The following is a 121,896-nucleotide window of genomic DNA, read 5'->3' as shown; positions in this document are numbered from 1 at the left end:
GTAGCATTATGTTTGCTAGTGGACTGGTGGAAATGCAGGCTCGAGTATTAAAAAAATATAATCTGGGAAGTACAGCTGAAACATGTACAGTTGTACATCTTTTTGTAAGTCAAATGCTAAGTGTTGTAGTTGTCTCTGATGACACTTACAAACATGCTTTGTCCCTACAGAGACACATGGGTTTTATGTTAGTGTAACTCCTTGCTTGACAACAGTTGATGTAGCTAGCTTGAAGTACAACATTTTGATACTTGATCTTGTGGGACGAGAACCAAAAAGTTTTCTTGTTAAAATTCAGAAGCAGAAACTGCAAATATTACCTTTGGTTCATAATTTCAAGCCAATATGAAGGTCTTCTTTAAAATTGAGCCCGTCTTGTGATTTTTGAAATCTTTAAGATAGGTAGTTACTTTTTCATGGCCTGATGTGTTAGTTGCAGTACCTTATGCCAGCACAGAGCAGTAGTTCTGAAAAAAAACCCCATACTACTTTGTTTCTCATGGTCCTTGCAGTCTTTGTTTAAAACTAAAACCAAACCAAAAATAAAGAGGAAAACCAAACTGATGTGGTGAATTAATGATTCACTGTTTTCTTTTACGATATTGCATGCTAATTTAAAATGAAAATATTGTTAATTGCATAATGGCTGTAACTTTGCAAAAAGAATGTGCTTCTATATTTGCAAGCTTTGCAGTTTGAATATTCTCTTAAAGAAAAAATGGAGATGAAATACACATTTTTGTTTTGCAGAAACCATTTTGAAGAATGGATGAAGACGTTGAAACACAGGCACTTGACTCTACTCTTCAAAGTCCATCAGAAACATTACTTTCCATTAGACTGTTAGACTTTAAAACAAGTTTATTGGAGGCAATAGAAGAACTACGCATAAGAAGGGTAAATGTGTTTATATTGTTTCTCAGTGTTTCATTGTCTTATATGCAATCATAGAAAATGCTGCATAAGTGTGGGTAAACTTCATGCTGTATTTTACACTAATTCAGCAACCAGGATTTTGTTTAAAAATACCATGGGTTTAGGCAGTATCTGTATTAAAAATTTCTCTGTAGACAGCACAAAGACAACAGGGCCGTATGGGAATGAATTTGGCTTTCCTGTAATAATGTACGAAGCTGCTACAGTTGATTGCTAGGCTATTGACAAAAATTATCTGCATTAAGTTTTTGTATTTATTTCATTGTAGTTCTTCTCTTTAAAAGCAGTCTTTGATATGAAAAGGAAAGAAGGAGAATCCAAGTTATTGCCAAGTCCTTAAGTCTGTCATTTCATAGACTGATTTACCATTTGCCAGAAGAGCAGTGATTTTGACTTACTTTTGTCTGTTTGGTTGTGCTTTTCAGAATTACCTAAAAGGGCAAAAAGCTGCTGTGATAACCAAATCCACTTTATTTCACCATTTTTAAGTTGCTAAACTATTAAGCTAGAGCCCTAAAATAATAGCATACTGAGTGTTGGAGGATGGGGGCATTTTGTTTTTTGAAATATGAGTTGTATCATCTTGTAGTGCTAAAGTAAAATTTTTGCTGCACTGTTGAAAGCATCTATATTTTCTGTGACTACTTTTTCAGTTATATTTTTCTGTAGTTACCTTTTCAGTTGTATGTATGTGAAAATCTATTTCTATTTCTCCCCTTAGTGTTTCTGAGCTGTTGGTTTTTTGTGGTTTTTTTGAAAGACCTAAAGTATGTCTTTCTGCACTTGATGAATTTGACCTGTTCAAAAGATGGGCCTTATTACTTTTAAAATATTAATATTAATGACATGCTTGATTTATGCTTATTTTGATCTAAGTTAAATGTATAGTCTTCTCTTTAAAAACCATAAAATAATAAAAAAAAAAAATCCAAGAAAAAAGCTGCATGATCCTACTTTCTTGATGCAGTGTTGTTGAAATTCACCATGGTCTGATCTCTAGACTTTTGTAACCATAGTAGTGTTTATTCTAGTCTAACTATTTTTGTATTTAAAGACTGAAAAATTTAACTTTTATAATTATAATTGGAGTGTACTTTTCCTTACAAGATTTGTTAGCAGTGTTCCATTTACATTGATAACTTTACATTTTTAATGCACTTGTTCAGAGCTTAAAATGTTGATAGAGTGCCACGGATTTTCATTTTTTGGGATTTTTTGGGTTTGTTTGTCTGTTTTGTGTCTGCTATACAACAAGAGTAAGCAACTGTGATTTTAGAAAAGGTTACCTCAGGAAGATGAGCAATTTTTTGGCTTATAGGTATTTCTAGTTTTAAAATTGCTAATGCCAAGAGCCAATTCCATAGTTAGGACATATGGCCCTAAACTTCTAAGACTTCTGTGCCTTCCTTCACCCTAAAAAAAAAAAAAAAAAAAAAAAGTGTATATATATTTTTACCTTTTGTAGTTAGAAATTTAAGTTTTTTTAAAAAAAAGTTAAGCATTTTACAGCTAGTCAGTTTGGAATCTTAAAGTATGCCTGAATGCATTTCTGTTATTTGCTTTGCTTCAACAATCAGTTCAGGGCTGCTTGCTTAGTATGTTTGACATTTGGAATATGAAACATTAATATTTTGAACAAGCAAGGGTTATAGAATAATATGGCCATGCAACTCTGTATGGATGTTTTTCCTAAAAAAAAAAAAACACAACAACAAAACCAAACAAAAACCCAAACCAACACAACAAAACCCACCAAACTACAAAATCATCTCCTGATTTTAGCTATTAGTTTCTTACAAATTCAACAACATGAGGTGATTCTGTAAATTTATAATCAGCCCTGAGAAAAATATAGCACTACCTCAAGAGAATTATAGTGCTTGTCTTGCACCACAGTAATTTTTCTATGGACATGAAACATACTTAAACTGTGTCATCTGCTGCATAAGAAAGTGCAGAAAAAGTTAAAGTTCTGCTAGTTTCTTACTACTTTTGCAACATCCTTTCCAAGTTGCTTGTGAGGCTCACAGTAGACTGGTAGGCTAATGGAGGCTGTATAGCCTTATAGTGGATTTTACTCTCAAATTTGCCTTTGATCTGTGGCTTGACCTTAGATGAGATATTTTACCTCTGTTTGCTTCTGTTTTTCTTCCTGTTGCTGGTCTTGCCTGTCACTTAGACAAGAGTCTCTTCAGGACAGGAACTATCATGTATTTTGAATTTAATAAATGGTTGTGCTGCAGTGTAAATTCAAATTAATAAAAATAAATCTGCAGATGAAATTATCTGTGTGAAGCTAGACAGATAAAGATTAAACTCCCTAAAGCAATTAAATATTAAAATATTTTGAGAGACTTTATACAATCCATACTTGATACCATAAGATACTATTTTAAAGTAGAAATTTCATTTTTCTGAATATGCTTATTTACATAAATGCATTGAGTTACTTCAAAGCATCTATCTGCTTTTCACTTTTCTTTGTTAAACATATAGCTGTCATTAAAATAAAAATAATTTAGAGGAATTGCTCATAATAAGTAACTGCTCTGCTATTTTATAGATTAAACCCCAATTAATAGTAGCTGTGCATGTTTATTCTGGAGAATGTGTTGCTTACATTAGTATACTTGATACAACTTCACTTTATTCCTTTGGCTGTTCACAGGGTCTTTGTTTTTATTATGAATTGACTTAATATGAATGTGTATGTAATTAAAAGCTACAGAAAATGGTATTACTTTCCCCCTACCCGAAGGAATTACTTAACACTCCAGTAGTTTGAATGTGCTGGGTTTTTGCCAGTTTAGCTTTCCCACTCATCAAGCACCAGTCAGCCCAGTGATTCTTTTGTGGTGGATATCCCAGTCATTTTGTTACAAAGTCTGCCAGCCTTGCTCTGTAATCAGCTGAGTTCAGTTGTTGTGTGATAAGAGATGATCCTTCTCGTAAGAGGTAAATATAATCAACTTTGAGAGCATAAAGTTGCGACATAGTGCATCAAATTGGAAGTCTTTAATGCTTTCTGGAGTACAATGCATATAGGACAACTAATATTAGATATAAGGATAATGTTTACAAGGACGAGAAAGCCTATATATTGTATTGGATTTTTTTTCTTGTCCTAGACACAAAAACCCATCCTTAGCCAGAAAAGCATGTAAACATAAGAAATCAAGGAAATTCTTCATTACTTCGATAGCAATATGTTCTAATATCCGAGGATATGGGTGTTTTCAGTAGTAGCTGAAGCACTGTAGGTGTTGATTAAGTGAACACAAGAAAGATAAATCTTTGTGATGATTTTTAAAGTTTTACTGATGTTTTTCTTTGATGCCAAGCATAAATTTCAGTGACCTGTTTCCATACCTGAAAACAAGCACCTTTTGAGGCTCTTTCTGGTGTTAACTGGTTTATCACAAAGTCTGGCTATTACTGTAGAGTCTGTCATTTGTGCCTTGAGTTTATTAGATTTGATGCCCATCTGTTTAGTAAAAATTACAAATAATAAATTGTGCTCTTTTCTCTTTGGGTAGTTATGTTATATCTATAACTTGATAGTGCTTACCCTTTTAACTAAAATACTTTCTAAGAAACTGGTTTTTTCCAGCTTTCAAATTTTCTCACAAGTTAATTTCTCTTTACTATAAAAGAAAATTATGTTGTATTAAAGAACCTTGGAGTTCCAGAGGGCATTGAGTTTACCCATAAGAACATTTTCTATGTTCAAATAAATATTTTAATATAAGAATCTTTAAATATTTCCTTTTACAATCCTGGAAAACACACACACACACCAGATTTTGTAAAGTGAAGCTGTATTGACTTGTTATTGGTAGTTATCATCCTACTATTTACTGTCAAGCACTACGTAAAACTTCTCCCTTGCTTGAGCCAAAGGAGTATGTTGATGTAGCAGGTGGTATGAGGATCAGCCACTGGAACTGGGGGTGCAATATCTGATTTGCCAGGGAATTTCCTACCTGTGCTCACAGCAATTTCATATCTGTGCTCACAGCACAGGACTGCGAGGTCTTGAGTCTTCTGGAATCAGTTCCATGTTGTGGACAGGAATATTTTTTAAAGGCTAGTTGGTCCTATCATTTTGCTGTTATTTGCTTTAGTCTTCCCTGCCTCTAACGCTTTCCCCCTCTTCCTTTTCCCTGTTTTTTCTAGTTTCTGTCCCTTTCTGTCTCCTGTTTTGCTTTCTGTTTTGATATAAGTTAGACCTCGTTTCTGTGTTTACCCACTTTCATGCTGATGGCCAGTAAGCCATCATTGAGAAAGAAAATATCAGAAGGATATTTACTTACTTATTTCCTAAAAGAGAAAATTCCTGAATAATGTAGGTTGTCATGATGCAGACATTAAGGTTCTCACATCTCACCCTGAGTTTTTTCTGGTTGCTGTTCTCAAAAACTTTAGCTCTGTGTAGTGCTGCAGAGCTGTATGTGCTCCTCCTTTCCGATAGATGTGAGCAAGTTTACATCAATTCCTCTTACTCTGTTTGCTGTGGCTTTGGCTATTTGAATCCAAGTTCTTTGTCAGAGTGGCTAATTTCTACTTTTTCTTAGAGGGAGGACATGAGGGAGTTTTGCTCACCCTTAACTGCTCTCTCCCATTCCTAAAATAAACTACTTCTTTCTGTCAACTGTGCAGGGTTTTGCACTGCATAATGTAGCACCTTATAGCGCGTTGTAGCTCAGGGTACCTGACCTAGTCTGTTTCAGAATGGAAGAGACATACATAACTGTGCGGAGCTAACTCATCTCTTTGGCAGTGTTTCACAGGTAAGAGGGCAAGTGGAGTTCAGTACTGAGATGAAAATTGAAAGTTTCAGTATGAGGTTATAGTATTTGGAAGTGCCACTGGGGCTCAGAAGGCAAATTGCTTTTTGAGATATTAAATGGAGAAAGCTGATGAAACCATAAACTTACTTATCAGAAGGAGCAAAAAAAAAAAGACTAAATTTGAGTTATTAGTGGTATTACAATACTGGTGGACATGCCAGTTATGATCATGATGGTCATATTGGTTGTGCTATATCTAGACCTGAAAAAAACCCAGAAAAACTATGATACACCTAAAGCTAAACCTTGTTGGAGGCATATTCTGCAAGGGAAGAACCACCTTCAGATGTGTGGAATAGCAAAAAGTTAAGAAGGGCACCTGAGGCATCTGCTGTAGCTATATAGGCAGCTTTGTGGAAACAATCTACAGTGACCATAAACATGAGATTGAATGAAACTAATGCATAAATAAAGATTTTTTGTTTCCTTGTTTGTTAAAAAGAGCTTAAGTTTAAGTTATTTTCAGGCTTTTGCATAGGATAACTATAGAATCATAGAAGAAAGAAATGTTTCAATACTGCCTTTTTAAATTTCTATTTGTGAGAAGGGCAACTACCATTTTAGAACGTATGGCAGAAATATTTTCTAGAAATAAAGGGTATGCTAGGGAAATAAAAGATTTTGGTGAGGTTTATTGCAATGAACAATTCCAACTGCTAACAAACAATAAAAATGGTGAATAGCTTGATCTGATTTTCTTAAAGGACAGAGTAAAAAGAGGAAATTAAGGGGGGGGAGAAACAATGATAAAATAGAATAGAAATGTGGGTGGCTTTGTTTATTACCTAGAAGTTGGCAAACAGGACACCATTAACACAGGCTGCAGGGAAACAGAACAAGAAGTCTCAAGTCTTATAGCTGGATTTTCTGCCTAAGTGTAAATTCAGGTACTTTTAAGCAAAATGGTGGAAACAAGGAAATCTGAATATTAAAAAAGTAAGTATGTGGATATAAAAGAACAAACAGTATTGAAGTTTATGGATCTCATGTCTGTGATATACACCACATTGTTATTCAAGTCAGTAAGCAGTGTGTTAGCTTATAATTTCTGTGTTAGCAAATAATATGGCTTTTGATTAGGAACTGATTACTTGAAGTTGGAGAGAAGAGCACTATAAGTAACAATGCAAGCATTTAAAGGAATGTATTTCAATAGATGAGCCTTATTTAAACATAGAGCAATTGCAGCCTATGCAGTGGAATCAAGGATAGATCAGTGAAAGATTTCCAAAGGAAAAAAGGCAGTTGGTATACATTTCTGTTTCTGCTTCTGAAAAAGGAAATTTTTTGAGCATAAGTTCCAAATATGTGGTTACTAAAGGTTTTTGGTTAATTGTCATAACTATTAAGATCCAAAAATGTTTTATCAGAAACTAAAGTTAGAATAAAGCTGTTATAAATATTTTTTTCTCCCTTTCACATTTGTCTTGGGAACAGAACCTAAGAAGGATAGCTTGGGAACAAAACCTAAGAAGGATATCAATGCAGTCTACTAAGAGTTGTACTGAATTTAGTTCATGAAAGGTATTCTAATTATGGTACAAAGCAATCAGAAACTGTAGTTTCTATGGGTACTATTTGATTGACCTGCATGAGAAATAGGATGTGCAATTTTGTAGGAGGTAGATTATGAGTTCAAAAAAGATAATAAAAGTACCTAGCAGCAGTTTTGGCTGCCTGGACATGAGCCAGCTGTACTCTGTTCCTAAATCTGTTCAGGGTCAAGAATCGAGGGGGCTTGACCAATCCAGAGCGCATCTTGTAAAACTACAGCCTGAAGCAAACACTTTAAAGAAGGCTTGACACTTTCTAAAGGTTATAACGAGTAAATAAACCATCAAATTACTCCTCTTTTATTGTTATGGTAGTCTTTTTTATAAAAACACTTAAATCCATGTAGTCCTAAGGCATCTAATAAAAAATGAACACTTTTAAGGTTTTGTGGGTTTTTTGATACCTCTTCAAAGTTATAGACAATATAATTCTCCCAAGTATAACAAAAAATGTTTTTGTCTTATTATAACAGCTGGTGGAACTTCTAAAAAAAAAAAAAAGTGCTTCACGCAAGTTTTAAAAGTTTTCAATTCAAAATGGGTAAACTATAAATGTCCTTTGAAAGAAGTAAAAATTATGCATAAGGCTTATAATTGTTAGCAATTTCACATGAGAACATTTTTATCATTAGTATTCATTCTCAATTTAAGTATTTATGGTGTTTATTTTTTTAATGGTAGTTACATATGTACACATTTTTGACAGCTTCCAGATTTTTCTTTATAATTTGGGATTACGTTGGAAGAGTGTTGTTCACTTAGAACTTTGGATCTTACCCTCTTTAGTATTCAAGCAAAGGTTCACTTAAAATGGAAATTAATGTTTTCAAACTTGTATTATTGTATTTATTTAGCTAAATGCAAAGTGCTGGTATGGATGCGGGAATTAACTATTATAAATGTCATATTTTTTCATGCTGTTTCTTAGAACAGTTGTAAAGTTTTAAAACACATATCTGCACAAAAATGTGTTTCTCTGAGTATTTTCTTTTCAGTGTCCTCATTAGGATTTAAAATACTTACATATTTTACAATTGAAGCGGTGTATATGCTTGATTACAAATAGTCTGCCAGTTCCATTGTCTATAAAGTATTTTTGTTGTTTTGTACTAAAATTACTGCTTTTTTCATATAAAGGTTTCATTTAGGTAACTGCTGTTTTTCAGTAAGCCCAGTCTACTTGGATTGAGGTTTTCTTTTGTCAAGAATTTGTAATGGTAGTATCCACTATGTTGTTTCTTTTAAAAACATTATTCCTTTCCCTTTATTTCATGATAAGCTTAATATAGGTAGATACTTGTTGATCTCCAACAACTATTGAAAGCAGTGATATATTTGCCATAAATTTTAGTGAGGTCAGAATCACAGTGCATATCTTAAGCTTTTTATCTCTGTTTACCACTTTACCTTCAGCGCTGTATTTCTTTTCTGATGCTAGTTGCAGTTTAAAGTTTATTTTGTAAAGGTTCTAAACTTGAGCTTCTGGCTTATAACAAATAAACTAAACTAGATGAGTTTACAAAGAAGAGACGGTTGTATGCATAGAAGCTGAAGAAATGCAGTACTTGGTGTAAGTAGTTTGCATGTTTTTAAAATATATACTTGAAAAATTAGCATGTTATGAAAAGGTATATTAGGACTAAATTATTCGGGCACTTCAGGTATGCTGGGGGCAGTTTTACTGTCCATCATGTTGATCTAAATCCATGCTACATCTCCAGCAGCATGTTACTGTTGCTTCTGTTGCACTAGTACAGATTCTTGGATTCCCCCAGGCTAGATCTGATCCAGGGAATAACTGGCCACCTCCTTCTCTGTCTTGAGTTGTGCACTGGATCAAAATTCTGGTTTTGTCTCTGAAATACACTATACATATGCTAGTGTCTGCACAGGGGAGTGGTACAAATATATACTCCGGAGTTTGGGAAGAATACTACTACAGTGTGTTTTGATTAGTGTAGCAATAATTTATACAGCGTGTTTAGGGGTCAGATTTCGTAATCTTACTTAACTTCTTACCATTTTGAACAAGGCTTTTGCTAATAATATATCATTTTAATAGCATTTGTTGCTTAATGACATAAATTGCTTAAGATTACACTTTGTAAGAAGCTGTAAGTCAGCCTCATTTGTTTTTATCACTCCAGGGAGCGCAAGGGGATATATTTTCTTTCAGGACTTATAGATTAGTATCGGAAAACAAATTCATTGCAACTCTGGAGTACTATTTGTTAAGGCAGAACTGGGGAGCATTGATAATCTTTTCAATTATCTTAATTTTTATTTATTTTATTTTTTTACCATGAGGCATATGAAATCTTCAGGTCTCTTCTCCATCTATATTCTATTGGTACATATCAGAGAAGCAAAACCTAAAGAACTTTTCTGTTCTGTGAGCCAAATTTTAATTTACAAGTATATTCAGCATTTTATATGTAAAATTCACGTGAGTGAGGCATATTTTTAGATCCTGCAAGTAACTCTTGAAATGCTTAGGAGTAGCCTCTTGTGGATAGAAGTGTGTGTTATTTCTATCCACATGTGTTCCTGTAAACTGCCTGTTAATTAAGGAAGTCAGTTTTGACCCTAAAACCTATAAAGGATGTCAATGTCAAAAACCTATTTTAAATCACCTTGGGACATATTTTGCCATTTTGTTTCTATTGATAGTACAGTGGGGCTATGGATGCAATGTAATACTAAGTGAGAAAAGGTTGAAAAATCTTTTTTTAAAAACAGTTTTGCACAGATTATCAAAGAATTGTAAATATCCTTGTATCAAAAATTTGGAACTCTGATTTGTACTGGGTTTAGTAAATAATTGCATTTCTTAAAGATGCAGCATACTTTATTCTTTGTAGCAAAACATTTGCATTATCTGCTTGGTTGTGGAAGGAGGGGAGGAAGAACTTAGTTTGCTATTTCAGTGTTTCAGAAAATTTATTGCTTTATCCAGAGGTGATTTCATTTCTTTTATTTTTTTTCCCTCCTCTCCCTTATGGTAAGTAATATTCATGGTATTGCAATTCAGTAAAATTTTACTTAAAACCCTGTATCAAGAGAATAATCTTTTTGAGGCCTGCTTTTAGATTTTTTTACTAGAGAGATCCATAAATGGCTTTGAGTTGTCACTTTCCCTGAGGATTATAGCCACTTCATTTTGCTCACTTTAGAATGCAGGTTTTAAACTGAAATGGGGAAGATAAACTAAAAAAAAGTTAATGTGCACATAATTTATAAATACAGTAATTCAGAGAACAGTTCAAGTATTGGGGTTCAAGAATTGGGAGTACTCTTTTACCCTCGCAGTTAGCTTGGCCTTTGTTGGAGTGTGTCCAACACAAAACCTCAATAAATATTACTAGCGCACCAATCCATCAAAGAGAAATCATCTTACTTTAATGTAGTCACATTTTCAAGGTGATCATCAGTGTGCAGAGAAAAAGGTGGGAGATTTGCCTTTTGAAGCTCAGAGCAACACATCAGTGTAGGTCTCTGGGTCTTCAAAGGATATTCATTATTTTGACTGTATACAATAACAGGACAGTGGTGAATTGCTTACGATATGCATCAAAAGCCTAAAATACTGTTCTAACAAGAAGTCCTAACTGTTTGATAGGGAAACCTGTTCTTCCTTTTTTGAGTATTGTATTTGTAAAGGAAGGCCAGTGCCCATGAGAATTAGGCTCAAAAGGAAAGCTGATTCCAGTTAGGAAAATTTGACTTTAATATCAGAATGTTTCAGGGAAATTCCTGTAAATTTTTGGCAACTGTGGTTGTCAGCACATAAGTCTTACTGATTATCAGAGTAATAGTTTGATTCTTGAACAAAGTGCTTCTGCCAAGAACAAGAGATCTAATGTACCTTTCTGTTACTAGTATGTCTTCTGGATTGTGACTGAAACCTCAGACTTTAATTATGTTCTTAGATTTTTCTTCTGGTAGTTCATGTAATCAGAAAGTGCTGATTTTCCATGACTTCTCTTCTTACTTTCATCTGGTAGGTCAGGAGGCTTCTTGGCACAGAAGGTTATGATAAATATTTCACTTTTTCCATAACAGAAGTAATTGCTGACACAAACTTTTCGTTTTCCCTGGGAGACATCAAAAAGAATAAAGATTCAAATGCTTTGAGTTGAATAATTAAGATGTCCCAAAGATTCTGACTTACTAACCATGATTATCTGTATCATTGACTACGCTTGTTTCTTTAAGCACTTCTTGCAGCGTGCTGAGTTTCTGTTCATCTCAGTATTTTGACTCTGTTCATCAGAATATTCAGTAAGTTTTTAGCAGTGAAGTCATCTGTTTTATTCCCCTGGTGTCTGGTTTTGTTGTAAGATGCATAGGAAAATATGTATGAAGAGGGAACTATTCCTGATAATTGAGAGCTATAATCCTAGCTCCTAATCCTCTGCTATGCACTTCAATCTAAATTGGTTATTCTGCAAATTTTCTGGCTAGAACAGCTAAACTCATCTCCTATTTTACCACATCCAGAGAACTTTTGTGCCCTTTTTTGCTGTGTTGTGTGTAGGCACATGCTGTTGTATGTACTGGACTGTAAAGGAAGAAGAATATGAATACACAGATTATGCTGGTGTTCAGTTTGCAGGTACTGTTTTATGTAAATTTGTTTCTTTGTTTTTTAACTAGGAAACACAGATTAATTATGAAGATCAAATAAGTAAAATTGTTGTAGAGAAACAGGAACTTGAATGGCAGAAGGTAACTTTCCTACATGGTTTTTGTGTTTTGACTGCTGGGATTTAATCTTAATATAATAATAATATGGGTTGTGATTTAGTGCAATTCCCCTTTTTAAAGGCTGTTGTCATTTCTAATAGTAGAATGTGGTAGCCAACAGTTTATTGTCCAGCCATGAAATTCTATAGCTTTTATATTTATTTGGCTTGTGCCCAACCTAGAAATTTGATTAACGATAGAGAACCGTCCTAATATTTGGCATGACTGGAAATCTCCAGTCAAATGGGATGTAAATATTGAAGCAATAAGACATTTAGCTTAACATGAGGCATGTTGACACGTTAGGGAGGGGGGAACTACGCAGCAGCTTCTCTTGTATTATGCTTAGCTTTGGCAAGTGCAAGTACCAGTGCAGTTGTACAAACTGCTTCACTTGCAATGTTTTGGAAGTGACAGTTTTTCCAAAAAATTATTTTAAACAGAAACTTAGACATTAGACATATTCAAAAGTGGTTTGTCAGCTTTTAAATGCTCACAGTGAAATTTTCAGTGAAATAAGTCTAACATTCTTCTTAGTGTTAGGGCTCCTGAGGTTATGCTTTCATAGGAAATCCATTCCCTTCTTTAATACAATCAAACCTATGACCATTGACACTAGGTCACAAGATAAAAGGCTTCACTCTGTATATTTTACGATCACAGAAAAAACAATAATTTCAGCTCTATCCTTGATCCGAGGATATTTAACATCTTAGTAGTAGAGGAAGACTATTTCATCTTGAAGTTCATCCTAACCATCTTAAATTAATAATCCTAACTGTGCTTTTTTTTTCCTGAAAGATATATATGTGCACACAGAAACAGGAAACATTTTATATTTGTAAAAGCAACAGTGCTTTCAATTTGTAACCCTTCTTTGCTTTTCTTAACCTAGCATCACAGTTCTTAATAATCTGGCTTCAAAAGGGATGATTTCCATTCATTCTGAGACCTTAATAGCAATTTAATTTACTGTTAGTAAAAAGATGGGACTTACAGGCATTAGGCGAACTCTCATTTTTTTTCTTCACTTTGCATTTAACGTTGGCACATGGCAAAACTGATGCAAACAATGAGTTGTAGGTTTTAGGAACTTCATGTGAGCTCTGGAACTTCAAAGCAACAAGCTAATACGAGTTTCTAATTCTGGAGAGTCCAGTAAGATGAAACATTAAGTATGACATTTAAATTGAATTTGTGACCTGATGGCTTCTGAATGCAGAATCATATTGACCTCAATAGGAGTTCAATAAGCTTCCTGTGGCTTATTAAAGGTTCTGCTCTATTTTTTCCTTCAAGAATCCCTTTCAGTCAACACTTCTGTGATTCAGTATATATTTTATTTTACCTTAAATTTAGCAAACTAGTTTAAAATAAAGACATGACTTGAGCCAAGTTTCTGATTTAATATTACAATTTCAAAGCAAATCTTTGTCTACATTTTATGAATACTGTAGCTGCTCTTGCAAAAAAAAAAAAAAAACCACCAAAAAACCACGATAATGCTAGAGTAGGCCAAACAGAATAGCATCATTTAGGTTGGAAAAGACCTTTAAGATCATCGAGTCCAACCATTAACCCAGGACTGCCAAGTCCACCACTAAGCCAAGTCCCTAAGCACTGCATTGACACATTTTTAAACGTTTCCAGGGATGGCAATTCCACCACCTCCTGAACAGCCTGTTCCAAAGTCAAAAGTTTCACTACCTATCTTGCAATGAATTGAGTATGTACATGAATGCAAAACACCTTACCTCCACAGATTCTTGTCTTGTATCAAAGGGCAACCGTTGTCACTTGTGGAACTTGAAAGGAACACCAATTTACTGGAGCAAGTAGCAATTTTGGAACAGCCTTTATGCCTGAAAAACTCTCAATTAAGGCAGGAGAAAAAATCAGACTTCATACATGTGAAACAAATGATCAATTTATTTTCTCCAAGTCATTCTCTTTAATAGTCTCAATTTATATTTACTTTTGTGCGGTTATTACTTAATCATTTTCTACTTCACACTAATATTTCTTAGCTAAACACCTATGTATATTTTTTATATAGCAGGTCAAGGACAGAGCCTCTTGACTACCTTTACCTAATATTTTTTATTGTCTAGAACTACAAACATATATTCTATATTACTTCACCTCAATTGTGGAGGGAGGGTTTCCTATCTTGTATAGGAACACGATGCTTAAAGTTATTAAATATTTCCAACTTGCAGCATGTACTATTAGTCAATGAGATTATGATATGAAATAATAACAAAAATAAAAACTATATAGTACATCTTTAACTCAGTTTATTATTTTTGTGGATAAGAGTAAAGCAGGCAGTAGGATTATAAAATCTTATACTATTGCCTTATTCTTCGTCTTTTCTGCCCTCCTTCAGTGCTTTCATGTAGTTTGTCAAATGACTATAATTTAACTAAAAACAGAATAACAGATTGTTCTTTTTAATGGGATTGTACTTTTTAATGGATATTAAAATTAATATAATTAAAATTCTATTATAACTACCTGAAACTGGTCAGGATGCTGTCTTAAGATGGCAGTGGGTGTTGGATTGCTTCTGTGGGTTGATAGGATTGGTAAGAGCTGTTTATAGAAGTCTTAGCAACAAAAAATCTGAATTCCAGATGTGGGATTGTTACCCATTATGAATTAAAAAGAAGCTGCTACCAAAAAGATGATTACCAGTTAACAAATGTCTCTCTTTAGTCTTCAGTGTTTTTTAATCAGTCACATCCTTCTAAAAATATTTGACAAGGAAACAGGTTTCTTCTTGAAATACTATGTGTATCGTTTGCTGTAAGATAACATTTTAAACATGTTATTGTTATTTCACATGAGCAGGAAACTCTGCAGCATCAGACAGACACGTTGCACCAACAAAACAAAGAAGCAATGGCAGCTTTTAAAAAACAGGTAGCAAAATAAGGCCTTCTCGCTTTGACAATGAGATTTTAAAATATGATGGCATAATAGCAAGTTATCAGTTGGTATTAAAATTTTTTTTGTTGCATATCAATATTAGAATATACAGCTCAAAGAAATCAGGTCTTTCTCTTTCTTCCAGACACAGTATAAAGCCTGTATTTTGACAGTTCCTCTCAGTAAGCCACGCTTTCAGGAATTTTTCATTTTTATTTTTCAAAAAATTCCTAGAGAAGATAATGCTTCTTTTAATCGGTTTTGTTTCCCCCCCCCCCCATCTCTTAGTTGGCACGTACTCTTCAAGGTTAGATTCATAAACTATTGTAAAAGAACTGCCATATAACTTATTCTGTTCAACATTTGAAAGTGTGTTTCAGTCTTTCAAATTGGGGTTGTGAGTTTTTTTCTCTATAATATATAATCAGCAAATATGAATGCTGAAAGAACTTGCAGGGAACAGTCATAGGAACTGAAGCTGTTGCATACGGTGATGAAGAATTTTTCACTAATGCTGCATCACAGTCATATCACACACAAAAAAGAAATTAAACAGGTTTTTCTTCCTGAAAAAAATAATTTGTGATTTACAAGGTTGCTGTTTGTGACTCTACGGTAGCTATAGTTAAAGAAAAAAACCTCCAGGAAGTACACTATGCAGGGTAATGTAACTATATTGTCTTGTCAAGTTGCATGAATAAGATTAATCTCATGCGCAGTGTTGATTTGTTTTTTGTTTTTTGTTTTTTTTTTTTGCTACTGACAATCAAGTTACAGGCAAGAATCTTTGCCATGGAGGAAGAAAAGGTACTCTGCATTACAATTATTTGTTACTTGTCATCCAATGAAGCACACAATTTGTATGGCATTATAATTTTCTTATCAAATATGTTCTAAGTATAAACTAAGTATATTACAATTACATTATTTTTCTCAATATGGCCTTTGCAAAATAAATTTCCTTATAGCCTATATTACTTTGGGGTTTTTGTTTATATTCTACAGAACTTTACTTGTGAAATGTCACTTTAAAATCTGCTTATGATAAAAATCAGTTTCGGTAAAAGTGTTCTTTGATAGTTCTATACTGAAGCTATGCAATATTTACTTTGTTTTGGGGGTTTGGTACAAATCATCATGAGCCTTTTACCACGAACTAGTGAAAAATAACGATTTTAACTTGTTTAGTAAAAGAAGATTTTAATAGGGCTTTTACTGACTTACCTGAGCTGATCTCCTAAGGAACTTGAACTAAACTGAAGTAAGATATACTTAAGCATGAATTTATGGGATTTTTCTTAACTACATAAGGTTTTTATGCCAAGCTGAGTGCCTGCTTCCTCTTCTGAATAAAAGATTTGCATTTGATACACTAGGAGCCTGTTTCAGACAGTGAAGTCAATGAATGTCTGCATGCGGACTCTATTGCTTCACTTAAATTTCCTAGTGATTAAGATGCAATGGATGAGTATGCTATATGTTTCCTAAGAACTTGCACAGAAATTTGCAAACTGGTAAAATTGGTTTGAAAGTATATCAAAGTAAACTTGGTTTACCGCATTTATATTATCTGGTTTAGTTATTTTCTTGCTTGCATTTGGAGGTTGGGGTTTTTTTGTTTTTGTTTTGAGACACCCTGTTTGTCCACACCTATGTAGTAGTCCCTGACTTGTATTTTCTGTGACATCTACTGTTTCAGAATTAAACTGTGTGCTGATTATTTTTTTGTTCTCTAAGTGCTTCCATTGAATTGAATAGCACTTTCAGTGCTTTTTAACAAAGTAACTGAAAGAATAAATTAAACTGTAATGCTTCAGGACAGAGTTTGAATACAAAGAATAATTTTTGCTCCAATTTACATTATATGTACTTTTATTCATCAAGGTGGTTTCAGGGGATTGCACAGACAGCACAATGTCAGAAACAACTAGAACACACAGGGGTGGTTGAATGGTTGCATTTGTTTTCCCTGGTGTGTTCTCTGATATCTTCAGAGATATCAGATTCTGCTCTCCATTGTATTGATTGCTGCCCAAGATTCTTACCTGATTTAATTTCACTGAAGTCCTTTGACTTCATTCATATACATATTTAAGGGTGTTTATATCTTTTTATATCAATATAAAAATATAAAATATTTTAGGCTTGCATGTGTTTAGTAATTCTAGTGATAACAGATTATGGTTTAATCTTCCGTGGGTTGGAAAAACTGAGAAAGTTTTTTCTGTGAAGACCCTGCTACAGCAGATAATAAAATGGATTTACCTGATATTTTCTTTGTTATTTAGTATCTTTATTCTAAACTGAAGTAACATTAATTCTGCACTTGTCAGGCTTGTCTCTCCCAGAACAGAAAAATTTTAAACTTGCTGGCTAGTCATAAGTGATGAAAATATACTATCATGTTTTCACTTTTCTTTTTATAGCAATATATATGTACATTTTAAAAATATTTAGCTGAATTTTCACCTGTTTTCATCTATGAATTGTTCTGTCATAGCAGAGTAGTGCTTTATTTTTGTAACATTCTTGTTGATAAATTTGTTGTAAATCATAGAATCATTTAGATTGGAAAAGACCTTTAAGATCCTCAAGTCCACTCGTTAACCCAGGACTGCCAAGTCCACCACTAAACCATGTCCCTAAGCATTTATTCTGCCCAAATCCTGAAGTACCACTTTTGTTGAAAGGGAAAATATCAACTTGCGGTGGAAACAAAAGAAAAAGAAATTGATGGACTGAAAGAAGCCTTAAAAGCGTTACAGGTAAATTACTATTTTTGTTAAATAACTTCCCTTGCTACGCAAGTGTTTTGGTTTTAGGTTTTTGCACTGGTAAGAATAGTTGTTTTAAGAGGGTTTTTAAGGCTGCCTTATTCAATCTTTTTAGTACATGTACATCTCCCTTTCCAACATTGACTTTCTGTTCTAACCTTCAGTGTCAAGACTACTTCAAGTCAGCCTTCCTCCTAAAGTTCTTTTCCTCCAGAAGATCTGCAGACTCAGTAAAAATCCAAATAGCATGTGAAATGTGCATTTTTTCATTTCCATAGTCTTTTTTTCTATTCTTGTCTTCTTATTTCTCAACTGCCTGGAAATACTGGGTTTGGACTTCCAAACAGAAACAAGAATTTACACTAGGCCTCCGGCTCACAGTGGTACCTGTGTTTTTCATTATTTTCCTTGGTTTCACTAGAAGGTTTCTGTATTTGTTGCTTAATCCATGGCTTTCCAATGCCTGCTTGTCAGTAAAATTGTCAGATAAACACACAATTTACCCTGGTACCACTTGGTTTTATTTCTATATTGTATTTTGTGTTGTTACATGGTGTTGGAGCAGTTGTGACTGTGATTCAGTTACTTGAAATAAAGGAAGACATAGAGATGTAGCTAGTCTTTGGTTTTCTTTTAAAGACCAAGGCAGGTATGTTGAAAATGGATTAAAAGAGTAGAACTCAACACAGAAGAGCACTAGCATTGTAATGCATTGCCAGATTTCAGGTATTGCCAGGAACTAATTTTTTTCTACCCCAAACTAAGTGGGATAATAATTCTATTGAAAACAAAATGGTTATAATGGATTATTACCCATTCTTTTGCAACATGTTTGGTTCCAATTAATGTTCTCTTATAATGGGATGCATTTACCTGGTATCAGACTGTTTAATAATTTAGTTAACACTGAAGGTATTTTAGGGGCAAAAGAAATTTATTCCCATGGCCAGCCTCCTGTGCAATAGCTGTAAGGGTTTTGTTGCCTTGATCAAACCTTGGCATAGCACAGATGATGGAGAACATCCCTCCATGGCTTGCTGAGCATAGTATGTGGACAGCAAGGATAATGAAAGATTCCACTGGCTTTTCTTTTGTAAGATAAAACAGAAATTTAAAAAAAAGCTTAATATTAAAAGTTTAATGTTCACACCCCAAATATTTTTGTAGCAGTATAGTTCAGATCTAGGAAATTCTGCTGTGGCTTGAGGAAGCAGGAGGTCGCAATGAATCTGTGGACCCAGAAAAATTTGTTTGGAAATCAGCCTAAAATAAGAGTGAGGAATTTCTAATTTGGTTCTGTAGCCTTATCTATCCAGGAGAGCCAAAATTCTACCTTAAAATTATTGTTTTCTAGGCTTAGATTGTTGTTTTTTTTTCCCTAGAAATAGTATTTTCTGTGTAAGATTTACACACAGGGTTCTTTGACATTTCTTTTTTCCCCCCCTAGACATTGTTGATGTTTCTTTAAACGTTCTAAGAGATATAGAGACTAAAGCTCTTGCAATCTTAAGTATTATACAAGTTAAAATTCTCTGATGTCAGTGGTGTATGAGAAATAGTGTTGATGACTTCAAATGTCAGTCTTATATTATTAAAGCATGCAAGACTGGTACAATGTGTCTTTGTATGCCGCCATTTAGAATATCTACCGAGAATTCTTTTTTCCAACAGGGAACACACTTACATTCCTCTAGGACTTGAGGAATACTTTCATTTCTATCTCTGTTTTCTTCTCTGGTTATTTTTAAGAGTCTAGTTTACAGACTGTAGTCCATTTACATGTTATTTTTCTGATACATCTCAGAAAACACAAGGTTTTATGCATTTTTCAAAACTCCTCTAGTAACAATTTGTGTAAAGAATTTTTACATCATTTAAATATTGAATTGAAATTTTGTAAATTGAATATAATAATAAAAGAAATAGTGTAATCATTAATTCGAACCCAGTATTACTGTATTGGATGGGCAATAAATGCAATTAAATTGTAGGTATGAAAATGCAGATTGACATTAAAAAAACATAGCCACAATTTAATGAATCTCTTGTTCATTTCACAGATTTCAAAATACACTTTACAAAAGAAACTGAACGAAATGGTAAGAAATTAATAAAAGTAAAAAATAAGGAACAGCTTTTAAGAAAAGAGAATATCTGCTTAGAGTATAATGCAAATACTAACCAACTCTTAAGTGATATGTGATAATTATTACAAATAACCAAAAGAGGTGGTACCAGCTTTGAATCTGAAAAACTTTCAAATACAACATCTTCAGATTTTTATAGTGTGATAGCTGCTGTTTAGCATGTGGATTTTTTTCTCCCTGAATTAAAGTACAATTGGTTCATTTGTTGCCTTTCTAGATTAGATTTGAATAAGGTAATTATGTTACTCTTATAACATTTAGCATATTTGTCTCAAAGAAGTAGTAGAGAATTCCAAGCAGTTTTTAGTTTTGTTTTTGAGAAAAACTGATGTTTTCCCTCTCACCCTTTTTTTCACTCTTCAGAATTACTTCTTAACATCAGTTCCCCTGAACAGTTTAGATTTCATCCAGTCCAGCTTACACCCTTTGACACAGAGAATAAATTTATACAGAGTGACAGCAGAGTTGCTCTGAACCCTGTTGTCTGTTTTAGGAAGTGAAAGAGTGAGCTGCAGAACAACTGCTAAGCTTGATTGAATAAATGCTGTGAAAATTCTGCTGCTCAACTGGAAAGAGTAAAGATAATATTGTCAGACCATTACAAACTGTGATTTTAATTAAGAAGCTCAAAAAACTAGCGTCCAGTTTAGCTTTAAGTACCATGACATTTGTACTGAAAGTCATCTTCAACGCTACAGTGGTTTTACACAAAATATGGTGAAATTGAATAATGTGCCCTCTGACCTGGGAGATAAGGCTACAAGTTAAAGATCAAAGGCAACATAAATGTGTTTTATCTTACTTCACTCTTAACTTGTATTTATTCTTAAAATGCATCTGATGTAAAAACATGTTTAAAATATAAAAAAATATTGAACTTACATTTAGGTCATTTTACATATTACCTTCCTTTCATAACTTTCAAGTTCAGTCTTCCATATGAATGAGAATATTTAAATCACAACACCTTTTCTGTAAGCTAGAAATGCATCTGTGCTGCTTGAATATCTTCCTTTCCTTATGTTTATAAACTTTTCAATAATTGATTATTTGACTATTTTTAAAACATTGGGGTACTGTGACTTTGATACAGAGTATTATTAAAAGTGCTATTCAGCGGGGACAAGATATTAGAAATCTTATTTTGCATGTAGCACTAAACATAATATATGGTTTGGCTGTATTTATAGAAGATGGTCTGATATGAAATGATGAAAATAAAAATATGCAAGGTAAACAGAAATTAATTCTTTCCTACAACCTTATGCAGTAGCAGGCTAATACAATTTGAGACCAGATCAAATTCTATCAACTTCACTCTCTGAGTAGTTGCACTGAAATAAAAGGGTGTTCTAGGGATCAAAGTAGTAGTAGCCCATGTAGACTTGCAGTCAGTTATCACAAATAGCAAAATGTTTAAAAGTAAATGGATGAAATTCCAAACCATTAATTTGTTTGAGACCCATTTCTATTTTAGTTTTAAGTTTGTTTAAGACAAATTAGATCATGCCTTGGCCAGTGTTTTGGAAGTAAGCAGGTGTGCTGTTTAGTTTATATCTGGCACTTTAGAAGCCCTGCCATTCAGTAAAGTAGCTTTCGTGTGTGCTGGGGTTGAGCACCCCTTTACTGATGCAGCATTTTTTTCTGGTTTTGTTCCTTTAATTCTGTTTTTTTAGTCTAGTATATGCAGTGTTAGTATTTTGCATATACATCATATTTTAGCATGCTATCCAGTTGAGTTTATGTGAAAACTTCAGTGCTGATATCCGCTATTCCAAAATTCTAGCGTATTTTGTTGTTTCATACTGATAGACTGTATAGAGACAAAGAAATAAAGGATTCATTTTTCTTCCATCTTTCCTTTGTTTCCATTGTAAAAGTGTTGATTATTGTGTGTGATGTAGTCACTTTGCACCTCACTGCAAGTGCATAGTAGCACTCATGCAGTCAGGCGGCTACAGGATGATTACTACAAAGCTAGTTGTCTTGACGGAATATGCCTGAATATGGGTTCTGTATTGTGCTATTTTTTTTGCTGCTGAAATAAAGAAATAACTGGAGGAAAATGGCCTTGGTCAGGTCTTGGTTTCCTCCTTCATTAACTTCCTGGCAGGTGATACAATGAAGAATGCTAGAACTCAGGTGTAGCATCTGTTCATGTGTTCCCTTGTTAACTAGCATTGTCTGATCCTGGGCATCTCTGAGAGAGTGAGCATTTAGAGTTATTTGTCTTCTGCAGTACCTAAATCTTAAATATATATCTTGGTGCTAAAATATAAAAAAGACAAGAATGAGATTAAGGCTAGTGTTGGCTCGTTTATAGATCAAATCTTGTGTGCAGTTCAGAAGAGCAAATTTAGAGTGCAAGATATCTGTATAGTCAAAGGAGAGACATCCCCTCTCTACAAGGTGCATCAATATTAGTGAGTAAAGTAGATGGAGTGACTGCCTCTTTGAATGACTGGTAATTAGTCTAATTTCACTTGCTGACTGTTTATATTGTAAACTACGTTTGTGAGATCATTTAATGGAGCTGCAGTCAAGTGATATGAAATGGTCTAGGTTCATTAAACTCTACTACTCCTCAAAAAAGAGGGGAGCTGCATCCAGATAACCCGCATTGTTCTCAGCAGCCTCCTGAACTGTGCCCAGGAGCTGCTTGCATGAGTACTGCTTGGCAAAGGCCAAAATATGTCAGGGATATTTTTAAAATGGTATAGGCCTTTCCTGAGAGCTTCTCTGCCACCATTTAGTTTTCTAATATAGAAGTAGTGGCCAAATTAATGAAAAATTAATTGCTGTAAAATGTTAAGTAAATGTACTTTTAAATGTTGGTTTTCTCTTAATAATCTAAGATAGGAATGTTATTTTTATTTCCCTTCCATATATTTTAGGAATTTGCCTGTAATTATACTCTGTTGCTTAAAAATACAGTGGGAGGGCAGTGATACAGTATAAATTAAAAATAATTATTTTTAAGTAGAAAAATGGTGGCAACTGAAGGAACTATTGTGGAAAAATCTTCGTATTTTAAAGATTTGCAATTGGTAACCCTTGGCATAATTTTGACATGCTCTTGCCCTAGGTCTCCGTGCCGTTACATCTTTGTTTCTCTGACACTTTCACCTCCCGATTACCACCTTCTGCTTCACTGAGTCACTCTGAGTAGTGGCTCAATTTCCAGAATATCTTTGAGATATGAGCAATTCCCTCTTTGTCTTCCTCCAGTCACCTACCTGACCCTGAGCTATTTCTCTGGTCTAGTTCCACCAAGAAATCATTGTGCCTCAACAAACCATATGGCCACAATCAGTTCCACTCCCCATCCCAGCTTATCTTTATTACTGGTGGAGGGCAGGGCAATAATTCCTGTTCTTGCAGTATCAGACATTAGGAAGAACCACCAAGATTCTGTGGGTCTTACTCCAGCTCCAGGGTCATACCCTCCCTGTCCTACAGTGTCTCCTGGTGTTTCTTGATTGTCTTCTGTGGAAGAATGTTTTCAGACCATTTCACTGTGAGCAGAAGAATCACATACTCAGGCTTTTATTTTACTGTGCACTAAGCCTGGAGTGCAGCTTGTCATCAAAAATCATATTTAGGCAAGTGGTAAGCTCTTAATAAAACTCTTGAGGATATAGCAGGCTGATTACTTTTCTCACTGGAAAGAGCCCTGGAAAATAACTAAAGTATATTTCTACTTTTCTAGTGAGGAGGAGGGACTAACATTGTCTTGCTGACTTAAGAAAGAAATTGGGAGAAGGCTAAGAAAAATCCATATAAAAGACAGTGCAAAAAAGTCAGATCTTGCCACAACTTGTTTGAGACTCAGATTAGCAGTGCCTCCCTGTTCGTTAATCTCTCAGAATAAATATACCTAAATGACTGTCAGGAAAAACAAATATAACTTTCCCTTTTTTTTTTTTGTTGTTGTTGTTGTTATAATATCTACATCCTAGTGTTAGTTAAGCACAGGTCTTCAACAGTTTACTTATGATTAAGAAAAAGAGGAAGTATACGAGCATTCACAACCTACATTCCTTGTAGTGATTCTGTAAGTGGTGGTGTTTCTTTGCCAATGCTTCCATTATGACTTTCCATTTGCTGTAGTGTATTTAATTTCATACCTTATAAAACATGAGAAATTTGTATTGTATATTCTGTTTTGCTAGCCTTATGTTGGTCATTTCTTTTGATTACTATCAGCTTTTATTATCCTCTGATGCTTGGACATGTATTGCATTTGTTACTGTATGGAAATGGAGCCTTGCAGAAGACAGAGACTGGGCCAGATTTGTCCTTGTGCAACTTGAAATTTACACACAGGAATGAATTTGGCCCAATTAATTTTAGTTGCTGTGTTACTCTATTGTAGATTATAAATAGATTAGGTGTCTAAATACATGCATATCTTTTCTGAGGGATTAATTTATCGCACTCTCTTCAGAGAAAATTAATTGAAAAATTGACAAAATGATACTTAAAAAGCTATTAACAATAATACAGTATAAAGAGGAACACAAAAAACTTAGTGTATATGAAAAAAATATAATAACTTTTAAAAAAAGTGCACGTGTCACTGAATATAGTTTCCTGTGAACATGTATTTTCAATCACTCCTTCACAATACAAGGGAGAGATTGGTAAAATTCGTTAAATTTATACTTTTTACTTAATGACCATGTGGGTTCATAGCAATAAGATACTGCTTGGGCCAATATGTTAACAGAAATAAAAATACAGTGTTAGATGCTTACAAAAGTAGTTAGAATGTACAAAAGTAGTTAGAATGTGCCCCCCCCTTCCTGATACATAATCTTAAAGTAGAAGTGAATTCATCAAATTTCAAGATGCTACATCTGATAATTGATACTGAGGAATTAATAATTACTCAGTAAAAGGTTACTTACACTTTTCTGGGAAGCACAGGGAATGAATCTGCACTAGTTTCACTAATTTAAATCAGTCACCACCACTCTTTAGAATTAGTTGATGCACTTCTGTGTTTCAGCAAGTATATTGAAAATCTTTATTTAGGTTTGTCAAATGCACAAATTTTCTCTCCTAATTGGCATTGCTCTGTGTCATTTTTAAAAATCCCAGAACTGGAATGGATGAGGCTGCGGGACATCTCTGGAGATGGCTTAGTCTGACCCTGCCCTGCTCAAAGCAGGCTCAGTTAGAGCTGGGTGCACAGAGCCATGTCTAGTCAGGTGTTTTAATATCTGCACAGATAGACTCTGTAGCCTGTCTGTGCTACCTGTTCCAATGTTCGACCACCCATACAATAACTTTTCCCCCCCTTGGGTTTAAGTGAAATTTCCTGTATTTCACTCTGTGTCAGTGGGCACCACTAAGAGGAGTCTGGCTCTGTTGTCTTTATTGCCCCCTCCCCTAGTATGTATACACATTTATCACATCCCCCAGAGTCACCTCTTCTCCAGGCTGAACAGTCACAGCTCCCCCAGCCTCTCTGTGCATGTCAGGTGCTCAAATCCCTTGGTCATCATACTGGCCCTATACTTTGAACAATGCTGTATTGAAAAAAGCCCACTACTTTTGTTTGCATTTGTATTGCAATATGGCGTAACAAGTTTTCCTTGTTAATTAAAACCATGTTATGCTGGAAAGCGTTTAAGACCATAAAGAAAGACAGTACTTTTACTAGTGGCTTTACAAAGCAGACTGAACACTGTTTGCATCAGAAATTGCTTCTGTTATGTAACAGGAGACCATAAACATTTGTAGGCTTTATTTTCATGATGCATGTGCTAGCACTGTTGCCAAAGTTTAAGGAGATCCTACTCTTACCTGCCTCCAGCCACTTACTTGTTTCTGCCCTGTGCTCCTCCGTCAAGGTGCTGAGACAACAAACGGGTTGTGGGAGCTGTGATTTAAGCTATCTAGAGTTTTTAATTGGGCCCCATATTTTGTTGCATTGCTGTGACCTGAGAGCATGATATATTTGGTTTAATACTAGAGAAGGAACAAATAAGCAGCCAGGGCAACGAGGTACAAATATATTGCTGCTGAAGCTGCTGTATCGTTTTGAATCTGCAGCCAAAGATGTGGGCAGGTACAGCCCCAATCTGAATAACTGAGGTAGGGTGGGAACTGCATTAAACTGCATGGACATCATACATCAAAGGAATATGAGAATGTAATGCTGTACTGAGTGGTAGCACAGGAGGATGAGTGTAAACCACAGGCAGCATTAGCATGTTAGGCTATGTTCACAGTACAATGGCAGATTAAATAACGTGTTTACATCACATAACAAAGGAAAACTTGACACCAGGATTTGAAAACAGTTAATACAATACTGCAGATGTTTACATGAAAGTTCTCCTAAATACATGGGACAACTTAATGAAATATGCTAAAGTGCTTTTTTTTGATAATCTAACACACAGGTGAAGGTCTTTGGTATGGGGTGCTATTTGGAAATGGGAATTGATCATTAGATATGAAATAGACAACTGAGATATTGTGTCTCAGCATGTATGCTATTACATTAAAAAGCATTGGGAGAGTTGATTTATACATACGAGTTACTGTCGTTAAGCAGGTGCTTCATTTATGTTTCTAACAGGATCAAAAATTACAGATGCACTTAACAGCAAAAGAGGAGCATCATAAGAAACTGAATGAAGTTGAGAGGTGTTATGCCACTCTTGCGTGTCAGTTTGGAATCATAAAAGGTGTTCATGGAAAACTAGAGCACAGTGGTATGTATGTCTTAAATGTCCTCCAGCATTTGTTTTTGCTGTGTATCGAAAACTCCGAGTTGGAGAAACCTGACAATTCAGAAAAAACATCAGCTCCCCTGTGCCAAGCATCAAATAGAACAACTGACAATTACTGTACCTCAGTAGCTTCCTCAGTGTTTCTTTCTGTGACAATGCCAGGTTAAGCAGCACAGGCCCTGTACCTCTTCTGCAATTTGTTGATACACTACTGCAGTTGTGTGTGTGACTGCATATAAATTATAGCAAGGAGCTGATTTGTGTTCAAAACAATCCAGCAGCAGACCCACCCTTTTAAAAAAAAATAAATTACACTTAATTTGGATCAGTTTCCTGTTGCCATTCAGCATAATCAACTTAAACAGCTGTACCAGCTCAAATGAGAGGTTGAAAGTAAAGGAATTAGCAAATAGTGGAAAATAAAGCCTTTTAAAAGTAGGTTTAATATTGCAAAATGGACAGAAAACATTAATGAAATAATAAAAATTGTTTTCTTGTACACAAATATAACATCTTAAAACCAGTAAATTAATAGGGTGGTATGAGTAATTTTATGCAGTTATCATTGTTATGTAGATTCTCACTACGTCTATTTAAGCTTTACACATCTTTACCATATCCCCATTCATGTGATGAAACATAACAGAATTATTTGTGAAACTACTAATACACAGAAATATTATTCCACGTACTTTTATATAAATATATATTTTTATCTGTAAAATAAAAGTACCTCATTTAAATGAAGTTTTGTACCTATTAATTTGAGAGAGAAATCTTTGTTTCTCATAACAAAGTAAAAGATTTCTATGCAAACATCACAGTGTATGTGTAGAATATGGACTTGCAGATTGTTTTGTGTGCCTGAAGTTTTCATCCGTGTAAACACATACACAGCATGTAAATAAAAATAAGTATTGTTTTTTCAAGGAAAGGGAGAAGTATTTGTATATTTCAAAACAAACAAACAAAAACCTGCAAGCAAACAAAAAACCTCACAGCCCAAAACACCAACACATTCTCAAATACCAGAGCTTGTAAGTTTGGGTTTTCTCTGCCTGAAATCAAATATCTTTTCAGGTAAGTTTGAATAACTTGGTAACATGTTCTATGTCTATTTGTGATGTATCAATACCTCGATACCTTTTTGTATTCCATTTTTTAAAATAGGCTAATATTTAATATTAAAAATAACAGAAAACATTCCTGTGTTTTCCTTTTTATTTATATTGGGTGCGACTCTTCTATACAGAAAAGTCTTCTTGCAATTTCATGGAGAAATAATATTTACTTTCAGTATTTACACTATTTGAAGCATATATAAATGCTTTTTGCCATGTTTCTACTTATATTTATGAGTAATTTCAAAATCAACCTCTAGACAAGATTAAATATGTTACAAACTTCTATTCCAGAAGCCAATCTATTCACCAGTTTTACTCCAGTGTGTCTTTTACTGCAGAGAGAATTCGATTTGCATTGCAGTAAGATATGCAATGGGCATGTAGGTAACTTGTAAATTCTGAACAAGAAACTGCAGTCAGTGGAAAAGTCAGGCAGAAAATCTACAAGCCGTTTTTTATGTAAATTGTTTAAATCTGTAAACTGTTGTTCTTTATCTGCTGTATTAAAGCAGTACGTAGGGAAACAAGAAAGTGAAAATTGATGTTTTAACAGTGCTGTATGGGAAAATACCACAATTTGTTGTAAATCTAAAACTTTATTGCCTAACCAATGTCCCAGTATTAGTATTTTAAAGCTAGAGAGTGAACATGACTCTTGTTGAAAGACACAATTTTACCACATTTTGTTTGCTTGTTTCCGTGGGGTTTTTTCTAAGTTGTATCAGAAGATATGTGTTACATTCTTAAGTATTTTCATTTGTTAAGCACAAATTCACACATAAAACTGCAAAACTGCTTATTGCATTGTAAGCCTGTCGTCCATCGTTTTCCATGACACTTATCATCTTTAACAGAAAAGGAAAGGACTTTCTGGGTGTGATGGAGTGTCTGGAGTTCTTTATTCAAGTGTTGTGCCAGAAGCTTTTTGAGAAAAAAAAAGAAAAAAGATTAGGACTGAATGAAGAGGAAACAGGGAATAGAAAAGGCTGAAGAGAGACCTGAGAGGATTAAAATACTAAGGTTGAATAGAGGTGACTGAAAAAGTACAGGGACCAGTGAATATCTTCAGCTTTTCATTGTGAAACTTCCAGCAATTTTCCAGTAATATCTTGGCCTCAATAAAGTCTAAGAGAGAATTCCCTTCCCTTTTAAAAGGGGCAGAGATTATTCCTAGAGTTTTCTTCTCCATTATCCTCTGCTGTTTGCAGTCTTCCATGTCCTGTATGCATATAACTCTGTACATCTGTTAACTCAGTTATGTGAATTTCTGTGCTGCGTTATGTTCTGTGTTCCTCTGAAAGTAAACTCATCAGAAAATTTCAAGCAAAGCTTTAGTTAAACAAAACTAAGATTAAAAGTTCACAGATAAATGATCTTAATAAAGCGACATCAAATGACACTAAAAATTAAATTACAAATAAATTTTAAAAAAGGCAGACCAACATACTGAAAAGTCATTTGACGTATAGAACAACTGGTACCACCTGTGTCATCCTCCAGTGTAGTATCACACTGTACAGAGAAAGTAGTTGAGTCATATTTTCAGTCGTCTTCTTTCCATAAAGATGTTTAATTATTTTATAAATTTGATACACATACATTGCAGTTATAAAATATTCATTCAAATATGAAACTATTTATTTACCTGTTTTATCTTCTGTTTTAAGTACAGGAAGCAGTACAGCTTAATAAGAAGCTAACATCAGTGAATAAAAGACAAGAGACTGAAATAAGTAATCTGAAGGAAGTAAGTATAGTATGCATTTCTGAATGTATATCTGGGATTCTTTGGGACTTCTACAAGCTACCGTAGAATAGAAGTAGTGGACAAGCAGCAGAACTGTTCTTCTTTCTATAACTAATGGCTACATTGGGCTATGCTTCCTTGTTGTGCACAGATACTTCAGATGAATGACAATTAAAATTGGAGCAGCTCTGAGTAATTTCTGTAACTTGGGAATTTTTATTTACCTTATAGTGTCCTACTTATTTCTTGTTAATTATTAGCAGCCTCTCTTACTCTGCTGCGCTGTGTTCTCATTGCTTCTCCCATCTCATATGGAAAGGTAGCAATGGTGTTTCAGTTTAGTCAAAGAGGGATAGAACATTGAAGAGTAGTTGTCATAGAAGCAAGCAGGTAGCTTGAATGTAGGATAAAAAGTGTAACTGAATGTTCATCAGAAATGGGAGAATTTTGTCACAGGGGAACTGAGACATTAGCTAACAGTGATACTATGGACAAAGAAGTTGCCTGGCCATTAAGCTCTTTTCTGCCCTTTTCTATTCAGAAACTGGTATTTGCCAGGTACGCTTCTGAGTTGCACTCTTAAGCATATGTAATGGTGGGAAGAATAAAGTTCTCATTTCCCTTTGAACTGTTTAAGTGTTAACAGGAGAAAAGCAAAGGGACCCTCTGACGTCAAAATTGTCCTGTAAACTCAGTATCTTTCCATACCACATCTTTTTCACATCTCCTTATCTTTATATTTTACTTTTTTTTCCCGTTTGATTCTCTCAGGATTTTAGGTAGGGAACAAATGCATGATTGTTCTCAGCTTCTTGGCCTAATGTTAATCCCCAGCTTCTGGATGAACTGTTTGGACTACCATGGAATCTGCAAATTTTTTTTAATTTCTTGCAAAACAAAAAGGGGAAGGGGAGATAATTTGTAAATGAGGAAAAGAGACTATGACTATTTTATATTTGGGTTAAATTGATCAAAAATTGGATTTTTATGTGCCATTTTTGTGCCTGAAAAATGAGATTTGAAGGTACAGAAGTACTTGAAAATTCTTCAGAAGTACTTGAAAATTCTTCTTGAAACTAGTGTTGTTTTCTTTACTCTAAGAGCATACAGCCTCTTATGGTTAAAGGTTCTTTGGAGTATGATGCCTCTAGAAGCCTGACTTAAAATTAACTTTTATCTTGAAATAGAGACAGTTTAGGATTGTTTCATTCTTACTTTCTTTAGTGCTTTGCTTAGTTTTTATATTTAATATGTGAAAATATTCTAGCTACAGTAAAGAATAATCAGGAATTCAATCCAGATTTGTTCACTTATGTACTAGAATATAACATGGCAAACCTCAGTGTCGAAAAGGTAAGTTTTGAAGTGACTGGTCTCAAAGATTTCAGAACTCTACCATCATATAAGCAGACTAAGAAACACAATAACAGTAAAGCAGAACAGTGGAATAAGTCTCATTTTCTAAATCACAGGTTATATGGCTTTTAGAGATTTTTATTTAGCTGTATAACTCAAATGATAGGTTATATGTATTATATATAAAAAACTATATATATTTATCTGAAATATTTGATGGATGGAAGAGCAACAGCAAGATACTGGAAGTTGTCGGTGATAACAACTTTCCTCTATAGAAAAGCTGTATTTGTTGGAATGCTAATAACATCATAGCCATGAAAGTCTGAGGGCAACTTTGTCTTGTGTACATAGGGTACACTTCAACTGTACAATTCATTTTTAAAAGGATAAATAATTTTTATGTGACAAAAAGAGGGACATTCATTTAAAATGCAGGATATCTTCTATTGTAATATATTGTGAATATAAAAATTTAGGAGGTTTAGAAATTTTTAAGCATCACAGTAAATTAGATTTGTTGATTTTTGTTAAGAAACCAAGAATAATTAATTACTTGGAATTCTCTGAGGGTAAGTAATTTGAGAGGTAAGAAAAAAATTTTACGTGGTAAAATTTGTGAGTAACAGAGGTGCATAAGAGAGACTGATAGTGATTTATGTACCCCAGTAATCAAATATATTGCTTGATCCATTATTTCTTTTCAGCTATACTCCTGATTCTTATGGTCATGGGTGATGCATTTTAAATAAAATACTTTTAAATAAGCAGAAGAAGGGGCCAACTGAAACTTAATCTGGCTTCCTCAATTCACCAGGAAATGCCTTTATCATGGTTGTTTCTGAATTTTTTATTGGTTGTTTAGTATTTGACCATCCTATTCTGAATGATGGCAGAAAACTGAACTGGAATTTAATTTCTTAGCATTTTAATATTCATGTAGTGCCACAGAACTTTGCTGTGGCAATGCCTTATTTTGCAAAAAATGTGAGGCTTTTTTTTATTTGCAAATATGGTTTTATAAAAAAAAGTTGTATATAATAGAAAGACATGCCTTTTTCCTCAAAACACAGAATTTCTGTAAAAACAGTTAAAAATGAACAATAGAGTAAAAAATACAGCCCCTTTTCAATATTCCCTATTTCAAGTTTGCTTTTAAACATTTCTGGAAAGTTATGTAGTGAGAGGGTGCATTTCTGAACTGTATCTGTAATGGCACGTGTTAGTTCAGTACAACTTCTGTTTGTGAGGGGCTGTGGGCTCGTGTTTTGGGTCACTGCAAAAGAATAGAGAAAATGTGCTTGAACCAAGTAAGTAGCGTCCTGAGCTAGTTGCATTTCATTGTGGTTACCTTGTAATGAGCCTAACCATTGCAAAAGTGAGCTTAGAGCAGTCAAGTGTTTTCCCTTGTTGGGGAATGTATCTGTTGCAGAGCTGAAGGGACCTACAAGAGGTACAAAGCAATGAGAAAACTTTTGATATTTAGAGAGTTTGAAAGAGGGATTACCAATTGGTTTTCACTTGCTACGTAACTGAAAGAAGTCAGCACAAGTTGGAACAGCTTGGAAAGCTGGGTTTATCTGCCTTGGAGACTTGACTGACCTCTAACAGCTCTGACAACTTGTGGGTTCAAACTTCTTTCCTGTATAGACTCAGTGCTGGAGTGGGAATGACTATCCATAGTACGAAAATCTTGATTTGGCTGTCAGCTCTTATCACAGCCATTACTTTGACTCAGACCAGGATGATCTCACACATTTGTTCTTAAAGGGAATATAAAGTTAGTGAATGCTGTTCAGCATTTATGGATAAAAATAATCTCCAATTGTAATGAAATTACAAGTATGTGATGGGTATGTTTAAACATATACAACAGTAAAACCTGGGTTAAGCTGAGGTCCAGGCTGCACCGGTTTAGTCTTCTGGGATTTGTGGAAAAAATATTATTTAGAGAGGTTGTAGTTTTCTCTTGACATTGCCCGCTTACAAGTCCAGTTCCTAAGTCTTATCATAACACACTGTGGCATAACCTCCTTTTCAGCAACATTTATTTTAGGATTTGAACATTGAGATATTCAGTGTGGTGGCATTCTTTTCAATCACTATGAAAATGCTTGCAATGAAATCTGGCCAAGGAAAACGTGTCTTTCATTCTGCTGCTTAAAAAGAGAGTTATGTTGCTCAAGGCCTGAAAGATTACAAGACAATTGCACCAATCTAAGAAGGGAGTGAAAAGATAGAGTTGTGATTTTGGATACAGTTAAAGTTTGTGTACGATATCAGCACTGTTCTGGGAAATGGTTACATCTGCCTGCGCTGGCTGCTTTTCCAGTCCCATACCACCTCTTCAAGCTGGCAAATGTGTTTGTGCGGCCTTGAGGGAAAGCAGCATGAAAACTTTGTATTGATCAAAACTACATTTTACCAAATGAAAGGGGAAGTTTTAGCTTATGTTAACTGGCAAAAGGAGAACACGTTTAAGGAGCAGGACTGTTTCTTTTGTGACACTCTTGACTTGTGCTGACTTGAAGTGTTTCTGAAACCATGTCCCTAAGCGTTGGCTGCTAGCAACACATCAAAGGAAAAGGTTTAAAGCCTTATCATTCTTTCTTAGCATTCCCCCAAACCTGATAAAATTATTTTCCAGATTCAATTTAATTTATAGGGTTCTGAATACTACCGGTAATCTTATTAATGACAGAAAGCTACTAGGAAAAGAAGCAAAGCCTCTGGGGGCGAAATTTTTTTTTCATTTCAGAATACAAGAAAATATACCTATGTATGTATAAAATGATTTTGTGTTATTTTCAGAGCTACATAGTTTCTGCTTTCACTCACCATAGAAAACCTTCCCGTTATTTTTTGTGGTCGGGTTTGTGTTGGTTCTTTTAGGATTTGTGTTGGTTTCTGGTTGTTTGTTGGGTTTGTTTTTTTCTGCCTACAGCTTTGCTAGATAAGCAGATCTGTGTTTGATTGCAGATGTATTATATATATATTCACCTGCTATATACAAAGAAGAAAATCCAGTCATTTTTTCTACCTCAAGGGCATGATTTACTTAGTGTGACATGTTCTTTCTCCACAACAAAATAAGTAATAAGATTTTTATGCACACAATAAACTCTGAGTTTTGGAAAATATATGATATCAGATCCCATAGTGGGCTTTTGCACCTGCTTGTGTAGCACACAACCTGTTAGCTGTGTTCTATATACCATCAATGTAGTTCTCTGTAAAGGTTGGCACAGTGCAGCTTTTTGCTTTTACAAAGTTAAAATTGCTTGAACCTCCTGCCCCTTAAATGTAGGAACTCTCCTTGCATATTTCATCACAGAGCTTTCCAGTAAAAACACTACAACTAATACATGTTTTCATGGCAGAAGATGGAAAAAGCTTTACTAGCTTGCACAATATCACAATTCTAAAGCTTTGCTGTCTTTGGGTTCTACAGTTGATTGTGCAATCCCACTTAGTACTTACTAGATCATTTTAGATTTATTTATGCCTAAAATACATAAGAAATGCAGCCTCTAGAAAAAAAAAAAAAAAAAACAAAAAAAAAGATTTATTTAAAAGTAGTACCTGTGCTTCTATTTTCTGTAAAACTTTACATTTGTAAATTTAAAATACAATGTAATCTTCCCTATTTCTTTGTACTGTTATATGATTTTGTCCAGAACAGTTAAACCATTGGTCTGTGATAAGATGGAATTCCAGTTTTGTGAAGAAAAGTTAAACAGACTGGACTTAGTTGTTAGATAAAACTATTACCATTCTGAATGCTTGGTTCACCACTATGGCATCATGAAGAATTCTTGATACTATCTGTGAACAGCATTCATAACCTCTGCGATTTGTCTAAGTAAACGTCAGAGCGCTCAAGGAGAGAGCGATATTAAACAGACTACCTCGTACTAGAATGGGAGGGGTGGGGGAGAACAGGGCACAATATTTATGACTCCAGGAACTATAAGTTGTAATTTAATGAGATCAAAGCATTTGCTGTTTATTTGCTCCACTAGGAGCTTGGAATAAACCAGTTAGAAAACAGATACCAAAAAAAAAAAAAAAAAAAAAGAAGGCACGATATTTAAAAGATAATAAAGACTATAAAATCAAAGGCATATTTTAGATGGAAAATCATGTCATAGAAGCCTCTAATATAAAATTAATTTAGCATTCTCCTGAGATTAAGTAATTAATGTTTCAGGAAAAGCAAAGATCCTGCAGATTTATAGCCAGTTCCTGTTTTTACCAGATAGTCACTGTTCTTCCTTTTTTCCTCCTGATTCCCAGGAACATGCACAGTAGTTATAATAGGTACTTTATTCCTATTGTATATCTCTGTGTAGGAGGTTTTACCAATAGGAACTCAACATCCACTCCTAATAGACTTCTTGGAAGAGAAAATAACAAAATGCTTAAGTATGATGAATACTTCAAACAGAGTAAAATTAGCACAATAATGTTTCATCTCTGAAAAGAAACTTTTAGCTACGTGTGACAAGTTTAAAGTTTAGCAAGTCAGTCTTATGAATTTCAGTTCCTCCAATTTATTCTGTTGTTTCCATACATTATTTAGAAGTAGGGCATGACTCAGGATAGTTTAAAAGATTTGTCTTTGTTTTGAATTGCAATGCCTATACTGGGTGAACTATTTATATGTGTTTCCTGTGTTAAGGAACTGAAGAAAGTAACTGCAGACTTGATAAGGTCCAAGGTCACATCTCAGTACAGGGTGGGAGAAGAAAACATCAATCTTGCAGCAAAGGAAAAACAGTTTCAAGAACTGCAACAAAAGATCAGAATGGTATTTTGATTTAAACAAATTTAAGGTTTTGGTGAATACTTTTCTGTTCTTTCTTCAGCAAACATCATGGCAATGATCTTTGACATATACAGATTAATGATTCCTTTCTACTAACTGCATATACAATATAAAAAAACTATTTCCAGAACTTTTTCTAGGGAAGTAAATATGTTATCAATATAAGTATAATTTTATAGTTTAAAAAAAAAGATAAGACATTTCAAAATATTTTTTTCTTTAAATAGCCTCACGATAATACAATACATTAATACAATATTACTAAAGAAAATACACAGAAATGTTAAATGCCTTTTCATGTTCTTCATGCTCTTTTTTTTAAGGAGACAGCAGTTAGTAAAAAAGTTCAAGAACAAAACGCTCACATTAAAGAAGAAAAGCTGGTGAGTTGTTAGTACAACTTTGCTATTTAAAATCATCAATATATATGCCATATTTCTTATTTAAGTTTCTTAAATTATTATACTAAACTACTAAAACTAATTAAATTCACTTGTTTACTCTTCAGAAATATTTTAATACTAACATGAATGGGATCTTCCTCCACAGTCTTTAGAAAATTTATTACCAGAACAAAGTCCATTGTTTGACACTTTATTCCAAGTCTTAAATTTTGTTTTTGAACTCAGATGGGAAAAATTTGGTATACCCATGAAACAGTTGTTTACATATCAATTCAGTACAAATAAGCAATAAGGTTTGCTCAACATGCTTGCTGTTCTGCTTTTCTGGTTGATAACAGTTTGCTATAATATTGCTGGTATTCAAACCAGGTAGAATTGGAATTGTGTCAGTCATATACAGAGGAAATCATATTCCATTCATACAAAGCATGTACATTTAGAATATTAAGCTATACCTGTACATAGCTGAACAGAGTTAAGACTGCATTTTGTTGCAAACTCAGATACGTTCCAGAGCAAATCCTGATATTCAAACCAAGGTACATGGAGTCAAGCATTAAACAATTAAACAAGCAAAACAATTATGTTCCCTGTAACAACAGCATAATACTGCTTTGCAGAATATTAAGCATAAAAAGGGGGTGGGGGTCGTGCAGGTTTTTTGTTGTGGTTTTGGGTTTTTTTCCTAAAACAGTTGTAGAATTTTCATTCTGCAGTTCATTAAGCCAAACATGTCAGAGAAGTGTATCATTCTTGTTCTCAGGGAGAGACCAAAGCAGTAGCTTGTTTGCACACCCAGTGAGCACTCACTGAAGGCTAATCCAACAGTACACTTCCAACCCATGAAAGCATATTTGCATTTTGAGTCTGGTTTTTAAAAATACTTGCCAATAAACACAGGGGAAAAAAGGAGAGACATTCCTGCCTCATTACTCCCACAGCCCTGAATGCACTAAAAACATTTATATGGAGATACTTGTAGCATAATTCATATGGATATTTGATATATATTATCTAAGGCAAGGACTTTTATTTTCTTTCTGTTCTCACCTGTGTGAATTGCTAGGGTCGGTGGACGGTTTTACCATATGGAGGGCTTTGGTATAAATCTGGGAAGGGCTCTAATATAGAGGTGGACTTTGTGTTTCTCCAAGAACTTGGGTTAGAAGACCTGGATTTCTGTATGAGAGCACTACAAATTCACCATCTGGACTAACTGATGTTGGCAGTGGTTCTTGGACTGAGGCTGAATATAATATCTAAATTATAGCTGATTTACACTGAACTGCATGCAGAGAAGCAATCTTGTCTAGTTGAGTGAACACTGTACTAGATTTAAAAGATATGGCCATCTCTGCTCCTGACCTGTCAGATGACACTGGGCAAGCCATTCCAGCTCTCTGTAGTTCAGTTTTCAAGATGTAAACTGAACGGAAGATAAATTAAGATTCAGCACAAGAATATTATTTATTTCTGTGTAAGAATTTACATACATGAAAAGGAATGAGAGTACACCCAAAATAATGATTTTATTTTTAGTAGATAGCTGTATACAATAGAACCCAAAATAGATAAATTTGAAAGCTCTTTGCAAGTATGTGAAAATACTTTGTTTTAACAATTCATTCCTCTCAATATATTTTGAAGCAACTAAGCACATTTAAGACTGTCATCTGCCTGAAACTCAGGGTTTTTTTTCCTGTGGATGTCATCTTTTAGTAACTGCTGTTCTGGTCTTTGGGGAGTATGGATTGGCTTGGCTAGATCATTCCTTCTGTCTTTGAATCTTTTGAAATGTGTTTTGTAATGTTTAATAAAAAATTACTCTCTGCCTCCATTTCATCCATGTTTTCAGCTAACTGCCACAAAGTTAACGGCAGCACCCATGCGTTTGCAAATCTATACTACTTTAGTCAAGTCATTTTGGGTGGCTCTTTTCTTTTTTTTAGAACTTATTCTTCCTGAAGTAACAATATAGTCTTGATGAAGGTACACAAAAGTTCAGATAGTGACATCAAAATCTGATGTGCTGCACCATATGAAGTAAAGCTAATGTGTGGTAGTTCACATTTATTGGGATTTAATTCAGGAGATACAGAATATTGTCATATGAAGGCGATTCATTAATGGAAGTGATTACTTGCCTGTCATATATTTTCTCTGGGATTATTCATAATTGCCAGAACTGTAATGTGGTACCATAAAATTATTCTGTTAGATTAACTGAACTCTCATTGAGGTTGGATCTGATATATTTTATTCAGATTTGCACTCAAGTATGTTTAAAGTGTCAATGGATTTTAATTTTAAGAAAATTCTCTAAAAAGGGTAAGTTATAATAATGTTAACTTCTCCAAGGCAAAAGGCCAGAAAAACCTGGAGGAGTTCTGTTTTCTTCCTAGAAGCCCTTCCCCAATGTTGATGTTGGACTGCATTTATATACATGACTTTGTAAACACTGGCAGAATAAAAACCAAATATGTTAATCTAAAAGACATAAAATATCTAATGTTTAAACTTCAGAAACAAAATCTTATTCAATGGATCCTAATTTGTTTGTATTAATAAGGAAATTCTCAGCTCTCTACAATGTGTGCAGGAGTTGCTTCAGCGAGTAACCCAAACGAACATTAGAATGGAGAGTGAGTTAAATGCACTGAAAGAAGAATATCAGGTCAGATTTTTCTTGATTAGACAAACTACTACTATCTGTTATATATTATTTAAGTCCAGGGCTGTTAAAGACATCTGTATGCTTTTCAGAACTTTTGACCTCACTTCCATTGCTCCCTCAGCTCCTTAACTGTCAGCATGAACCTTGAAGTGCAGGCTATGGTTTCCCTCTTCTAGTTCTCCCCCTAAAGTAAATCACGGTTGCCATTCTTATCAGCCATTTCTGGAGGGTAAAACCAGAACATATTGGAGGTTGCTTTCAAGTATTTTGAAATCAAATATTATGACTTTTATTTCCTATAATTTTCATATAGGTATAAATTCCTTTTCTGGAAAATACTTCAAATTTCAGATCTTCATAACCAGACTTGTCCCCAGCATTGTTAGAGCAGAGGGCCTAAAAAAGAGCATATCCTAAGCCATTTCTTGCTGTGTTGTCTGGTGTCATGTTTATGCTAGAGGTGGTAAGTAGCACAATGGAGAGTGTGGAGTTGCAGCATTCCTCAGTTCCTCTTTGAGCATATAAAAGTGGCTCAGAACAGTTTAGACTCTAAATGACACTAGCAGTCAGATTGGCCTACAGGGCACTAAAGATTAAGGTCATATCTGTTCCGGTCAGGTGTGCCATGCAGAGTTCAGGTACAACCATTAATCGGGCTATTAATAATTATTGTTTATTATTTGTCCATACATAATCACAACTATTCCACTCTTTGCTTGGCTTGTGAGGCCAAGGTTTTGAACTAGAATCTCAGTTAATTTAAAATTAAACTTCCTGTGTGCATGTATATTTTGTTTCTAAGTAAATGCTTCTATGCTGAATTGAGATTAGATTCACTTCACATAAGCCTTTACTTTATCTTTTAATAGATGTAAGCAGTTTGCTTTCTGCCACAATATCAATACATTAATTTTGCATTTTGATGAAACATGTAGGGTTAAAGATGAGTAATGTTCTCCATCAGAAACTAGGAATTAAAGTACCTGCTTTGTAGTATTGGCTAAAACTGTAGTGACTGGAAGAGAAATAGAAGTCACTAATTTCAGGTGTCAAGGTTCCTGTATTTATATTAGTGTGTGAGTGGGATTTTCACGATTTAAAATTCTTTGATCTCAGAGTGCTCTAGAACCAAGAAGAGATGCCTCTCAACCTGGAAAAAAGTCGTTTCTCTTTTGTAGATTGGCTCTTTTAAAAAATAATTTTTAATGACAAAGCACAGTATAATGGGAAAAGTGTGGTTTGTTAGCATGTTTTAAACTTTTCACAAAGATTAATTTGAGTCTCTAGGCTGTAGAATTGCCTAAAGTACATGATTTTCTAAAGCCTCTGTTATTTATATGTTGGGTCCAGTGAAACAGCTGGATTACTTGCTATTCGTACAATACTTGTTTTGTCAAAGAAGGTAACATGCATTTTATTTTTTAAGATTATTGAAATGACTTTGTAAATTAAACCAGAAGTTCAAGATAGTTTAATTGGTATATAAACTTACTGATGATGACTTTTGTGATATGGAGACCCTTTAGGATCTTTGTGTCAGGATTATTGAATAGCAGGTATTCTAAAAGTGCTTTTTTTGATAGTATTTCTAAGCTATCATTTCCCACCTCAAATAAAGTTTATAGTATGCCTTAAAACTCCAGCTAAAACTGTGAATGGTATGTGTGAATCTTATCTTTGAAGACTTCACATAAATGTCTACAAGTGTAAGAGAAGTATAGATTGTTCTCTTGTTATTAAGGTATGAATTAAGTACAAGCCTGTTTTGCAGCCTGCACACGCCAACAATTAATTTCTGATTGTAAATATACTAATTCTGATTAGAGAGCCTGCTTTGATTTGGGTCCTGTTTATATTAGACATTGAGATGGTATTAAGGTTTTCTATTTTTCTAGCTACAGGACAAACTATTTCTAGTCAGCAAAGCTTCAGTGTGATCTTCAAAGGCAATTTCTTGCAGGCATAAGTACTTTAAATGAAATTGGTGTTAAAAGATATGGCTAACTAATAAGAGGCTCTTGATTCAACCTTTGAAAGCTCTGATGACTATACAAGGACTCCTCAATACTTACTTTAATGTAAATATTCCTTCTTAGTCTTCACTGTGGCATTTAAGATCAGCTAAGATTTGATCTCAGCTGAGTTTTGTGAGAACATTCTCTGCATTCTCAAACCCAAGATTTTCTCACTTGAGAATGATAATTAGATTCAAAACATTTATATAAGCACATACGAGTGATAAGATTTTGAGAGATCACATCTGGAAACATAAAAGTGGCTAGATATTTCAACAGATTTATTTTTTTGTAAACCTGATAAATGCATGTGCAAAATGCAGTGATTCCCTTGGACAACATGATCCAAATACAATGCGATATTAAAAGTGAATGTCACGTGTTCTTGTTCTTTCCATATGAACTCAGGGGGTTATTTTGATTTGTCAGAAATGTCTGTTTAAACAGTAGTCATAAGATATTGTTGGTTTTTATAGCTACTTGTTTGGCTGACAGTTTGATACAATTACCAGGATATTCCAGTGAATAAGACATTAACTGTTCATTTTGCGGTGTCAACAAATGAAACTTAAAAAAGAGAGAGCTGAACATATACCTTGAAGGGTCTACCCACTTTCCTGCCAATTTGAGAGCGATTGCTTTAGTCTTAGTCTTTATTGGTTGTAGAATCACACTTGTGATGAATGGGGTCTGAAGGTTATTCCTATCCTCTGTCCTACATCCACGTCAAGTTTGTGGACCTTGCTCAAGAAACAGTTTCTTCAGAATAATAGAAAAATGGAAGGAGTGATTGTACAGTCCCATAGAAATATTTTTATTCTTACACTCACAAAAAATTACTGCTTATTTTTGAGCTTGAGATGACAGAATACTTAAACTTGCAAGGTAACTTTCAAGAAAGATAATACTGTCCTTTCTCATTCTACCTATGCATACTTAGTGCTAGGATACCAATGTTCTTTTGAGTTCAGAAAAAACAAGTTATAATTCTTTAAATGATGACAGAATACTTGAGAATGCAAGGAATTCAGGTATTCCCCCCTCTGTACAATTGCCTTTAACCAAGAAGCATCAAGAATCAAGAAGTAGACTAATTTCTAATTAAAAGACCGAGTAAAAAGGAATTTTACTTTGGAGTATTGCCTCCATAACATTTTTCGAGTGGACTTTCAAAGAAGCTCAGCAGAGGCATAAATATGTAGCTGGTCATATAGCTACATGAATTAAAGTTATGTTTACATTATCAAATATATTTGTGTCATCTATATAGTAGATAATGGATGCATTAAGTCCTTTATCTTCTATTTTGTTTGCTCTAAAAATGTGATAGGATAAAAATTCCAACAGTACCTGAGATGCGTGTGAACGTATTATTTATTTACACAAGACAGCTTTAATTTAGCTGAGTTAACCCCAAAATGTTGCAAGTACGACTATGATAGCATAAAATTTATTACTAATAAAACTGTTATTTTAATGCACATTAATCTATTTCAGTGATCTAATAAAAATAAAAGATAATCAGACATGTACTTCATGTTCCAGTGGATATGTTTTAGAATTTAAAGTTTTTAGAGTTTATAAGATAAGTTAATAAACAATTTAGAATGGAAAAACAGATCAGAAAAATAGAAGTATTTTCTTTGACTACACAGTAGTTTTTTCTTTAAGTGCAATGGGTCTAGACTGTGCTACATTTCATATTTCTCATCTCTGGACTTTATATTACTTTTTCAGCACATTAAAACTTATGCAGTGAAACTGAATAATGGCAAGTGTTTTTATACCCTTTTATAGCCATTTCTTTTTTCATAACCTCCCCCTGTTTCCTGTTAGCTAAACTATAAGCACCTTTCTGTTAATTTATGAAAATTATTGTTGAGATAGCACATTATCACTGATCTGTATGGCACTTCCAGCATGTTAGAAGCAAAGGTCCAAGCAACATAAAACACATCAAAATTCATTAATGTGGTATTGATTATTTTTTGGATAATTAATTTTATTGCAGACCCTTGAAAGAGATAATGAGCTGCAAAGGGAGAAGGCAAAGGAAAATGAAGAAAAGTTCCTTAATCTTCAGAATGAGCATGAGAAAGCACTAAGAACTTGGAAAAAAGATGTAGGTTTATTAAATTAAATGTTAGAGTATTAAAAGGTTTTTGAAATAGTCATCAAGCATTTCAGGTAATTCCTAAAAGCCAAGAAAATATTACAGAAATAATACAACAAAAAGAACCAATTTCTTTTCCAGTAATGCAGACTATTCTAGAAATGAATATTTTTAACAGGTAGATTTAGGAGAAACATTGACTTCTGTGCTCTAAAAGGTCAGTACACTTCCTGCAGTTCTGTAAAGCAAGAGCCAAGGTATTAGGTGTTACCTTGAATTTAGCACTTAAATATTCCAGAATTACATATTTGCCATTACCTAGACATGGAAGCTGATAAAATTCAGTGTAAATTAAAACTATATGTGTAAAAAAAATGCAAATTTCCTGAAAAATACAATTTATACAGAGAACACCTGCATTTCTAGGCTGTACCCCTATATCCTGAAAAAATTAGTAAACTGTCATATAGTGAAAAATGAATGTAAATCCACATGAACTGAAGTGACATGAATGACCATATGCAAAGGGAAAAAAAAAATCAACTTCACACTGGATCAGGCCAAGATACTGAAGGCTTGCATTAAAGCAGAAGTCTTGATTTGACAGGAACTAATCAATTTCAACTGTGGGGTGAAAGCGTATAAGAAAAGGTAAAAAAAATCTGTATGTCCTTTCAGTGAATTCACCTCTGTCTACACCTAAACAATAATTTATCTTCAATATTTGCCATTCTTTCTACTACTTCATTACTTTTAAAGAATACTTCAGTAATTATTTAACCCAAAATAATTAGCAAAATATCGTAGCTGCAAACACTATCTGCAATAATAAATGCATGTCCACAAGTAAGAAATATTAATACTTCTTCAGTGAGACAAGACCTGTTTAGTGTGTGGCAACCAGACTCTAAGCAGCATTTGCTTAATAGTCTGTCTTGTTTCTACACAACTGGTACCTCTGCCAGAAAGGTTTTGAATTTGGTGTGGATTCTCAGGGAGGCTGTGGGGAAACAAAGCAAAATTGTCCCTGTAATCCTGTTGTCTAGCATTAACTCTTGAGTGCAGCCACTATGGAGATGACTGCAGCTATGAGTCTACAAAATAGCTGAACTGCTCTGATGCTCACTGCCCTGAGAAGATTTGATCTCCCCGATTCCTGGAAGCGTCTTATACCATAGTTTCCTGTGTAGACATGGAAATGTTTGCATTTGTTCTTTAGAAGATTTTTTTTTTTTTACCCTCTCCATATTTCTGCTATGGCTAACTAGAAATTTGGTTTCTTAATATCTTGTAGTGTCATTATGGATAATGTTAACCTTATACACTGCTCTGGAAATATTTGTAAATTAAATGAAGGTATTTCTGTAAAATTGCCCTTTTATTCTTATTACCCTTGTTTTTTTGATCATCCTTTTTGTTCTAAATACAAAGATTTAATTGTTATGTGCTCACTTGAAGTATTGGATACTTGAGGCAGAAGTGCCAAGCAAATTATTTGCTGTTGTAGTTTTTTGACAATGTAGGTAGAGAATGAATGTTGACTAGCACATTTATCTTTGAGCCAAAAAAAGGAAGAAAGCTACAAATAGAAATCTCACTTTTTCAAACATTGTTACTTGAAGTAAATGGTGAAAAAAAAACCCAAATAATAAAAGGTATCATCTGTAATGGAAATGTAGTTAAAATCTTGGTTTGAATGAAAAAGCTCAAAATTATCTTACTTTGTACAAAGAAATCGCTTAGCATATACACTTCATTTTAAGAATTTAATTTGCTAAGCTGTTAATACCCCTGTAAAATACTGTTTTACATATTTGAACATGCAGTCAAGATCTATGTTTGTGTGCTCTGTGTGCCTTCAATTTTTACAGGAGGAAAACATGAGAAGAGAAATAGGCGCTATTAAAAATGAGTTGAATTCACTTAAACGAGTTCACAGACATCTTGAAGGTTATCATCCTCCTCAGGGAAATCAGCATTCAGAGAAAGTGGAAAATCTGCAGGTAAGTGTCTCTAATAGCTGCAGACTTTCCATTTCTTGTAAAAATACTAGAGAATGAGAGATATGATAGTTTTTCTAATCTGGCTGGCAGTGTCCATGATCTTCCTTTGACATCACTAAACCTAAAAATTTAATTGATTTAATCAGTGATCCAAGATCCCATGAAAATTCCTCTACCCAGAGAATGTTCCCCTTTCGTCCAGAGGGGCACTTGTATCATAGAAACTGGAGATGTTACCTCAATAATAAATTTATACATAATTCATAAATAATCTATCTTAACTAAGCCCTGTTTCACAAAGATATTTTGCATCAGTGTTTCTCAAATACTGTGGCAGACCAACTGACTTCATATGTATGTGAGTTCCCTGGGAGTGTGAAAATCCACTTCTACTCAGAGGAACAAATTTCAGCCTGCGAGACAGATGAGAAATTCGCTTTATCAACATATAGATTATTGACATTCTTCAGTTTTAATTTAAAAAACCCTCAACTTTATTTCATTTAGCATCTTTAAGAATCATCAAAGGCATAACAAGCTCAACAAGGAGGTAAAAGACTGTTTTATACAGTGCGGGTTGAACTAGAATTGAGTTTACATTGCTGGGTGAACCATGTCCCTGTTCAGTTCTGTATTCAGAGCATGTATGAGAAGTCAGCAAGTGGTTAAACACGTGAAGATGATCTGTTGGAGCAAAAGGAAGAACACGTAGCCCTGCAGCTATGTGTTATCCCTTACTTTAACTGGGTTGCAAATATATCTTCCAGTCGTTTATAAGATTGAAGAAATGGGAAGAGGCATAAGCCATAAGAATGGCCACAACTTTCCTTGTGCATTGAGTCTATTCTTTTGAGTATTGGTTATATCTCTTTTTCCAATAGTTTTTACATCCAAATAATGAATTATCCTTCAAAGAAGGGAAAACTCATTTTGCATGCATGTGATTTTGCTTTCAATGTTAAGAAAATATGAAGACACTAGGACTGTAAAGACACATTATCTTTTTAGAACTAGTCTCTGAATTGTCAGTAAAATGACAAACTGTAACAATATTTTAGAATTTGGAAGAACTGAAAATCATTTTCTTCACAATGTATGTTTGTAGCTCACAAACATACATATATGAGTATATACATATCAGCTGGTTTGTCCTTAATAATGCAATGGAAGTTAGACTTGAACTGATTATTCATTGTGCCAAAGCTGTATGAATTCAACAAAGTATAATGCAAATAGTGTCACTCTTAAAAATCATTGTTTCTTTGAATGAAAATTAAATATGAATTATGTTTAGGGTGCAGAATCAATGGCACACAATCAGTCATTCATGATAAACCATACTTGTGCTTACCAGGGTAACCGTAAGTGTTTGAAAGTAGATAAGCTTAAAGCATATGCTCCTAAATGCAAAAGATCTCCGAGACGTCTTCTAAATATATATCTTACACTATCTTATGGCAAATTGCCATACCCGTTTGTGTTGTATGATCGTAAGATTTCATAAGCTAGGCAGGTTAGGCTGAGACAAATCTCCAGTGGAACACTGCCAAGAAATTACAGGAGCTGCAGCAGATCATATTGATTATTCTAATCTGTGGAATTTCACCTTGTATCAGTAATGAGTCACTGTCTAGTAAAACATAAAAGGCAAGGTGTTGGCTATGATTTAGATCTTGACTCTGGCTCCAAGTTTTGCAAGGAAATATGCATATAATTATTTTTATATCTAGTGCAATCTAAAATCCCTGTGATTGTGGGGCATGAAATGTAGAATGTATGTAAACTTCTTGATACTAATCACCTGTGGAATAGTAATTAAACAAAAGGCCTTTTAAAAAAGAAAGGTACAATGTCAGACCTCATTACAAGCTCAAATTGCAATTTAGTTTAACTTTCTTGTGTTTTACATTTAGTTTAATATAATTTGTAATACAGCTGTGTACCATTAGAGAATAGACACCTAGCAATGGGTTACTGTAATTCTTTCATGTGTATATGTACAGGGAGATCAGGTTTTGAGGATGTTTTTAGTTTCATGGTATGACATATTCTGTTGAGGGAAAGGTTGTCATAGGTATATGTATATTGCTTAGTTAGATTTTACTAAATCACAGGGGAAAAAAATTAAATCCAGGTTTAATAGTTTTGATATATAGGCATTTAGGTTTATGCAACTTGGACCTATTTTTGAAGGGCTGAACATCCATTTGAAGTTAATGGAAGCTAGGTTTATTCAACCCATCTGAAAATCTGGAAAGGAATCATGTAAGCTTTCTCCCTTTCTAAGAATGCTTTGTCATGTTTGTCTCAGATGCATTCAGCAGTTCAGCCCATACCAACAGATATGGTCAAATTCCACTGCAGTAGCTGTTTTATACCTGTACAAAAGAGTGACATGCACAGTTATATTGTGGTGTTTGGTGTTTCTGTCTAAAGAAACAGCTCCTAGAAGCAAAAGATTATAAAAAATTACAGCTTTTGTGAAAGAAAAAGCAAATTTCTCATATTTGTCTTTGAAAATGAAAGCTTGAAAATGTGATACCAAAGCTGTGTATAGCCTGATGTCATAGGTACAATTTCCAAATCAGAATGTCAGGGAAGATTATAATAAAACATGAGGAAAAGAGACATTTCAATTGAAACTTCAAATTGAAGGTGGAGTATTTAGCAGACAAAAACTATTTTTAGGGTCCTCTTCCATTCCTCCCTCCCTCAAATCAGCAAAGCTGGGAGCATCGGGATATCTCTGTGACCTGTAGAAAATTGATTCCTGCAGATTTGTATTCTGCATCATCTACAGTGCCACCACTGCAATAATCCCATTTTTTACCAGTGTTGTCTATGTGCCTCCCTCCATTTTGCAATATGCTTTGTCCTCCCCACACATCCAATGCCCAAGCACAAGACTTGTAACTCCCTCCCACATCCCAGTCTTACTTTTGCAACACCTCCAGTCATGAAAGTATCTTCAGCTTTTTCTCGCATCTTTTATGGACTAAGCAATACCCCTGCTCCCTCCCACATCTTTTATATCCTATCTTTAGGGCAAGAGCCAGCATATGCTTCTGCCTTCAGCTGCCAAACAGTTGATGATGATAAAAGATGCATCTTCTTTTCCTTTTTTTTTGGTGGGGTTTTTCTGAAGCATTTCTTCACTATTCAGCTCGTAGTTTCCACAGAACTTTGTCAAATGCAGCTTTCAAAAATAAAGACAACTGCTGCAGTAGTAAACCCGTGACTCAAACTTTTAAGTAAATAAATCTTTCAGGCTTTTACTCCTGTTGAATTTGACTCAAATTCCAGTTAAGAAGCCATCTGGGAGGGAAGACTGGTAAGACTTGCACATTCATAAGCTTTATTGACCTATCCTAGGTGGTTTGTTAGAAAAAAATAGTCTTAGTATGTGTGTGTATGCACGTGTTTGAGTGTAAACAGCAAACATGCATGTTTTTTCCACATGTAATTCCTGAGCAGGTCACTGATTTAGCCAGCAGACAGAGGGAGTGATCCAGTCAGCACATGTACACACATATTCCTTCCTCTGAGAAGTTCTGTCAATCTGTATAACTTTTCTGTGTGGACTGTAATATAGCAGGATCTAATTTCTTTCCTACTCTTCTAGGGTATTAGTCTGTGCTTTTTTTTTCTGCATTTACATGAACTTTGTATACTTCAGGTGAATGGTCTTTGTTTTCCATCAGAATTGTAAAAATAATGTTAAATTTAAGTCCTGAAGTTCAAATCTAATCGGTGACTGTAGTAAACCATTAAAATATGTATAACCTTTTGTTCCTTCTTATGCTAGGGTGGTCAAGAACACTCAAAAGATAGTGAAATACAGGCTGTTCAGAAAGAAAATGAGTGTATGCAATCTACAATAAGAGACAGTAATTTTGGACAAGAAGAAACTGAAGTTAAAACCACAATGAACTACTCTTTAAGCACTGAGGAATTACAGATAGAACAAAGTAATAACATTACATGGATAACAGAGATAAGTAGTATTGTTGAAGAAGGATAAATGTTTACAGATACAGTATATGACAGGGGAATGCTGGAATCCTGAATTAAATGTTACTGTACTAACAAAGTAAAATTCTTGGTGTCAGTAGTGCTAATCTATAATAAATTCACAAAGTTCTGAGTGAAAGCACAGTACTTCCAGTGGCTGCCCTGGGACTCTAAGTTTAAAGACCTGTGTGCTGTAACCCTTCAAGCTGTTGCAATACTCTCTGCATGCCAGTTCAAGAAGTCAATAGGGGCTAGAACTATGATGTGTATAGAACTGTCTGGAAGCAAAACTGAGGGCTTTTCCTTTCCCATAAAACAATGAAAAAAGGCAGAGAGTGAGTGTGCTGCACAGGACAATGAAGGTCTGTTCATGTGGACAGTCATAACGCTTTTCTATACAAAGCACATTTTAACTCCAGTAAGTAATTTTCTGAAGCCAGCTAAAGGAAATGTACTTAGTCTCTAATGCTCAGTCTCTAAAATGTAGGAAAGATAAGTGGAAATTTAAAAGCTTGTTAACTGCAAAGTGACCGCTTTAAAGGATCAGTGCTCACAGCCTTCAGAAAACACCTTTCTGATAATGAAATGCTTACTATTCCTCACCAGCCCCCTACCGTCAAGTCATAGCATATTCCCTTTGCTATGAACATATTCCCTTAAACAGTTTTTGTTTTCCATTTAGCTAAAAATGCCACTTTCAACATTAAAGACAAATACAGTTGCATCAGTAACCAGAGGCTTATACTTTATGTAGACATACAATGGTTGATTAAGTATGTGCTATAATTTCATAATGAAGACCCCTTTCAATAATAAGGAGGACAGATACCAGTTGGGAAATATTTCAACTATAAGCCATATCTAAAATCTACAGAATGTTATTTTCTGTTTGAACAGTTTATAAATATTTTGCAATACTTCAGTGACTTTTTGATAGACCTGTGTGTGTAAAGTAAGATAAGAAAAATCAGCATTGATACTAATATTCAGTTCATCTCTTCAGAAATTTTAAACTGTAAAAATAAAGTAATAGTTAATCTTTGGGTTATAACTAGAGAATACACTTATTCTTAATAGGTTTACAAGTTCTTGAAAACAGTTTTAAGGATGAAATTAATGTTGCTAGCCCTTATGAAGAAAAGCAAAGGGAGGCTTCTCCCAGGAATACCCTCTGCACAGATACTGATTTAATTACCCAAGGACAGACCTCGGAAATACATGTCACTGAGTGCAAAGAAGCAGAAAACCTAGGAGCAACATGTAGAATGTTACTGGATGAAAACAATACAAATTTAGGACAAAACCTACAGGACAGCACCAAGCCGTTGGCAGCATGCCACACACAAACAAGAAAGGTCTTTTTAGACAGTGCTGACACTAGAGGCGCCTACAAAAAAAATGGAAGTCAGGAGACTGACTCTAGCAACCAAGAATTGTGCAATACTACAGATCAATCAATTTGTGCCAAGGCAGATGAAAAATCAAATACCATAAAACGCAACAAAAGTGTCCTTACACCTGAAGCACCCAAAACAGAGTCTGAAGTGGTTCTTTGCACTGAGAAGAAGAATGCTGCATGTGAGAGAAGTACAGATAATCATCAAGCTAAGGAATTAAGTTTTGGCATCCTATCTTATATTAAAGAAAATTCTCAAACAGAATACCGAAAATGTAGCTCGCTGGACAGTGACAGTTATGTAGGCAATGGATTACAAAGACCAGAAAAAAACTTATCAAACCTGAGTGGTTTACATAAACTTTCTTTTAAACAGACACACATAGATGCTGAAGAAAGAAATGACGACAACAATGCCAGAAACATAAATGGTACACTGAGAAGTAGTAGTGTTCCAGCAACTGCCGTTGACAATCTACCAACTGTTCATTGTGATAACGCAAGTGGTGATGATGCCACAAAAGAACACAGTAGTAATATGTTTCTCTTGGGTACTTTCAATTTATGCCCCCTCAAAATAGAAAGAGGAATAAATGCGGATGACATGCACAGCAAGCAACCTGAACAAGACTGTACCAAACAAACAGGGAATGCTACAAATACATGTACTTCAAGCACTGAAGCTGCATCTCCAGTAAAGGCTGATGGTCTTGAAGTAATTGCTCATAAAAAAACCCAAACAGATAGAATTAGTACAGATAAATTAATTCCATGTAAAAAAGCTAACGATGATATTCAGATACACTCCATCAAAAATGGACATTCCCTGGAGATTAATAATTCAACAAATTACACATTGTTAGAAGAGAAAAAAGACTCACTGAGTAGTACAGTTCCAGGAAGGAAGTTTGCTGACGGTCACCTGAAAGAATCATGCTCTTTACCCATGAGAACAGCTGGAAATTTAGTAAACATAAGTGGAAGGTCATCCTTTGATCTTTCAACCTCAGATAAAAAAGCTGAGAAAACTCCAGTATCCTTAAATTTTTCAGACCTCGGTTCTTGTTCAAGAGTAAATCAAATGAAAGGTCAAGCTACATGGACTTCAGCTTCCAAGGAACCTTCCCTTTTGAATGAGAAACTACCACGCTTACTGGAAAACACAAAGGTTACTTCAAAAACACAGTGTCAAAATCTCAGTGAAAATGTTGACAGAAGAGAAACAGCACTAGGTAAGAGAAGGAAGCATTTCTTTTGAGGCATGTACTGAATACACTTAGAAACAGTATCAAAATGTGAAATTTCTGCATCTGAGTTTAGTGTAACATTAGAAAAATGTAAACCTCCTGACATTTTAGTTATATGGCAAAAAAAAATATTGAAAGATGAGATTTGTCCATTAATTTATAGTGTAAATGCAACAGAACAATTTTTGTTTGCTCAATTATCTGATTATGTAGACAACTTCTCATATTTCTCTTTGTGAAAAAAGCAGTGCAATGACAAACTGATTATTTATAGGCATTTCGAACCCTAACGTAGAGCATGCTCTGTCAGGGCTCTGTATATACCTGAAAAGCATTGAGCAGCTTTTGGAAATTATTCAGCGCCCTCATTTTGCATAACAGTTGGATAGTTTTTAAACCAGTAGGTGCTTCTTTGAATGGGGCTTAGAGAAATTTTACTTTTTTATTTTATTGTAGATTTTTAATTCAGATGGACATTTAAAACCATCTGAATGTGTCCAATGTGTGAAAGGACAAGCTTATATTCTTTGAAGCTCTGGAAAACACGCCTAGCTGTTAAGAGTGCTCAAGGAGCTTTTTAATCTCCTACTGGTGGCACTTGGTGATTATATGCTGAGCAATACTTTGCATATGCAAATCAGCAAATAGGAACTTCATTCCATGTGTTTCTAAGTCATTACTGAAATGTGGAAAAAAATGTATTTTAGATTTGGTTTGCAATAAAATTAGCTGCTAGATTACTCCTATATTTATTTACTAAAAGTGTTATTTCTAAACTCGGTTTACTACCAAAGTAATAAAAGTATCATCTCTGTTTCCACAGTAAACTGACTAATACATTTACAGATGTTGCTCTACTTCAGTAACTGGACAGAGTAAAAGATACCTAAGTGGTGCCTGCCTTTCTCAAAATAAAGCTTGCATGTGGGTTCTATCCTTAATACATGCTGTAAACTTTAAAAAGCAGATAATCTCTTAGGTTCTGGAAGGAATTAAAGCCTCTGTGTGTGTAGAAAAATGGAGCTTTGGGTGCTTAGATGGTTTTCAAAAGAGCTACAGCCACAATACAGGGTGTTTGTGTCTATTAATGTTTTGTTGATGTAGTGTTTTGAGTTTTGGCCCTTGAACGTACAAAGAGCAGAAAATGGACTCCCATCCCTTAGTTTTGTGGCCAGTGGCAGTGGGACAGAAAAAGTTTAAAGATAATTTTGTTTCCGTACTTGGCCTACGTATATTTGTATACAGATGCATATTTTTTTGCAGTTCAGTTTCAGAAAAGTCTTTGTCCCTAAAACGATAGCAGTGGTAGCAAGGTAGCAGAATCCTGATCTCAGATGGTACATTATTTCTTTTAATAATGTGAATTTTGATACCTGAATTTTGATACCTGTTACAAGAAAATGAATGCACAGTTATGGGATGTTTTGCATGTACCTTTTCTGTAAGAACAGACAGCACTAGCTGAAGTTCTTCCCTGTGTTCCTCCTCCTTTGCTTCTCAGAACCTTTCTGTATGCAAAGTACTGTAACTCCAAGAAGTGACTCTGAGAGGTTCATCCAAGGGGATTTTAATATAACTAGTTCCTCAAATGAGTTGCCCAGTGACCAGCACAGTCACCAGACCTCCTGAATTCTAGTAAAACTTCACAGGGAGGATCTTGGTCTGTGTCCCAGATGTGACTCTCACTCATCATCCTGCCTAATTTAGAGGTCCCTACTTCAGCTTGCCGGCCTCTCTGGATCATGCAAGAACCTTACTGTCAGGGCACCTAACAGTTCACTGTGGTACTCAGCACTGCAACTTCCAAGATTTTTTGTGGCAGGTTTTTGTTGTTTTGAGGTATTTTCCGAAACAGCAAAGCTGGAGTGAAATCCATGTGGACCGTGTCCCTGATTTTTTTTTTATTTTTTCCTACTTAGTGAAGCACAAACCATTTAGCTGTTTGGGAGACCTAGAGGTGAAATGCATTGGTGAAAGAGTTTAGTAAGCTTATCTGAAGGAATTTCTTTTACTGCCTAACCACAATTCAGTTTACTATTTATACAACTCCGGTTACCAGAGAGCAGCCATACCACATCAGTAAATGGAGGAAGGAACTCGGAATGGGCAAGATCCTCCTGGCAACTCTTAAAAAAGAAAACAAACATAAAACAAACAAAAAAAAGAAAACTCATAACTGCTTTCCTCTTTTCCCCCAAGAGAAAATACCAGTATTCTTAATTAACTGTTACATAACTATGTATTTTCATAGCAAAACGAAGATTTTACTATTGTAGCGGTGATCAACGGGCATCTGTGTAGTGACAAAACAGCTACCGTTTTCGTTATGAGTAATTGTGAAAGTACACTTATGTTGTGATCTTGCAAGGAACATACCGTTGTCAGCAGAGTCTACTAGCAGTGGATATAGCCACTACAGGATTGGAGCCTTACACACTGCTCTGATTTATCCCCTTATTTGCCCTTCCTACCTTTAGTAGATAGCTATAGCCTGATTTCCTGAAATATTAGGTATAGCCATTTACAGAAAGACTCATTTAAAATGCTATTTGTTTATCTAAAACCCTTGTATTTGGATTCTGTCTTTTATTACAAGTCCCCTTGGATGTCAGGATGGCAGTAATTATGTATTTTATTATCATTATCAGAAGGTGATACTGTTTGAAAAAAGTATATTTAGTTAGAATATTGAGTACATACATTTCCTGTAAATCACAGTTTTGTCATTAACTTAATGTGTACATGATACAAACCATTTTTAATCAGAGTAGAAACATACCTCATCTTTAGAGACAAAATAGATGCAGAAGTATGTGAAAGAAAAAAATGAAAAGGGAAAAGCCTGCAACAGAGATTCAGTGATTTAAAACATAAATATTTGATTTTTTAAGATCAGAGGTAAACCAGAAGTTTAGTTACTTTACAATTAGTGCCTAGAGACCAAATTGCAGTTGTTACCATTTCCTTTTTGTCAATCAGGTTCTACCAGTTTTAACAGAGCTGCCGACACTTTGAATACCTCTAGTATCCACCGACACCCCCAGGGAGACCCTAGTGAAGAATGGAATGCTATAGCAAAGACTTTTTATGATTCTTCTTTTCCCACAGAACATGTAAGTCAATTAAAAATATTGCGGACCAGACCTCAGTGAGCTAATTCCACAGACATTTGTACAACTGTACGCATCTGGATACTTTAGGACTGAGTCAATCTCCAAAATAATACCAAAAGGGCAACAAGGCACCATTTTTCACAATTAAGGTTGATAGAAAGCAGCAGGAAAAAGTCACAGCGTATGAATCAAACAGATGCTAACCAGTCTGTTTGGGAGGGGAGGAAGAGGGTAGTTCATTGTGTACCCTAGTAAAAATCATCACCTACAGTAAAAGTAGGAGTTAAAAATTTAGCAGTAGTATGTAAAAGTATAAAAACATTGTTTCCTTTATTACTTGATAGGCACATGTTGTTTGAAAGAATCTGTGAAAGACTAAAAATTCAGAATATCTATGAATTAGAGCCTATCCATTTCTTCTGTGCTGCAGTTATGTGGTACCATATTTGGAGTTATCTTATTATTTAGTAGGAAGGCATTACATAAATGTATTATGTACATTACATAAATGAATTAAAAAGAAAGCTATTGTTTCCCTGTAAGATTACTTCATTCAGGGTGGCACTAGCAATGGCTCATACTGTATTTTTAGATCTACATTAAGACTGTGGAGCCTGAACAACTCTTAACTGCTGTATCGGGATTTGACCTAATGTTAAATATATTACTCAAAAGCGATAAGATAATTTACAGCTGCAGTTGACCTTCCATTTGAGAAGAGGTTCTAGAGGTATTTCTCAGTTATTGCTGTCTTCTCAGGATGAGCTTTGATGTCAGGGCGTACACTGTTTTCAAGTGACAAAGTCGGTTGACTTCACCGGATTTAATCAGCTCTCAACACCATTAGCATTCACATTCTCCAAAATTCAGAAGACTGATGTTTTAAATTACTCACTCTGCTTGGCAATGACAATGAGATGGACTTTTCACCAAGCACAGTGGTGGTATTTACTGTGTCTCTTGCTTTTCCTCACTGAGGTGGAGCCAGGAACTGAGTGACCTAAAATACCTACAGCTAATACAAAGCTGTGTTTCATTATCTGACTGTGGTTACATCTACTCTGTCACCTCCAAACTAAAGCTTTTTAAATGCTGGCTTAGTAAAAGCTGAGACCGACAAGAACAGAGTGCATTACTGGTTTGATTTTACATTATTTCCCAAGTACTTAATCTATGACATCTCAGACTGGGATATGGCAGACCACACCCTCCATTCTGTGTTGGTGTCATTCTAATAACTTCTGTCCTCCAATTTGTAATTTTTGTGACCGATATGAAAAATCTGTTGGAAGATTAAAAATAGGCTCATCAGGTTTTTTTGCTGCTCAGTTTATTTGATTTGACTAACACGTATGGCTATAACTGCAGCAGATTTATGCCTTCTGCAATTTGGGTAATCTCACTCAACCAAAGTACAGTACTTTTTAAAAAGTAATAAAAAAATAAAAAGAAATGCTACAGGTACACTTGAAATTCCAGCAAAGATGTGAAAAACTGTTTCAAAATTAGTTTGTACGTGCCTGAGTACAAGGTAAGGATGAATAAGCTTCCTCAGTTCAGTTTAAACACAAGTCCCTAACCATACAGTCATACTATTCAGCAGTGAATATATTTTTACACGTGTCCCATAGGTTGCCAGATTACTCACTGCTGGCAATAAGACACAGTTTACTTGTATTTTTAGTTTGACAGCTGAAATTATATTTTTAAAGCTTTATTTTAAACCCTCTGTAATAGAACTGTATTAAAATGCTATATATATTACCTAGCTGCAATTACTTCTCCAGAGAGGCCTAAATGCTTCTTGTCTTCAGAAAAACCCAAGCCGCCGCTTTATTTCACTGCAAAATTTCACTTCCACATGTGGAAGACCTAAAGTTTTTCTCTTTGGATTAGTACAGGACAGATGCAGCCCCATGTGCTATTCCACAAAGATTATGATTAGTGACTTGCAATGAAGTATGATCTATTTCTTTCTGAGGCCTTGGGAAAGAGCATGGGAGAGTGTATGTATATGGCTGCTAGAATTAACAGGTTCAAAATTTTAATTGCTCAAAGTTACTTCCTTACTGAAATGGAGATTACAGTCATTATTGACCTGAAGCATCAGTATCTTCAGCTGCATGGCAGTAATGTTACAGATGCAATAGGCTAAGCAAACAACTTGCATAAAGTTTGTTGTTTCAGATTTCAAACTTCCAAGAAATGGTTGTGCACTGAGTAAGGGAAGTTATAGCACAAAATTGACATGCTAAAATAAAGGCAGGCCTGACGACGACTTTGTGGCTTACAGTTAATTGGGGCACAGTTGCCTAATATTAAAAAACACCTGTGCAGAGGAGGAAGACCTCAATCTTGTGATCCCTGTAGGAGAATTACCTTAACATGCAACCAAATTATTAGATGTCATGTTACAGATCCCCAAGGACAACTGGCTCGGTGTAGCATGGTTTTGTTGTGCACCTGTGCTCGGGCAGGTGGCTAGTGCTACATGCCACCCCCCCCAACCCCCACCAAGAGCTACACGTTGCATTACAAGTGAAATACTCATCATTCTAGCAAAAAACTGTTTCCCTACTGTGCTGTCATATGTGTTTGATTTGGACGGATATGAAGTATCTATCAAATAGTAATTAAAAGTAGTCAAAGAACAAAAATATCTGTAACACAAAAAAAAAACTATTACAGACCTTGCATCAGTTAATTGTCTTTGCTTTCTAATCTATACAGCAAAGCAGAGAGGGAGTTAGCACTATAAACGTTGTAATTTTGGGTTTTGTTAATAAAATGCCTGCATAGCAATAGAAATGTCAATTGCAGCATTAAACTGTTTAATTAAACTATTTACTTTGCTTATCTGCATTCTAGTACAAGGTTGGGTTTTTTTAGTCATACTCTTCTGTACTAAGTCTTACGTTAAAGTTCGTAAATACACAAAAGTGTATTTGTCATTATCAAGGTGGTTTTTTTCCAATTGACTTATCTTTCTGTTCCTATTTCCTTGCTTGCTTAACGCTCAGCAAAAATCTAACAATTTGAACCTTTGTACCTGAATTTCACTGCATTATTAACTGCTAAGTTTGTGTTCTGTCAGGTGAAAGAAATATTTACTGCTTTACAGCACAAGCAGAAGCCTTCCCACATGCCTGGAGCTCCAGAAAGAAGTGAAAGTGCACTAAGAGATGAGGACAGCTGTTCTATTCATAACTCTACTATACAAAACCAAATAGAAGAAATTGAGAAATTCCTGAATGTGGAGAGACTTCATTCAGCAAGAAAAAGAAAATATGAAGAAGGCCAGTGAAGATCAGTGGCAGGAGAAAAAAAGCATGTATTTTATGCACAGATAAATCACTTACGTAAACCAGCTTTGTAGAGGTATTCTGACAGAATATGGTATATGTGCACTCTGCTTTCATGTTTAATACGGCACATAAAAAAAGTCTAAGTTCAAAAATGGATACAATCCCTACTGTTAGTTCTCTGTTTCTGCAATCAAATCCAAGTTGTTATGGGTTTTGCCCAAAGTTAGAACTTTCACAAGTTAATCTTTTCATATCCATTAATTATCATTAAATGATTACTTGAAAGTCCCTTCTCCTGCTACTCAGAAGTCTTGGCTGAAATACTTCAATTTGATTTCTGTCAGACTGCTCACTCAGTTTTCAAGCAACATCAGCTGCAACTCTTCCAAAACACAACAGTTTCTACACACGCTTACAACAACTTACAGCAGTTCTAAGTGGCAGAACAGGAAAGTCTTCTGCTTACTTTTACTGCCAAATTATATTTAAATATATGTTGTAGTTGATTCTGTATCAGTAAGGTTTGTTTCAACACTAAAACCTCCGTAGATAATTCCTGATGCAAGGCAGCAGAACTTGCTTCATAAAGCTTCACTTTAACTGGTTCACATTCTTCCTTCCTTAGGGTAAAAGGGAATTTTTCTCTTACTTTACAATTACTTGCTCCATCATTTTCCTGATCTCCCTCCCCACACCTCTTGCAAACTTAAACAAGAACAAAAGAAACACAACCGATATTGCTGCTGTTTGTTGTTGCTAATTATGTAAGAAAATCAACATAAGTTATTTTCCCATGTTAGTTTTATTGCTTTTTTGTGTTGCAATTTAGAATATTCAGCTTCTTTCAACCAACTGCATACATTTTGGAAACATTCACAAATTGGTAAAGTTTTGAATAAATTTCATCTATGGTGACGTTACTAGGTCAAAAAAGATGTTTAGGTGTCTGAGAGACTGAGAAGACTGTTTTTCACTTGGTTCAAATTTTGTTTCCAGGTGTTTAGAGTGTCATACAATTGCTGCCATTGCTGCTTTCCAAAAGTCCGATGTGTGCTGTGACTAGAGAAGTAAAACAAAATTGGAAGATGATCACTAGATGTCATGCTCACCTAATAATTATTTTATAGCATTACTTTACTCTCACAAGTGAATAGGAACATTTTTTATTTTCTCCATATAAGACTGCACTTTACCAGTTAAGAGAATGCTGTAGCCTTCCCAAATATTTAAAGCAACAACAGTCATTAGTATTCTTGTCACTATTAGGTCATTAAATGAAATGTGCTGGAAAGTAGGACTCTTTCATTAAATAAGCTAATCACATTCAGTGTGAGCTTTAATAAAATTATGATAAATAGCAACTATTTAACTACCAGCAACTGAGAGGAACAATACCTTGCTTCTAGTTAAAATATTCTACAAATATAAGTGAAGTAATTAGAACACACTAAGTTCTGCAAAATGCTATGGAGAATTAAGTCTTACCTGACAACTACTTTCCTCTGTGTCTGATCTATTTTGCAGTATACCATCTTTGTCTTTACAGCTGCAAAAAAGCAATGCTGTTTTGAGCAACGTTTTCAAAGATAGTGCAAAGGCATTAAACTGTATAAAACCTGTTCAAAATTAGATCAATACAAACATAAAACCACAGCGGTTCACTTAATATTGTTTTGCTGTTTGTTTTAACAGTCTAGTAGGCAGAAAAACAAAATGATGTAACAAGATGAAGGTCATGCATAGATCCTATTGTTTGGTGCCAATATATTAAAGCAATATCCTGTAGAGTTTTTATGAACTTCTCTCCCCTACAAACACATCCTGTTTTAGCGACAGCAAACAAAACCACATTACAAATTCAACCTGCAAACAATTTATTAGTTCTATAAAGAATTACATGAAATACGCTGAAAAGAAAAACAGTTTAAAAGACAACAGTTAGGCATGTCTTTAAGCATGAAGCTTTGCAGCTATATTCTAGGATCTAACAAACCCAGAAATTAAAAATGAGTATTTTTCTGAATACTTAATGTTAGCTTAGAAGACTACAAAGGTATTGTTCATTAGCCCTGCATAAAGTACGGTACCACAGTTCTTACCATCAATAACAAATGCTTCTACATCATCAGCTCCGATCTGAAGTTCCTGTTGCATTGTGTCAAATGATATTTCTTTATTCTCTACAGCCATTCCCATGAAGGTAAGTAGCCTCATTTTTGCCATATTGTGTTCGTGCAACAAGCCTGTGTACAAGTGTTGATAGTTTATGAATATGAATTATAATTCAATAATTTCTTTTTCATGTTATTTTTACTATATATGCTTCCAATAAATTAAAATGTAGTTCACATCAAGAAAACATTCAACATGTTTTGAGGTAAAACATTAATTCCTGTATCTTCTTTGTGTTTTGCTAAAAAAGCTAGTTTAGTTGTGAATTCATCAAGATTCAGTCATTGTCAGTGAAAGGTAATAAATTTCTACAGAAGTGAAGCACAGAGAATTTCTGAAACAGTAAAAACATCACCTTAACAGAATTGTAGGTGGTGAGGGTGCAAATGAATTTTTCAGTTGCATCATCTGAACAACACTGCACCAAATGGAAAATACATGACCAGTAATGCCAAAACCTTCTTACAGCCTCACCGCTCATTCTCATGTAGTTGCTTGAAAATAAACCCCTCTCAGTAACAACTTAGCAACACAACATTGCTGTGCCAGAAGAATGTGTTTTGGCACTGAATTAACTGTTTATACCACAGCAGCAAAAAAAGCATCATGAGTCACATGTATGCTTACAGCATCCAGTGTGGCAAAAAGTGCTCCTCAAGAACAGACGAACATGACTGTATGAATGGCAACACGAGAAACTGAGCCAAGGGCTTGCACCTCTAAATCGGAGAGTTTTCTTGAGAAAAAGTCCAGGTCAACAAGTTAAGACATTAAGCTCGCTCTTAATCCAAGTTCTGTGTGGTATCAAGATTCAGCGGAAGCTTCTTTAAAAGGAATGTCAATCATTTTGTTTTGGAATGACATTCTAAACACATTGCTTGGGTAAATATTTAATTTGGAATTTATAACATCCATACACTAACAGGAAAGCACATTAGCGCAGGACATCATGTTGTGTTAATTAGCTGTAATTATGATGCAGGTTCCCTATTTGGCACCGATTCAACAAAAACATGATCACCATAATTCATACAGATGAGGAGCACCAGCAACTATACCTAACTGGGTTTAATGGAACTCTACAAGCATCAAAAAAATCAATTAGCACACATTAACCCTAATTAACAAATGCAAATGAGATTCTGATTAACTTTGCAAAAAAGACTGCCGATAATACCAGATTAAATGTGGACATGTTAGGGCGATTCAGTTGACACAGATAATGCTACTGCTGGCCTAAGTTGTCAGCATTAATAAAACACCAAATTGTAACAAACTGATGCCACCTGTAGGAGCCTTCGCTGCACAGGTTTCATGGCCTAGTTTCAACTGGTCCTGCTCCAACAAAGGTTACAACTAAAAAGGATGCTGTACTGGCACTGAAATCCTATTATTAATATCCTTTATTTTAAAGCCCAACACCTTGGGAAGTTATTTAGAAAAAAATACATATTTAAAGATCTGTTTATCTGGGGGAACAGGTCATATTTGTTCTGAAGAATTTCTGAATGCCTTATCTATTAATTGCATTGTTTCCTATACCAACCTGCCCTTGTTTTTCAAAGGCATGGCTGAAACGATCAGACCAAGTTCCTAGCATTCCAGTCTGCACTGCCTCAGAATCTCTACCTTGTCCACTGCTCACATTCAGGATCTTCTGAATACACCACAAAGCAGGTGAGAAGTCAAGATAAATGGAAGTAAGGCTGTCTTTCAAAAGATTTACACTGATCTTTAAGGATTTTACTAAGATTGTATGCATCCTGGACATTGAAAATGCACACACTATAGGTTCACAGAGGTAAACGCCGCGAAGCAAAGCAAAAGAAATTACTATTGTATATTATATGATTAATACTACATATGTGTAATTAATCTTCCATAAATTTATTCAAATGTTAGCGTAACAGCATTTTCAGCAAATACTTCTCTGTACAAATAACAGATAAGCCATTTCAATACTTTAATTACAATGCAAAACCCTTTCCCCTAAGAAAAGCATACGATGTCTGCACAACTAATGTTCAAATACATATGAAAAAGGTATGCTTATCCTTATATACGCATTTACAAACTACCAAAAACTTACTGCTAATTTTATCCACAAAAAAATCACACTGATATTTCCATCATTTTAATACCCAAAGTACCAGCATTTTAAAGCTTTGAGGGCAATTATTCTCAGAATTATACCACACTCCATTAAACAAAATAATGCATGTGTTAAAAGGCTGCACTAAACTCTGTTTTAGCAAAACTATGCCTTTCCTCAAACGCATTCAGCCAGTGTTCAAGTGTCATTTCAAAATCAAAGTTATAAAAAAAAATAAATCTGATTTTTATGGAAACATTTATTCATTACCAATATGTCAAAACCTTAATGCAGTAATAAAAAAATCTGCATCATTGAGCAATTTCTGCATTGTCACTGACCCCTGTCCTAAAAAGCTGGAATATAAAAAACGTAATTTTAATGCATGCAATAGCTTATGAACCAGTGCTCCTTTGAAACAGTCAATTACACATCAATGGGGGAGTGTCAAAGTGTTAATTACTACTCCTTTTTTCCACAGTGTGTAAATAAAGAGGGTGCTGACATTAACATTCCATCACATTACTTCATGTGATGAAACAAATTAACTGGGACAGACTGGCTTGCTAGGTCTAATGCATCAGCACATGCAGACACACGCACACACAATTTGCATGTTTTATCTCACTGTTCAAAAATATTTGCTGTTATAAAGTTATTAATCATAAAAAAATTGTAAGATATTTATGCAAGCTGCTAGCTTACTCAATACAGTTCTGGTCTCTGGCTTAGCCTAGAGTATCAATGCATTAAAACTCACCTCCCAAAAGGTTTAAGAGAAAACCCCAGCTTGTCCTTGTAGAACAAACCACAATTAGCTGGTCCATTTACAATTTAGTAGAGGTTTGACTCTACAAACTCTAATCCATTATGTAAAAGTCCTATTAAATTTCCTGGGCTTCAATGTATGTGTTCAACTGAAGCACTTTGCGGCTTCCATATCTTAAGCCATGTAAATAGTCAGAAAAGTAATAATCGGAAAACTTACCAAGGGAGTCAATGAAGTCTTTGTTGTTCTGATAAAACTTGACATAGGATGCTAGTTTAGCACTTACAAAAATTGTCAAAAGCTAGAAGATGGAAAACAAGTATCAGAAGAGTTTAAATATTAGCTATGTTTCCCTCCCTGGAGACTGGACATATATATATATATATATATATATGAACTATTGGGATTGAACGGAAAAATCAACCATTAAGAGCTAAAATTCTGTCTTCTGCCACTAGCTGAGGGCAATCTGTGCTGAGCTTCCTTTTCTCAGACTTGGAAGGCAGTTTTGCTACAGAACTCACATGACAGCAGATTTGTAATGTGAGTTTATGAAACTTCTAAAGGGAAACATTTCAGATGTAGTATTCAAAATTTTTAATCCTAAAAGCACTGATAGTACATTGCAGCTCAATATTACTGACATAAATAACTATTCTAATGAATTTAAAAAAACACCAATAAAACAAGGCACTGTACAGGTATCCTGCTAAAATAAAAAGTGACTTACATCATGAATAAGTTCTCCTTCCAAAAATTTGACTGGTTTTAAGGCAAGAAGATGATCAAAGAGAAAGGTATTTGGATCCTTCAATGCTCGTACAATACATCTAATTAGAAAATGAAAATGCTTATTTTTTACAGCAATACACATTTTTATGAGTAACAGCAACTCAATTTGTTGTTCCTTGCTTTCTAGGAAACACCCAAGGGTTTGCAACTATTGTTAAATGTAAGACATGTCACATTCCAATTTTAATCTTCATTTTACAGATGGAAAAAGCGAGGAACAGAAAGCATTAAGTAATTTGCCCAGTATCACAAATTAAGTTTGCCAGGTGGCAAGACTACAGATCACCCTACTGTTTCCATCTATGCATTTATTTCCAGCCCAGCCTTCATTCCTAGAGGTATTTTTACTGTCCTCCTAAAATTTCATAGAATTAAGTTGTTTAGGAAGATTAATTACACTTGAATACATGACACAAAACAGAGAAAACCCCAATACCAAACACTACAAGGCCTATGATTTATCAGTTACAGCTCCAGACTATAAACAGACCTACAGTGTTTCTAGAACTCTAGATGAAAGCTTTTGTTCAGCAGCTTGTTAGAAGCCTTAGTGCTACCCTCGCTCCGATGGCCAGCGCCGCGACCCTGCTATGTAACATACAGCCAGAAGAACCTAGTGTCTGCACAGGCACAGCAAGATGACAAACCCAAGACAGACACGTTCTTTCAGATGTAAAAGGCCTCAGACTGCTGTAGGGTAGTTAATGAAGTTTTCATTTATGCACAGATACTTCAATTTTCCAAATGAGACATCCTGATTTTCCTCCATGCTCAAGTACAAAGAACTCCCTTGAGAACTACTGGCTGTATACACCTGGCAGAACTAGAGCACTTACTAAAAATCTAATTCCTAAGAAGAATCATGATAGGTAGAATGTCAAAATACAAGCTCTTACTCATTGCGGCCAGTGGGGGAAAATATAGCATAAAGAATCAATTTACTCCCAGCTTGTCCAACAAGTAAGCTTACTTCTGTGCGGTTCACATCCTTAGTACTTGCTCACAGAAAACAGAGCAAGAATTTCTTTTCAACAGAAAGTGCTATTTGAACACTTGAAGTTAAAGAATGAAACAATCAGCAAGTAAAAAAATCTGAAATAGATGACGCCAATTCAAATTTTGATCGCAGTTGATGTAAACGAAGTGCTTATCCAAGGCTGATCTCTCCCAGCAGTGACCAGAAACACACCTGTGCACTTGCACAACAGAGTAAACCTGACTTTGCCTGGAACCAGCCAAGCCCACTGTGGACCGCACAGACAAACTCTCGATAAGTCAGCCATGCTACAGACAAAGCAGCTGCGGCAGGGCCCTCACCTGCCAGGTCACTCAATACTCAATAGTAACGTGATCAACATAATTTAGCAATTAAGGAAAAGCTACTTTTAAGGAAAACAGGAAGCCAGTATTACCTATGAGCATCAACTCTAGCCTGGGAAGCATTGTCCTCTGTGTAACTTCCAAGTAGTTCCACCATTACTTTTGCTGCGGTGTCACTATAGAAGAAAAACAAAGTTACCTCAGGACTGCTGAATAAAATAGTTCAAACAAGACACTCAAATATTTAAATAATTCCATTATGATGTTATAGGTCAAATTAAATTACACTTGAGAAGATGTAGATGATCCATTTTAATTCTAGTGGAGAGAACAAATTAACTAGATGTATTCTTTCAATTCTTGTTCTACAAAATGTTTATCTTCACCCTTCATTTCATTCTCTTAAATTGATAAATTACCTGCTGGTTATGGAAAAAGCTTTCTGAGCTAGGAACAGCTCTATATGGTTCACTAGAATGCTCCTCTTATGCACATCTGGATTTAATCACTGCAGAGTAAGTAGCACTGCAAAGTTTATTTCAAATGCAAAATGGCATATCTTAAAGAATATTTATGGTCAGGCAAATGACTAAAAAAACTGCCTTTTCTTCTTTCACAGATTCTCTCTTCAAGTATTCAGAGTGAGAGCTGCTCGTTTTCCTGACAAAGTTAAGCAGCCAGAAATCAGATTGGCTGCTGTGAAGCAAGCAGCTTCCAACATTGCTTTGACAGGCAGCTTTTGGAAAAACAATTCTTTCTAAGAAAATTGAGTAAACCTACAGCCTTGTCTACCCAGATTATTTTGTAAACAACAGCTCATCAATGTTGCTGCAAACCAGCTCCAAGACCGTGGCTGTGCATTTTAACAAATCTTAATTTATTTTCACGTAACAGTTCTTACATGAGAACGTGTCACACTAGTGAGACCGGCAGCTGCTGATGTTTTTTAAAAAAATCTCGGCAAAAAATATAAGCATAGAATATGCTACGTGTATACACACAAAAAGCTGTTTCCTGTTTCACATGGAGTTCTTGTTAACTATCGAAATAGAAGGCTGTGACAGTTCCTCTATACAGAGGATAGATTTTGCTGATGCCACCTTTCTACTGCCTTTGAACAAGATCGGGTGTGGATGTACACACAACCAAAACTCAGTAATGTGAGCATGTGCTTCGCAGAAGCCTCCCATGCACATACACAGACTGGCAACTACTTTACTAAGGGGCACATTCTCAGTAGACGGGAGGAAGGTTGCATGCTACTCTCCAGAGTACAGAAGTTACAGTGTAAAGCTACAATCTTCCTTCAAAGTAGCGTATTTCCAGATAGAACAAAATTCCCCATTGTAGGTCAAAAAGGCCTACAAAATTTTCCTTAAAAGAAGAAACTGCAAAAATAAAGTTTCAAATCACTTTGATTACTTAATGGTATAAATTTCATCAGGAAGGAACAAACCAACACAGTACTCCTAGTACATACTGTGCTGTGATACAGGTTTAACGCATATAGCAGCACAGGTCCAAATGTTTTTTATAGTACAATGACACTATCTTTATATGGGTGTTTATTTTAAATCTCACAATATTTGACAACTTCTCTATAGGGTGAGGTTTTGTGGTCCTAGAGAATTTACCAGATTTCATAGATGTACAAATATTAAGACATCACGGGAAACAAGCAATATCATATATGATCTGGATGCGCACTGAATGAAGACAGTTTGTGCCCAAGACAGGGGAATTTTCTATAGGTTCCAGGCATTATTCCAGAACTGTATTCAGGGATGTAAACTCGAATGGAATATTTGTTTTAAGCCTCCAGCGTTAAAGACGTCAGCCTATGTTTTGTCATGGCAACTAACGTTGGCGTGTAGAGGAACAAACAGCTCTGTATCAGTGAAATAAAATTTAGACAGCTTTATATATGATGGAACCATTTCCATGTACATCAGTCTATGACAGACTGATTTTTGCACTGGTGAAACCTCATCAACACTAGATGTTCTAGTGAAGACAAAGAACCAGTTTAATACAGGACAGATACTATATAGACATTCAAAGAGGCTCAGCTCACACCCTATTCAGCCTAACAATACAAGACTCCTTATTTAATACAAGCTGTCAGTAGTTGATCTTGTACACTTCAGAACTGTGTTACAGATTTCTGGAACTTTTCCTCTTCTCCCCCTTCCCTTAGGAACAAAAATAGAAAACTATGAATTTAACTAATTTCAAGTAGTATTTGCAACCCCCCACCTTTTTTTTTTTTTTTTTTTTTTCTCCTTTTTCAAGTGGGGAAGGAGTGGAATCTTTCAGTTGTATTTCTAGGAAACATCAGAATACTAGACAATAGACAGAACACAAGACAATTACTCCCAAACTTTCTGTGCTAATTTCCTGTGAGCCTCAGCAAGTATCACAGGCCTTTTAATCTTACTCTACTCAACATCAGATTACTACCATAAATTAGGATTTTGAAAGCAGTAATACAGATCACTATTTTATCAAAGCTCATTGCCAAATGTGTATCTCACCTAAGATGCAAATGTGAACATTTTTCCTAGCAAGACAGCTTGCACAAGTACTCTTGGCTCCACTTGCCAGTCTAGATGCGTAACTTGACAAAAAGCCAGGAAGAATTGAAGAGTGATGGTAGATAAAAGGAAGAAAAAAAAATACAGAGTATTCAGAAACTTAGTAAGAAGTTGGAATCATGTCCCTCTACATTACAAGATACTAAATGGAATTAAATGAAACAATTATTTCGCAGGTGCCTGACATGCTGAACTTTTTGCTAGAGGTATTAATAACCAGACCTGTCAGACCTGTTTGAATGGAAACTTGGGCAGGACTAATCCTGCCCTGAATCCTGCCAGGTCAATGGCAGAGACCAACTGTACGCTGCACCAGGCTGGCACCTGGCTGGGCCGTACAGGAGAACCCCACTCTGGCTGCACGCAAGTCATGCACACCTGTAAAACTCCATCTGTAACTGGAAAACACAACAGCTCGCATTACCTTGCAGTTTCATACTGACACAGCTAGGAAAATGCTGAAGACTAAAGCAGCTGAGGCACAAAAACTCTACTGCAGAACCTTTATGGCAAGGAGCACGAGCAGCCGAGAAAGTAACTAATCTTTCACAAAGTTCAGCTACCAAATACAGATCTGAGAACAAGCCACAGCAGCCATCTGTTTTCCAGCCACCACCACCAATTTTTCTTCAGTTGATCATGGGAAAGATAAAAAGCCCTCTTCGAAGAGATCAAGACGATTTTGATCATCAGAAAGAAACTTCAACCAGAAAGTGACTGGAAAAGATTAGATAAAACAAGCTTTCACTTATCACTGCAGGAAAAGGAACACCACACATAACATCTGTATGATTTAATTTTCATGAGCTACCAGTCTGTTCACAACCAACTTAGCCACTGGGGAAAAGTCTATCAGCTACGAAAAACCATCTCTTCTGCCGTACTTAGTTAAAACATCAAACGAACAAACCCCCTTAAACTCTGTTGTTTTCCACATTGTATTCTTTACCCTTGATTATAAATCAACACAGTAACCGAGGTAGGATTTTTTTTACTTATTTTTCAGTTCCCACTTATCTTCCCATACTGCCAGATAGAGCAACATTCCTGAGTGCTAAAGCTGGAATGCTGCTGTGAGTTTCCCATACTATTGCAAATACTGCCCACTGATCCAGGAGTGAACCAGGTCAAAGGTGCTAGGGTCACTTGGTGTTTTCTTTTCTGGAGAGAAGTGTAAGCGCTCTGAAACATTGCTCCATCCAGTGCAAAGCCTGCTGCAACAGACGGTAAGGACACCGGGTACAGGAGTAATGTGTTACAGGGTTAGTGGAGGTTTTTAATGCCCAACTTAAAAATTTCACTTATTATCAGTAAGCAAAACCCATTTGGTAGCAAGGTTACTGGTAGCGCTGCAAACGTAAAGTGGAAGTTTAATCCACAGATTTTTTTAACAAGACTAGCTAAAAACAAATAGCTATTAAGTAAGGGTATTAAGCTAGTTAAAACCTCTCAATAAATCAATAGGATGAAAAATGTTTAAAAGAGTAAGAGCATTACAGAGTATCACTGTGACATTTCTGAAAGCAAGCACTAAGCCATGTATAAGATCTCTGATTAATGTTTCTGAAATTATTTTGACCATCTGAAATCTGTCACACAGTACTACTATCAACACAAAAGTATTTTAATGTTAGTAACAGGAATAGGAATTCCCAACAATGTTGTAGCTCACAGTGTAACTAGTCCACGAGGATTCATCATCCCTAAATTGAGGTTAGTTACAAATGATCCTGCTATGCTGATGCAGCATTTCCAGGCTACAATTTCAGCAGGCCAGAATAAGCTAACTCTGCTGCCAGAAGGAACTCACCTCCTCCTATGACAGCTCCACACTTGCCTTTGTTAACCCCTGGGAAGGTCACCTCACCAGCCCGACCCACCGTGCAGCTGCACAAGTGCCTACACCAGCACAAACCGACATAGGTTCTGGTAGCCAGAGGGGACAGGACAGAATTTCTCCCTTCTGCAGCAGTACAAAGTTATTTAAATGTAGAAAATGCAAATGCAGCTACACTACCAGCATAAGCCAGCGGTGTAGAGGTCCTGATGCCAACTCACTAGGAAAATTAACTTGGAAAACTAACCTGGAAAAGAGTGAGAAGCACGGGGAGAAGTAACACACATCCCAAACTACAGCAGGGACAGCTTAAACAGGCTGAAACTGCTGCAGAACTCCATGCTCAAACCACTCCTGGATACCAGCCCATCTCTACAGCCCTAGCCAAAACAGTCAATACACCGTATCACAACTGTAAGATAAATTGATGACAGCTCTCAGTTAAGACCTACATTAATTTACAGACATGATACACAGAGGATTACTTTACATGCCAGAAGACACTGGTCTGCCAAGTTTGGTAGATCAAAGATGCTTCTTATGATCCAGGATTATTGAAAATAGCCAAGCAGGTATACTGTGGACATTAATTCCCGTGACTAGTGGAAAGCTCTGTCCTAAAAGTAATGTTTACATAAAAAGACTGATTGTGTTCACTGTGATTGATAAGCCTCGCAACATTATTAAGTAAGAGATAGCACTACCATGCACTAAAATATCAAAAGTGCAATTAAATAACAAACTTGGCATAATCCTACAATGGCTCAACGACTAATATTTATAGAAAGGAAGAGTTTTATTTTGAGAGTCTGTGGTTTGCAGCTAATTCACTATTACCTTTAATATTCTTGGAAACACTGGTTTAATCTAAGAGTGCTTAAAAACATAAAAAGAAAAAACCCAGGTATAACTGGATTGAATTATCAGTACAGATTAATTTTAAAGGTGCTGTGAGAAATACGTTCCCTACAGATCAGTTACAACACATCAGCTTAAAATACAGTTATCTAGTATCTATTACTTGTCTTTTATACCTTTTTTTGCAGTCTACTAGGACATCATACAGCAGCCTCAGAAGCGTATGTTTTTTCTCTGTGCCAAGATTCCAGTCAGAAATCCATTTTCGGACCTAGGCAGAATACAAGTGGGGAAAAAAACACTGAGAAAAGACTAAAATAAAACTGAAAATATTTCTCATTTTCTCTCAAGCAGAAAAAGATTGAGAAGATCTTGCACAGAGATTTCTCCTTTGGGTCCTCTGACTCTCAGCCCTTGCCATTCAGAGCCTGGAAGTTTTCCCGTGAAAAGCCAAAAGTCTGTGCTCTCCACGTTACTTCCTAAATAAGGATGAATGATTCTAATACACCCCGATTCCAGACCAAGGGACAAGAACTTGTGCCTCACTCCTGATCAAAGCTTCTCATTTCCATTGCTATCACAGGAATCAGACACATTTAACTACGTTCAGCATCACAAACAGAAAATAAATGGCCACTTGATTTAGATCTGTAGACAGACCTTTATAAAAATAATATCTGTATTCTGCCTTTCTTGTGTCACTAGGCTCTGTATCAACCCTGACTACTATTTAGTGAGACGCAACATGGTTAATACAAAGGCCGTAACTTGAAGCGCCACATTAATTACCTGATCTAGTTCAGTTGGAATGTACTGGATGGCACCACATGAGGAGGCCACTTTAAGAAGGCTGCAGTACACCGTGTATCTCACAGGAGTGTTCTTGTCCATACCGTGGAAGAGGTTGCTCAGTCTAAACCACAAACAACAAACAACTGAGTTAAAGAGGTTTCAAAAACCATTACTGGAGTGCACATAAATGTTTCTATGAAGATGCATGCTAGTACACACAAAGCACCTGGTGGCACATCACATCCATGATGAATTCTAATGGCTTTCCGTTTCGTAACCACTTTCATCAAAGCAGTTGAAAACTATTTTCATTTTAATTTTGTAATACCCAAGCAAAGAAAGTATACTGGTAATTCTATTTTATGAAAGGGAAAAAAAAAAAAAAGCATGCTTCCTGCAACAGAGTACCATATCTTGCCAGATACCCCACACAGATTTAAAGACATAGAAGATAATCCTTCCTCTTTAAAGGAAGGCTTACTTTGCAAGATCCCATCGTCTCACTTTCCTCTGTACAATACTCACAGCTGCAATCTGAGAGATGGGCGCTCTCCTTCCCGAAATTTTACTAACTTCTCACACAGGCTTTCAATCAGTGCTTCTTGTTTGTCAGGTTCCAGGATAAGAAGCAAAGAGACTACACTGTTCATCACACTCTCAACATCTGCACAAAACACAACACGCAGCTGTTTAAACCTGCAAGCAGCAATCATCAGTAGCAATTTAGTGCTGGTAAGTTACTTCTGCTATGAATCTCTTGCCAATTTGCATTGGCAAGGACTGCAAAAGAGAGAAAATGCTAAGATAACCCACCTGGCTATTCATCAGAATGTACCAGAGACTTGGCTCATGGTCTTTCACCAACACATCTCTATGTAAAGCAAGAATTACCACTCTAAGGTCAAAACAGAATTTGGTATTTGGTGTCATGCTTGCTCCGAATTCTCTGTTCACACAAACGAGAGGTCAGAGGAACTTCAGGTTTTGGTCTTAAAAAAACAGTGGCTTCCTCCTGCACATGCAGAAAGCTGCCCCACGGTTCTATAGCAAGAATACTAATACCTAGTGCTCAAGTACAGTAAAACATTTTGCCAGGAGCACAAGGGATACCCAGACCACAGGGAAATGCCTGCAAGAACAAAGGACATTCAAAATCCTCCCCATCTCCTGTTTTAGGCCTGGTGTTCCGTCCTTTCCAAACAGGACCAGACAGGTTTTGTGTGTTCTTTTCGTAGTCTGCCCAAGCATCAGTTATGCAAAGAGTAAGAACAAAATTCATTATATATGGGAAATACTATTTATTCCCTGAGATGACATCTGAACATCAAACAGCGGAGCAATAAGCTGCTCCAGTATTTCATACCCATTTGCCTACAGTAAAAGTCAACATGAAAAATAATCTTAAGTACTCCTTCTTAGATGAACCATGCATCCTTCAAACACATAGGGTAATCATGTTATGCATATTCATATAGGCATATGCCTATATTCATAGTCACATATTCATTCAGTATATGCCAATATTCATATTAGCAATTGATTTTTTACATTTAAAAGTTCTGTATGGAATTCATATATTGATACAGAGCACAGCAGGCATAGAAAGATCATTAAGGCTACTGTGCATTATTAGTGCCATTAAAACATATTAGTGTAGCTTCTAAGGATCTACAGCCCTTAACTTGGAAAGAGTTACTGATCACTGAAAATCCTAGTGTCTTCAGACAATAATAAAGTTTCGACCTTTAAAATTTCTACTTCCAGATGTCTAGTCCTAACTTTTGTTACTTTAATCTTTCTTGACCTGCAGCATCACAGCCTTTAATTGACAGTAAGTCTTATTTTTATCGTACTTTTTTCTTCAGAGAGAAAACCTATTTTACATACAACTTGCAATGCCCTCCTAACAAGCACAGCCCAGCTCAATTTCTGACTTCTTCAAAGGGCGCTGGATGTCTGGAGAAGGGAGGGGTAGAGTACATGCAAATTTTACATGGCAATGATGGAAGTAAGCACTTCCAGTTTTATAAAGACGCATGTGTTAACATGCCAGCCATGCAAAATACCTCTAAATTCTGCCAACTGTTTCTGTTTGAAAGCATTGACAGCGATATGTTTAGCAAAACCAACAAAACTTAACGATGCAAACCTTTGTCATCCTCTTTCAGGCACACATCACAAACTTCAATGATCTGTGCCAAGTCCACATGAAGTCCACCTTCAGCGTTTTCTTCCGAGATTTCTGCTCCTTTGGATTTCAGGTAAGCTCGAAGTTCTGCAGCCTTAAAAAAAACCAAAAGACAACACACACAAAACAAGTTGTTTTGTGAACAGCAAGATCAAGTTAAATTTCTTACAGATTTTTGTTCTGCTACCACTCCTCTGCCCCCGCTGCTCACACTTCCTCTCGCTTCTCCCTACCTGGTATCCTCCAACACTCTCCCTCCTCCACTATAACGTACAACCCAAATACCAACTCACCGCATGATGCATGCACGATGCTGCACATGCTGCGGCTGGTTTGCCAGCAACTGAATAGAACACACAACTGTTGAGCTTTCTCACAGCAAGTGTCACTTATAGCTGGTTAGAGAACACCAGGCCTAGTAAGTATTTGTGACAAAGATGCTTTCTTATCAATTTTTATAATCTTTTACTCCCTTTTAAAACCAAGCAAAACAATAAAACCATTTAGCTGCTTTTTCACCAGAGAAGAAAAAGGGTAAAAAAAACTAGTTTAGAGAAGGCGGAACTTACAGCCTTCACACAGGTTACAGACAGTTCCCCATATAATGGTGCAACCTGTCTGACCTCGTTAGGATTTAAACCTACACCAAGAAAACACCTTTCCTCCAGCGACAAGCCTATGCATTAACTTCACAACCCACGGTTTCAGCAGCAGAACCACAACCCTTCAGACACAATCTGCATGAGGCCGTACAACTTCTGGTATCAGGGGAACTCCGATCTGCATGCCACCGTGACACCAGGTGTAATTTACATCAAGCTCAATGTCAATCATTATGGTAACATAAGACACAGCCAGATGCCCTAGGCCCTTTCATTGTACCGAAGATGTTTCAGGCCAACTACTTGATGGGGAGTTACAAGACATCATGGCGTGTGAAAACCGGACCGAAGGGTAGTAGCTGTCTCTGTATTTCCTGCAGCTCTCCAGCCCTGCATATATGTACCACTTCAAAGACACTGGGAATAGCAACTCAAAGACAAGAGAAAGAAGTCGTTCAAAGACAAAATTCACGGTTCCCGCTCCTGTAGCATGGAGAATGCTGCAAAACCAAGATGCATATGTAATACTCGGTAACTAGTTTTCCTCTTCTGGATAACCGTACTGCTGGGGGGCGGTGACAGCCAAGTCCCACGGGGGCGAAGCGCTTTGACGAGGCAACCGCAGGCACAGACGTTCCTTCAGTTCACAGCTCCTCCGCCCCGCCCGTTGAGCCCCGCTCGGGAACACCCCAAAGGGCTGCGGGCGCGCCCCGCGGCCCCCCAGGGGGCAGGCCTGGCAGGGACGGGGACGGGCCCGGGACGCCGCTCCGCCCGCCCCGCCGGCCCCTGCCGCCCACACCGGCGCGCCCCACTCCCCGCTCAGCCCCGGCCGCTGACCTGATCCTCCTCCGTGATGTCGATAAAAGCCGGGACGCTCATGGCGGCGGAGCCTCCCGCGCCCGGACCGAGCACGCCGCCCGCACCGGAAAGGCAGAGCGACTTCCGGTGCCGCCCGCTTCCGCTTCCCTGCGGCAGGGCGGGGCGGGGCTGGCGGCGTCTGGCGCTGGGCGCCGCGCGCCGCTGGGCGGGGCGAGGCGGGAGCGCTGACAGGCGCTCGCCGGGGCGGGGATCCCGGAGGCCGCGGGCCCTCAGGAGGGCGCGGGCCCGGGCCCCGCAGGCGTCCGCCCGGTCTACCGGCAGCCCCGGGCCTTCGGGCCCTCGCCGGCCTGGCTGGCGCGCCCCGGCCGCGGCTGCTGGCGTGCCCGGCGGCGGGCAGTGTCTCGGCGGGGGAGCCGTGCTGGCCGCGTCTGGCTGCCCCGCGCCGGCGAGGCGGGAGCCGCAGGCCGCCCCCTCAGGTTCTGAGGTGCGCCGAGGCCGGTACCGTGTGGAAAAAAAAAAATTTTCTCTTACTCCCCGTCTAAAAGGAGTATTTCCTACACATAACACAGACACGCTTAAAAGTCTTAAGTGCTGTGCCTGGTGCTTAGATTGCTTAATTTCGGTTATGTTGGGAGGGAAACGTGCTCGGGGAAAGGACAAAAGTTCCTGCCCAGAGGCTGGTAACCTGGTGCTCTGCTTGTCTTAACGCCTGAGCTAGTACTCTAATTAAAATAACGAACCGTGACTTGGTGTTACCAATGTATTGCACATTTTTCAGCTAAAGAGTAAGAAATTCCCTGTTCAACAGCTCTGGCAAACCAACAGGAACATAGCTGGACTTCCCCGCTGTTTCAAAGGCTAAAATGAAAGCCAAAAAAAAGAAGTAGAGGGAAAAAGAAAACCACAAGCAAACTTTTATTTCCCTGTGGCTTATGCTAAGTGATCACTGGATACAGAAATTTAGAAAACACTTAGACAGGTTCACAACTATTTGGATTATATATTTTCTGAAGACTTACTTAATAAGAGCTGGAAGGTTTTGAGAGAAGGCTTTGTGGATGACCTCTTACTGCTTCATAACAGTACTGGCTAGAAAGTAATTAAGAGTCTTTTATTACTCTAGAAGTCATTGAGTAATTCAAGATAGATATTTCTTTGGAGAAATACAATCTGACAGCCAGTAATGGAGTTTTGAAGTGCCAGGAAAAGAGAGCCGAGATGATTATTCTGCTAACGAGAAACTTGAGGCTGGTGCTACGGCCCTGTGTTGCGTATCACTTACATTAGAACGTGTGAATCATCTTGGTGGTACAGTGTTTTGTAAAGTTGTGTCCCCAATGTAAAATAACTAAATGAGATACAGTTCACTGGGACTGGAGGTAGTGTTTTATGCTTCAAGAGTTTTACATAAATAATCTACAGCATGAAAAAAGTTATATTGATTTATTGATCATACCACTGAATGCCTTCCTAATGTTGAAACTGTTTCGCAAAAAGACCCTGCTGTCAGCAAAATGCTCATTTAACCCCAATTTTACAAATGAGATTTTAGCAATAAATATGGAAACACAAATAGAAAGGGGCCTTAACAATGGTATTTCATGTTCTTAGTGGTTCGTATTGAGAAATCATTTACACAAACTTTGGAGGCTTATTGAACATTATTGACAGCCTCAAGAGATTTCAGAGAGGTTTGCCAGTGTATTGGAAGGTAACTCAGAAAATCTAGCTATTGATCATGAACTCCGGGGATGTGCAGACTAAAGGGTGCCACTCTAGACAGCTGCTGTGCTTAAGAAACAGCAGATGCTATTTTTGTTGCCCTATGAAAATTTTTCATTCCTCAGTAAACAAATCTTGATGAATCAAGCTTCACTGGCTGGGGAGTGTGAGTCCCACCCCTTCTCCAAAAGCTGAAAAGACTTAATTCTGCTGTGGAATTACTGGGCAATTTGCAGGAATCAAAGTCACAATCCAAGGTTTGGGGGAATATTGTGAGCTTGCAGGACAGCCTTTGCACCTTGGCTCTATACTATGAGTTTTATGTATTTGTATCATAACTTACACACATAGCATGATTCTATCTATACCTGGTTTTGTTTTGGATCTCCAAGCATTTTGGGAAATATTTCCAATATTGGTTTTATATAAAATATGTTGGAGATACTGAAAACACTAGCAGTTTCAACCTTTTCTCAGTAAAGGTTGAATTCTGGTCACATCACCTTATTATCATTATACCCACCATAGTCTGCAGAGGTAAAAGAGTCTTCTAAAAACTTACCTAAATTTCCTAAGTTAGTAAGAGTGCTGTACACAAACCTCCTTTTTTTCTTCTTTTTCACCTACAAACTTGACCGAATAATGACTAGACTTAGTTATTGAGTCTAATAACCAGAGCAGGGGTAGTTAGTACCTGCTTCTGAGTTTCCACAGTAAACCTGATAAAGGCCCACAGCGCCTTTAATAAAATTCATGACTCAAATTAGTTTTGAACATCTACATGCTTGTATTACTTTTTAATAATGGTTCAACCCTTATTTTTTCTATCATCCAAATCCTGACTGATTAATTTATTTTAGTTTGGGCAGTATTTTTGAAATAATATCCCAACTTTAACTGATTATTAAAAATTATTTTAAACAGAGTGTTTTAATACTGTCTGATTCGTAGTCTTACAAGTGTTTTGTATGTCATAGGTCAGTTACAGATAGGTTAGAGATAGGTCTCTCCTTTGTGTGCCTGATCTCGAATGGGATCTGATTTTTACAGAATGAATGTTTAAGCATTTTTAAAGTGCAGATGACTTTCATCTAGTACTGCTTAATACAGCCCTGTGAGAGTAAAGGTAACTTAGCATCCAGCACACTGCGGGAGTAGGGATACATCATACATTTGATTTGCACTGCATCTTGAGGAGACATTTCAGGTGCTGAAATACGTGCCTAGTGTCAGTTTGCATTGTGGGATATCGAGCACAGCTACAAGCTGCCATGAATTTCCTACAGATCCCATGCTGTATCTGAGACTCCTCTGTAGATGTCTCAGATACCCCAGGGTATATAAATGGCCCAAGTCGTGTAGGGAATTGACTCCCTACCTCAGTGTCTATTTTTATTTAGGTAGTGCACCCAGATGGAGATTTGTCATGTATTATTCTAAATACACAAAAATAAAATAACCATTGGTCACACTGGGTAGACAGGACATGACTCTAAAGAGCTCTGCTGAAATATCCACATATGGTATGTTGCACGATACTTTATTTGTCCCAGAAGAATTAAGATGATAGATGATAGCTGGGATTTGAACTTGTGCATCAGGAAGTCCACTTTGAATATAAAGGGGGCAGTATGTGTTTTGTGAAACTACCAATGTAAAGAGGATGTAGTGGAAGAATGGGTTTCAGTTTTATTGGAATTACGACAGGTCTGTGGAAATGCGGCAATGGTTTATAGTCCCCGACATTTCTGTGGAGACGAGGCAATGGTTTATAGTCCTATGTGTAGTTCGTGAGGCCAGATCAGAAACAGGGCACCCACGCCGAGGGAGGCCAGGGTCCCTGCAGAGGCTGCCAGGACTGGTGCTCAGGGGTGGGGAGCCTCAGCCAGCCTGTGCCCTGGAGCAGCCAGCAGTGCAGGCTGGGGTGGGAGCAGCACCGCAGGGGCAGGCCAGAGCCAGAACCTGGAGGAGGTCACTGCCATTTCGGAACAGGCTAATGCGTGTGTGCCTCTGTGTGTCTGTATATATGTATGTACATGGAGAGAGAAACGTGCAAGCAAATCTTGACTGCTGAAGGGAGAAGATTAATTTTGGCTGGCACTCACTGTAAACTGGTTTGTTTCTGTAGGCAAACCAGAGAGAGCGAGATGGAGTCTAAAGAAGTGATATTCTGTCCCGCATGCTTTGAACATAGAAAAAAACTTTGAAGAAAACAAAGTTTATCAGGTGACACATCTTAAAAAGCAGTCTTTCTAGAGGCAATAGCTCTTTGAAATCAACAGACAGCTTTTGAAAATAAAGGGTTTAGGGTTGACTCTAGAAACGTATTCCTCTTTTGTTCAAAACATTGATGAAACATCTTAAATACAGACTCTATGATGGCATAATTTTTCCTCCTTGGAATTTCTTATTCTTTTTTTTTTTTTTTTTTTCAGTTTTATAGCTCTAGTGATGAGATGAGATGAAAGCTGGGTTGGCTCTCTGGAAAACTAGGTAAGGACAACTGCCTTCTGTGAAAACTGATGAATGGCAATTGTAGAACCTTTTCATTCCCGTAATGCGGTACGTTTTGTGCTGAGTGCCCTCTTGAGGTCTTTGGCACACAGTGACCTGGACGAATCCTGGGTAGTGTGACTGTACCTGAGCTGTCCCCGAGTCCTTCCTTTAAAGGTTTTCCCTCTCTTTTATTCTCCTTGGGAGAGACGTTCTAACTAGCCTAGACCGGGGGAACACAGTCAGGTCAGATATTACTTTAAGTCGTATTACAGACAATGAGTTACTCAGGAAGGATAAAAATAATTCAGAACTTCATCTAAAATCCCAATCAGCCAAACTAAATCTGTTTCATATTCAGGAGCTTTGATCAGCTTTATCAATGCATAGAAATGTGCTTCCTACTTATGTTTCTGTTTTTTCCCTAGTTCTGACTGGAGCTAAAGGGAAAAATGCTAAAATACCTTTTCAGCCTCTTCTTGCAAGACATATCGGAGAGCTCAGGGGGGAAGCTTGTTGTCCTTATTCTTCCAGCAAAGTTCTGTAGTTGGAGGAACTCAGGCTAACTTCAGTACTGAAGCTTTGTAACTTTTGGGTGCTTACCTGGTTTTCTTATAAACTGTAAATTCTCCACATTTGCCCACTTATTCCAATTCCCCCAGTGGTATCAGTTAAAAAAAAATACCTCGGTTATCCTGACTAGCGTACTACCTTCATTGAAAATATTTATTAAATATTCTGAGTTTAAGAAACAAAAGTCAATATTACATTGTTATTAATAGTATTGGATTCTGACATGGAGCATTTTGCCTTTGAAAAGCCTTTAGAAATATATATTGCTTGGACTCTAGGTACAATTATTTTGCTGCTAGTGTAGCAGGTGTTTTTCTTAACCATTTTTTAGGAGAAATGCTAAGTTTAGAGGAAATGAGCACTCGATTATTTAAATTTCCTGAGATTAGAGGAAGAACACTTTGCCAAACAATGCCTCTTCACTTCAAAACCTCTCCCCATAAATTATGCTAGGAGATCTTATTAAAAGTCTGTAAAAATTTCCTATTAAAAATGGTTGATTGCAGTCCAGACCATCACAGCTTTTGTGCTTTCAGTGAAATACCACAGCTGTCGCAAAGAAATATATTGTGAGACAAAAGGTTTTGTTTCCTTAGTCATAAATTATGTTTGTGATATCTGAAGTAAGATAAAACTTTCACTTATGTTTGAGTGAAGGAAGATTCCAGTGATAACTTGTTCAAAAATCTATAAAAAGAATATAAGAATGTAGATCTAGATAGCAAATTAGAATCAGACTTCCTTTTTGTTTAAGGAAAGCAATTATTTCTGAAGTCAGTGAAGATTATAACCAGGGATAATAGCATAACTTTGCAAAGCACAGTGCCTTTATCTCAGTAGAACCTGAAGTTTAAGCTTTTAAGTCTGACCTTTGAGAGCTATACAATAGAAACCTTCAGTGTTGGCTAGTTTCTCAAACCAAAGTTAAAAACTTTGTTAAACACAGTTTAAAAAGTTAAAACAGTAGTCTTTACTAATTGTACTTACAAACAAAAATAGGCCCTTTTTTGAGATTTTAAAGAAGTATTAAATAAATTGGCTTTGTCCATATATTTTTTTCTGTTGGCAAATGAGCTTTCTGCTAAAGGATTCTGCAGAAACAGCAGCCTTTTGGAGGAAGAAGGGCTGTATGTACGGTGAATAGTCTGTGAAGTTTTTGCTGCCAGGACTGAATTCTATGTTCACCCAATCAAGGAGTAGAAGTATATTCCACATACGACCTGTGTATGTAGTGAAAATACAAAAGTAGAATGTATATACTAAAGATTATTTTCCAAAATCAGTTGCCAAATAATTTTGAATGAAAGATAAATAAGGGTATTCACCGTTTGCTCATCATCGCTTTATGTATAAAGGTCAAATTTCTCAGCCTCTTCCCCTGCTTGTTATAGAGATTACTGAATAAAGAATGATAGTACAGGTGCTAGCACTCAGAATTTGAGAGACATTTTGGGTTACATATGGAAAAATCAATATGCTTTTTCTAACTATCAATAGTATTTATAACTAAGCCAGTTCTCTTTATGTGACACCATCACAAGAGTTTACTTGAATTTTTTTGTATGTATATTTAAGTCAGGAGTGTACAAAACAAAAAACACAAGGTGCTCTTCTCTTTACTGTGTAATTTAGAGAAATAGAGCACACCACCTTGATCCTTTAATAAGATCCATTACTATACTATAGCCCCCCCTTTTTTTTTTCTTCTGAGTGTTTTTTCTTATAAATCAAAATTTATCTTCACAGTGCTTTTTTATAGCAACATGTACTATACTTTCTTCACATCAAACTGACTGAAATAACTGTGAGGATAAGTATCTTTAGCATAAAGTCTAAAGCAAAATAAGCAACCTTTGAGAATTATCTCCTTTGTGAGGATGGAGATATGTATTTCATGTCCCATATACCTGGAGCAGGGGCAAGGGGAGTCACATATTTGTGTCGGTGAGATCTAGGAGTTGATGCACACCAGTGTAGATGAGATGCCTCAGACACACACTTACATACTGCTCCAGCCATTGCTGAAGAGTTTGGGGGGCACTTTTGGGGTTGGGGAGGAGTACCTAAAACCTGTGTACCCTGTTAGGATCTAGCTCTGTGTTCTCGCTAATGCTGAACAGTCTTTTACAAGTAATCCCACTGATGTCAGTGAGACTTTTCTGTAATAAAATGCTGCCTGACAAGAATATCGATATCAGAATCTGGCCCTGCTTGCACTAATTCCATTTTAATGAATACTTAAATGGAGATGTTATTAAAAAAGTCTATTTCCTAATATTCAATAAATCAAAACTATAAAATCAGTTCGCCAGTTGTTGCCACTCTAGTCAAAGCCGGTTTCTCTTGTATTGAAAAGAATAGCATACTGTCTCCATTCAGGAGGGATTAATTGTAATACTTTTATCTGCTTCATAAGATTTATTTCTAATAATGAAGAGTAAAGAAAAGAAGGAGAGCTTTAAACATTTATTATTTTTATTATGTACCATATATTCATGAGATGTTTCACAAATACAGGATGTGCTTAACCTAAGAAGCTTGTTCCATGAATGAGCAACTTCCAAACAGAATAAAAAATCATTGTTCATTTATCTGATCATATCCATTTAATTTTATAAGATGAAGCCTTGGACACTATGTGATAATGCAGAGATTCATACTAAAGCCTGCTGAGATTTGGTAGGCCAGTCATCTAATAAAGATTATTAGAGCAGTAGTGTAGCATTCTACTGGGAGAACAACCTGACATGAGTCCCCACTGTTGTGAAACAAAGCTGAACTCTGCGTATGGAAAACGTTTTGGGTTTGAGCTGGTTTCTTCCTACATGTGGAAGAGGACTGATCTGCTTAACTTCCATGGTGACATTCATACCAGGGAGTAGGAAGTATACTTATGATGCTGTTTGACTTTGTTGCACATTAACAAAATATAAATAAAAAGCAGTGAAGGGAGAGCAAAAAAGAAACTGAATTAATTTAAGTCAAAGATAAATCTGCCATTGTATTGTGAGCCCAGCAGAAAAATTCTAGCAGAGCATTATTTCCTTGGAGTTTGCTAAATCTTTGAAATCCAAATGTTTTGCAAGGGTGGGGAGTGTTCAGTTCCCTCAGGATGTTCTAGACAACAGGCAAGTTTCCTGATTTTGTACATTTACACATGCCAGTTTCCAGAGTCTCTAGCTTTGACGCTGTCCACTAGACACCCTGATGTGGGGCCAAGGATGCCAACTCCTCCATTGCTATTCAACAGCCTACCAGGCTGTTTATATAAATTACGTATTTTCTCCAACCATAAATATTGCTCCTAAAAGGGATACTGAAATGAAGATAATATGACTTTTCAGTAATAGGTCTTCTAATGTCAGCCGTTCTCTTTAAACTGTTCAATTTTCAACAGAATTAAAGATCTACACAGTATATTCTACCTCCTGCAGACTGCAGTTGTTAAAAGAAAATAAATCACTTAAACAGGGTCATGAGCAACAAAGGCCAGTGTGGGTTCAAAGTTTACAGGTCTCTGCATTTATCAGGTAGAAATATGCTACATTTCACTATTTCATAAAATATCCTTTTATGAAAAAGCCATCAGTCTTTGTATGGCCTACTAAAACTGATTTTTCAAATGAAAGAAATGAATGATGACACCAAATCAAGAAATCATTTATGAGTTTATATTTTTGCAAGACCACCATGACTTTCACATACGTTTTCAATTTTGGTAAGGATGTGATTATCATGTGGATATGTTTTACTCCCACCATCTGTACTAAGGGATCTGTCAGAACTGTGTACCCTTTCTTGGGCAGTTCAGGATTTGTTCAGATTTTTTCATTAATCTATAGTGGTTTTTATCCAGTGATAGTAATCATTTCTGCACATTATCTACGGATTTTCTGGGGTTTATATATTTATATATAAAATCACATATCTCATATGCAAGTTCACATTTAAACTAGAACTGCGTCAAAATGACTTAGTTATATCTCAAAGGTTTTTAACATTTCTGTGGAATGATTTTTGTGTGATTTCTGCCACACACTCTACAAAAAATCATCTCAATTACAGATTTTTTGTTATCCTTCTGGTCTTTCCTTGCCATTGCCACACTTTCTCCAGGAGTCACCAAGCTCTTTAACAAACTGGACAATTTAAATACTTAAAAACCATATTGTATATTCATGCTTCAGGTATTGCAGAACTACAGTACAGTGGTTTGGGGCAGGAATAATATAAGATATTACTTTATTTCTTATCTAGTAATGGCAACAAATTCAACCAGCATGCTGCACTTTAATAAGGAAAAGTGATTTCTGTTCTGGTAAATGGCATGTGCCCCCTTTTTCTCTACACAAAGCAAATGAGCTTGGCCTTTCTAGGTCTCCAGTGAAAATAGGCACAAACAAATTAATACAATTTATTAACAGTAATTATATCAGTCTCATAAGAAGAAGAATGTACGGGGAAGTTAATATGAACTGAGAAAAAACTTCATGCATTGGTTTCTAAAAGAAGCATTTTGCCTCTTTTGCTATGGAGTTAATTTTGAAAAAAATACCATTCTTGCACCATTTTTAGGAAATTCACATTTTTCAGTTTATTTAGGAATTACTTTTTTTAACCATCTTTAATTCCGTGATGAAAATACAAAGTTAGTATTTTGTGCTTCCTTTGTAACTGAAAAGTTAGACTTTCAAAGAATAGATATGCTATCTAAACATGTATTTATTCCTATCATCCTTCTCTTTTTCCTCCTAGGGGGAAAAAAAAGAAAAAAACATGAACAGAATGGAGTTTAACTGTAATTTTTGGGAAGAACCTTTTGCCAAGTCACACACACAGTAAGTGTTTAATGTGGAGTTAGCATTATCAGAATGCAAGCCTTGCTGTACTGTGGCTAGCATTGCTTTCTTACAGAGTCTTGCATAGTAATTTAAACAGCCTACTCTTGCATGAGCATGCTATGAAATACATCTTATGAAACCACCAAAGATTCTGGAAAACCTTACATACAAAGAAAACATAAACATCTTTCAATGAGCACTTTACATTACAAACCAAACCTCTTTCCAAAACAAATTCTATCTTGTCTGAATAGACTGAAAGGTAAACAAAGCTTTCTATTTGTCTGGTGATCACCTTAGAGAAAATGTTGCTGTTAGAGCAGACAAGATGGGAAGTTCTGGATTTAAATTTTTTTTATAAATCTTGGAAGAGTGGTACTTACCTGAAATTTGAGGGCTTTTGTTCCATGTGTTCCTCAAAGCAGCCTGAAAAAAATGCACAGATTTCTGTAATGACTCCCTCAGGTGCCAGAATAATGCCCCCAAATCCACAAGCTAAGTCGTGAGAGTGCTTAACCTTTACCTCTCAGTACTGTACTCTGTGGTTCTTGCAGTCAAGGGCCCATGGCTGATTCTCCCATGAAAAACATTCAAAGTAGCTGGAAGGATCTGAGGCCATGTGCATAAAGTGTAAAAAGCACAGAACCCTGTTTGAGAAGCTGTTCATCACTTAATGGATTCTCTACCTGAAGGAGAGCAGATCAAGAATGCAGCAGCTTTAGGTGTCAAAAAGGCAGTTTCCATTCTAAGTGTGATGGAAGCATTATCTTAAAAGTATCTAAGAAGCACTTTCCCTCCCTTTGACCCATATAAAATCTGTGGAAACCTTGTTAAATGTCCAAGATATGGCAATATTTTTCAAATGGCTAAGATAGTTAAATTCCATTCTGGTGACCATCTACACTGTAAACAGTGTGTGTAATCTTACAATTGAAGAGGAAGTCTCTAAAGAAAACTTTATTAATGTGTTCTGTAAACGCATGCAGTTTTGCAAAGTGCATTAGCGTGGTCACATAGGAGTGTGTCATAATGTGTCATGTAGTTTGGTATGCTGTATCTGATCATGGCTGTTGGGGGATGACTTGGAGGATGATGGATGGAACTCCAGAACAGGCTGTCAGAACAAGTTGTCCAGGGAAGGCAGGGGAAAAGGGGTGGAAAGGTTCTTCCTCGTCTCTTCTCAGCCACTGTTTGACATGCCATGAAACGTAAACATCATTCCCCTCTCTAATAAAACATTGAGTGTTTTTATAATCTGTCGTTGATTACCAGATCATAATGGTAAGGGATCTGTAGCTGATCCATGGAATCACACCATTTTTATAGTGTTTTCAATTGTAACTTTATTGAAAAGTGAAAGATGTTCTATGAGAGGTATCAAGAAGTAACTATTCCAAAACAAGTAGGAAGCTTATACAATGTTTTAAATTCCTATTCCAGCCCTAGTAAAGCCAGGGATTGCACTAGTTAATTATATGCTGTTACACTTCAGTTTCATTAGAAGTCAGTTAAACAGACTAAATGCAAAGTGCCTATTTTCTCTGTATCTTTCATTATTCAATATGTATTTGCTGAATACCCTCTTACTCAACAGTTCTCTAAGCTGTATAGTGACAGTCTTCATGACTGTCTCTCCTCATCAAGACTTCTTTTCAGACTTCTAATAATTTGTCTATGACTCTAACTGTCTTTGTGAGAAAAGGTCCCATAAGTTGTCTTGAAGAAAAGGTTTTGAAGGATATATCTCTCTCTAAGGTACCAGAAGTACAGCATGCTACTATTGTATAAAACTCTCACAAGACAGCAGAGATATCTCTAAAACAGTGCAGCTTTCCATTTCTTCAGAATCCCTCTCACCAGGAGTAACACTACCATTGTTATTCTCCCTTGCTGTTTTAATTCTAAGAGCACAGTGATACGTGATATGTATTTGTCTTGCTCTGTCCTCAAGGACATACTAATGTGCTGCTGGGTTAGAAATAGTTTCTTTAAAAGTACTCAGATGCTGGAAAGCTATTTTTTCAGGGTAGCTGCAACCTGAGAACATCTTCTTAGGGAAGAGAACAGTTCAGAAACTTCTTAACCATTTAAATGCACTGCTAGTTTTTGTAATCTAACCTTTTATTTAAGTTACAGTGTATAATTATATATGAGCTATGTATTTCAAATACATAATATATATTTTTTTTCTTTTCTGTAGAGTCAACTTTTATGTTAAATCTCAATTTTTTAAGAGCTGTATCTTGCTCCCATAAATTAGGCATAGGTGCTATTCTTCATGTTGTTCTTTTGTTGCTTTTAGTTTTACCATATTCTTTGTCCTTCTTGCCTGACAAATATCTTCAGGTAACAATGTGAATCATAGAATCATTTAGGTTGGAAAAGACCTTTAAGATCATTGAATCCAACTGTAAAGCTAACACTGCCAAGTCCCCCACTAGACCATATCCCAACATGCCACATCTACCTGTCTTTTAAATACCACCAGGGATGGTGTTTGAACCACTTCCTTGGGCAGCTTGTTCAGTGCTTGACAACCCTTTCAGTGAAGAAATTTTTCCTAACATCCAAGCTAAACCTCCCCTGCATAACTTGAGGTCATTTCCTCTTGTCCTGTCACTTGTTACTTGGGAAAAGAGACTAACCCCCACCTCGCTACAGCCTCCTTTCAAGTAGTTGTAGAAAGCGATAAGGTCTCCCCTCAGCCTCCTTTTCTCCAGGCTAAACAACCCCAGTTCCTGCAGCTGCTCCTCATAGGACTTGTTCTTTAGACCCTTCATCAGCTTCATTGCTCTTCGGTGGACATGTTCCAGCAACTCTGTGTCTTTCTTGTAGTAAGGGGCCCAAAACTGAACACAGGATTCGAGGTGCGGCCTCACCAGTGCTGAGAACAGGGGGACAACCACTGTCCTGGTCCTGCTGGCCACGCTGTTACTGAATACAAGCCAGGATGCTGTTGACCTTCTTGGCCACCTGGGCACACTGCTGGCTCATGTTCAGCCAGCTGTTGACCAACACCTGGTCCCTAGCTGGAATTGAGCTAATTTTCTTCTTAGTGGCTGGTGCAGTGCTGTGTTTTGTATTTGGTGTGAGAACAATGTTGATAACACACTGATGTTTTTAGTTGTTGCTATGTAGTGTTTATACTAAGTCAAGGACTTTTCAGTTTCTCAGGCCCTGCCAGCGAGAAGGCTGGAGGGACACAAGAGACTGGGAGGGGACACAGCCAGGGCAGCTGACCCAAACTGGCCAGAGGGATATTCCATACCGTGGGACATTATGCCCAGTATATAAACTGGGGGGAGTTGGCCGGGGCCTGTGGATCACTGCTCAGGGACTAGCTGGGAATCCGTCAGTGGGGGGTGAGCAATTGTACTTAGTTTCTGGCTGGGGTTAAACCACAAGGCACCCCCAGGTTCTTTTCCTCTGAGCAGCTTTCCCGCCACTCTTCCCCAAGCCTGTAGTGTTGCATGGGGTTCTTGTGACCCATGTGCATGGAATTTTATATTTGGTCTCCCACTTTTCCAAATCACCAAGAAAACTGGCTGTGCATGCTCAGTCATCTGATAGTTTTGAGCAAAAGTAGTCGGTTATGTTGCAATGTGTGTTAGTTTTGTAAGTGCCATGTGAAGGCTGACAAAGATCACATTTCTGTGTTTTGCTGCTCGGTCCAGACCATGGCCTCTGGAGGTAATGGATCTCTGTAGAACCTTACTGGAGTAGATCACCAAACAGTGCAGGATTTCAAGGGCTGATGCACTTTTATTGCCACAACAGGCTTATCATGAAAGTGATGGGTTCTGTGTTGTGCTTTGATATATCAGTGTGGTTTCATATCTAAAAGGTGAGCCCTGTTGTTAAACTGGATGCATTTTTTTTAAAAAAAGAGGCTTTTCTTTTGTTCTTAGGGATGACTTGTTTCTAAGTAATAGGTTTCTCAGTGTATAGATTCATATATGCTATAGTGAAAAGACTAGATGCCTGTATATGCAGAGCAGCTGAGTCCAACACTGGCAGTGGGAAGGAGGCTCTGCTGTTACTGCAAAATCCAGATCTTAGAAACTCCTGTGAGAAGCACCAATGACTCAACCACAAATTAGATGGGTCTGTCCAAGAGGGTGACACCTGTAACCAGTGACAACCCTTGGCCAACAGCAGATTGGCCAAGTTATGTTGCTCTGAGGGTAGGTCCTACGCACCCTATTTGCTGCGGCGTCTCTTCCAACTGCTAGGCAAGCTGCAAGTTGCTAGACGCACTGTGTCTTAGGCCACTGTAGCCCCAATATATTGTTATAAAAACCAGAATAATCCAGCCAACTGGATGAAATCACCTAGGATGTCTGTTTATTATTCTAAAAAATCACATAGTACTTTCCCCCCTTTTTTTTAAAGGAATACAGTAGAAGGCTGGGATTGTATATCCCATCTTCATTGAAGCAGATGTTTACAGGCAAGTTATAATGTCCCGGAATGTGGTTTATGTTAGATGTGTATGTGCTACAGTCATTTATGTATGCGTTTATGTATCCATTCTTTAGTGAATTAGAAGGCATCTCTAAGCCCACTCTTACAATTGTAGTGGTTCGTTTCCATACTCTGCAGTGATGATTCAGGTTTCCTCATAGCTGCCTACAGACATCTGTGGGTTTTACATCTGTGTGAATGTTCCAGCAGGATTTGGGAGTGACGCCAGGGGTCACAGCGTGGCACTGCACTAAATAATCATGATCTCCCATGACCATCTTACTGGAGGAACTGGGTATTTTGGAATTCCAGTGTTGCCCTAGAAAGGCATTGCCCTGGAAAGTCGGGCCATGAGTGCCAGAGGCAAGTGCTGGATTTTGAATGGCACACAGCAGGCAGGGAGTCATGGCAATCTGAGAGAGGCAGCTGTGGCAGCTCTTGTTTTGCTGTTCTTTCGTCCCACCGAGATCCAAGCTTAGCTGCCAGTACCAGAAGTCCTGGTCTTGTGTGCAGGCAAGATACACCTGACCAGCTGACTGGCAGCACCTTGCCTTTTAAAGGGGCGGCATCTTGGGGCCCCTGTGGTATTCCTGCCAGGAGAATAACCCTTGAATTAAATCAAACATCTCACCAATGACTTCTGATTTTGAAGGCCTCCCGTTTGCTGTCTTTAGCATGGATTTCCAGATGCAATAGCCACTCAGGCGTCCACATTATCCTGACAGGTGGTGCTATTTTGATTGCAATATCTGTGCTTCATTTGTGGAAAAGCAGGAGCTGAGCCCTCAAGGGCTATGTTCTGGGTGTGCTGGTCTCCAGGCTCTTCAGCAGGAACTTGTGAAGAATGCATAGTCCTTTCACTGAGTGTAAACATGACTGGTAGCACTGAAACATTTAGGTTAACAGTTTTAAGTGAAGTATGACAAAATTTGAAGGGACAGAAACTGGAACCAAATACTTGGAAATACTTGAAGGTTCATTTCCCTTTAATTTTTTTTAAATCATTTTTAGTGATAAAGATTTTTTTTCTGTACAATATAATAAGGTGAGGCCTCTAAAACTTGCCTCTATTTTCTGTTAAGTGTATGTGTGCATGTTGAAGGTTTTTAGAGGCACTGAGTCTATTTTACATTGTGCTCTTTAGAAAATAAGACAGGAGGACTTTTAAAAGCTGTTGTTTTTCTTGACTTCACCTTCATTAATCTTATTTAGTTTCTGTAAGGGACTACTTTGTGAACTCCACCGATGGGTAATGTTTTCTTTTCCAAAGTTCATGATTCTTCTATTCAAATCACTAATTTTCACTGTTACACTCCAGTGGTTCAGTGCTTCCCAGGCCTCAAGGAATGAGTTTAATTAGCAATGGTGAATAAATTCTGAGACATGATTCATCTTTCTTGTCACTCAGATCTAAGTAACACAAATGCAATTTTAAGATGCACTTAAAGGCCTTGTGAGAATGGCTTCTTTTGTGTAACTGGGAAAAATAGGGACTGAATTTGGGAAAAAGGATTTTACCTGTCTGTTTTCAATTTAGCTAAAAGGTACAGGATTTAATCATATGTCCTTGAAGTCACTGGGATATTGTTTTCAAAATACTGAGCTATGAGCAGTACTTGGCACACACATTCCAAATTAAAACTGTGCATTAGAGCTTTTTTTGATTAAGTAATTGACTTGGCAACTTTCAAAACTATCCCAGATTTGATGTGCTTTAATTTGTTTCTTGTTTTTTGTATTTTGAACAGAACATACAGAAATCCATTGAAGGGAAAGTGTCATTCTCCAGTGATCCCAATTGTTGCAGTGCAGAGGTCCAAATTTTGTCGTGTCTTTTTCTCTGACCCAAGAGAATGTGTATTCCTAAGACATAGGAATGAGGGGAGAATAGGGAATGGAGAAAGGGGAAGAAGGAGTGAACTCAGGAAAGTGGGGTTTACATTTAAAAATTCATTTTAGCATGCCCCAGTAGGCACTGCTAGCAGTACAGAGAACAATAGCATTTTGCCATGGTATATCACCTTCCATGCAGAAGGTTCAGGGTATTTTACAACATTAAAGGATGACTACACTGCCTCACAACAGCTGTGGGAAGAATTAAATTTAGTTTTCCAAAATTTACAAAAAAGGGATCAAAATAGTTTAGTAACTTGTCCAAGAAGAGCCATAAGCCAAACAAAGCCAAACTGCCTGACTGAGAATGAGAATCCCGAGTTTATTTCTGAGACCACTTCCTCTACTCCAGCACATGGAGCACTGTGATTAAAAATACAGATTTTTTTAGTGCCTTTCTCATCTAGGCACAAAGAATTTAAGGACAACTTGTAGCTGTAGCCAGTTCCCTGGATTTTGTCAGATTCAGACAGATCCCAAATTTTATTATAATGTAACCTTAAAAGAAACACCTTGCTATTAATTTTGTATTTATTGTAGTTATATTGACCCTAATCAATTTTTTTTTAATTAATTTGACAGATGTCACAAATATTTTCAATGCAGTTTAACATCATTGAATATAACCTTTCCTAGAAAAAAAGTTCTATGAAGTGAACATAGGATAAGTGCAAATCCTGGATTCTGGAAAGCCAAGGGTGTTGCACATTGCTCAGTACACAAAATAGATGTTAGGGAATAATGATTATGGAGCAACATTACAAGGTTCTCCCTTTCATATCTTGTCAGTACATCTCACCTAGAAGAACAAGCTCCTTTAGAAGGAAATCTGTTTATTAATTTAGCACTTAGGTATTATGTACAGTTGGTTACACCTTCAGAACCAAATTCAGTCACTTTAGGAACATTTTTTCCAGATTCACTTTTCATTGCTTTGCTCTCATGGGATAGCCAAGAGGGCTAAATGAAGCCTCTGAAAAGGAAGGGTTATTCCACTTTCTTGGAGACGTGATCTTCTTTTATGTTGTTTGTACAGTTTTGCACCTGGTGGCCCTAGTTCTTCTTGGAAGAAGGGCAAAGAATAGATCATAGTTCTTTATATTGTATGTGAACTTGTGAAGCAGTGCAAATACAGAGCTATAATCCAGGCCATCAGAACTAGAAAACGAATGATTTGAGGATTGAATTCTACTGAATTCCAATATTTTATAAACTTTAGAGCACTGGTAGGATCCCCAATTGGAATATAAATGAAGTAAACCCTTTCAAAGATTTATAGGACTATACTTGGCTCTCTCTTACTGCCTTAATTTATGATTGTTGCAAATTCACAAGCTGTGAAATGTGTTGGTCACAGAGCTGATGGCAATAACTTCAGAATATGAATGAGAGCATCTGGGTTGCTATTTACCTTTGTTTCACAAAGTCAGCTTTTTATCGTTGCATCATTTAACCTCAGAAATATGGCTGGGTTAGATAGGCATATGGAGCCTTCTATGGAATAGAATATTTGCTTTCTGTAACTTCATTAGTTTCTTCTGTGAAAAAATATGCCAATTGCTTTCGCACCACTGTGCTGTTCCTCTACTAAGAATACATACCAAATTAACATAAATAAAAATAAGGAGCAGCTTCCCTCTGTAAAAGAAATAAGGGTGCTGGGACTCAGAAATTCTTATTTTATGTTGACTTTATAGAGAACTGGGTAAAATGAAGGCCCAGGCAGCAAGCCTGTGTAGCACTCAGATCTCACCGAATCCGTATTTTGCAGACTTTCATTAGTGCATATAAATTTTGCTTGCTTTTAGTTAAAGATTAATTTTGCTGTGCCTAACTTAGATGCCTTTGGTTTTCAGTTTCCATATCTGTAAAATGATAGAGACATGATAAAGCTTTCTCAAATATTCATCAATTCCCATGAGTTTCCCTTACGCTGAAAACTATCATATTAAATGTTACTATTGTTCACCAAAAATGGGAATCCACTGTTCACAGTTACTGCATGCTAACGCTTTTTTTGTGCTTGATGTCCAGAATATTTGAGACTAATTCAAGCATAGCTTGGTGTAATTTAATGGTCTGTGTTACGTGGGAGTTCAGATTAGGAAATGACAGTGGCTACTTCAAATCTATGCCCCAGTAAGTTTTTTTACCAGAAAAAGAACCTTAACTTGTGCAGTGATTGGTGACTCTGAATGCACTGCCACTTTGTGATAACAGGATCATTCTTTTATTGTGGTGTGACTGGATATAACATCCCAGTCTGCATTTGTTTAAGAAGCTTCTTGAGACTTTTCTGAATTGATGGGTTGGTATAAACAAAACTTAGAGACTATTGTCACTATATCTCATTTTCTGTTTTCACTTGACTAGTGTCAGCTCTTCTGAGTTTATAATAAATATAATTTGTGCTAGATCCTCTTGCTTGGCTTCCTAGTGTATTTATGGAGACAATTTCAACTGCTTGAGTACTTTTACTTTTACAGTACTTTTACTGTCCACTGCCTCCAGGCCTCTTGGTACAATACATACATATTAACCATGGTGTTAAGGACTAGCCAGCTCTAAGGGGATGGACTGAGGCCAAAAAAGATAGAAAGAAGATTTTCTTGAAAAAGACAAGCAGTTTTGCATCCAGTGAGAAATAAAACTGTTTCCTTCCACTTCCAGAAGGGTCCTGTCTCTTATGGCCAGCACTAGCAAGATGTTTACAGCCAGTGGACTAGTTATGAGCCAGGGACTGAAAGCCCCTGGTCAAAAGGAGGTAAATAGGGAGCTCAGTTCACCTTTGGCATCTTAGACTAGATTTGGGTTCAGGCTTTTTGTCACGCTGAAAAGAGGTCTCAAACTAGACAGTTGAAAGTACACGGTGAGTGCAAATGCTGTAAACAAATTGGCAGTTCCTGATGGGATAGTTAAGAGAGAAAACAAAATCTCTCCTTTAGTGTTTGAAAGGTTAAAGATATGGCTAAACTTTTTGTACTGCTTTGAGGAACTGCCTCTGAGCACAAATGGAGAGGTAACCCACCAACTGTATTGTGCTGCAAGCTGTCACGCTGCTGGTGCTGTTCATGTACCATCCATGGGGGTGGCTCTCTACAGGTGACTGGTCCAAATCATTGCTTTGTTGATAAAATTTTCAGAAATGCAGAGGAAGGAGGCTGGTGAAGCCTGGAGCTTCTCATACTATTACTTCAAGCACTTAAGTTGGTTAGTTGTTCTCAATGTGTTGATTTCAGACAAACAAGAGTTGATTCATCATGACTTAAGTGTCTCTAATGCTTTTTGAAGAGCTTGTTTACAGAGGTGTCAGCTTGACGTTGCTAATTTATCATACATAGGATTTGATTAAAATGCCAAGGAATTCAGTTAGAAAACTCGTCTTCCTCTTATGCATACCATCTCTCTGGTCATGGTTTGTTTATTTTGCACTGTTCTTTTGAGTTTTCAGGTCAAACCATGGGCTGGGGCTACCTTTCTGGAATTTAGACATTGAAAAGCTCTTTGATAAACAATGTGAGAGGAAGTCTACAAATATTTTCAAGTATCCTGAATGGCAGATGGTTTTGAAAAAAATTTAACATTAAAGATCATAGGTAGTGTTGAGTCCAGAGTTTGTTCTTCCTAAGCAGAGTGTATATAGCATGTCATAGACAGGTTCCTCAATGCCATTGTCATGCTTGATGTGATGTGCAATACCTCTTTAACGTGCAACTGATAAGGATGTGTGTAATGTATATACCTCTGTATTTATTTATATCTTAACCTTTCTGAAAATACCAATTGACAGTGTTCTGTGTGATTTTCTTTCACAGACTGTAAATGGTTATAGTTCTACCTTCTTTTCTTGGCTGAGAAAATTTTCTTCTGTTTTTCTTAGCTGTCACAGGACATCATGCTCGGGTGGCCTATAATAAATATCCATTGTTTATATATCATTAAAACTGATGAATTCCTCTTCTTTTGGATGTTAAGAATCTCACTTGATTCTAGGCAGGCTTCACAGCTTATAATGATGACCAGAGCATACCCTTTCCAACCAGAGTACATTTCTTTTTTCAAGAACTTTATAAAGGCATATTTTACTCAGCTGGTGGGTGGGTGATTCCAACTTAGTGTTTCATTAGTGTGTTAGGTTCTTATTTCCTCTGCTGAATGCTGCAACTGGAGTTGCAGAGAAGTTCATCCAAGATTCTCTGTCTTTTACTGGACGATTAAGCTCCTAATAAACTTAGGTAATGTATTTCTAATTTGGATCTATGTTCATTTATTTTACCATTGAAAGGAAGAATTCACAAGAGAGGCTCAGGTTCATGTCAGTGTTTTCTTCTAAGGTTTCCTCAGCCAAGGAGTCCCTGAGTGCCACATATGGCTCAAGAGTCTTTCTAAATATACTGACCTCAGGTAATTCCAAAAAACTTCCATTCTGGACCCTGGAATCCCATTGGGCCTCCACTGGTCCTCCATGATACCACACTGAGTCCCACCTTTTTCCCTGGTTCAATATCTGTAAAGAAAAAAAAAAAGTAATCTAAGCAAAGATTAGATTAATCTTGATTCCATTGCCAATTTAATTCCACCTCATTTGTCTGTGTCTGCTTGCAACAGTGGAGAAGGTTGGCTAACAGTCTTGCAAATACTGTATTCTGGAAACTTTCTGATTATATGATACCAAATGGGCAAGAAAAAGTGATTGACTGTACACAACTGAAATGCAAGCCTTGCCCCAAGCCTATTTCAGAAAATCCTGATGTTGCTAGTCATGTAGTTGGTTTCCATTTTAAGAAAATACAATATTTATGAATTAAGTTAATGATGAAATTAACTTAACAATGTTAAATTTGTGATCAGAACTTTAAAGGTTTAAATTCTTTCCCAGTCAAATCCAAAATGCAGCTGTGGGTTTCTCAGTGAGGACTGAACAAACAGAAAGGTCCCAGTGAAAATAATAACCATGGTGTGAAGCAGTGTATCTTGCTATTTTGCATAGTAGCTTTTGTAAATATCCACGGATTTTGTCTACAGTTTATAAATAACTTCGGTACAATAACAGCTGCGGCAGAGTGGCTCAGATTATGCAACTGCTTTTAAAGAGTCTGGGCTAAACTAGCCCAGTTGTAATCAGGTTGGAAATTTGTTACCTGGGAGTTGAGAAATGAGCCTGAAAGAGGCAGGAAATTGCCTCACAGGGGTAACTGAGATCCAAATAGTAAGGAAGAGAGTTGCGGTGGGCGGGAGTCCTGCCTGAGAGAGGACTGTGGTATTGAACATTGCATTGGCAGTGATGCAAGCTAAACTCAGCAGCAGCAGCAGGGTCTGCAGTTCATCAGTTCTGACATCCAGTAGGTGTCATTGCAGCCAGCTGGGATTATCAGTCACAGCAGGCTAGGATGATTTGTCAGGGCGCAGGGTGGGAGGGAGGGAAACCCAAGTCATAGTACGTGATTTCAAAGCTGTAAATCTATGAGGGCTTTTGGAAAAGGATGCCTTTACTTATATTTAGATTTCTCCGAATATGAAAACTGTGATTTCTGATCATCAGCCTCATTCTTTTGGAGACATCTGTGTTTAGTTTACTGCAGATTAAAAAAAAAAAGAAGTGAAATAGAAGTAAAATTTTTGATCCTTCCCTTTGAATCTTCTTAGAGTAAAAATGAGCATGCTTTGTGTGTAAAGGAAAGGTACAGTCTACCTAAGTTAGAGCTTTGATGAATTACTATCAGAAAGGTTATTTTACTCTGTGGTAGTTGATCTACAAACGGCAAATACTGCCTTGGAGGAAGTAGTTTAACATGGGCCATAAAGCTAGAATGGTAGTGCTACATTCAGAGTTGTGGTTTTATCTTCAAGGGACTTTTTCTTATGATTTGGCTTAATGTAGAAACCAATAGGATTACTCACAGATGTAGGAATAATTTATGTAAAACAGAAACTGCAAGTGTAAGCTATGTCTTCATATGTGGTGCTGGTGACAATGACATAAAACAATATTTAAAGAGAAGTATTTGAGACTTCAGGTTGCAGTTATACATTACAAAAAATTCTTTTTGAATGCAGTGTTTTTTTCTCTTGTGATAACTTCAAAGTTCACAGGATGATGTCTGTTGTGTTTCTCAATCACAGTAGCAGTTATTACATTATGTGTAAGGATTTGGTCTATTCCTTTAGAAAGTTCCTGAAACATCTTGAGAAGTTGTCTTTTAATTGAAAACCATGAAGCATTTCATACCTATGGCTTCAACATCTTTTGAAATCCAAATTATTCTTAGATAGATGATCTTTATCCATTGAGGATTTACCTGGGTTAGCTTCAAAGGATCAACTTCTGTACATGTTATTCAAAGGACTGTATGATTAAGGCTCAAATTAGATGCTTGGGAATGCAATGTATTGTGCACACACACATGGTGGCTAAGAATAAAGGGTGTAGATTCTCTGAAAGCACATTGTGAAGTGTTTTCCTCAACACTTGCACAGCTCCAGACTATAAACTGTTTAGACGGCCTTTCAGAGCTTATTTACAAACAGTAGAGAGTACAGCAGAAGAAGCCATACATGCTCACTGCAGATGAGTTATTCATGTTAATGTTTACTAAAAAATACTACCTAAACCAGAGACATTATGAGCTTAATTTAGAAAGATATTTGGCTTGTAGGACACTACGTCCAGTACCCCCAGAAAAGGCACAGAAACACGGCATGGCAGATAACAGCTCCCTTTGGTCTCCCTAGAAAACTCTAGGATACACAAGAAATTAGTGCTATTTCTGTGGAAACAGAAGGTGTACCCTGAAATAAAATTCCTGTGAAACAAAAACAACAAAAATAGCCTAAAGTATACTTAGGAAATGTTGACCCTGTTCCACAGAGACATGATTAAACACAACTTTAAAAACAAGTGGAGCTCTTTATCAGTGGAGAGATTTTCAAAATGGCATAAATGCAGCCAGCCCTTGCTGTGATGACACAATATCCTTTCTCCGCAATACTGTACTCTTCAAGTGAGTTCAGAACGTGGTCAGACTGATTTGAAAATACATCTTTTTAGCTAAGTACCACATTACAGTTTCTTATAATTGGCACTTCCTCTGGTTGCTTTCAAACTATTAATTGCAAACAGATACTTTCCATCAAAACAACTTTTACTTTAGAAGACACTAACAAAGCAAGAACCCATATAGCTTCCCCAGGATGTGTAGTTATGATCTTCTCTGAGTCCCAGGAAACTAGACTATTCCTCTACCAAGGTGAAAAATCTGCTCATAGAGTGAAAAGGAAAAGCAGCTGCACAGATCACTGATATCTATTAACCACAGAGTGAATTTTTTGTTACTGATCTGTTTTCTTCAGACTAAGAGGTAGCAGTGATAAAGACCTGTGATTCCACCAAGGAAATGATAGACCCACTCCTCAGAGCTTTCAAGACTTCCAAGAAGCAGCTACCGACCTAAGTATGTTCATGGGCTTACAACTTCTGCGTGCATGGTAGAGTCATTGGTGCCTGCCACAGTGGGTAAAAATGTTGCTTCAGTTTAAATTGCTTCTCTGTGCCCATATTTGCTTTGCAAACCTGCTGTGCTCCTTTCCTCCCCTTCACACATCCTTCCAAGGACAGCTGTAAGAAAATACGCAGTAGGGGAGTCTCTTGGTGAGAAATGGACAGTGTTGATGGAGAGCTATATGTAGCTTCTTTCTGAATACTTACTGTGCTTGATTTATCACCGTGCTAGTTTTTGTGCTGGCAGGGCACCTGTGACAGGTCAGGGCATCACACCTCTTCCCTGCATTTTGAAAGCCTAAAATTGATTAGCATCCTCCTTGTACAAGCATGAATTGATTAATATTAGCACAGACAATGGCATCATGATGCACATTCTTACGGCATTTCTGATTGCATATAAACAGTTAATGCTAAGCTTGAAGTCTAAAACCATTTACCAGTCAAAATAAACAGGTAAGTATAAAATGAGTAAATCAGCAAATAAATGTAGCATCAGAAGAAGTACTAACTTCCATACGAAAGAATTATACACACATACAAATGATTTATCACTTACTAATTACTTTGACTTGGATCCAAGTGAAAATACTGTTCCCGTCTGAATCTTTCTTTTTAGTTTTTGTTTCAAATTCCCCTTTCCAAGTCCTGCAAAGTATATCTGAGATGGTTAGATTGTTAATGTTTTATCATGGTAGCTAAAATAAATCCTGATCCCTTCCTGTGATAGGAAGAGAAAATTGTACACATTTCTTAAATATCAACTTTTTGCATATAGCTTTTAGATAATTCCTATTCAATGGACAATGTGATTAAATGTTCAAAAGAACCTCTTCACTGAAATAACACTTTGGTTTATTATTGGTTGGACTGGAAATCTTTCATGTGGTGCTTACTCAGATCAGCTTTCTCTCTGTGTTGATCAATAGCCCATCTCCTAAAACTGAAATACTGGTCTGATAACTCTAATCCCACCTTTCAACTCTGATAATTCTTTTAAGCTCAAGAGATAAAGAATCTCTTGTACACTGCAACGATTATTTGCAAGATTAAATTGACCCTGTACACCTTGGCTTAAAAAGTTTTATATTCTTCTGTAGAAATATTGAGGAGGTAGTAAAGGAGTTGTTCTAACATATGTTTGTTGAACAATAGATGTTAGGAGATAGAAATACAGCCAATGAGAAACAGTTTGCATAAACATACTGATTCTTTACTGTTTAAAAAAATATTTTATACCTTTATCCAATGAAGATGTGTGCTCTGAATTATCCAATGAAGATGTGTGCGGGTTTTAAGCAGCAGGTTGGAGTAAGATGTTGTTAAAACCTACAACATAACCAAGTTAAAAATGTTTCTCTCCTTGTATGCTACCAATGTGAAATAGTATTTGACGACAAACAAATAATCCAAATTCTGATATAATCCAGGAGGAAAATGTGACAGAGATCACTGATAGAACTGAAAGCTCTGCTGATATTGCGGTCTGCTCAGTAATTCCAAAAAGCTGTACAAGGCCGATACAAAGAAATCAGCATAAAGGCCCTCTTTGATTCCCAGTTTCTGGGAATGCTGAGATTAATAATTAAAGCAACAAAATAAAACCCCACAAAAATCTCTCTTGAGGGGCCATAATTGCTTTACAGCTGTGTCAGCCTGAGTTTAGGAAGATGGTCAGCCCTGGCTAACCAGCTCTAGATCAACCTGCCTGAATAGGGTGGGGTGGACCATATCACCTCCAGCTGTCCCTTCCAGCCTCAACCATCCTGTGATTCTGTGAAGACCAGAATATTACTGGGATGTGAGTTGAAATGTTCTGTACATTAAAACAGGCACTCAGTAGACATTTCCTCGGATTAATTTGTTTATTTTTTCCTATTGTTGTATTCACCTGCCCAATAAACCCGTAGTATCATTTGTTGATTGTGTAGTGGAAACTTATCCAGAGCACGGCCATTAGTTCAGCCTTCCAAAACAAAGAGACAAGTTTGTTTTTAAAAATCCACTTATAAATGGCTAAAAACATTAAGAAGTCATTGGCCCAGGACGTTCTGCAACTGTCACAGAATGCTGTGTCTTTGCCTCTCTAGCGCTGAGCTGTAGACCAAACACTTGCATGCTGAGCACTGTGAGTTTTTAGCAAATACTGTTCAAAAACACAAAGGGAGAAAACAGCAAAAAAAGGCTTGTATATTTATTTTCAGGGAATTGTCTGGCCTTGGTTGTGCTAATTGCTACTTCCAGAAGAAAAACATTTAATTCTTTGATTCTAGTCCTTCACCTTGGAGATTATTATTTGCAGATCAGCCTTTGTTCATTCATTGATATATATGTATGGTATAGTTCTTTCCTCCTTAGTATTTTAAAATCCAAATTGTCTAATAGGATACACGTTATGCAGATACCAACAACAATCATTGTTTTGCAAGCACTAACTTTTCACATTCTCATGAAAAGGCTTGGATAATTTTTGCCATGGAAACTCTAGCTTGGACTGGACATCTCTTCTAAGGCAGGGATTTATTATTAATTTGGAGTGTAAAATTTAACAAGCACATCACAATTTAGTTAACGGTGTTAAACAGTATTCAAGATTTTGAACTGCAAATTCTTAAAACTCCTGAGTTCCTGATATCACTGCTGATACCAGGTGAAACTACTTAAGCCCAGAGAAAGGCCTTTGAATTCAGAGGCTGAGTAAGAGACCAGAATTTAGCTTTTTGCAAGGGAAGGGAACGTTTAAAACATGCCTACACTGGGATGGCAACATGAACAATATAATAAGCATAGCTGTTAAAGCAGCATCTGCATAAGCTGTAGATCTGGCAGTGGAAGACTCGGCAAAGGCTGCGAATTTGAACACTTCTCTGAATTAACTGGAGCAGGGGAGGAATCCAGTCGGTCATGAAGCTGTCTCTGTTTCTCCTTGCCGCCTCAGAGTCTCTTAGAGTAAGTACTCTGTGACAAGCTCTCTCTTTGTCTGGGTTTTCATTTGTTGGGGGAATAAAGGTAAAATTCTATTTAACTCTCAGTCTCAGGTGAATAATAGGTTCCTTTCCTTTTCCTTGTTTGAGGGGGATTTTTTTATTTAAGGAAGGCCTTTGTTCCTCCTGAAATTCCAAATAGTTTTCAGGGGTGAAGATGAAAAAAGAATTGTTCCTACTGCACTGAAGGGTTTTTCCCCCTGAGTATCCCAAAGACAGGAGACAAAATACAGCAATTCTTTCTGAAAAAACAAATGCTGGCTCTCAGCAGAGCACGCACTAGGCTTCATCAATCAGGAAACTATGAGCAACAGCATGAGGCTTACACAAACAATCACACACGCTTGCACACATACTCTGTGCTTCTCTCTCCACAAATTTGCCGCAAAACTTTGGTATCATTCAATTATTTGCTTGCTTTTTTTAGAGAACATTTCTGTGCAGTCTGTAGGAGTTCTGTAAAAAGATTCAATGTTGTGAACTGTAAGTGCTTAAATTAATGCAAAATTAAACAAGGAAAGAGGGTTTTTACAGTGGTGTAGCCTTGCTCTGGTATTGCTCAACAAAGTGAAATGAGGACTTGGGCTCTGTAGTGATATATAGTATTTACTTTAGTATCATATGTAGGTGTGGCTATGAGGGGAAAAAGGGGAAACTGTTGCAAAATCTTTTTCCTTTTGCAAAGTGCAGTTAAGAGTGATGTTATTTCTAATTGTTTTAGACTGAGGTTTTTCAAAAGTGCTCAACGTTAGCTTTATGTTTACCCTGCAGCAGCCTTTTCTTCCCCTGAGAAATACAGCTGAATCTCAGTATAGTGCTATGGCAGTGTGAAGCGATTAGAAAACCCCTGCAGCTGGTAAAGAAGGAAGCGGACACTTCCTAAAATCTCCCTTTTGTGGTTTTATTAGTGGTCATACTCAATAAATGACTTCATCACATAGTGCATATTGGAAGTGAGGGAGCTCACTGGGAACTAGAGGTGTTCCTGGTGGCCTATAGGCAGGTGGGGAGACAGCAGTGGTTTAAGCCCTTCGGATTCCTAAAACTGCATCAAGCGCTGCTCTGTGTGGCAAAACAGCCTGCAATCCAGGAGTGGAAAAGTAAATTACATCGGTTACTCATGTGGGCAAGTGACTACTGTGTTTTCAAGAAGTAGTACAGCAGCAGAGGTAACTAGTACTAACTCCTGAGCCTCTTTGTCCGTGCAGAGGGGGTCTCAGCTATGTCTGTCACCCCAGGGAAGGAACCAGGCCCGTTCTGCACAAGTGCTAGCTTCTCTCGGATCAGCTAGCAGTGTCTGGGATACCTGCGTGGGAGCTGCTGGATGGCATCCAGCTGTAGATAGAACAATAGTATTATTTGTGTTTTTAATGAACGTTCTTATGGATACCTCATGGTAAATATGATAAAGAAACAAGCAGCGACGAAGTGCGGCTATAGCCAGTTCCCTGTAGTTTTGGTTTTCAAAAACACTTGCACCATTTCTTTGGCAAAAACTGAGGGAGTGGTAGTGGCATTGAATGGGAGGGAGAACTTAGCCTGAAGCATAGTTTCCTTTTGCCAAGAGCAAAGAAATTATAAAAACAAATTCTTGGCTGAAAACTTAAAAGGATAGGTTTGGAATGTTATCTTAAAGGACGTTACAATCTTGGAGCTTCCAGTCATACCCCAGATAAAGCACTTTGTTTATACATTACCCATTTCATGTACAATGACTTCTATGGTAGATGAGCTGTAAGTATTCATCCTGGTTTTGGATGACATACGATTTAATTATAGGCTTGTTTTTATTTCTTTCTATAATCTGCTATTTTTATACATCACACACATGATCTACGCTTTTGCAGCAAGTACTAATTGAACTGTTCAGGCAAATGTCATATTGTAGTTCTGGGATTTATTCCCTTTCAGGTGTGAATGCTGAGGAAGCCAAAAGAAGCAGCAGAAATATACAGCATTTGCATCAGTGTGACCTGGAGCAGAATCCAGGAAACAGTTTTTAGTAACACCTTTTCCCATTTTATACTTATGAATTATCTGAAGTGGGACATTTCCAGAAATATGCATGCCTTCATGACTGAGAGAGATCACAGTTTGAATAGCATTTATCATAACGAGTAGTTAGCTAAAAAACTCACCGCCTTACGGCAAGTGCTGAACACCCCTCTTTATTGTTGAAAACAAATCACAAAGGGCTAAATTTTGGGCTTGTGGACTTAAATAATAAAAAGAGGGTACTGTTCTGGCTTCCACTGAACTTTACAGCAAAACTCCTGTTGACCACACTAGCAGCAGGATTTCACTCTGTACAGCAAAGCATGGGAGAGTTGCAGAAGATCTGTAAATGTTTTTGAAACTTGGTACTAACTTGGGTTCTCCTTGATGCTAAGGAAACAATCAGACTGAAATTAGGTTAAACACGTGGCCTTTTCATTCCTTTTAATTCTGCTTGGTAATTTGCTATTACTTGTGCTTAACAGTGTCAAGGGACTACAGAACAGAAGGTGTGGTCTTTTTAAATAAACACGTATTATTTTTGTGGGATCTACTTGATGCTTCACACTTGCTTTAGCAGTAAAAGTGACTTGTGCTGACAGCTGGAGTAATTGCTGTGCATGGAATAAAACTGTCTTTGTTTTCTTGCTCCAGTTCTAAAATTGAAGTGGATTCTTGCAGATCTAAGCTGAAATACATAGATAAATTTTTCCTATATGCAATAAAAATGGTTTATATGTTTTTCTGATGCTTAAATGTGCATCAGACACATGTGACCATTATTGAAAGGTAAAAAAGAGAATGGGGCGGTTTCGGAGGCAATAGATTTTATTTTTATATCCTATTCTTTCTCATTGTTTGTTATTTTTTTAAGTTCTTCTAGTGCTTTTTACAACTCCCCTTGAAATTAATGAGAGTCAGACCAAGTCCCAAGGGACTTCTGTAGACATTTAAAAAGATGAAACGCTCTTTCCTTCGAGAGGTGACAGAGCTGTAACTTTAAAGTGTGTCTTGCTAAAGGGGGTTAGGAGCCATCTACTGGTGCAGCATCCTCTGAGCAGAGGTAGAGCTTTAAGTCATTGCCAGTAAGTGACAATCCTGTCACGACATTTGCCATATTTTCTAACAATGTTAAAATGTGGAAGCTGTCAGAAATTGTGACAAAGACATGAGGCTGGCCAGATTTGTACTGAATGCCATTGGAGATAGGTAATAGATTGGGCATTTTCACAGTAATCAACTCATTTTTTTAAATCAGCAAACCACACGTTTTTAAGATCAGATAGAGGAAGGGATGGCAGCACATTGTCTTGTGAATCTTCTTATCTCACTGGTTGTTCTTGTTATGTTGTTATGACCTGGCTACTACAAAAGTTCTTTGCTTGGTTTTTGGCTTCTTTTTCTACAATGCTGTCTTGGAAGGTAACAGGAGGATCTGTTTTTAATGCAGCATACTTGAGGAGGATAGAGATGCTATTTAAGTTTTGTTCAGTTTGGCAGTAAGAATGAGCTTCAGGAATCTTTTGCACTAGTTTAGTTACTAGCTATAGGTTAGTTGTCTCTCTAATGATCACAGTTCAGGGGGAGTTTTCCTCAGAAGTTCCCTGGCATCCCTTTGTTCACTTTGGCATCAGCACAAGCAGATTTCAGCCAAAGGTGGGACAACTAGAAAAGCCAACTGTTTGTGACTCTTTGAAGAGACAGAACATACAGTGACATAAGGACTCGAGGAGGCTTTTTCGTTGATCGTTACTGATCATATTAAATCGGTATAAAGAACTACACGAAACACAACTGCATGTGACAATTTCTATCACTTAACAAAATTACCAGATTCTGTTACACCTGGCCATGCTAGGAGTCGAAGATATCCTGAGATGGGGTCAAGCTGCATGTCAGGTGTGGCCAGTATACTCAGGCTTGCACAGCCAGAAAAAGAAATTGCACGTTCCTCACAGTGACCTGTTTAATTTTTCTCTTATGATGCTGGCTGTCACTAGAAGACTTTTAAAGAATCTTTGTTTAATTTCCATTCTTCCATAAAAAGTAGTGTTATTTTGTGAAACAGTATCTAGTTGAGCTGTATACGTGGAGGATGAATGCTTTTGCCCAGAATGTAACAAAGTTTGTGATCAGCTTAGATGGAAAAACCCACATTCTTGCTGCCTGCTGGAATGCACAGCTGCATTCCCGGAAGAACCAACCAGTCCAAAAACCTTCTCCTGTTTGGAGGGTTGTTTGGCCTTGAGTTAGGTGACTACTTTTTGTTTGTTTATCTAATGTGCAAGACTACGTATCTGTTGTCATGCATGTAGGCGCTGGGTTTTGTTCAGAGGAAACAGGTCCTTTCTGGCACTTACTGAGAAACAAGAAAAGAGTATTTCCTCTGCATGTTAGATCCCTCGACAGAAACGGGTAGCTTATTGCTAAATTAAATACATGTTAAGTGTCCACCGTCTGCGCAGTACATGCAAGTTGGTTTTTGCGGAGTCTGATACAAACATTGTTTTCTTGGACTGGCATAATAGCTTTGATTCAAGATTAAATCCTCAGACTATTTGTCAAGTTTACAACTACCAGAACAATCTGGCCCTGAAAGGAGTGAGTAGCTGATGTGGGTAGCTGATGTTCCCTGATTGATGTTAGTGTGAGGTTTACTTGTTGCAGGGGCAGGAGATCAGCAAGGTATAGCAGATCAAAGGAACAAAGAAAATGAATATTTGTAAAAGATGATTTAGAGCATGACTGAATGCCACACAGTGACTAAAGGCTGCATCCTGCTGATGATATCTGGCACAAAATAAGGATCCAAAATCCTGGGGCTCTTCTGGCTTTAGGGTTGCACCCAGTGACTCTCTTAGCTCATGTTCAGGCAGTTGCTGCTGTTTGCACAAGTTGGTGTTGTCAACAGAGCTGTAAAAATTTGCTCTGTATCTGCTATCAGTACTTTTTTTGAAATTATTCATAAAACTAGAGTTAGGGTATGTTAAAATAGTTATTGTAGCTGTCGTATTTTCCCCTTTAAGTGGATAAAATTGTTATTATTTCCAAATTAAAAGAAGAACTATAAACAAAGAAAGAAATCTATATTCTAGTGTACTGCACTGTCAACTACAGGACTGCAGTATTCTGTTACATTAAGTTGCAGAGAAACATTTATTTATCTGAAGTAAGGTAATTTTATAGTTCTATAAAACCTGCATTTTCTCTCATGTTCCTCTCCCTCCAATTCTAGACATCCAGAGAAAACCTAAAACTGTAAAATAAATCTTCAAATGCTGCAGAAGTCTGAGCACAGCTTTTACTACATACCTTTGCAATTAGAACTAATTTACTGCCTTGTGAGATGGGGGGAAATGTGCAAGGTACTTCTTGGATAAATATACCTCAGTAAGAAAAGCATAGCTGCTCTGTAAAAGTTATCTGCTTGTATTCAACAACTATCAGGGTCATTCTTACAGCTACATACCACAGAGCGCTAATTAATGGGGCTGCAGCTGGTGGTACCACTTTGGCTGCTTCAGCGCAGCCTCATATTCCCTATTTCTCAGGTTTGTATGACCAGTCTTGGACCACATCCCATCATTCCAAACACACACACAACCCCCCCACCCCCCCACCCCAAGTACAAAAAGAACTTAAATCTCTACTGGAAAACTGCCAGGCTTTCATAAAGAGAACAGAGCTGTTGTTTCTTTGCTATTTTTATCTTCTCTGCCAAAAAAGACACCATGCTGCATTAGTAGTTGTATATTTTAAATTGCCTTCTATGTTGAGCTTCTTGGGTCAAACCCCAGGTTTTCTACAGCCAGTGGATGTCCAGCATGTTGCTGACTGTAGCTCCACTGTAAATCTTGGGGGACCGGATTACTTTCTGCAATGATTCTCGCACACAGCAGGATGGCACTTCTCAGTTTCCTAAATGTCAGGAGGCACACAACTGTGAAACAGAGCTGGTGGAGTGGTTGTACGCAAAAGGGCATGTGAGCCTGTGGTAAAAAGCTGTCTCCAGTCATGATGCCTTTTGCAGCAGGAAGGTGCAGTCACGACTAGATTTGGCCCAGTGGAAAAATTCCCCGACCTTACAGGAACAAGGATCTCGTGGTCTGAGGGACTGTAGCAAGTAGAGTGGTTCTGTCCTCCTGTGCTTTGTGAGAGGGAACATACTGCCATGAAAACCGAGTCACTTCATCCCCACTCTGTAGGGTTTTATTCTTCAGGAGTTGTTGAAACTGAAAAAGAAAGGAGTAAATCTATTCTCATTGCTTTAAGTCCCTTCAGCTTAGAAGGCAATTTCACATAAATGTAACGGAATTTTAAAAATGAAGGAGTTAACTGCCAAAAGCATTTAAAAATAAAATTGGAAACAAACTACAAAACCCCAAAATACTTACTTTGCCAATGCTTTTGATTCTGATGAATTATCACTTAAGATAATACTTCAGACTGTGAGAGGTATTATTACATTGTCAAGATACAGTCCATTCCCATAAGGACTGATTCTTGTATTTAAATTCATATGAATAATATAACTTGCCACTTGTCTAATTGCTACAACCTAATTTGGGATGTGCAAAAAGCTTGTAAGATCAAGACTTTTTGCAGGTTATGATTAATACAGATACAGTCTTCATCTCCAGACTTGGAAATATTTGTATTTAACTGTACAGCACCTCAATGTGTGCTTTTACTGTAATTCATAATTGTTACATAGTGTCACTTAAATATTTCTTTTTTTCTTGTATATAGATACACATGCAAAAAAAAAACCAAAAAACCAAACATATAAATGTTTGAACAACAAGACTAACAGTGACTGGAATAGAGAGAGTGGTGGAAGGCTTCATGAAAGATGTCTTACCGCAGGAAACAGTTTGCTGTAAAGTACTCCGTGGTGAAAAATGTGACCATGCTTCTTCTCTACTGTTTTAAATGTTCCTTTCCCCCACCTCCTACACTCTCGTGGCTCTTCAAAATCTTTATGACAGGTTTTTTAAGGTCACTTTCATCATTCAGTTCCTACAGATAAATGTTTTGTAGATGAACACCTGCTTTATTTAGACAATTAAAGGTGAAAAAGCTTTTATACTTAAAAAAAGGCTTCATCATCTTTGGTACATATGCCAAATAGAATATAGCTAGTGATTCCTCTACTTCTGAATGGAGAATGAACTTTCTGGGAATTTGCAATAATATTTAGTAAACAGCATGTAGTTTAAGCATTCTTTACAAAGTGTAGTAACTGAGAGGTGGCTTGCAGTGCCCTGAAGGGAATTAACAGGAAGAACAACCTTTAACTTCTTATGTGCCACTTTAAATCTTTCACTGGGACTACACTGTAAGGGAGCACACCTTTCAGCATTTTGCTCACATGCAAAGCACACGCTCTGGCATCTTGTTTTATTGATACGGTCCACGCCAGCTTCTGTTAACACAAAATTTAGTACTCGGAGTGGAGACCCCTTTTGTCTTCCTCCATGTAAATCAGCTAATCCAAAATCCTAAGCAGCCTGCCTTCGCCATTCACAAGCGCTGAGAGAAGCGGTACTTGAGGGATCTTGCAGGCTTGGTTCTTTAACTGAGCAATGATTTATGGCTTTTGACTGAGGTCATCACTTGGCACATAGTGATGACCAATTTGATGGATTAAGGACTCAAGCAACTCAAGGGCCCTTAACATTTGTATCCAATCATAATCTGGCTGGCAATGTCCACAACAAAAAAACCCCGTGTATGCTTATTTGGATCTATTTTAAACTAGTTTGGCTTTGTTTTCTTCTCGGAGACCTGTTGCTGCCATTAGAATCTCTTTGATTTCGTTCCAAGGATGGGTCAGAGTCACGTTTTTCTTTGATAAACCTATTTTCGTTCCCTCATTGATGTATACTGCTGAAAGCTGCGCAATTCTTTTCGGTCTGCTATTACATTACCACATCAAGGAGAGTTTGAGGGGCCAGTACTGCAGAGCAGGAAAGAGGGGATTTCAGTGTCCATGAAAGCACATGCACTATTTTTCTTTCATATCTGCTGAAGCAGCAGGTCCTGATTAACAGCACCTTAGATATCACCAGTTCATCTACACCTGCACAGTGTGTGTAAGGCAGAGTGCTTCAGGACTGGCGTTAGTAAGACTTTACTGCAGAAGCTGCAAAAGGGAGTAGCAAGCTCTTAGAGAAAATACTTTTTCCTAGATGGACGTTCTGTTGTGAGAGGTATGTTGTTACCCCCATACTACTGAGCAGTTGGTAACTCAGGTTTGTGAAATGTGGAATTTTCCACTCTCTGGAGGGTCTGTGCAGACAGCTCCTCCCTGCTTCCATGAACACTCCTTGGTGAGAGCTGTTTTCTGATTTAGGCATTGGTATTTCTTAGAGATGCCTTGAATCTCTTCCTTTCAATAATGTGTCTTTATTGTGTCTCGTTATTTTATTTGGATTATACAATACTTTGTAATACTTGTATTATTGCATACTGCAATGTGAACTGTGGAACATCCCCCCAGGCAGTGATGTTCACTTATTTTAAAAATGAGTGTGATTCGGCAACAAAATAGTCATACTGAAAGCAGTGCTCTGCAAGGCTGATACCAATGTCAGTGGCAGTGTAATGCCAGGCAGCTTTGGTATTGAACCTCCTCCTGTAAAGTTGTGCTTTGAAAACTGGCTTTTTTGTGTCAAAACTGTCTTGCTGTACTGCATGGCTGGGAAGGAGATGTTTCTCTGTTGTGTAGTGCAGGCAGCTCAAACAGCAGCACTAAGAATTAACACTAGTCAATACTTACATAGCACTTTTCACCCACTGCAGTGAAATGGCATCTCTTGCACAGGAAAGTCCCATTTTATTCAGACAACCTTGTTTTGAAGGTGGTGATTTTTTTTTCCTATGGTATTTCACAATCCCGGGAATTTATGATGATATTTGTACATCGTGTGGGTTTTACTTTTCTCTGTTACATTTTGAGTGACTAAAAAATAGGTTGAAAATAAATTCCCTGGAGAATTATTATTTCTGTTATTGTTTTATTCTGTGGCAGTGCCTTGGAGCCACACTGCTGGCTCCCTTCCCAGTGACAGGGGCTGTATAAATGTAGAAAAAGGTGAATTTTGCTTCAAAAAGAAAATATTTCTGTAGTGTGCAAAGGAAAATAAATATCAGGAAGGCTGTTCTTTGCTTGGTGTGGCTCCTTCAGAACGACTTGCATGATGAACATGTTCTTTCCTGACAAGATCCCCTAGCTCAGAGTTGTATATGCAGTGTTCCTGAGCTACAATCCATGCTTGGAACATCAGCACATGCTCAAACACATCTGTTTCATAGAACTAAGAACTCTTCTCCCAAACTGCCCTAGATCTTGATGTTCATCTTAGAAATGCATCTCCTCCTTTTTACAGATGGAGGTGGGAACCAAGCTCTGTTTGACTATGGTGATATGATATGTCACTGAAGGAGCTGGGACGAAGGCCTACTGCCTTGTAACCTAGTCACCTCTGCCTTGTTCACAACAAGGTGGGGATGAAATGAGTTTTCTTCAGATCGCCAAAAATGTCAGCAGACTCCAGAGATCTCCAAACTTAAACTGTCTCCAACACCTTCTCATGAGTCCAGGGCCTCACCTCTTCCCCTCCATGCAGCTGCCAAAACCTCTAACTTCCTTTCACTGACAAGCTTCACCAGTGCAGCTGTGTATTTTCAATGAGTAGCACTAGGAAAATTTGGGGGTGGAATATAATTAAATTTTTAAAACCCACAGGAAAGATTCTGGTGTGAACATACTAGTCACTCAAGTTCAGTTAAAGCTTAATTTCTGACTAAGTTACCTGGTGCTACCACTGATGATCCAGAGAGCTGCAGGATGATCTGTGCTGTGCTGTACACAAGCCCCACCGCTGTCACTCGCATCCTAATTTGAATCAGTACGAAAACCAAGGTACTAAAGGCCAGTGACAGACTCATGGAAGGGTTGGTGTCAGAACTGGGTTAGGTCTCAGGAACCTCTGGTTGCAGTTGCTGTGCGGAGAGCTGTGGCAGTGTTCTTTTTAAGCACAGCAAAAATTGGCCTCTCCTTGTCATCCACCGAAGAGAAGAGAAAAATTAAGTGCACCTCAGTTCTGAGCAATTCTGAGTTACGATTCATGCAAGCCTTGTTCAGCAAAAATAAGGCAATGTTTCAAACACATGTCTTGTAATCCCCTTTCCCTTTTCCTTTTATGCAGCCCTAGGTGCTGCTGAATAGAGGTAGGTCTGCTGCTGAAGGGTACGCTTGTGTAATCCTGCTTACTTTCTAAGCAAGGGATTCTTTAGCTTATATGGGGCATTCTCATGTCTCTTCCTGGATCTGTTTTGGAAGTATGGGAAGTCAGTGGTGCATTATATGAAACACTGATATATGAGACACTGATATGCTCTGGATTTATTTGCTGGCAGTGGAGTTGTTTAGCCCTGTCAGAGTCCTTGTCTGGACAACAGGAAATCTAAGAACACAAATGCTGGATGAATGGAGTCAACAGAAAGTGGTCTGGGCTTTCTTGGGCATGCAGCTCTCACAGGTACAAGTTATAGCTCTGTGAACGTGTCTGTCCAGATGAAAGGTCAGCAATGAGAAAAAATTGCATCCAGCTTTGACTACCAAAAAAGCAACTGTGAATTCTCTGGTGTGAAAGCTCACTCCTCACCACCACGACCACCTTATTTTTTTATCTTTTTTTCCTTACACAACCCGTTAGGTGGTACCTAGAGAACAGAGAAGAGAGATGTCTGACATACCCTGGACAGGAGATGATGGCAGCTGTGTGAATACAGCTGTCTCCCACAACCATCTTTAACTTCCTCCCAAATCTGGTTGCATCCTTCCACACTCCTGAAATGATTCTGCTGTCTCTTCAGCAAGGACTTTAAGCTGCACAGTGAGATACCCCGGTCTGCTCCGCCAGGGAGTTTGCATAGTCCTTTCTGGCTCCTGCATCTTATCTTTCCTCTTGCCTCTGCAGAATGCTGCAACACAAATGACAAAACCATCTATTAAAACTGCTCTGTGGGCAAACGCTGCTGCTTTTCTTTCTATGAAGGTGCCACATGTTCCACCTGAACTGAATGACCAAGACCCTTTTCCTCTCTGCAGTGTGCTTTGGCCATTTATTCTGAGTGGGACCTTTTTCATTCTGTTCTGCTCCCAGCTCTCAATTGCAATGAAGAAGAAACCCCCAGAGGCCCAGTGGAAGCCACATGGATAACTTGGGGCCAGGTCTTCAGGACCAGCTGTAGCAGGTGCCTTCAGACAGTTTAGACAGACACAGCCACCGGGATGGGAAATTTTTATCAAGAAGGCTTAGCCCCAAGTGCTACTAGTCCCACCCCGTAGCTAGCAAGGTATTGAAGAAAAGTCAGCGCTTCTCCTTCCCATAGATATTGAACTTGCTCTTTGGGAACCTCAACTGCTACCAGTATTGGGGGCAAGCTGTGGACGAGTTAGATGTCTGCACTGTAAAAAAATTGGAACCAGAAAAGGCTTTCTGAGAGTTTGTACCACTCCTTTAGGAATGGTTTTGTTAGAAATAACAACTGGAGGTTAAGTGACAGCTGCTGATCTGATAGACACTAGAACTCGGTCCTTTGGTGATGATTCTGCTTCTGCCCTTGTCAAGCCCACTGTTAATGGCTGGCTCTTTGCCTTACCTAGAGCAAAACTGAAGCTGATTGTGGATGTCACTGCATGCTTAATGACACTCAGGAATGGAGAGAGCCATAACAACGGAGCTGGTGTCACAGATCTTATCACATGGGAAAAGCTGAAAACTGAGAATGAGAAGACTGAACTTTTTCTTGTAAGACTATGTATTCTAGAGTGACCTGGGCACTTTTATATCATCTAGTCAGTTTTTGACAGAGGGGAATTGATATAAAGTTCACAAATACATCTGTCTGGGGTGGTTTCTGTCAGCTGGTCTTTTTTTTCTGGCTGTCTTTTGTGTATGTCACAGGACAACTTTTTATGGGCTCCTTTATAGAAAATGAAAGAGAATCAGTTTACATCCTGCTTAGAAGAGATGGCATCAAAAAACTTCTTCAAAGTTCAGCATGTTTCCCTAAGCACAAGTAAAAGCTTAAATGGTTAAATCAATCCCAACTAATTCAACATTTAGTAAACTCTGTCCTTACTCACACGTTCTACTATTCCCAAGCAGAGTACAAGATTGGTTTATAGTAGACAATGGTGCAGTTGAAAAGAAGCAGGAAATACCCCCTTTTTGAAGGATACAAACTCTTCTAGAGTTTTTAAAGCAACCTGATGTTTGTTGCATCCTAGTTCAATGTCATTACACATCTTTTCCTTGCCCCACCAATGTAAATGTTCAGCTTGCTGGGGGCAGATCAAATCTTCTACTTGCATAAGCCTCCATGGTTGGAAGTAAGATCTGAAATGCCAGCAAATAAAGGTTTTGAAAGTCCTATATCAACTGAGCTGTGCAAATAACTCCTAGTTATTTATTATTACTAGTTTCTTGGCTGACAAGTTGTTCTGTGACAGTGGAACTAATGAATCCTAGCTGCCTGGATTGGAATACTTGCCTCTAAGCTCTTTGCCCACCCCTCAACCCCTGCTCCCTACATTTTCCCTGTGATTCCTCCCACTCCCGCTAACTTCACTTCCCTTACTTCTCCCCAAGTAACAGCGGGGCAATGGGCGCATGTTTTGTTGATGATGAGTAACTGGCCAGGGGGGAGCCAGACTGTACAAATGCTGACACAGCAGCGCTTCTTTAGTGGGGGCACTAGTTTAGGACTTTGTTTCTATTGAGCTGCCAGGTTCTTGATGTTTGTGCACATTTAGTGTTGCTGGAAATGTCATGTCTCTACAGAATTTGGCTGAAACAGGTCTGAGGTTGAGAAGTTATTCAAGAGACAGATGGACTGGCAATGCAGTCACATAAGCTTTGTTTCCTAAGGGAACCTGCCTTCAAATGCTTTGCTTGAACCAAGAGAAAATATTTTTGCTTTGTTTCCCAAGACTTGTTAATTGCTTGGATTAAACTACATATGTGTATGAAATGATACTTCAAGTATTTTACTACTTTTCTGTCAGTTTATACGTATTTTGTTTTTTAAAATTATCAGTGGATTTATTTCTTTACATATTTTATAAGCAAAGCATGGTACAGCTAGTCCTGCCTAGTTTTTGTTGACTTCACAGAATTTTTGCGATCGTGATGCTATTTGTTTGGTATCCATCTTCTTTCCCTCTGCCTTTAATGCATCACCCAAATGTTGCTGTCTTTGTGGGAGAAATACACAGTAAGTTTGAGACTTTGCTGACTTCTTAAAAGGTTATGGTTTTAATCCAAAAGTGGTTTTCTTGTCACTTTAGCATGGTTTCAAGTGTTCAGGTGTTGGGTAGCTTTACTTAATACGGAAGATCAAAAATGATAAAGAAATGGTTAAGCACACCTTAAGTATTAATAAACCATAGGCTTTTGAAATGACAAGTCCTCTGCCTTTTCCTTGAACTGACATCATGCTTCTGTTTGGGCTTTTCTGTTGACAGGTAGAGATGAATACCAGGATGAAGTCTTCTGGCATGTGTTGCCATGTCATTTTTAACAATATTATTTATTGGTATTTAGTTTTCCTCTTTATGAGCATAGCATCCATCATCATTGATTGACATCCTTGTGAAAAAAAGATTCAACTCTTAATTGATAAGTATCTCATTCACTAGACCCAGTTTCTCTCAAATTCATCTTTCTTTTCCTAACTCGTACAATTGTGACCAGCATTTTGTAATACATTGCAGGTCATTATGTGGTTTTGGTGTTTGCAGAGACACAGCATGATTAGGGGTTTTTTTTCTGAACAAGGAGCTAATTACTATTACTATACTGTTATATAGAAAGAACAGTAATAAAAAGATAACTACAGGAGGCCATCAATATTATCATCATCTATCTAACTTCAGAAGAGTTGTACAAACTATAGAAATGATGCAATTGGCAAAAGCAGTCTGAGAATTGTGTTGAAATCCAGGCCCTAGTTTCTTAGTATCAGATGTTAAGCTAAGCTGTTAAGAGTTTCTAGTAATCAGTTCTATCACCTGCTGCCATTCTTTATTTGTACTGCTGGAGCACCTAGGAACCCCTGGTGGCAGACCACTGCCACACTGCTCTGAACACCATAAACAGAACAGAAGGGAGATTCCTGCGTAATTGTGAACTCTCATTAAATGTAAATCAGTGCTTTGAAGAACATCAATAACAACGTTATCAACTACTAATCTATTCAGTAAATCACATGTCTTCTTTTCATCTTTCGTTATTTCCAGATCTCATGCAGAAATGTTTTCCTCCTGCATATACTTACTCACTTTTGTCCTGTGTTTCATTTAATGCATTGTGTAAAATGTGCTAAGAGAAGTCATACTTCCAGGGAACTGTGTGATCACTCCATGCTACAGGTGAGCTTTAGCGCATTAGCCTTTGCAATGCAACAGCAAGGAGGTGATTGTTAAGGCAGGAAAGAGAGATGCTCACTAAATCTAAGAGAAAATACAAATGTCTCGAAACATGAGAGAGACTGAGAAAGAGGTAGATTGGTAGGTTATAGTGTCTTTTATTATTACTGTATTCCAATCCAGTCTTGATGGTACTAAATACATCACTGTATTAAATGCATCATTGTTGCACTGCTGGCTGCTTGGTGTCTGGCAAGTGGAGTTCACGGGGTAATTCCTGTTCACAGGAATAGCCAAACTTGATGCTAATTGCCAATTTTGTTGCCATGGTTATGCAGAACAAACATCTCCCTAACCCTCTGGACAGGAATCAGGCATAACACAAAGGTAGCTCATTTACTGCTCTGAATAGAAATAGGTTGAATAGAAAACTTTGGTCAGCAAGGATACTAATCCAGTTCCAGTCGTTACGCACCCCTGTGTAGAGAAGCAATGTTACAGCTTCCAAGTCGTTAAAGCAGATGCACAGTTCTGCCTGTACTTCATTACAAATCTCAAGCCCATCAGAGCTTTCAGTTCAGAAATTTGCCAACAGAGAGACAGGGTTGATTGCCTGTGCTAAATGAGAAGGATCATTTCTACACATCTGTTGCCTGCCTTTGTTAATGTATAGAGGGTGTCTGTTTTGGGAAGATGTGTTGCATTTCTGTCCACCTGTTCAGCTCTAGCAGTACTCCCAGTGGTGGTGAACTTCCATGATGAAAACATCAGAGACTGTTTTAGTACAGCATGGTCTACCCAGCTAAGGAACGGTTAAACACTTGTGTCTGCCTGATGCCACTGTGTTGATAATAGCCAATAATAGCCAACAGAGCTCATTAGAGAAGTGTGACAGGTGTGCCACAGAGACGGGAGAGCTGGGCTGCTGCTTCTAAAGGAAGAAGAGTGGGAGGGAAAAGAAAGACCAGAGCACACACAGAAAGCCAGAGCAACTGGTGAGGGACTGGTGAGCTGCCTGGCAAGTGAGATGGAAAGGGCAGAGGACCACGTTTCTGTAGGGAGATTGTCCCCTTCTCTCAGCTATATGCACAGTCCCTACTTCTCCGGTTCTTCCACTAGCTGCAAGAGCAAGTCTGGTAGGCACAGAGGAGATAGAACTGTGATGATTTTGATTTTTGTACAGCCCACTTGCTCTGGTGACATCCTTTTTGGCCTATGCCCAGAGAGAGTGCCGTGGACAGCTGTCGGTGCTCACAGCCATGAAGCTGTGACTCCAGTTTACAAGTGCAAAACTGACTGTCAACTGGCAGCAGTGTATGTTCTGCCAGAAAACTACACAAAAAGATATTCTGAATTAACTTCTTCATTTATAAAGGCCATTTAAATGACATATGACTTTCAAAACAAGATATTCTATGGGGCCTATATATCTCTCCCCACTCCTATGTTTGCTTTTTCTGCTTTGGCATCTGACATTAATGTCTGTCATTGAACATCTCAACCTTTTATTCTTTCTCATGGGAGACACAGATCAGTGTTTGAGCTTTGTAATTTGGTATTGCTGGCATTTTTTGTTCACCACAAATGTTTCCAATGATACTAATAACATTTAGCAGGTTTTGGAGGAAAAATCATTAAGAATATAATCAAAAAAAACCTTGGTGATCTGAAGTACTCTCTGAATGAATTCTGGGAAGTGCAAATTCAGACACAGCATCCAACCTTTCCACTTGTAGTAGAAGTGAGTCTATTTGCAGTTATTGTTTGAGAGGAAAAACAACGTCGAAAAACTTACGCAATAGTTCTTAGTTTTGTTCAGAGAAGGTATTACTATTGATCAAAAATACATTCTGTGTGTTTCCAGTTTATTCAGGCATGCTCATTTCCAAGACCGAAACTGCTGTCTTTTTATTTTTACAGTCTTTGTTTGAACTGAGATCCACATTCATTGTTACTGAGCTTTAATAATCTAAGGGTCACTTGAAGGGCTTTTGTTTGAGAGACCTTTCAAGCCAAGCCAAGGCAGCAGTTTAGAGAACGTTTCTTGTTTGTAGACAAAAATATATTAAAACAACCAAGGGAGCTATTACTCTTCCACATAATTATTTTTAATGTCTCATTGGACATGTATGAAATGCCTTTCAGTTCCTGTGGGAGAATTACTTTTTTACATTTTGCAGCGTGGCTTTTGTTAAATTTCTATGCTGCTTTTCCATTAAGCAATGTTCACCCCAAAAGACTTTATAAACATGAACAGTGTCTCTAAGAATATGTTTCCAACATAATCCACATAAAGTACTTAGAGATTTATCAGTGGTCGTAGGGCCTGATACCTTGCATACCTTGTGCCACCTATTTTTTCTGGCCATAATCAAGAAAAAACGTGACCCTGGTTCACAGTTGGAAAAGTCAGAGAACACCCGAGAGTCCAGGACTTCGTGAGGTGAGGCAGAGCCATGTGCTGCAGCAGCCAGTGTTAAAGGCAGGGGAGCGGGGCTAAGACTCCTTTCATTCCCTTCCCCCTGGTAAATGCATGCCAGGTAATCAGAGCACTTTCTTGTCTTTGGCATGAAAATTATCTACAAATGTTCCGTGTTGTGTAGCTCCTTCCAGTTACCTAGGAAAGACGGGAACAGTGTGTGTCCTTCTCTTTTATAACAAAAACAAATTCAGGGGGAGGAGAACAAGCACAGAAGTTGAGGGGAGAGGGAAAGAGTAGCTTTATGGGAAGATGGAAACCATCCTGTAATAGCATAGTTCTAGTACCAATATTTGGGTTTGGCTTAGGGCATGCACATGATGTGCCGTTTCTGCTCTGTGAAGGTGCAGGCTTAACCGGTAGAGGCAGGTGCTTCACTTCCTATGGGGTATTCATGATCCTTTAAATCTGCTAGTTGCCCTTTCCAGTTTGAAAGCTTCTCAGGGGTTTCTTGCTCAGGCATTGAGAGCTCTTGCAGGTCACACAGTAGTTGTCTTAATAGTGCAGCCATCGCATGCTGAAAGTGTCAGTGACCCCAATGAGCTATGCTGTTAGAGCGGTCCTAGCACACGCTGCCTTCCACAGATGAAAACAGAAGTTACTGTTTTGTGTGTGTGTTGCACACAGCTCATTTAGCATGCCACATTGCATGTCACAGTACCAGTACCTGTCTCTCATCTCATTCCTGGGGGCTGATGTGTGCTCTGAAGTTCCAGTGATTTTACCTGTCTCTTCTGCTATAAAAGGAAAATCAGGCTCCGAGTTCAGGGAGTGATAATGTAGCTCTAGTTTTTTGTAAAGTTTTGGCACCTTACACAAACTTACACCATTATCAGCGTCTAGTCATAAAGCCGATAGTTTAGCAAAAATGGGTATCTAGACAACTGTCTTCCCTAACTGGATGTAAACCCAATTTCAAATATATAGTGCTCCCAGGTTTTGAAGAGCTAAATTACCACATTCAGCATCTTCAGATGACTAAACTTGAAGTCTTTCGACCTGAGCTTACAGAATTGTAAGCTATGTAGAAATCTGCAATATGCTCCAATCTGTGGAATGACCTTGCCTTGTTTATGGATAAGAGCCACATGTTTCTGGCAGTGAAAGGCTGTGGAAGCTGTTTCTTTGAAGCGGGATGTGATGATAGAAGCAAACTATTGTAACTGTGCAACTCAGTGATGTTCTAATGTTTTAAGCATGAGTTGCTAACAGTAAGTGATTTAATTGGGTAAAAAGTTGCCTTCACATGTACTTCAGTTTCTTGGAACAATAATTAAGTTGTGTCTCAAGAATATACTATAAGATTTTAAGGATAATATGTGCTTACCAGTAAACGTTGCAGTGGCAGAATGCTTATAAAATATTTTGTATGTAAAAATCACTGCAAATATGTACTTAATGACACATTCCTTGAGACAAGGACCATAAAGCAGACCTGGGAAATTTTTGAAGATGTCATTACTTGAGGGCTTCCTGTGAAGTTGATCTTGCAGTGTCATCCAGAGTTCCCTATCCTGATTTGACAATTTTATGACTTTGAACTCTCACTCAGCTGTTCAAGGTGACTTAGTCATTGGTTTGTGTGTCCTTGCGTTTAGAGACTGCCAAATGTAACTGTTTGCAGAATATTTAGTTCAACTCAGAGTGCTTCTCTGAGGAGAGATGCTGTTAGACAGAGCTCAGAGGAGGACAGCAGGAAAAATGAAAAGGACTAAATACGTGCAGCCTGAAGAAGGGGTAGGAAAAGCTGGGATGAAAGGACATAATGGTCTATGTGTAACTGAAACATGTAAGCATGAGAGAGAGAGAAGAATTATGTCGAGTTTGGCAGGAGGATGTAATGAGTAATAGATGGAATGATGAAGGGGAAATAAAATTGGCTGGATGAAGAAAAGCTTCCTGACCACGAGATCTTGTTTGATTACTGACGTTTCCCAGGGGACTTCTGTGATTTGGGAAAAGCTGCGGAAGACTATTCGGAGCCTTGCAGTGCTCCACAAAGCATAGCTCTGTAGTCACCTAATAACTTGGCACCCAGGAGTGGATAGTGCTCCCCATCTTTTAACTGTGTTTGAGGGTCTTTGGATTCTTTGCATTTGCTGGGCAGCCCAGAGCATCCCTTGTGTGCTGGCCAGCCTACAGCTTCTCTTTCAGTTAGGATTACTAAATAATATTACAGGTCTTGAAGAAAACCTGCCTCCTCTGAGCTTGTGCATGCAAATGCGTTTACTGTGGTTATGGGCTTGATTGTGTTTCTTTGATGCTAAGTGCAGGAAACTGTAATGTTGGATTCAACTGTCCAAAGGGATACCACCTCTGAAGATGCGTTAGGTGACAATTGCATATGCCTTTCACACATGTCCCCGTAAATCTGGGACCAAACCTTTTACAATATCTGAATGGGTATTATTGATAGGTGGTGTTGGAGTGAAGCATGTTGCAAGTGTGAAATACCCTGAAATCTTTATTTGGCTGGAGAGTTTTTGTATGCAAAACAGAGACTAGTAAAATAAGGAAAAACATTCAGGAGCTTATTCAACTTATTCAAGAACTTTCATTCCGTGATAAAGCATATGTAGCTACGACAAGGTGTCCATGTTACCAATACATAGAATTATTTCATTATAGGTCTGGTGGCTGGCTAAAGCTGACTCCAGTAGTTCCTCTGAGAGAAGTCTATCTAATGAAAAATTAAGTGTGTTTTCAGCTGATATCCAACCAATTTGCTGAACTTCTTTTGACTTCTGCCCAGAGGTTCTGAGAGTAAATTGGTAACTGAAAATTCATTTGGATTTGAACAATTAGGAGACAGGAGACAAGTGTGCAAAAGCCTAGAAAGCTAGAGGTAGTGAATACAACAATGCTTCTACAAATTTGTAAGCTCAGACCATGGAGTTAGGAGAATGGGCTGACAGACTTTTCCTGGAGGGTCTCTTCTGCTTGGCCTTTCAGTATACTCCTTGTTTTCTAGCAGCTGCTCAAAGCAGTAGAACCCATTTCCTCAAGTGTACATAGAAATTGCAAAGGCTGCTGCAGCTCAGGGTGAAGCAATGAGATAATATTCTTAAGAACTCCGTTTTGACCCTGCACATGATCCAATGTCTGCTCTGCTCCCAGGATCTAACTGGTTGAAACTGTGGAAGCTCAGAATTTTGAAACATATCACACAGAAATGTGGTTTTTTTCATGTAAGTTAATCCACTAATAAATAAAAAAAAAACTTCTTTGAATTCCTTCTTTGAATTATTTCCCTATTTGAATTTAATATTTATTATCTCATGGAGGCATGATTAACTCTGTATCAATAGGTACATAACTTGTACGTTCTGAGAGATATCTAATGTCTACCAAAGAAAAAAAAATAATAAATCATTTAGATCTGGAACAGTGATCACAATGGAAGTTTCATTTGCAAAGGATTTATGGAGACATGAAGTGAGTATTATGTTTTGAACAAATGCACCATTGACCAGTATCAGATTTCTGTAGGCTTTATCTTGTATTTTCTAAGCAACTGCTCATAAACTTTTTTAATATCTTGACTAGCATGATGGTGCTACTTGCAAATCTGTTCATAGAGCTAATAAACTATGGTAGTGCAATCTAGAGAAAGGAATCACACTTACTTAGTTGTTCCTTTCATTGTTTCATTTATTAA

At 37.1% G+C, this 121,896-nt stretch overlaps 2 protein-coding genes across 2 annotated transcripts; one reads left to right on the top strand and one right to left on the bottom strand.

Annotated features, from left to right (window-relative positions):
• Nucleotides 1-750: 750 nt before the first annotated feature.
• On the top strand, nucleotides 751-58,308 carry CCDC73 (coiled-coil domain containing 73). Its single transcript, XM_056354422.1, has 17 exons — nucleotides 751-897; nucleotides 11,996-12,067; nucleotides 14,939-15,010; nucleotides 15,788-15,823; nucleotides 17,707-17,781; nucleotides 19,851-19,889; nucleotides 26,530-26,665; nucleotides 29,475-29,554; nucleotides 35,592-35,720; nucleotides 36,062-36,121; nucleotides 38,712-38,816; nucleotides 42,843-42,953; nucleotides 44,816-44,947; nucleotides 48,753-48,915; nucleotides 50,036-51,586; nucleotides 54,581-54,714; nucleotides 57,809-58,308. The coding sequence occupies exons 1-17, from the start codon at nucleotides 766-768 to the stop codon at nucleotides 58,016-58,018; spliced, it is 3,237 nt and encodes a 1,078-aa protein (XP_056210397.1). The 5' UTR covers nucleotides 751-765; the 3' UTR covers nucleotides 58,019-58,308.
• Nucleotides 58,309-58,802: 494 nt separating this feature from the next.
• Nucleotides 58,803-74,991, bottom strand: EIF3M (eukaryotic translation initiation factor 3 subunit M). The gene is made up of 11 exons (XM_056354421.1): nucleotides 74,873-74,991; nucleotides 73,395-73,527; nucleotides 71,771-71,909; nucleotides 71,243-71,366; nucleotides 70,630-70,724; nucleotides 65,257-65,340; nucleotides 63,783-63,882; nucleotides 63,272-63,353; nucleotides 60,119-60,262; nucleotides 59,505-59,565; nucleotides 58,803-59,078 (listed from the first exon to the last, which is right to left on the bottom strand). The coding sequence occupies exons 1-11, from the start codon at nucleotides 74,912-74,914 to the stop codon at nucleotides 58,958-58,960; spliced, it is 1,125 nt and encodes a 374-aa protein (XP_056210396.1). The 5' UTR covers nucleotides 74,915-74,991; the 3' UTR covers nucleotides 58,803-58,957.
• Between the last annotated feature and the right edge of the window lie 46,905 nt (nucleotides 74,992-121,896).

The sequence above is a fragment of the Falco biarmicus genome, chromosome 10, assembly GCF_023638135.1.
Source record: "Falco biarmicus isolate bFalBia1 chromosome 10, bFalBia1.pri, whole genome shotgun sequence".
In the NCBI taxonomy this organism is placed as follows: domain Eukaryota; kingdom Metazoa; phylum Chordata; class Aves; order Falconiformes; family Falconidae; genus Falco; species Falco biarmicus.
The sequence above is the reverse complement of the archived record's forward strand: the minus strand, read 5'-3'. Positions and strand labels throughout refer to the sequence as shown.

Bases quoted from the DNA above. Each gene is read 5' to 3' on its own strand.
- CCDC73 (XM_056354422.1), top strand. From the start codon at position 766: ATGGATGAAGACGTTGAAACACAGGCACTTGACTCTACTCTTCAAAGT. The intron at 38,817-42,842 runs GTCAGATTTTTC...ATTTTATTGCAG, and splicing joins CACTGAAAGAAGAATATCAG to ACCCTTGAAAGAGATAATGA. The intron at 44,948-48,752 runs GTAAGTGTCTCT...TTCTTATGCTAG, and splicing joins AGAAAGTGGAAAATCTGCAG to GGTGGTCAAGAACACTCAAA.
- EIF3M (XM_056354421.1), bottom strand. From the start codon at position 74,914: ATGAGCGTCCCGGCTTTTATCGACATCACGGAGGAGGATCAG. The intron at 63,354-63,782 runs GTAAGTCACTTT...TCCATCTTCTAG, and splicing joins AAGGAGAACTTATTCATGAT to CTTTTGACAATTTTTGTAAG. The intron at 59,566-60,118 runs GTAAGAACTGTG...GCTTTTTTGCAG, and splicing joins AGAAGCATTTGTTATTGATG to CTGTAAAGACAAAGATGGTA.